The sequence below is a fragment of the Centropristis striata genome, chromosome 15, assembly GCF_030273125.1.
Source record: "Centropristis striata isolate RG_2023a ecotype Rhode Island chromosome 15, C.striata_1.0, whole genome shotgun sequence".
Classification (NCBI taxonomy): domain Eukaryota; kingdom Metazoa; phylum Chordata; class Actinopteri; order Perciformes; family Serranidae; genus Centropristis; species Centropristis striata.
Genome location: NC_081531.1, coordinates 8,895,262 through 9,039,440, shown reverse-complemented (window position 1 = coordinate 9,039,440; position 144,179 = coordinate 8,895,262). Strand labels below are relative to the sequence as shown.

Sequence of the window (144,179 nt, the reverse complement as noted above, 5' to 3'; positions counted from 1 at the left end):
GTATAGCTATATTCAAATGTACAAAACTATCCTATTCCTTTAACAAGTGTCCAAACACATGATTAAAAAAAAATCTTTCTTGGTAAAAGGGCTGAATGTTACCATGACTAACTATCATCTTAACCCTTGTGTTGTCTTAACTTTCTGTTTACACCACTAGTCCTAAAGGGTAAAAAATGACCCACCTTCACCAAACCCCTTAAATAAAAGCAGCTTGATTGACCCAAATCTATAAATCAGTCATTCATCACAAACTTTGTGAATATCTGGGTTTTTCCATTTTACAGTGCAGAAAACTGGATTCAATCAGTGGAATCCACTCATTTTATTACAACACACCTGTCATAATTGGTTTATTACTAAGTTCAGACTTCTGAAAAAATGGATCACAAGAATATTTTTTTCTCACTTGCCTCTCGGGGCTTCCATAGATTTCTCCCACAATGTAGAGAACATAAAAGTCCACTTTGCATGTGTATCCCAGAGAACCATTAGAGTAAATGACTGAACCATAAGAGATAATGCAACTTTGAGACTGCTCGTGAATGAAGACAAACTCACAGCCCAAGGGGGCTGTAAAGGGAAGACAATACAGTGAATTTTTGGAAAAACAAAGTCTCCTTAATGATGTTAGCGCTCCTTAAAGTGTCATATTTTATCTGAAGAAGCCCAGTTTCCAATAGGCCGTGGGTGGAAAATGGTTTATCTGCTTGTCATAGATACAACCACTTAGAAAAATCAACACTGAAGCCAGAGTAAGTGAGTGACAGAGAGGAAACCTCGCTGTAAGCTGTTTATGCTGAAACTGATAAAATATGCCAAATCAATTTTAGAAGACAGTTTATGTTTTTGTAAATATACAAAATGAATCACTTTGAGAGCCAGCTGCTTCGTGGAAATAAATGCTTTTTGCATTGTTGAAATGAATTTTGTCTAATTTCAAAAGCAGCATCTTGAATGCATTATTCATACTTTCACGGTATTCTGGACTCCTTTCATTCGGATCATTTGTACTTTTGTCCATGCATCTACTATAAATAACTGGTTAGCATCTGCACATGTTTTTCTTTCCTATTAAGCTGCTTCTCTCATCATTTAGCCTCTGAAACTAATGTTTACTTCATCCACAAGTCAGCTTTTTACTATCTAAGTTCTTCTGTGGAAAAAAAGTTTTCATCACTTTGTCATGTCCCTCTGTTGCTGTTGTATATTACACATTTTTCTCAGTGCACACTGATGTAGTACACTCTGGAGTTGCTCCGTTCAAAATGACAAGAACATTAACTTTATAAACACTCTGCCAGAATAATTCAGCTGTAAATCAAAAAGTCATTATTTCATAGTGCTGCTGTCCGTTCCCAACCAGAAAATACAGCCTTTTTTACACATAAAGTAAGTGCTTTTACAGTCATCTTTTTCATCAGTTCTTTATGGAGCTGCACAAGAAAAGTGAAATATGTGCCAGTAAAAGAGAAAACTAAAATGAAAATGTAGCTCCAAAAAAAGATCCTGTAAGTCATTAAAAAGAGAAACTGTCTGAAAATAACAAATTAGTGTCTCAAAATTAAGAGTTAGTGTCAGGAAATATGTGAAAATTTCTCAAAACGATGATCATAGTCTCAACATAATGAAGAACTTTTTCAAGATATGGGAATTATTTCAAAATAAGGAGCCATTTTATGGCAACTTGACAACTAAGGATAAGGGAATGTGGAGCGTGAGCTGGACAGGCAGTGTGGTGACGCATCAGGGAGATGAGCCTGAAGCCAAAGCTCTTTATTTACCAGTCAGTCTATGTTCCAACCCTAAACTATGGTCTTGATCTTTGGGTAGTGACTGAAAGATGAAAGATCCTTCGTAGGGTGGCTGAGCTCAGCCTTAGAGACAGTAAGAGGGGCTCAGACATCCGGAGGGAGCTCGGAGAAGAGCTGCTGCTCCTTTAAAAGGAGTCAGCTGAGGTTGTTCTGGCAACTGCCTGCCGTTAGAGAAGTTCAGGGCATGTCCAACTGGTAAGAGGCCCAGAGATCGACCCACAACAAACGGGAGGGATTATGTGTCGAATCTAGCCGAGGAACGCCTCTGGGTCCACCAGGAGGGGCTCGAACATAGACTGTATAATAATGGACGTAGTCACCATGATGTCATCCATTGGTTTGTGGCCCGTTTGAGGCATCGAGTTCGGCGTTACACTCGTCGCCATCTTGTGTCGCCATCTTGTTTCCGATATGGGGAGCAGCCCATATTTGGACTGTGGAGGAGCGAGAGGGATCTGATCACTGACTACAGCCTCTCTACACCTCAACCTGACTGAGAGAAGCCGCTGCTAATTCATGTTAGCATTAACTGGAGTATTTACTGGGATGTTAGTTTTGGCTAGCAAAATCCGGCCCCCGGATAAGCAGATGAAAATAAATAAATGGATGGATGGATGGATGGATGGATGGATGGATGGATAGATAGATAGATAGATAGATAGATAGATAGATAGATAGATAGATAGATAGATAGATAGAGCCTGAGAGGAGATGGATGGGTCAAACAAACGCCGGACCTTGACCTAGCAGACTGGTGTTTGTGTCCCGTGTCAAACTAAAAGTCAGTCAGTTCTTATTTGGAGTCAACATCCGTAATTACGTCCAGTAGTTAAGTTCAGAAGTATTTGTTTTTAAGCCAAATCTTGCTGTTTTACCCTAACATTAGTCAAGAGGTTTTAGTGTGGAAAGTTACCCATTTCCTGTGAACATGGAAGTTTATTTCGAAAAGCCACTATGCATGTAACAGAAAGTGACACACCATCACTGATGCCCAAAACTGAAGCAAAAGGGTTCGGTATCCAATGCAGATGTGTAGTGATAACATGCAAGGAAAAATAATATGTTATTTATCCTGTTATTGTTCTGTTCTGTTATTCTCTTATTTTATTGTAATACCTTTTTGGTGATTGTGGGCAGTGGATGTTTAGGGGGAGATAGCAGGTCAACAATAAATGCCACATAAAAGTGGTGTACATCTTCTGAAAGCTGTGAACCTGAAGATTATTTTTTTCTGGTAAAAACATCTAATTAAAATGACTTACGGAATTAATTAATTATTTATTGAAGCCTATTATGGTGATAAAGGGTCAAAACATTAGGGTACGCTTTCTAAAGTCCAGTCCATGTTCAACTATGTCCCATAAGTTGTTGCAGCAGTTTTTGGGTTGATACCATTTGCTACACACATTTGGTGCTCAATAATGCAATCAAGAATGGATAAAAATGGTCAGAAATAACCTCCAGAATAATACATCAATATACCAAGACCCTTGGAACAACATCATCCCACATGAAGAAAACTGGCCTCATTGAATTCACAAGAGTCTCAGCTTTCCACTGATACCCAATTTATGTCATTCAAAGCCTGTTTAGGGACCTCAGTATGCACAAATATTCACATACAGTAGGCAGAAATGGCAAATTTGTGCTACAAGAGAAAAACTATGTGGTTTTTGCCTCAAATTGCACGTTATCAGCATAAAGTATGTATCGGCGTGTATGTGAAGAGGAAACTCATGGGAACACAGAGAGCCTATTTTCATTGAGATAGCATGATGTCAGAGGTCACATGACCGCTCTGAAACAACTTCCCGATATGGTATCGTAACATACTTGGGCTCTATATCGACTCCTTAGATCATCTAGTTTCATGGGATATCATATTTAATATACTCCTAAAATTGAGCCTGCTACAGCGTATCATTCCACCGGCCCGCCCGCAGGACTTCTGAATAGTAACAGCTCATCAGCCATCTAATGATATCAGGCTGTACTGAATTATTATTTTCAGATACTAAGTAATTATAATGACATACAGGATCTTTTTTTTAATCTCATGGGCTTTCATAGAAAAACAGCTGAATGGCAGAAAAACCCTTCCTCTGTTTTGTCTAAAGAGACAGCACTACATGCTCAGTCATGAATGAGAGTTGGTACCTGCTTCACTCCTTGGTGCTGCCTGTCTGGTCTTGCTCAGCTCTTTCTCAGGGACGTTTCCACTCATCAGAGGCCTCACAGTGAATTCTGACAGAGAAAAAAAGGGGGGACAGAGCAGATTAGGCAGCTTTGTGACACTTTAATGAGCTGTCACACCATCAGACTCAGACAGATAATTAACCCTGATGATTTGTCTCGTCACAACATCATCGGAAGGCTCTTCTGCGTGCCTCGCTGTGGGCTCTCTATCTGACATCTGTGTGTAATCTGCATGTTTCCTGGCTGCAGGTACGAGGAGACGGAGGAGAGGAAACAGAGAGGGGGAGTGATTGTGATGGAGGTCAGAGATTAGACCGGCGGATGTTGATTCCTCAGGGAGTGCTGGTCCTCTGGGAAGTCTCACTCTTTTTATAGTCTCAGTGGTGAGGCCACCTGTCACCTCATTCCTTTTTCATTTCATCTCCCTCTCTATTCGTGTCCTCTGAAAACAAAGCCAACATAATGTTTGTATTTCAAGTGCTGAGCTCTCCTCGTGACTTTGCTTCAAAGTGGACAGGAAGGTTGTTCAAATAAACACGGCACATGTGCTCACTCACTGTTCAGCTTCCTGGAGGAGCCGGCAAGGGAGACTCGCTGTTTATTTTACTGTTATCAGACATAAATGGCATTGGTGACGCATCACTTGAGATTTATGCAGCGAAGAATATATCAAGAGAAAGTCTGCATGAGGAGGAATATTCAGGCGCCAGTTATGTAAAGAAATTCACAAATGGGGATGTGAGAAAAAGCAGCACAGAAGCACCCATGTGAACTGTGTGTGTGTGTGTGTGTGTGTGTGTGTGTGTGTGTGTGTGTGTGTGTGTGTTGATACTGTACACACACACACACACACAGGCATAGCACCACACAAGCTATGAGAACAGTGAGAGGCTGCATCTTGTCTGTGGGTGGGACAAGATGAGCAGACAGTCCAGCTTAACAAGCTGTGAGCTGAGCTGGAGCTTCTGAGCTCCGGACGGGAGGAGGAGGGACTCGGCACGGAAACACAGAGGCACTCGGCAACATTTTGGGTTTTTTACGGCTCACCTCCTGGCTCTCTGTCTATCTCGTCCTCTGTCACATACGCAAACACATCTGTAAACACAGTGGTTTTCCATCAAATCCAGTGACATCCTCCGCTAACAATTTGGGTAGATACACATCCCAAATTGGGAGTTCTACGTTTTATTGCCAGAGGGAATGTACAACACAAATTGTACACAACAAGTCTGCTTGATTTCTGCTTTCTTCAAGCTTCTCTATTCTGGTTGTGCCTCCTATTTGCACTCAGGTAGAGTTCATTTCAACTGGAATACTGGACTTTTAATTCCACTGCAGTTATGTGATTGCTTTTATATACAAAACCTGTGATAATCTAATAAATGATGATGCATTGCTGCATGGGTTATATAAGAACCCATTAGGGGCGCCGAGGGGGCATGGATGGATTACTGAATCAGCCGTCTCGGTACAAGCCTAGTGGCCCCAGGTGTGTCAGAGCCCCCTGGCCTTCACCTGCAAAATATTACTGATACTGAGGCCCCGTTCACACGAGGACAGTCTGAACAGAAGACGCAAAAGTGGCGTCAAGTCTTCACTTTTTATTCCTCGTTTAGACGAGCACACGGTGACGCAAAAGTGTGTGAAATTCGATTGTATGCAGCCAGGCGGCATCACTTAAAGCGATAAGAGCATCTTTGGGCATGGAGAAGTTTTCACGCCACACATTTTCATCAGCTACTCCTTCCACAAAGTTCTCCACCATCACTAGATCTCCCAGGTCTCGTTCACAGCCGTCTGGCTCGCCTCTGACGAATTGCTGCATCCAAAAATGTGATAGAGGTAATTCCAGATCCTTCTCTGTTCACTAATACTATCTGTACATATCCTGTACATTTGGTGGAAAGACTCCTGTAAGTTTATTAGAGCTGCCAGAGCAGCTTGAAGGTCCGACGCATGGAAATAATCCCACATTTGTTTATTTTCCTGTACTGGAGCATGTATGTGACGTAAACACATACGTGACGTGAGCAGATCTGAGCAGAGTTTTGCGTCTTGGCAGTGTAGACGGACACGCTACGGCGGAGCGTATTTAACTTTTCCACTTTGGAGGGTGGTTTCAGATTTTTGCGTCTTTAAGCCCCCAAAACGCCGTCACCGTCTAAACGAAAGGCACTTTCGATAAAATATTTTGTCGTTGTCACCCGCGAGCGTCCTCGTGTAAACGGGGCCTGAGACACAAACAGATGCAAAATGACCACAAAGAAACATAAAACGAGTAAAAAGAGACCACAACAACTACAAAGAGATTCAAACTAGCTGCAAAGAGACATAAAAGAGGCTTGCAATAACTATGACAGGGGAAAACCACTGGGAAGATACACAGCATTACTATAAAGAGACACAAGACAACTAGAAGCTGCAAAGAGACACAAACAGGCCAGAAAGAGACTCACAACAACAATGAAACGGGACAAAACGACCAAAAAGAGACACAAAACCATTACCAAGCAATGGGAAACGAGTACAAAAAGGAGCAAAACTACCACAGAAATGCATAACGACTACCAAAAGACAAAAATGATCATAATTTTGTTTAATAGCAATATTATATTCCATTGAGATAACACTGATGGAGACGTTCCGCCGCATAATGAATAATTACAAGGGCAGAATTCATAAAGGAATGCTTCAGAAAGGCTTTTGCGGGCGCTAAACTTGTACTAATAAGACAAAAACAAACATGTAATTCTCAAAGCACTTGCAAAAGGTGAATTGCACCTCTAACTGCTGCAAAGCATATTGAGTCTCGCTGTCCCGCTTCTATTTGCATGTATTACAATGAAGTAATATGCATGCAAAAATTGGTGCAAAATCACCCCCTTGCTATGCAAATTAGCTTCATTGCACAAAAAAAAGCCCAATTCACAAACACCATCCACACACAGTTAGAGCGACATTATCACCGTTTTCAGAGAGCTGGTGGGAAATAAAGCATTTATAAGGACGAATTTATTTATTTATTTTGGGATCAGTGACAGGACACTCCTCTCAGCTCCCCTACGTGTCATTTTTTTAAAATAAATGAGAAATGAATAAGGTTAATAAACAAAGAGATTTCTGGCTCAGTCAGACTCTTGTGACTTCCACAGCTGATGCACTCACATTAGCCTGGGTATACCCATCCGTGTCCATGGCCGATTCTTAGCACTGCCTTTAGTTTCCAATCCCAGAACGGGGAGGGACGGCAAGACTATTCAACAGACGGAAGCTTGTAGTTTACTTCGCCAACATGGCTGCAGCAGACGCAAAACTCTCTTTGGATCTAGCTGTAGACAGTGTTCTAGATAGTTTAGAGCGAAAGTTTATTTTAAAAGAAGAACAAAGTTTAGCTTTACACTCCTTTATCCTTTAACGTTTTAGCCTTGCTTCCAACAGGATTTGGCAAAAGCCTAATCTACCAACTAGCCCCGTTAGTGGCTAAGCTGATGGGGTTTAGCGAGACCCTGGTCGTTGTGGAATCCAACCCTTACCCCGACTCTTGGGCGACGATCACTCCTAATGCTAACCTCTCTGATATGCTTGTTGTTTTTTTTTGGAAAAATATATATTTCTGAAGAGTTTGCATATGTGGAGTGTCCTTCTTCCTTCATATATATCTTGCACAAGCAATAATTGTTCAGCACCATCGTGTTAACATCAGTCGTCTTCTTTCTTCTGTCAGTCTACATTCGTCATCTGGTATAACTGATACGATTGGCTAGGAGCTACCTACAGACGCTTATGATAGACATTCGTAGCGCCCAATAAACGGCTCAGGACGATTGTAAACCACGCCTCCTCTACGGAAATATAAATAGGTGGTCTCCATCTCATTTGTGATATAGTCTGGCGTTAGCCAGGTTAAACTCACATACGTTCACTATGTGAAAGTGGCCTGTGTTTGTAATCTTTTGGATTTGTAGACGAACACAGAACAGTAATTAATATTCTGGAGATTTAAGATTTAAATAGTCAATGGAGACCTGCTGTGGTGCCTTGTGCATACCTACCAATATACACAGGGTCTCTCTTATCTTTGAAGACACACTTACTGTATTTTTGCAATTTATTAAATTTAGTATGCATCAGATTGTGAGTTATTCAGTGCTTCATCCCTCATAGCCCACACTTTAACATCACATTTATAATATGCCGCTTGGACAACTGCTATCAGCTTCCAAATTTTGTATTAATTTTGTATTATTACTTTTATATCTCTGTTTGCACTGTGATATAATTAGCGTAATATCTTTTTGAATCTGACCTTATAAAGGGGAAGATAGTGGTTGCAAGTGATGCACTCACATATGCTCACTGTGTGAAAGTGGACTTTGTGAATTCGCCCCTCAGTGTCCATTGTAGATTGTATGAGAGCCATCTCACTGTCCACCAAAGGTCACTCATCATCATGATGTTGACAAAATGGGCTGAGTAGCAGAATTTAAAAAACATTCAATAAACACGTCCTGCTGTGTGTGTTCACACTGCTGAAAGACAAAGGTCAGGCAACACTTCATACAGTTGGACTTGTCTGTCTTGTTCTTGTAGACTCTAAACTGTTTGTTTGCTATTTTCAAAACTTGGTGAATTATCCCCCTACAAAGATCCTTTCCACACATGCTTTACTGTGCACACTAAAATACTCTGCTTTTGAATAATTATTTGCGGTTTTCCACTAAAAGTTTGATTTTAAAAATCCCTAAAATTAGCCAATATTTTTTTGTTTCAAAAGTTAGTCTTGAGTCCAGCACCTGCTTCACTGTGAAGTCCATCCTGCTTGTACTTAAGTGTTAATACTTAATACTGTTAATACTTACATCATTCCCTCAGTAGATGAATGTGGAAAACAACCTTCTAGTGTCAAACTCTGCACAGTAACACATCCAAGTGTATTAACAATAAGCAAAACACATGCCAGAGTGGCGGGAGACTTAACGCTCCTGTTATGTTTGTTTCTCAGGAACAACAATAATGCATGTTTAATTATCCAGTGTCAGAAACTAAAAAATCCTAACAATCATTGTTTATATTTAATGATTTACCTCTCTATTTATATATAATAATTCTTATTCACTTGTGTTTCATGAAAAATGCAGGTTAAAACTTTTTTTATGTACATTGGAAAGACCTACATAACATACAATGGTTTTACATGACACACCATAACAGGAGGGTTAAATTAGGACACAACATTTCCTGTTGTCTTTGCTGACAGAAGAGCCGAGGATCTGCTGCTGAGATAAAGCCACACACACACACACACACACACACACAAGGGCTCCTATGAGAACAAGGTAAGCCCTGTATTATTATTGCTGATCTTCAGTCTGAATGGACAGACGGAGAGAAAACAGGTAAACTGATTCTTAACATGGTGGTTCCTCCACATAGAGTTTTGCATGTGTTTCTGAATTCATGTTGTTTACTTTTCTGTGTCAAGAATAATTAGAGCAAAACAACAGTTTTTACTGCAGTGCAGGGAAAATGTGCAAAACACAGAAACCAAAGGGAAGCTTCAGTTCACCAAATGTGGAAAGAAAAAAAAACACATTATGGAAAGAAAGAAAAAAAGATGTATTTAATTTAAAACCATGCCCTGCAGCTCAAACGGCAATTTAAATAAGTAGCATACGTTTTCTCCTGTTGTTGGTGGTGTGCAGATGCATCTACAGCACACTGAACTCAAGCCTTTTATAATCATCAGAGGAGCAGCGTGGAGGAGAGGATTAATATCAAACAGAGCTGCAGAAGAGTTTGATTATTGTAATAATGGTTATTGTTATGAGATCATTAATATTATCATCAACAGGTGCAGAATAACACTGTCTAGGTTTAAATGCATGAACTACCTCATTTTTGCCCTTATTCTGAAAAAGATTGTGACTAAAATGTTAACAAGGAAAATTAATATTCCACTAATATTCCTATTTATATACAGGATTGCATACATAGATTCAGGTAAAACGCACACAAGTTGTATGTGAAATAATAATTTTACCAGCCATGACAGCCACGTAAATGCTCTTTGGGGAAAAAAATGATTTGATATGTACTTTGAGATGGGGTTTATGATATATACAGCAACCAGCGACAAGGGGGTGATCAAGATGCTTTGGCTTCACTTTTAGGGAGCTGATGGGCCATCGATTTTTTTTATATACAACCTGTTGGTAGTATATTCTACCAGACCGTTGACCATTTTTCGTTTTTTTTGCACACCAATTTGTCAAGGAGGCACCATCTTTCAATACAAAGTCAATGGAGATTGATCATTTGTTTTCACCTCTGAGGGGGCGGGGCTTAAATGCGTTCTGTCGCTATTTATACAAACAGAATATTTCATTTACATGAATGCACTGGAAAAAATCCTTTCTAATGACCCAGAATAGATGTGTTGGATGCTGCTCTTCAGCTCACTGGTAAAATCTGCTTTATAAAATCAGTGCAGACGCAGTGTGGAGATCGGTCTGGCAATGCAAGGCCAGCACGTCGCTGATGACAGCGGTAACAAGCAGAACACCAGCAGGTTTATTTCTCCAGATGGGAAGTAGCTCAGGAAGCAGTGGTGTGCCTCATTAGGGGAAAAATTACTCATCAGCAGACCTGACAGTCATCTGGAGTCCAAGGCAGGTTCACCCTCCACTCGCTCGAAAATTGTTGAAAAGCATGAATAAGCTCTAATAAGTTAATATTTTCACTCTATTTATGCTTTACAGTGCTGCTGCTTGTTTACAGTGGGGTTGTCAACGAGGCGTAGGCCCAGCTTGACAACTTATGTAACACCGAAACAATAAGACTTTAAAATATTCTTAGTGAAATGTTGTGTAACCAGATAAAAAGCATCCTCAAATTCGCTCACATTTCCCTGCAACTCTGGTTTTAACCTCTGTGGTCAACGGCTCTATGGATGTGTGATCCTGCAAACTAAAGTCCTCCGACACCTTTACATATCTGGCATTCATGCAAGGGAGCTATTTGTGTGGATGTCTTTCATATATGTGGAACTACACACTGTGTGAACACTTGAAAAGCCCCGAAAACCCATTTTCTAAATCGCCTTCCTACTCTTAGTGTTGCGGTTTTACATGAATATTTATAGTTTTGATTATTTCACATCAGAGATTTCTGTGTTTCTTTATTTTCTTCTCACTGGTGAAGCTCCTTTTAAAACACAATGTCACATACATATTCCTGTACACCAGTCAAGACTAGAATAATTCAACATAAAATCTGAAGACAGATGTTACTTTATGTTGCCAATCATTGCTGATTAAAGCGCTCCTACATAGTCCAGAAAAAAGCACATTAGCTGATTTCCCCCCTTTACCTCTGCTGTGGAGGTTATGTCTGTCTGTCGGCAGGATTACAGGAAAACTAATGGCCTGATTGTCATCCAACTTAGTAGAAGGGTCGAGGAGGAACCTTTCAGATTTGAGAGGATCCGGTGTTGGAATTTTCAAAAAAATGTGTATAAAATGTGGACGTAGTCTCTGTTACGTCACAAGGTTTCTGAAGAGCCGTTGCAAAACTTGGTGCTGTTGCTCAGTAGCTACCTTGGCAGGGCCTGACTCCTCCCAACTCATAGCTAATTAAAAAATGGGCTGGAGAGTATAGGTTAAACTGAGGCAGGCCAAATAATATTAATTATACATAACTTAAGGCCTTAATATAATTTGAGCAGGTGCGTTATATAAAAATTCACCCATGCAGAGTTGTCATGAAGAGACCAAAACCTTTTTTGTACCAGGCTGTAAACATGTTTATTTCTGATGTAAAGTACAACATTTTAACATGGCAGTCTATGGGGATTGACTTGCTTTTGGAGCCAGCCGCAAGTGGTCAACTCGAGGAACTGCAGTTTTTTCCACTTCCTTCCTTCATCTCTGATCCACTACCTTTGCTCTTTGTGGTTACACAAATACTGGGAAAAGCTAAACACTTTGAGCAATGAAATACAACACATCTTCTTTTTAACCCTCTGGAGTCTCCAAAAGCGCCAAAGCATGGATTCTTTATCACATCCAGACGTAAAAACAAAGCAGACCAAAAAAAGACACAAAATGACTAAAAGAAACCCCACAAAATGACAAAAAAAAAAAAAAAAAACACAAAATGACCAAAAAAGACACAAAATGAGAAGACAGAATAAACAAAAAAAAACCCACAGAAGACACAAAATGACAAAAAAAGACACAAAATGACCAAAAAAGACACAAAATAACTAAAAAAGACAAAACAACAGACACAAAATGACCAAAAAAGACACAACTGACCAAAAAAGACACAAAATGACAAAAAAAATACACAAAATAACTAAAAAAGACACAACAGAAACAAAATTACCAAAAAAAGACACACAAAAAAAGAGACTAAATGACTTACAAAGACATGAAAAGACATAAAAATGATTCAAAAATGGACAAAATAGCCCAAGACACCATAGAGTTAACGCCCGTGTTGTTTCCAGATTACAATTAAAAGCTCACAAACACACTGAAGTCAGGAAAATGACTTATCAACTCAGGAAATATCTGAGGACCATCTGAGTGAACCACTGGAGAAGGTCTGTACTTTATTGAGTGTCTTGCTAGTCGTCAACTCTAGATAAACAAAAACTAAGGTTCTTTCATTTTTGCCTTTTTTAGTCACAATTATTTCTTTAAATAACTTTGAAACCAAGTATTCAGGAGCTCTAAGACAGTGTTTTCCTGGCCCTTCTGCAGTGATGTAACCATACTGAGCTACATTTTTCATTTGCATCTACGTCCTTCCAGTAACAGAAGTCTTCAGTCTTGTGAAAGCTGTGCCAGTAAAAGAGGTCAACATCCTTGGCTACACACACAATTTGTAAAGACTCGCCACTTCCCATTACGTATTTTCCTTCCTTGGTGAGCTTCCAAGGCTGTTTGACCTCTGTGGTGTTGCAGCTGTTGTGCTAATAGTTGTCGTTGCAGTATCTGGGCCTCTGTCGCCTACTGAAGCACATAAAAAGCTCACAAAGTGACTTGACAGCGCTGCAACCTCACAAAAAAATAATAATCATGCTTTATAATTTACCAGTCATGTTTTCACAGGCTCATCAGCACACACACTGCCACTGTGCACGATATACAGTCCGCCCACATGTTTAGAGTACTAATGAAACAAACAAAGTCATTGACCCGGTGCATACAATCACATGTGATGGATGAACTTGTATGCAAAACAGATGTCTACTCTCTCTTCCACTATTGCCTGAAATACCTCCCATCTCTTTCCAATCTCTCCGTCAGTCACAATGCTTCACGGAAACCATCACGCACTCTGCAGAAAGCAGCTGTCCGGCTCCAGACTGCACCAGATTCGAAGTTGGTTGAGAGAAGGGCTGAGGTGTTAAAAGTTAGTAGGAGGTCTGATCACCTCTATGAGAGCTGTGCTGTGAAGCATCGAAGCCCCTGAGAATTGCTGCTGCCCACGTTACAGTCTTTAAATAAAACACTGCCCTGATTATACTGCTCTCTTCCAGGCACAGAGCTCAGTTTCAGACACATGCAGCAGAAGGCAGCGTGCCTACATGGCCTAGATGCGAAGACCAGCTCAGGACAGCAAATGCAGCACAACACGACACGAGACGTGATGGAGATGACACCAATGTGTCCAACGTCCGATTGCAGCGCCGATTGTGAGTCTTTTGCTGTCAAACACATCAACTCTACAAACATCTGTCAGTGCAGTGAGATTTCTTTTCCTATTTGTTATGCAAATCAAATGGTGGTTTGAAAATTGGTTGATTACTGTGAATAATTATTTGTTTTAGGTAAAAAGGCATTAAGATTAAACCATCTAATGACTTACCAATGTCTTTGTCTTGATCTCCCTATGGCTGTGCTTTGACAAGTCTGCAACCCTAAAATTGATGTCCCCTTTCAACGAAACTGCCTTCTCAATTTCCTTCGAAGCGTATATTTTCCTGGATTATACTCACAGTTTTAAACACATGGTTAACTCTTTGAAATGTCTGATTTCTAGTTTGTCTCTTCCACCGAGACCAGACTAGCTTCATTGCGTTGTTAACTCATCTATGACAAACAGAACAGAATTTACATAAAATTCACCAACTTTTCCAACAACCACCAACTCTGGGTTGGACGAAATAAATCACAGAGTATGATGTAAAACAAAATCCTGCTGTGTTTCCCCCAGCTGTCTCTTTGCTGTGCCAGCTGTTCAGCTGTCTGAACAGGCAATCCATTAAACTTGCAATATAAAATGACTAAAATTGCCTCAAAAGAGCTTGGTCTGTGTTGATTGACTCACCTTTATCTTCAAGATAAACCCAAAAAAACTCCCAAATGGGGACATTGTAATTCTAGTTTTATTAGTCGTGTAAGTTGCCATGTATCTCAGCAAAGTTTCTTGAAGGCTGACCTCTGGTGGCAGGTGCAGTGCACTACACTTAGTTTAATACATATACTGAAAGAGCAGCATCTGTATTTTTGACAGTATTAAAAATCATACCTTCTCACTGTGTGGACTTACGAGGACTTTGATTTGAAAACATATTTATGATAGGTCAAAAAAAAAAATGTAATCCAAAACAAGCTTCCTTCAAAATGTAATTGAGATACTCTACTGAAAATACGTTACAAGCAAAAGTCTTGAATTTAAAATGTTACCTAAGTAAAAGAAAAGTATAGAAGTATTATCATCAATAAAAGTACTCATTATACAGAATGGTTCCGTTTAAAGTGTGATATCATAGAATATTATATTATTAATTTTCTTATCACTAAAAATAATGTGCAAGCGTTTTAATGTTGTATTTGGTCAACGTGGAGATACTTTTAGATACTTTGTATAGTAAAGATAGATTACTTGTCAACTACCACATTTTACTATATAAACATATTTTTTAATGTAAAAACTAACTAGTGACTATAAGTGTGACAAACATGCAGTGGGGAATATTTTCTTCTAAACTGTAGTGGAGTAGAAGTATAGTCCAAGTCCAAGTCCAAGTATGTCACAATTGTACTTAAGTTGAGTCTTAGTAGTACATTACTTTGCATCACTATGTATAATAATAGAGCCGGAGACGTCAGCTCAGAATGCTGCTGTCCCAGTTGCAAATTGAGTGTACTGCGTCCTCATGTCCTTCTGAGTGAACTTGCCAAGTTCGAACTCCCAAGGATGCAAGTCAGATCGTGACGTACTCTGTATTACATTGCTGAAGTAGACTACATCTTTCAGGCATTTTAAGACGAGTAAATATTTTTGAGATAAAGGATAAAAACACCTTTTCATGACATCAACAGGCCAGGACAGTTGTGGCCTGTAGAACAATAGGTGAAGGTCGGTTAACCTGAAGCATGTGCAATATTTGCCTAACAAATTATGGCAAGCAGGAATGGACACTGCATGCAAACGAGGCTGATATAATAGAGATCAGGGCGGTTTTCTGTGCCTCACACACACTGCTAATGTTGGTAATGCATTATGGCTGTTGACCTAAATGGTTCAAAAGAAGCAACCAATTCACGGTCATTTTTCGAATAAGATCACCACCACCAGTGAAATATATATGATATATACATATTTAACAAGCTACATGTGAAATTTAATTTATGTACATGGAGATTTACATATGAAAGTAATTCTGATGAGAGAAAGCAGTAAGAACGTTTGGGCGACACTCAGGCGACAATCTGTATTTTTACTGTAGCCTACTGTATTTTATTGTGAAGGACAGAAATACGGTCCGGCCCAGGTAACGATGGTTGATAACGGTGTTATTTATTTTGCTTACCCAGAAACATCCAATTTCCCCAGAAAAACTCAGCAGCCTCCATTGTTTTACAGCAAGGAGATCCAAGTGTCCGATTTGGGATACAGTTAGCGCACGGCTAATTTACCGGCGTTAACGTCCTTTAGCCAACTCTGGTAAACCTGACGCTAACATACTGGGTTAAAACAATATACAGTTTGAAAGATAAGAAGTTGGACTTTAGTTTCACACCATTTAATTAATTGGAAGCATAACATGATCATTTATATTAGTAGTTAATGTGAAATTTTGATAGAATCTTAGCCGAACAGTGTCCGACTTGGGGAACAGTTAAGCTAGCTTAAACGGTTGATGGGGTTAGCTAAAAGTAATGGATAAATGGTTAAACTAGAAGAGGCAATCGACAAATTGGCGATGTAGTTAGCTAAAGTGATGTGAACAGTTGAAACAGTTAACTTAAATGAATGTTTACTTTTGAAATAGCTTAAAGCAATGGAGAAAACAATTGAAACATTTCAGTTTCACTCTGGAGTGCAGTTGCTGCCCAAACCAACCTAATTATTGACAGTTCAACTGTATTAAAAAAAATGGACAATATCCACTTTTATATAACAAATGTTGTTATATATTTTGGAACATACATTGGGTATCAATGAAGTCCATGAGTTCATCTGTCAGGGCTGTGGGGGCACCCAGACCATAAAGGTTTGAACCCCTGATCTAAGCAGTAGCATTCAGAAAAATCAAATCAAATCCTATATTATTAGGTGACAATTTTTAGATTGAGTCTTTTAGCCCTATTCTGAAACACTTCCAGAAAAGTGTGTTCAAGCTCATTGTTCAAACTCCTGCTCTGTAGTTCTGTTGCGCTTCTGTTTTCAATCAGCATTTGATAGGAGATAAGAAGAGTTTCATTATATGATTAGTCATCAGACGAGGCAGAGCTATTGATGTAAAGTTGTCTTATTCTTGGCACAAGGCCACCTCTGCAATCAGGCATAAAAGTCCTGCATATAAGCTCTTGATGAAAACAGGCTGGAGCCCATTTGATGTGATAATGATAAAGCACATCTCGTGGGAATTGATAACTTGAAAGATGTGTTAAAAGAAAGATCACCATAAAGATGCGTCAAAAGGAAGTCCCCCATCTGCACTACTTATTCCTGGACTCCATTACAGCATGTGTAATGGAAAAAAAATTGTTGGTTTTATGTGCAGGCTCTCTCACAGGTGGCTGAGACATCCAACTCTTAAATGCAATGACGAACCAGCTGCCTCTGACAGATAGTCAGAAAGCTGCTTGCTGCAGTGTATCTACTTCATTACTCTCTCTCTATATATATATATCTGCCTTCCTAGCTCTCTCTGCAGTAAGGTGACAATCTGGAAAAGGGAAATCCCAAAGAAGTCATCATCCAGTGTTTTTCTCCCTCTCAGTTTTTAATGGTCTGTTTTCCAGAGTCGTTCCTGCTGACACTGAAATTTCCAATAATTTCCAGCTATTAAAGGAACAATAATTTAAGCCATTTTCCTTTGGTCATCTGTAAACAAAAAGATTTCCTTCCTAGCAAAAAAAACAAATTCTGTGGACTAGCACACACACATAAACTTGCACAAAGAACCTGCATGCATACAGGCTCTGCTGCTCCAAGGTCAAGTAATAATAGAGATGGCAATTAACTATTAACCAGCCCCTATTCATTTATGCTGAGGCTTCTTTGTCTGTCAAGGTCATATGGTGAGAAAGGATACCAAGCCAGGAGGGCTCTATAAAAATGAGGGAATTAAAATATCATCTTTCGCAGCCATGACTCCACTGGACCGTACACATCCAGCCCGAACGAGTTCTAGTACAGTGAACACTTAAGAAGATCACATTGTGCAGCAGGGCTGCGAGTTAATGATAGAGTTACAAGTAGACCGCTGCAGCACATTGCTGTGCATCAAAGTGTGACCTGAATCCAGGGCAAGTGGATGTGGAACAAATGAGACACGAGTTGCAGCACGCTTAACATTTTGTCAAGTTTCATCAGTTTAAATTCAGTATCAAAGTGTATAAGTACATATATGTATTATATATATATGAAGTGGATATGTATGCAGTCTGTCGGCTCCATGTGCATGCCCCTGTGCACGTGTTTGGCCTTTTTAATTTAAACCACGAGCACCTGATCTAAAATAAGTCGATACAGGCAGAGAGTGACACACTTACTCACTCTGGCATGGGCTCCCTTTTTTTTTTCTTCTATGAAACACACATTTAAGAGACCAAAGCAAGGTCACTGATGATGTGCACAGCTTATTAACATATTCAGATCCAAAGCTTGCACAATAACTACAGTGTTTTATGCACATGTGCATTTGTTCGGCTTTAAATCCCAATGGTGTAACAGCAGAGGCTGGGATTCTCTACCGCATAATGTCCTCTCTGCTTCTTATTACCCACAATCCCCGCCTCTCTCTGTGTCTCTGTCTTATCTATCATCTTAATAAACCCCAGTGTGCAGATCTGTGAGGTGAGGAGGATCCAGCCAACCCCCTGGGCTCAGCTGAACAGGCTTTTATCCCTGCAGGAGGCAGATCTCTAGCAGAATAGTGATGTGTGCAACTTATGTGTATATAGCCTATGAAAGTTACTGTATGTGGTGGAGGAAGTATCCAGATCCCTGAAGTAAGTACTAAAAATAATGTAATAATGCTTCATTATAAGTAAAAGTCCCAAATCAAGGGGAGGAAAAAAGTGAATAGGGTTAACTACAATGTGCAACTTCCCAAGTGGATTACCTATTTAAACAGATTTTTTTGTACGACAAGTTTGTTAGAATATGCCAGAAGTCTGGACGTTGGATAGAGTCCCGTTTAAAAATCTTGTTTACATATAAAGAGTCAAAAGTTTTTACAGAGGGAATTTCGAATGTAACTTTTTATCAGTCCTTCAATCAGAAAATACTGTCAACAGCCATCAAAAAAGAAATCTATTTTTGACATGTATTTCAAAATAAAATGTTCTATAAATCAAGTTATGAATGATGTATGAACAATCCTCTCTGCAAGAAGCTTCAGAATATAGATAGGAATCAAACTGGAAAATCTGAGCTAAAGTGGAGATTTTTGGCTCAGAGTGAGAAAAAAAACAACAGTTTTTTTAAAACGACCTTTGAAATTCCATTCAGTTCTACATAGACACTACAGGAGAATATAATATATCACCATGAAACCTAGTTGATTAGTTACATAAGGAATACAATTTTTGCATTACATATAAGTTTCCAGAAATTGTATGTTTTAATATACAAATGAGACATTATCTAGTGTAACGTATGACATTTATTGATCATTTCACTAAAAAAGGATGTAACAAAGGATGGCTATTGGCATAGTAATAACACTGTGTAGAAATTATGTAACTTAAAAGAAATAAATGACTTAGACTTATTTTTGAACATGCCTTTGTGACTTAAGCAAGATATGGTAACACTTGAAGGTGTCTACATAAGAGTCACACAAGCCTGTCAGAAACATGACATGACAAGTATCATGAGCGTTAATTTTACTTCAAAGTTTATGACGCTCATGTCACTCTTATGTAGACACCTTCAAAATAAAGTGTTACCATATCTTGCTTAAGTCACAAAAGCAGGTTTAAAAAAAATGCCTAAGTCACATTTTATTTTGACGATTTTACCATGGGGTGGCTGTGGTTGGTAGAGCTTTTGTCCAGTAACCGGAAGGTTGGTGGTTCGATCCCCGACCATGGCAGCTACATGAGCAAAAAATACTTAACCCCAAATAGCTCCCGAAGCTGCGTTCATCGGTGTGTGAATGAACTTCCAATGGTGGCAGGTGGCACCAGTGTGCCCTGGTAGCCTCGGCCACCAGTATTGAATGAATTGAATGAGTAGCGCTTTGGATAATAAGTGCATCCCATTTACCATGAGATGGTTTAGGCAAAAAAAACAATTTTGACAAAAAATGACTTTAACAGTGTGACGATCAGTGTAACGCTACAGATCCCCCTTCCGCCATAAACATTTTAACCAATAAATAACTGAATGAAATCTGTTAGTCTGTCAATAACTGGAGACACATGTGAAGGCTTAGTGTAGAAATAAGACCCAGGCAGTGAGGTGAATGTTTCCCCATGTCTTACTGTAAAACCTTGATGTTTGTAGCTGCACTTGTTTGAGTCAGAAGAGCTGGAGAGCAGGACAGAACAGAGACAAAGGATGAAAAGAGGAGAGGAGAGAAGAGAGAGGGTGGCATGAGGAAGAAGAGACAGCGCTGTCCTCCAGGCGTACAGGTTGGTAGGTTCACCTGGCGTGGGCAGCCGGCTCTGCAGCGTGGAGACACACAACAGGGACTAATGGAGGGTTTATGATTCTATACCAGCTTTCAGCCGTCTCTCAGCCCCTGACAGCCTCCTACAAGAAATGGCAGCGTAACAAGCCGGCCTCCTGTGTCACAGATGAGCAGTGAAGAGAGAAGCGGCTGATGGCACTGTATCCCAGGGATATTTCTCATTTGATCTCTGCTTGTTACAAGCTTTGGGATGTTTTTCCACCGGAGAGGAGGAAGCATAATACACAAACTAAACTCTGACTGACATTTGTTTGGAAAAACAAAAGACGGAGCCAGTGGCGGCCCACTTGTGGTGTAAGAGTCACCCGTTTCTTCTGGAGCTGTGTTTATGCTGTAGCTGCAGAAAGAATCAACACACTGTAGGAGTGAAGCTGACTAAATAACATTTGGCTTGGCTGGTAAAATTTTAATAAAGAAAAACAAAAGTACTAACTGACCTCTGAAGTATGGTTCAACATTTTGGAAAGCTGGCTAATTCGTTGTCTCGCCAAGATGTCACTCTCATATCTATGAAATAAATGTGAAGCTTCAACCAGGAGATGGTTAGCTTAGCTCAGAATAAGACTACATCATACATCTCGGATGTTTAAATGATACAAAAGTGTAAAAATAACAGTTTGTGCTTGTATAGCAGTGAGGGCCAAGCAGACATGTGACTCAAGTCGCTTCGTTCAAGTCCCAAGTCACTTTGATTGGGCAAGTCAAGTCACAGTTTATGTTGAGTCGAGTCCTTAGATAAGGCAAATCAAGTCACAAGTCAGATCACAACATAAAACATATACTGATAAAAACTTCTTAATGTAGCATCGAAAAACATAGGAACATTTTAAAATGCAATCAACACTAGGGATGGGCATTTTGAAGAAACCTGCCTTCTTGATTATCTATAACGTTAACGATCAATTAATCAATTAATTGCTGCATGCAGACATGGGCAAAATAAAAGATATCTATACAGTACTATGCAAAAGCCTGTTTTGACGCTTTTATTTTGAAAGGACGAAAAGAGACTTGATCCTGTCAATCATTAAACTAACTCAAATGAGATTAAACTGTAAAGAGAAAGTCAAGGAGTTCAATGTTTTACGTTTTAGCCCCAAAGAGGCATGATGTTCTGTAGTTTTCACAGTAATCTTCATATTTAAATGATTAAACTCAGTAATTCATGCTAGCAAGGTTTGATACAGTAAGCAAGTTTTGCTCAAATTAATACTCTTGTATTTCTGTGTGTTTTATAATTGTTATTGAAACTTTCAGTTTGCAAACTGTAGCTTTATCCAACTTAATTCTCAGCTCATTGTCTTATTGACGTACGGCCTCAGAACTGATCGCTCGGCCGTGTTTCAGTTCAGTGATACTGATACACAGTCAGAGATAAAAAAAAAATAAAAAATACACAGATAAATTAAAAATTCCACATGATCGACCAAATTCTTAACAACCATTAATCAATCATTGATTAATTATTCCCATCCCTACTCAACACTGAAAGTTAAAGGTTTAAATGTGTCCGTAGTTTACAAAAAACTTAACTTTACAGGGCCAACATTTTATTTAATCGATTGGGTTGATAGGTGATATCAATAATTATCAATAGTGATTGACTTTGTTTGTTATTTTGGCCTTGGAGACCCTAATGATTTAGCTGCTTCCTTTTTCTGTGTTACTTAGTTGGTTTATTTCTGTTTATTCCTTTGCCTGTAAATAAATATGATAATTGTTCAACAGTAGACATTTTTCTGCATAGTTTTGGGTTTAAGGCCATAACAGTGAGCTAGCTACAAGAGTTTACATCAGGTATCAAAGGACAAAGTTTGATGTTGTGGTAACAGCAAAATAAGCTCTTTTAGTATACAGTCATGGAAAAAATTATTAGACCACCCTTGTTTTCTCCTTGCTTTCTTGTTCATTTTAATGCCTGGTACAACTAAAAGTACATTTGTTTGAACAAATATAATGATAACAACAAAACTAGCTCAGAGTTTATTTTAAGAGCTGATATCTAGACATTATCCATGGTTTTCTTCATTATGGTTTCAGTTATTATCAAGAAAAACATGGAAAATGTATAGATATCAGCTCTTAAATTAAACTCTTATGAGATATTTTTGTTGTTATCATTATATTTGTCCAAACCAGTCATTAAAATGAACAAGAAATTGAAAAAAAAACCAAGGGTCTAATCATTTTTTCCATGACTGTATCTGTTGGCACGGTTCAGTGATGACAAGACTCCAGGAAGTCACTGCTGCCAGCCAAGAAACACCCTGCATTCATGTGGTTTCGGAGTCACTGCAAAAATTATATAACCGCAATTGTGGCGTAGTGTACAACAGCAATCAGCATGTGTTAACAATGCGTTGTGGTCACGAGTCAGCAAAAACAACGCTCACATAAATTGCTCTGCAAAGGTTTTCGTAGAAAATTCTACGAAAACCTTTGTGACAGTTTGAGAAGCACGTAATGCATTCAAACTATACTGGAAGAATGTGTTGGACAGCGATCAAATTAGCTTATCTCCCAAAATGTCAAACTTAAAGACAAGCCTTATGTCACTCTCCATTAGTGAGATTGGAATTTCAAGTCAAAATTAAGTTACAAATGCTTTTAAAAAAGCAGGATGGATACCAAAGTTATTGGGACATAAACAGATAACAAACAAGCAGCAGGAGCACACATTTTAAGAAATGAATTCACAGCTTGTGTGTGTGTGTGTGTGTGTGTGTGTGTGTGTGTGTGTGTGTGTGCATGTTTGAACTTTTCACTCACACCAGCTGCTCTGCAGAGGCAATCAAATTCCTCCTCCAGAGACAAAATGCCAGAAGGATTCGAGGACATTTACGTAACTCTTTAAAGGCCTTGTCATGTTTACCTGTGACATCCTAAGAACACAAGAGGACAGAGCTTGTTCAGTATTCAGGCTCCAGCTCCACACAAAAGGTGTTATCAGGACAGTGTTTAACGTCCCTTCCTTAGTACATCTACAATCATGCTGGCATTCTGCGTGCTATACGCTGATACACACTGTAAAAATGTCCCGTTATTTTTACAGGAAAAAACTGGCAGCTGTGGTTACCAGAATATTTCCGTAAAAAATACAGTACATATGTCAAAATCTTTATAGAACAACTTGTAAATTTTACTGGTATTCAGTGTACAATGAATAATAACTGAATGTTAATTTACTGGTATTCAATGCACAATAAGCAAAATCTGCATGTACATTTTGAATTAAAAAATAGTATAAAAGTAGCATCATCCTGTTAAATTAGCAGTAAAGGACAGTATAATCTACAACTTTAAAATTTTATTTTATTTTTTTAATTACTACAATTTTAGGATGTAAAATTTACAAGTTGTTCTGTGAAGATGTTGACATATGTACTGTATTTTTTATGGAAATATTCTGGAAACCACAGCTGCCATTTTTTTTTCTGTAAAAACAACGGGACGTTTTTACAGTGCACTTCTAACTTTGGAGGACATAGGAAAGCTCACACAGATCTTTAACCATGAATCTTTACACTAAGTATCCCTCCCTGGTGATTAAAAGCATCATTGTTAGCTTTGTCTTGATATACAGTCATGGAAAAAAATATTAGACCATTGTTTTCTTCAATTTCTTGTTCATTTCAATGCCTGGTACAACTAAAGGTACATTTGTTAGGACAAATATAATGATAACAACACAAATAGCTGATAAGAGTTTAATGTAAGAGCTGATATCTAGACATTTTCCATGGTTTCATTAATAATAACAAAAATCATAATCAAGCAAATATCATTTTTTGCAAAGTGAAAATGTGGATACATAGCTTTAAGACATGCCTTTATTTTGAAATCCCCACTTTATATGTGTTCTTTTTCATTCAAAAGATTAGATTGTTTTTCATTTACATTTTGATGCTGATACTTTTGTTCTTTCACTGAAGTAAGTTTTGCATGCAGGACCTTTACTTTTACTGAAGTAAGGGACCTGAATACTTTTTCCACCACTGCTGTTTTGTATGTTTATTAAGGGGGAATTCAAATATAGCCTTTTTTTGCCAAATCTAATTATATAACCATTTGCTATAAATTGTTATTTGTTGATGTAAGTGTTTCTGACTGAACTGCAGTGTTGCAGCCGGCTTACAAGAATAAACGGGCAAAGATGAATCAGCTAAAGTCAAAGTTGGGGTTTGGTGAGGAAGGCAATCATCCAAAAACTCAACTGCCTCTCTCACACTGACCCCGACCCAGAGTCAGTCTGTCCTCAAGCTAATTTGGCTGTTAGCGATCAGCTGCTCGCCCCGGTCAGGAATAAACATACAGGCTTCCATATGACACAGACTCGGGGCACTGCGGGGCAGTCCATCTCCTCTCATCTCAAACACATTAGAGCCACTATTTCCTTTAGACGTACACAGCCCCGGTCCTAATGATCCAGATTAGTTAACAGGCTTGGCATCACGGCTGTCATGTCGGAACCCCCAGCCATCCATTATAGCCCACCTTCTCCTGGTGCCACAGGTGGCCGCTCCAATAACAGCCCGCCTCTAACCCAGATAGGAGACAGGCGAGAAATTAGATCAAAAACAGCAAGCTTCTCTCTCCCAGTGCAATCACTCAGCGGCATGTGCAGCGCTGCTAAATATGGGTGTAGGCCTTCAGTGTGTCTTATTCTCACTGGATTGTTTAAACTACCCAATTATCCCCGAGCCTCATGAGAGGTCACCCGCACAGGCCCCCTGTCCCCGGAGGGTGACAGGAAGTAGGTCTCATTATGACAAGGTGGAGGTGGAGTTTCCTCCAGTGTGGCAGCAGCTCCACCAGCGGGGTTGTGGGTTCAGAGGGGGGTCAAAGGAGCACGACAAGGGAAGGGTGAGAAGTGACCAGAGGGGCGGGAAACGAGAACACGAGCGGTGAATCCAAACAGAACAAAAAAATTACAGAACAAAAGAGTGAGTCTCTGTTATAAATCTTGTATCAACAGAAATATAAAAGGGGTACTTCACTCTAATAATAGACTCAAGTCTTCAGGACTCTGTTTCCCCTTGTGGATTGGACAAAGGTTTGGTTGAATCTATAAATACTCTCAATCCAAACAAGGTTAAGGAAGTTTGAAGTAAACTTATTGTCAAAAGGAAGAGAAAGGGTAAGTTATAGTTTTTATGGATGCTTACTGGAATTAATTAAAGCTTTTTATTATTTACAATGATGGTAGCTTGTTATATAATATGTTACATCTACAGATTTACTGTTTAGACATACAGGTGCATCTTAATACATTAGAATATCATAGAAAAGTTTATTTATGTCAGTAATTTTATTCAAAAAGTGGAAGTAACACATTATATAGATCCATTACACGCAGAATAAAACATTTCATGTCTGTGTAATTTATTTAATTTCTTCTAATTATAATGATTATGGCTACAGATTTATCCATATCATTTTTCACATTACTTGCAAAATGTTTTATTCATATGCAAAAATTGCATTGCACATAAATTATTAGACCTTGTTTTCTTTAATTTCTTGTTCATTTTAATGCCTGGTACAACTTAAGCTATATTTGTTTGGACAAATATAATGATAACAACAACAATAGCTCATAAGAGTTTAATTTAAGAGCTGATAGCTAGACATATCTAGCCACATTTTCTTGATAATAACCAAAATCATTATCAAGAAAACCATTGAAAATGTCTAGATATCAGCTCTTAAATTAAACTCTTATGTGCTATTGTTGTTGTTATCATTATTTTTGTCCAAACAAATGTACCTTTAGTTGTACCAGGCATTAAAATAAACAAGAAATTGAAGAAAAAAAGGGTGGTCTAATATTTTTTTTCCACGACTGTATATATTTTACTTTGCTTATTTCTTCCTATCGAGATAAACCTTTAGTGCAACATGCACTGAAATGTATATCATGTTATTTATATTATGGATGTTTGCCTTTATTTTATATTTTTTTAAAAAGCTACTTTGACATAATTTTGAAAAACAATAAAACATGAATACCTCCAATAAAGCGTATTTATAGCCACTGCATATTATGTTGCCTAGACTATTTAATCTTATTTAAAAAATGTTAAAGTGACAGTAGGCACAAAGACACAACCGAGAGAATTAAAAAGAGATAATGAACTTCCAGAGGACTGCTACTCCATTTAGAGCTGGGAGCGTTAGGTTTATCACTGGTTGCAATTTGCAAACAAAACAAGTGACCACACACACACAAGGAGGCTTTTGTGTGACGCAGATGGCACATATAGCATATGTCTGGTGACAGCGAGGATCCCTCGGCGCAAACAAGGAGGGAAAATCCACAGCAGGAGAAAGAGAGGAGGCAGATGATTCAAATGTGCAACTTGTCCTTTAGCTAACCTTACGTAATTATGGGTGTCAGGCTGTGGGTGCTTAATTTATCTGGATGATCTAACTGGGAAATGATGTGAGAGGGGGGCAGGATATCAATTTAAAGATACGGGGAGAGAAGGTGCAGTTTTACAGCTAAAAGGAACATTTTGGAAAACATTAACAATGTGATTCATTTGATGCTCATGGTGGTTTGTGATTCATAAGCGTAAACAGCTGAAGGAGGTGATCATGGAAAGCAAATGAGGTCTGAGGCATAAAGCTGCTGTCGTGCTCAGTGAACATGGGCTCATGAAACAAACTCTGTGACTTTAATCTTTTTGCTTTTTAACTTCACTTCAGTTATGGGAGATGTGTTAACTTTGCTGGCAACATGAAGAGAAGTCAAATACGTCCATCTACTACAGACAAACGTTTCCCTTTAACATTGCAGAGTTGAAATGTGGAAAGGGAGCTCAGTGAGACCTCATGTATGGAGAAACTCCGATATAAAAACGCAGGCAGGTGGGCAATTTTTGATAAAGTATGGAAGCCTGTATTCACATTTCTGAAGGACCTGAGAGAGGTTCATGTTAAAATTTGAATGATCCCAATTATGTGCTCATACTGACTGGAAGCAGATCCTTCCCTCTGCCATAATGTTTGGATTTCATCTGATGGCAAACGCAAATCTCCATTTTTGTCTTTTTTTTGTTGTCCTATAAATCTCCATTTCAGGTCTGCACTTTTCTTTTTCTTGTTGCTGTTGTTCGGCCACTATACCCAAGCTGTGTGGTAATCCACAATTTTGTCATATCCAATCTATTTATGTTTAAAGATGCTGCCATGTTGTTGTTGTTTGTTTTGTTTTTTGTTGGTTTGCTTGTTTGTTGTTGTTTTTGTTTTGTTTTTTTGTTTTAACTTTTATTCTTTTCTTTCTTGTAAACCAAAAAAGCATATTAAACTATGATTGCTTTGTGAGAGAGCTGTATTCTAACCAATGTGAACTTGGCTATAAAAAGAATATCTAAAAAAAATAAAAACACTTCAGAGTTTAGACATAAGTACAGGTGCATCTCAATAAATTAGAATATCATAGAAAAGTTTATTTATGTCAGTAATTAAATTCAACAAGTGGAAATAACACATTATAGATCTATTACACACTGAATGAAACATTTCCTGTCTGTGTAATTTATTTAATTTCTTGTAATTATAATGGTTATGGCTTACATTTAATGAAGACCTAAAATTCAGTGTCTCAAAAAATATATTACAAAAGACCAATTTTAAAAAGTATATTTAATATGTAAATGTTGGCCTCTGAAAAGTATGTCCATCTATATGACTCAATACTTGGTTGAACTACTGGAAATGGACTTTCCACTTTCCAGGACACTTTCATGTTTTTAATAATTATGTCTAACACCAAATAAATATAAAACTGAGTTGTTTTGATAATTTCTTCAATTAATTAACACATTATTCTTTTACTTATATACATTTCATCGTTAGACCAGTTAATATTAATTTAACATTGAACACCAATATTGGTACAGTTAGAAGGAATTCTAAAGCATCTCAAGTTTGTGTGGACATTTTACTCTGCTAGAACAGTTTATTGCTGCATGTTCCATCACTTTGTAATGGAAAATATTAGGACCTAAATCACAATCTGACCAGGGGATCATCTAGTATTCCCAGGGCATCCCCACATCACATTACAGTTACTGTAAGCCTTTTATCGTTTCCCCTGCACCTTCACGGCTGCTTCTTTTCACCTTGAGAAAATAACAGCGCCGGGATCCCGCCGGGTGGAAAGGAAGCAGGAGACGGAGCAGGAGGAGGGGAGAGGAGCAGGAGGAGGGGAGGCAGGAGCGCTGACTCACTCATGGTGTGGGGGCTTTGGTGGCGCAGAGGGGCACTGAATCATCTGGAGCCTTATTGAATATTTCCTCCATTTGATGTCATTATCGCCCCAGTGATCATCACTCCCATCATCAGCTCTGTCCCTGAGACTCCAGATTATAGGAGGGGAGAGATGGAGCAGGAGGACCAGGAGCTCCGAGGCCTTTGAGGTAAAACCCCAGTGTGCAAGAACAGCGTGAATAAACAGAAGGCACGCCAATGTTCACAGAAAGGCACTTTTAGATTGCAGAAAAGAACAATCTGGCTGAATATAGGGGGATTCTGTAATAGTGTAAGAGATGTACTTTTTTTTCTTAGAGGTAGAAGCAGCGTGACAGAGAACTATTGATGTTGGATCACTGAGTACACTATCTGCTGGGAGTGAGTGTGTGGGATCTAATCAATGCCGACTGAGGGATCGATACAGTATCTGTTGGTGCACGGAGCCTACACATACAACCCTGCTGCCAAAAAAAGTTGGGATGCTGTCTGAGATGTAAATAAATTACAATGTGAACATTTACTAATAATTTCTCACAATTGAAAACTGTTCACACATTCTGAGATTGGGAGAGGGACATGTTTACCATGGTGTTACATCACCTTTTCTTTTAACAACTCATTAATTATCCTTAACTGATTATCCGCACTCAGGTCTTTGGGGGGCTGGAACCCTGGACAGGTGGCCAGACTATCACAAGGCGGACAAAGAGACAGTCACGCTCTCATTCACTTCTATGGGCAATTTAGAGTCACCAATTAACCCTAAGTGCATGCTTTTGGACTGTGGGAGGCAACTGAATTACCTGGTTCTCACCAGGTGGCAACCTCCAGGTCTGAGCAAGGAGGCTAACCAGGAAGTGCCTTAATTCCTAATTCCAGCAGGGGGGGCTGAAAAAAATGTAATTCCCAAAACCATTTCCAAAACCAGTTCACGACATAGATGTGGCTTTGGCATCAGCACTCTTTCACATATTTGTGGAAATAGAAGAAGATGCTTTAAGGTTGAATCTCCACGATTTAGCAAGTAAAAGCCACAAAGTGGATTAAGCCTGAATATTTCACTGATCCTGGAGCATAATTCACCATGGAGACGTGTTCCGTTTTTCTTTTTTTAATTTTATAGTACAATAACAGTTATTTATAAATAACAGTAACGGATAATAGCGGACTGTCGGTCCCTGTTAACACAAACATGTATAACTTTCTGAATGCCATAGCTACGTATACTTTGCACATAGTAAATCATCAGACTGACACATATATTAACCAAGTAAAAACTTTAGCCGACTGAGACGGCATCAATTAACTGACAATGTATCAAGATTACGTTCATTATCTTTTAGCTAAATATTCTGGCGTTTGTTTATGCATGTTTTGCTTGACTTTGAACACAAGTTTTGTAAGTTATGTGATAACAAATATTCAGTGTAAACTGAAAATACTTAAATATTTAAATTCATATTGCGTGGCCGGCGTCACCGTTTCTTTGCTCGCCATTTTTAAATCTCCCGGTAGACCGGTGTGCGCAATGCATTATGGGTAGTCGGAGCACACAGAGGATAAACACATGCATCCTTGGAATTTGTACAAAAGGAGGACTCTGTCCTCTGGAGGATCCTGGACATTGGGACAGTCCTTCGACAGATGTTGATGAAGTAGTATCCTTCAGATTCAGCTGTTTGAGGATCCTTCCTTGACTTTGGGATACAGCCAGTTTGACATTTCTAAATTCCTTGCAATGGTGCTTTGAGTAACATTTTTCGACCATGTAGTTTTCCATGAAGTGGTGAACCTCGTCCCATCCTTGCTTATGAAGAACTGAGCCTTTTGTGTACACAGTGTTTTGTTGGCCCTGTCCTAATATTTGGAAATGTGCTCGATTCTGGCATCAAATTCAGAAGAAGCATATATGTACAAAAATCCATTGAGTTGATAAGATAAATCATGAATATATTGTCTTTGACCAGAACAGGATTAACACATTATCACATTGTTTTATTTACGTGTCCCAACCTTTTTGTAATCGAGGTTGTAGAAAAGATGACAGCAAAAGTTGTATTTAAGTCATTTCTATTTTTTATTAGAAATGGATCACAATTCAACCCAAGCAGTATGTGTCGTTTGATTTTTTACCTTCAATGTGCCATGCATACAAAATCAGAATCAAAGTGTCCATCTGTTAGTGCCCAATAAAGTTTATATTTGTAAGGGGTTGATATCAAAGTCTTTCCTCTGTGCAATTATTATTCACAGATATGTACATTCAAATTAGTCAGCCTCATATATCAAGCATCTTCGCGAAAAAAGAAATGAACATTAAAAGTAAAAAGTTACAAAAAAACTTCAAATTAAACAATATATTTCTCTTTTTAAAATATAATTAATAACTATTCGGCTAACATGAGTTAAATTATGATTGCTTCATTTTTAACCATAGGCACGTCGTAGATAGGTGAGGCGTCGTAGAAGCCAAATGGAGGCCATGTATCTCGCCCTCTCTCCTCACTGCAGCTGATGTTTGTGTAAACAAAACCACCGAGCTATTCTACGGTCCTCGTAGGGACCATTTCAAAAATAAAAAGTAAAAAATAAACATAAAAAAAGAAGAGAATAAAGTCTAAAGGTTTCCTCTGCTCCAGCTTCTCACCGGGTAGCTAACTGATATGTGACAAACAGAGAAAAAACTCCACCTGGAGCTCTTTCAGAGATGTTTCATGGCTCACAATGATTGGTTTCTTTGGTATAAACCACCATGACTTCCTACAACTAAAAGATTCTCCTCGTCTGAAATGAATACAGTAATGATTGGAAAACAACCCTCAGCAACTCACTCTCTTTAAAACTTCTTTTTTTTCTTTTTTTTGATTTGTCAACATATAAAACTTTCTGCCTTCTTTAACACAACACAACATGACATGACTGATTTGTGTGGAAGTGGCTACAGGTGGATTCTCAGCTTGAATAAAACGTCGTGGTTAGTGTAATGTGATTCAAAGTCACATTAAACAGTTAAGGAAGCGTCACACCAATGACCTGTGTAATTACAAAACATGAGGTAATTCAGTATTAAAGAACTTTTTTCAGTTTACAAAACATGAGATGTGTTATTGGTGGATCGGTGATATAATGTGTCTATTTTACAGTTGCCTTTATGTTTTATCAGTGTTAACCTCAATTCTCAACAATGACAGTCAATTTAAAGAAACATGCCTCCTTTTGTATGGATGCCCAATCAGCGTAGATGGTAAATGCGGTCCATCGAAGCAATCAATTCCTCCGTGCATGATCGTCATGGAAAAAATTATAAAACCACCCTTATTTTCTTCAGTTTCTTGTTAATTTTAAAGGTACATTAGTTTGGACAAATATAATGCTAACAACAAAAATAGCTCATTAAAGTTTAATTTAAGAGCTGATATCTAGCCATTTTCCATGGTTTTCTTTATAATGATTTCAGTTATTATCAAGAAAAACATGGAAAATGTCTAGATATCAGCTCTTAAATTAAACTCTTATGAGCTATTTTTGTTATCATTATATTTGTCCAAACAAATGTACCTTTAGTTGTACCAGGCATTAAATGAACAGGAAATTGAAGAAAAAGGGTGGTCTGTTAATTTTAATTAACAGAAAAAGCTGAGGTTGCAGCAGGGAAGACGTGGCCGGCGGGGAACCTCCAGAACCTCCAGAACCTCTAGAACCTGAGCTGCTGAGAGCAAACACTGACTGCTGGTTCAGTTGCAGGAAATGTTGTCCAATGCCAACAAACTGAATTATTCCGCTGCAATGAACGTCAACGCGGACAGTTTTTTTGTGTTTTCTGATTAGAAAAATTCTGAATCTGAATGACGCATACGAGAAAGCTTAATTTTTGTTATTATCGTTATCTGTGCGCTAGCTTCAGGTTCATATTATCGTGATTGGCCACAAGATAAAAATGCTCATTCTGTTTGCAACATAGGACTTTGATAACAAGTCATTTTCTGAAGTTGCCCCATCAGTCAGAGTTAGACTGACAGCTGTGGCGCTCTCCAAGGTACCTCAAAGTGCCACACAAGTGCCTGTTGTCTTCTCCAGTTAACTACATTTACCATCAACACTGACTGGACATACACAGAAAAATGTGGTGAATTTTCCCTTTAAGTTTATGTAAGTGATGTGAGGGACAGACAGCCCATCTGTGTATTAGTGGGGATCAGCAGTGTTTGCTCTGTTATAGATATTTGTGTAAAGACACCAGTATTCTCACATTCATTACAATACATAAAGGTACCGGGACATGATGGTGTTTTACACTATAATTAACGGCTTGTTTTTTTGAAAAAAATAAACGTGTTGAACTTAATTACACATCAGATAAAACAATAAAAATTAATAAATAAATCAGGGGGGATAAACTGAAGGCCTTTAAGAGATTTGGGGTTTCTCAAAAAAATAAAAATAAATAAAAACAGAAATAAATGTATTTTTTGCTGTTATTCATTTGACATCATAATGGTGTTTCATTCATTCACTAGTAATGGAGTAAAAATACTTCAACATATTGATAGAATAACATGGAGGAATGCATTGCAATAGTATATTATCACAGTTTTCCCTCAGCTGTAATGTTAATTGTCATCCTATGCAACCACTATGGCTATTCGAGTTTTATCTTAATCTGTGTAGTGCGATCAAACCGTCAGCAGGACATCTGTGGTGATATACTGATCGTTCCCTTCAACAGGTGCCCTAAAAATGAACCATCATCTACTGCTGTTGTCTGAAAAGGAAAGAATCGGAAAGGAAGGAGAGATGGTGGGCAAAGGAAGGAAGGAAGGGAGGAAGGAGTGAGTGGAATGAGCTAGTAGGTCAGTACTTTCTCCCTATGGTGACTAATGAGACTCCACTGTCCTGGACAGTATTTTTAGGATGCTCTACATGTCCGCTGAGACACGCAAGTCGCCAAGGTGACCTGTTTTCACCATGATCAACTATGTAACCCAGAGTGGCTGCTGTTTAGGAGGAACAAAGGCAGGAAAAAAGGAATATACTTCCCCTTGAAGGTCGCGAATTTGGCACTTCATGTCCTTTAGCACGGCATCTTCAAGTATAAAAAAAAAAGAAAAAAAAGGAAAAAAAAAGAAAAAGAGAGAGACCCCGCAATTGTTCCTGTTACAGTGAATGCACATGCCGATATACTGGATTCACCTAAGGCAAAAAGGATTGTGAGTAAGTGTGGAAAGTGCTCGTTGAGTAGCCCTCTGCAGCTCCGGCCCAGAGTACTGCAGAGAGTTACCCGAGTGGAGGGGGTCCTTGTAGAAGGAAAGCACTGGATGGTCACGGAGGGTTTCTCCTCTGCCACCTGTCCGTTTCCTTGTTCAGAGCTGAGTCAGGCTGCGTCCCCTTCAGGCTGTGCCCCTCCATTCCCTCAGCGGCTCTCTCAAGGAGACATGTTGAGTAGCTTTGTCGATTTATTGGGGTAATTGATAGCCAGGCTGATGGCAGCAATGTTCTTCAGAGCCTACACGGTAAAAAAAAAAAAAGAAGTATGTGAATGAAATATAGAAGAATGAGTGAGGGGGAGACAAAATCAAGCAGTGTGCACTTATAAAACGAGACATGAAAAGCCTTGTTTTTCACCTGGGCTGTGCGCTGCATGTTGAGTGCTGATAAACAGGGAAAGTGAGGGCGACTACGCTGATGAATCAAGGACTTCTGTGCAGTTTACGTCACCTTATTTAATAAACACAAGTGCTTAACAGATTGAACTGCTTTCAGTGCTTTTGTTCTCTGCACTGACATTTGTTCTCTGCTGCCTGCACGCTGATGATATCAGTAAGTGGGTTGTTGTTTCTCTGTGTTGGCCCAGAGCATCATTACCTCCTCCGAGGAGGTCATGTATTCAGTCCAGCTTGTTTGTTTGTTGATTTGTATTTGTCAGCAGGATAGTGAAAAAACTGCTTGCCTAATTTTTCAAAAACTTAGTGGAAGGGTGTAGCATGAGCCAAGGAAAAACCCATTACATTTTGGAGTGGATCCATATCACCTACAATTTTTTTTTCTCGCTTTTTAAACAATGCAAGATAGGACATGACCTTTGCTGTGGCTTGGTATGGTTTCTTGTGGTTCTTTTTGTAGTTAGCCAGTTGTTAGCTATTTGCAAACTTTGTCTGCTGTTTGGGGCTGGGCAGGGAGCTCACAGCGGTTCCATCAGTGTTGGATGAAGACAAATGCCTGCTGAGGATGGAAATGAGGTTGATGTGTGTGCTCACGTTGAAAGAATGGACCTATTCAGTCAGGTGAGAATTATCTTCTGTAACTAGTAACAAATAACACCTTTCTCAATACACAGGCAGATCCATTGTTAATACTGATTAGTGCCGCTTTAAATGAAACATATTATGCCCATGTTCAGGTTCATACCTGTATTTTGTGTTTCTACTAGAACATGATTATATTATGTCATGATAAAAAATATCTCATTATTTTTCTCATACTGTCTGTTTTAATGTACTTATATTCACACTCCGTTTGAAATGCTGTGTTTTAGCGCCTGTCTCTTTAAGCCGCCCTGGGAAAAAAAACAGTCTGCTGATTGGTCAGTGTTTCCAGGTTTTCTGCATCTATACTTTATTAACGTCCCTGCATCACTGCATCCAGGGAATGACTGTAACAGCACTGCAGCAGCACTTTCTACCTGTAATATAGTTGTGACATCACAACAACAGTCATGGAAAAATTATTAGACCATTGTTTTCTTCAATTTCTTGTTCATTTTAATGCCTGGTACAACTAAAGGTACATTTGTTTGGACAAATATAATGATAACAAAAATAACTCATAAGAGTTTTATCTAAGAGCTGATATCTAGACATTTTTCATGGTCTTCATGATAATGATTTTGGTTATTATCAAGAAAACCATGGAAAATGATCTTTCCTGCAATACACTGGGACATTTGCGGGACATGATATCCTAGCTAACTGAATTACATGGAATTTAATATTTTGGAATTGTTTTTCTTGAAAAATCCCCTTCACCCAGTGATTTCCTTGGAGCTGAGAAGTCCGATACAGCTCCAGGTGATGCCCAGACACACAGCCATGCCTGCTGATTTGGCTGTCAACACGCTCAGATAGTTTCATATGAAGTGTCAAAACACAGCTACCTTACCCTGGTATCCAGGTTTAACTGAGTGAATAACAGGATAAATAAAAGCCTTGGAGTAGTGGAGTGAACATGATTCTCTGAACACAATGCATCTTGTGTTGTGGTGTAATGAACTCACCAAAAATAACACACTGCTAACTTGAAAAGAGAAGAAGGAGAAAATGTAGTCCCCGGTGAGTGAACTTGTTTTGTTATGGATGGCTTTGAAACATTTTTCCAACCCTTTGAAAGTGAACCTCGGGCAACTTACTTTTGGACTTTGCATCATTGTTATCATTATGACTACTGCCAAGTCATCTATGCTTTTGTTTTTTAACCTGACAGGTATTAGGTAACTGCTGCACAGAACCGCCCACAATGTTTTTTTTTCACCACCTCGCATCCACCGCTCCTCTTAACTGCCTTCCGGCTCCTCTGCTCGATCACAGGGTCCACTGTACAAAGAGCGCTGTGGCTCGCCGTGCCACAAATTCTAATGGGCTGTAATTACCAAATACATTAGTCCTGAGTGCGGCCCACACATATTCAAAACAAGGGGAGTGAGGTGCAGAGGGATCTGCTGGGTGTCAACAGCTTGGTGATTCACTAGCAAAAAGAGACTCCAGCCGCTAGCTGACTCACAGCGTCTGAAGATCGTTTAACTGCGTGTTTAAGAAAAAGAGTTGCATAATATTACAACACTTCAGGCTGAGCGGACAACTTCTTTGAGCTACTATCATCAGCGATTCAAAACTCAACAGATCAAAGATGACCTGAGAGAGTCTCGCTGCAGGAAGGACTTTGAATTTAGATGTAAAAGGAAATCTGCGGATGTTATGCAAAAACAAAAGGAGTCTTACCATTGCAGTGTGATTGAGGAGCTGCTCGTCAGTGGTCATGGCTAACAAATACTCCTGGAGGATCCCCTGTGCCTGGAAAAAAAACATCAAAGGCTTGTAACAGGGGTGCCATGTTACCAATTGCAGTTCACACAGAAACACAGATAACCTCGCAGGCCGGATAACTGTCATGAATAAAAGGAACTTCCAGAGACAGACTACCCTGAGAGGTTACATAAGGGATGAATTGAGTTATAAATGAGGCCTGGCTCCCCTGACCGCTCTTCATCTCCATCTCAGCATCAAATTGGACTGAGGAATGTTGGAACAGTCAATCAAAATCATAAACAAACTGAAGAGTGCTTCCACTAAAGCCAGACGGGAGAGACATACCTCAGGTTACATAAGCACAAGGAGTTGGAGAACACAGATAAGGCTACATAGCGGCTAAATGGGCTGAGACTGGCCAAATGGAGCTTTTACAGAGCTGGAGACACAGTCCAGAGCCCTGGTCCAACCATCCATCTCGCAGCACCCCAAATGTTTATGCTGGGGAACATCCTAGGACGATTTGTACAGTCAGTGGTGCATGACATACCGTTTTGATTCCTAAATATAACTTCCACTTCCTGGGGAAGAGAGTTCACTGAATCTCAGCGGACCTGGCCGTGACCTCTGTGTGCGTACGAAGAAAGAGGACCGACGCTGGAATGTGAACCGCATCAGCCCCTAAAACTTTAAAATAAGCTGGTTCCAGGCTCAGACCTAATATGGACACAGAGGAGTGTGCTCAGTCCACTCATTAGCCTCTCATTTTACAGTAGAGTCTCTATGGAGCTGTATGTCATCACGGCTGTTAAGCTCGTATATCAACATGACATGAGGGCCGCCAACCTTAGTCCACACTAATCCTGAGTTTTTAGGAGGCTGGTGACAGATGGTGCACTGTGTTGTAGGTAGGGCACTGATCCTTACAGGCAGTCTGTCCACTTCAGGACAGATTTTGAAGAAATAATTTCTCCCTGTATCAGCCTCAGAACCAAGCGGCAACCAGCAATGAAGCCAACGCATTAGTGTCAAAAACTGCAGTTCCTTGAATGGCCACTAGAGGCTGGCTCCAAAAAAACATTTTGGTCCCTATGGCTAATTACCCCATATACAGTCATAAAAAAATTATTAGACCAGTGTTTTCTTCAATTTCTTGTTCATTTTAATACCTGGTACAAGTAAAGGTACATTTGTGTGGACAAATATAATGATAACAAAAATAGCTCATAAGAGCTAAATTTCAGAGCTGATATCTAGACATTTTTCATGGTTTTCTTGATAATAACCAAAATCATTATCAAGAAAACAATGGAAAATGACTAGATATCAACTCTTAAATTAAACTCTTATGAGCTATTTTTGTTACCTTTAGTTGTACCAGACATTAAAATGAACAAGAAATTGAAGAACAAATGGTCTAATAATTTTTTCCATGACTAAATATTTATAAAATTCCCATGTTTAAATGCATAATTAATTACTATTTTTTTTTAGTTCATTTTCGTGTTATTTCAGTGCAAAGTTCCTAAAAAAAAAGAGTATATTTTGTGAATACTAAGGTTTTTATCAATACTTAGTCAGACAACGAACGCTACAACTTTAAACTTGAAGTGTCTGCTCTATACAGCAGCAGAGCAGCAGCACAGAGCTCCGCCAGAGACAAACTGGGACCTTAAGAACAAGGCAATGTTCATGGACTAAAACCTGAATGCTGTTGTAGGGTGAGCTGTCCGTCCTGTGAGGATGACCGCTGCACAAGGTGCCAGCTACAGTACATCTCCATGAAGTACTGTGAGGACACAAGAGGACACGCTGCTCCATTAACCGGCCGTTTGTTAAAGAAGGTGGTGGGTCTGATTCTCTGCTGGACCCGATTGGGGAATGCACGTGATTGGCTAAATGCACTCCCTGGTTCTCCATTTCAAACAAGAAACAGGATGGCGACCTGCTCGTGAACATTGTTACTCCGTCATTTGAGTTGAGAAATATTGAGACGTGGTCCTTCTCCGGACCTGGAGGGAATGCACTGTTAGAGAAGAGAAGGAGGGAGCTGTCGCTGACCCAAGCAAGGTTATTATAAAGAAAAGCAGATGCTGCCACATCAACTGTTCCTGTTCCATTTTGGAAAAGATTTAAAGATCAAAATGAGCATTCTTCAGATATTGAGTGTCATCGGACCAACATTTTCTTGTAAAAAGTCTGGTGTAATCGATAACACCGGTTCAGTAAGTGGTGGGAAAATTCATCCCTAAATTAAGCACATGGCCGTTTTGACTGACAGGTGTGTGCCGTCAAAGCTGGAGTGTTTCATCAGCCAGGCTTCAAACACAGTTAACGTCACAGGCTCCACCTCTTTGACCTATTATGGATTAGCGGAGAGGAGACAGGCACTGCCCAGGGCTACCACGCCGAGCTTCATTTTGGCTCTTCAGAAACACATGTGTGATGTCATAGAGACTATGTCCATTTATTATACAGTTTATGCTCTGAACAAATCTACTTTGTGAAAACAGATGCAGATGAAAAGACGTCCTGGAACAGTGAATCCAATCTAGATGCTGCATAGCCGAGTTGTCGACTGTGTGACGGAGGTCTGCAACATGTTCACTGGCTTGATTCATTCTACCGGCTTCTTTTTTGAAATTTCTTGTAATACACCAACCACCACTCACTGTGACAGCTGCCACAAGAGGTAGCAGGTGTGTGGCTTTTTAAGCCAACATAAGCTACTTCACCATTTTATCAGGAGAAAGCTGGCAGGAGCTGGCGGGGGAAGAGAACGGGTCAGTGTTTCTGCTGTTAAACAAACAGTCCTGACCACAAACAGCTCCATCCATCCATGAGCTGGAGGTGACAAACTGCTGTGGAACACATGCGTTGATGAAAGACGGGTCATGCACTGTGATGATGCTCTGTTGGTGTATCGTGTGTCTATCACCGCTAACACAACACTGTGGAGTGACCATGAAGGGCATCCCGAGCAAAACTCCTAAGTACTGCTACTGCCCCCTGGTGTTTGTCTGTGTGTACTGCTCCACACAAGCAACACATTCTCCCTCGCATGACACAACACTCAGTTGGTGCAGATGGGAGCACAGAATCCATCCTGAACGACGAGTCAACTGATGTAATTTTATTGTCAGATCAGCAGCCTCGGGCCTCACTGAGCAGACCAGACGGGAACAGGAAAGGTAGTGTTTTTCTGGGACTGTCTGGTTCGATTGCATCTACAGATGGGAAACTCCTGGCTGACGGCGTACTCATAATCTTTGAGAATTCTCTTAATCAATAATGCAAGACGACTGAGAGAGAGAAAGAGAGAAAGAGAGAGAGAGAGTGCCCGTACGCATCACAAAATGGATAGCATCTCTTCCTCTCTCATGCAGTCTGAAGGGAGCCAGTGTGGCACTGTGCTGCCTGGCAGATGGCAGGGCCGGGCTCTGGCCCCGAGCCCCACACAGAACAGGTGGGTGGAGGAAAAACATGATCATGTCACAGAGAGACATATATAGACAGAGACAGGGGGGGTGGGGAATTACAGGTACAAAATAAAATGTGGACTTAATCTCACTCTCATCATTTCAATTAAAATTGCCTCATAATGGATGATTTGGATGATCAAGCCAAAATAAAAAAGTAAAGCGTGGACAGGTTGTCTCTAAGGCAAGGCAGAATGAAAAATGTTTTTAACACAATCAGCCTTGTTGAGTCTTTTCTATATTTAACCACAAAGTCAATAAAGCTGTCATCACAGCAAAAACAGCCCACATAAGTAAACAAACACCACAAATGTCACTCTGCCACACCTTCAGCTTTAACAGCAACACCTATACAACACTAGATGAGGTGTGTGTGTGTGTGTGTGTGTGTGAGTGTGTCACTCACAATGGCCCGGGCCTCTGCGATGAAGAAGAGTTCAGTGAGGGCTCGGTGGAGAGGCAGCAGCACGGTGATACTGGTGGGATCCTGGCTCAGGCTGTTCTCCATAGACATAAAGAGCTGCCACAGAGGTCGCAGCAGTGTCAGCTCGCAGGCTCTGGAGTGAGAAAAAATTAATAGTGAGAAGAACAAACACGTACACAGGTAGAACAGGCCAAAAAAAGAGTTAGATTCTGAGAAAAAGCAAAGAAGTGGCTGGAAAACAAACGAGAGCTTTATCACCACCAATAACAGTATCCTTAAAGGGAGACAGATACCAATAGAGTATTTAGAGTTTGTTATTCAATACATATTTGTAACTACAGGTGCATCTCAATTAATTACAATATCATAGAAAGTTAATTATGTCAGTAATTCAATTCACAAAACATTATATAGATCCATTACACACAGAATGAAACATTTCATGTCTTATTTTATTTAATTTCTTCTAATTATAATGATTATGGCTTAGATTTAATGAAGACCTTAAATGCAGTGTCTCAAAAACTTTTTTAATATTACATAAGAGCAATTTTAAAAAGTATGTTTAATATGGAAATGTTGGCCTCTGAAAAGTATCTCCATCTATATGACTCAATACTTGGTTGGGGCTGTTTGACTTGAACTACTGGAAATGGACTTTTCCATCATATTCTAATTTATTGAGATGCACTTGTATACAAATACAATTCTTTCTAGATCTGAGTACAAAAAGGGATTGGATACATGTATTGTTTGAAGAAGTTTTGCTGTAACCACGTACTGGGCAATTTGGGTCTATACTTGAAAGATAGCCATACACTTTAATGAGCCCAACTTCATACATTTATCATGACTTAAAAACCTCCAACAGCCATTAAGAGAGCAAAACTTGTTCAAATGAATGCCAAGTTCACAGGTATTATATTATTTAGACCACAAACACAAAACATGATTTTCAGAAACAAAGTAATTAAATTAAAATAATTAAGTTGGAGTCCATAGCACGAATTATAGACCTGTGCTTCTGTACGTGACGTTGTCCTTTTGACCAGATGAGAGCTGAGTCAGTCTATGCAAATCCCTAAACACATCCTGCACCTCATTTCCGTGGTTACCACCAGGACACAAGGGTTTTATGAAGGCTTTTATGCAAACCCTGTGTGGAGTCCTCCACATGCACAGGTAAAATAATATGCACTGGGTCTCGTCAGTCAAATTAGCTGTAGTTAAGTCCAGGTGCATGGGCTTTATTCCAATGTGAGAGTGTTCGTGCATTAGACTGTAAGAACAGAGATAAAAATGTAAAAGCAAGGCTCGACTCTTACCTCTCGGACTGGCACTGCAGGAGGCGGAGCAACAAGTGAATGGCTTTGAGCCGCTGGTTCCCAGTCTGGCGACAGGCCACGCCCACTTGCCACTCCCAGATGTCAGCCAGCGGCAGGTGACTGAGAACTTGGTCATCTGCTAACATTTGCTTCAGTATCTCAAAACCTGATAAGAGACAAGCACAAGTGCAGACATGGTGACGACCTGCCCAACCGGAGGATTCATTTTGGTAGCTTGCAGAGCTGTTCTCCACCAAATAAAACAGGTTTGCATTAATGTAAAGGGAGTGTAGATCCTTCTAGGTGTAAAGTACCTGTCTGGAAACGTCCTCTGTGACCTCCTGTAACAGTGAACTTGTAGCCCCACTCTGTGTTACTCATGTCTGACATGAATTTGTAGTACAGGGTATCACCTGAGAGAAAGACACACACAGAACACAATGAGAAACAGAATTCAGACATAACAGTCATTAGGGCTGCCCTGAAAGCTTGAGTGAGAATTTCCGGCAAATATTTGAAACTCTAAGCAGGAAAGTGCAGAGTCTGCATGTCCAGGAGGTTTTGACTTGTCTTTTAATAAGTCACCTCAGTGTCTTCCTTGCTGTGACACTTACCACTCCTTCAGGTGTTTCTCTGCTGTCACACACACACACGCCTAAAGCAGAAAAATAATGACAAGTTTCTAAAAGTATTACTTACCAGGAATCTCAAAATCTGACCATTTCTGAGGGGAGCCACTGAAGTTGTGGACATCCTGGAGAAAATCACTGCTGCTGGACATGATGAGCTCATCACAGCCTTCCTCTGTGTAGCAGCGGGAGTCAAACTTTACTGACAGGTAGATGGCCCCTGGGATGTGCACCTTGTCCTGTAGAGAGAAGATGGACACAATAGTCTTCAAACTGAACTGAAAAAAGACCATTAGTGAAAAGTCTTCCAGAGAAAACTTTGCGGCCAGCTAAAAGGTTGAAACTGAGAAGAGTTCATGACAAATGAGGAAAAACAAACTTCTTTAAAAACAATTATGGCTGTAACTGATGGTAAAAAAAAAAGAAGTTTACCCACCTCAAAGTTGGTGTTGTTGTCATACGGGTGTTTGGACTCTCTGATCTGCACAGCCATACCCGGCTCCTCCATGAACTGGCAACCAGTGAGGGACAGACTGCAAAGCATACTCTGGCTGCAACCCTTCAGCACCCTCTGGAGAATCTGATCAATAAATTATCATTATTATAATCTATCTATAGAAGCAAGAAGCATCTGTGTGTATGTGTGTGTATGTGTGTCTAGTTCATATCTTGCTGACCGTTAGTCAGACTGACCTAAGATTTCCTATGCGGCTTGCACATGGTACGAAGGTGTGCATCCTCGATTTTGAAGATTTTTTAAATTATTTTTCAAAATATCATTATTTACGTAGCACGTGTTGCTGCACTGTTTCCGATCGGACGCCTTTTAGGGGAGCTCCGCCCCATTGTGTGATAGGCCTACACCTGGTCAGTAACACAATTCACTCTGGATTTTCCAATAATATTCTAATAGTTTCCAGTGAATATCAATGTTCAATGTGTATGTGCTGGATGGTGTGGTACCTTATGAAAAGTAAGTGTTTTATGGAGTTGCAGACGTTGTAGTGGTCTGCATGTAATGTGCAAATTCTATTATTCACGATTAGCATGCTAAGCGGAGATTTTAGCTTTATTCACTTGTTATGTTGCATTACTATGTAATTCAGGGATGACATTAATGTTGCTTAGCATCGGATACTTACATGCAATATAGTATATCAGCTAATTGGGTTCATGTTAATGTACTTTTAGTAAAGCATACTGCGTATTGTGCTATCTCACGATTAGCATGCTAAGCCGAGATTTAAGCCCCTTCTTCTGCATCAGTTTGATCCATTGAAAACAGTAAAAACAAAACTTTATTAACTGACAGCTAAGCATAATATGGACGGAAAGATAGTGTTTCTGTTATTTAAGGTTACACTAGCAAGAGGCATTAGCCAACACTATCGATGTGTGGATTTGTTTGACCAAATGGCACTTCGCACCGCAATACGAACACATACTTCCTACGGGCACTGCACTAGTAACATTAATCCACAAAACCTTTATCATAGAAATAACATTCACAAAACACAGTTAACTGCCCACCTTTTCCCAGAGTGGCCTCTCCTCCAGCTGCATTAACATGTCCAGGATGTAGGCCATGTGCGAGGCACCGTTCAGCTCCAGGGCCTCCTCGCTCAGCGATGCCTCTGCGGGCCAGTCGGCCAGCAGCGAGGCCAGCACGTGGCGGGCGTACAGCGTGGCGATGGCCTGGTTGACCTTCACCAGGTATTGACGAACTGCCCGGTTGCTGCGCACATCCAGCTCCTTGTGCAGTAGAGCTGAACTTTTGGTGCGCCTCTGTTTGGCGTAGCTGAGCTGTAAGTCGCTCTCTGAATTTGTGATGAGCTTCTGGGCCACTACGTTGATCTCCTCTGTGGCCTTTTCACAGTGACTGGGTTTAGACTGTGGGAGGACGGCGAGGATGGAGATATATCAGAATATTGGCATATGAGGAACTCTCAAACTTTTTTCCAAAGTTACTCATCTCTTCTTGTCTTGTAATGTCGGTGATTTGCCAAACACATTTCCTTGTAGTGCTTTTTAACATTTAAAAAAACCTCTTTGAAATGTTCCAATTTCAATGCCAATTCAACTCACCACGCATGACACCACGATCATATCCGTGTCCACGGCCTTGGTGTTCCTCTCTTCAGAGCGAGGCCGCCTGGTGGGTTGCCACTTCTGAGCCAGCGTACGGATTGTCTCATCTGTTTTTATCTCTTCTCCATCAAATCTGAAAATAACACGAAGGCACAACACATAACAGAGAGGCAGTATTAGATTGTAAAATATGACCTTTACCACTGTTGGTCGTATAATATAAAAAAAAAAAAAAAAGTAAATTAAGAAGAATTTGTCAATACGGACTGACCTCTTCTGCACCTCCAGGAAGAAGGAGTCAGTTCTCTTCATCTGCAACTCATACATGGCTCGCAGGATGGGCAGAGGGGCGTTTAAGGCATCGTGTGTGATCTGCATTGAAAGAAAAGGGATAATTACATCATACTAGTAGAATACTGACAAAAACCAAACGGTTTGAACACATCACTCCCATTTTAACATCTCATCGCTCATGGTGCTTTTAGTCATTATGGCCAGACTCTCTGGAACTTAAGGTCTGCTACATCTGTGTCCTCTTTCAAAAGCAGACTAAAAACATATCTGTTTTCATTAGCTTTTATTAGGTTTTTAATTTCCCTTTTCTTTAAATTGTATATGCTTTTAATTGTAATACATTTGCATCACGTGTGTTCATTTTAATGTTATATATCTGTAATAACCCACTTCATGTTATCTAACCTTATAATGTATGCTTTTATATTTGTATTTTTGTTTCTTTTGTCATGTATGATATTTGCCTATTTTCTTTTGTTTGTTTTGATTTTCATTTATTGAAGCACATTGAGTCTAAGGTTATTATAGTTAACGAAATGACGAAAACTAGAATAGAAAAAACATTTTCGTGAACTGAAATAAAAATAAAAACGAGAGTTTTTAAAAAATAAACTAACTGAAAATGTGAAACTTTTTTCATACGTAAACCTTTTGGTTGATATGAAACCTATTTCATTTATTTGGTTTTATGACTTAGTAAACTTATTGGAGCTAAGATAGATAAGACAAAGGAAATAAAGGCAACATTTATTGTGACCTTATTGTTTCTCACACCCAACACACAGCCCATTACAAAAAACTAAAACTAACACTAAAACTAATAAAAACTAAACTAAAACTAAGCATTTTCAAAAAAATAAAAAGTAATTAAAACTAGCAAACACACTTTAAAAACCTCATTAAAACTAACTGAATTTGAAAACAAAAATTGACATCAAAATTTAAACTAAAACTAATGAAAAATCCAAAACTATTATAACCTTGCCTGTTGTATCAAATGTGCTATATAAATAAACTTGACTTGATTACATTTTGCTGCGTGTATTCTGAATGGTGACCCTCATTACCTGGAAGCAAATCTTGGTCTCCTCGTCGAGCCCCTCTAAGGGGTCGGGCTTGTTGACGTCGGTTTCGTCGGCGCAGCAGCTGGAGTGGTCAGAGTCGTGCTCCTTGTCCTGCTCTCTTTGGTCTCGCTCCGGGTCCTGGGCCATGGAATGGATCTCCCTCTTGGACGAGTAGAGCATGATGGAGAGAATCTCCAGATCTCTCAGCAGCCACAGCTTGCTGAAACCCGTCCCTTTGCTGCACTTCCTCACCAGCAGCTGGGTCAGGCCTGACTGCTGGATGTCCTCCTGAGCTTGCTCCACTCCGTGTTTCTACACAAGAGGAGAAGAAGAAGAAAATGACCTCTGGTTAGGCCTGTCACGATAACACATATTTGAGGACGATATATTTTCCCAGAAACCATCACGATACTATCGTTGTATCGATGTTGTTTTAGTTTTAAAACGATATTAGAGCATAATAAGATTCTTTTCCACAGAAATGCATTTTTAAATCTCGAGAATATTAAATATTGGAATAGAAATGTGGAAAATAAAAATAAAAATAAAAATATCCAAGATAAATAAAACATAAATAAAAAAACTACAACCAAAACAAATAAAATAGACTTTCAGGCTCTGAGATAAACATTATGTATTATATTTGTAGTGTACAGTAGTGTTGTAGTGTAAGTGTACACTTCTTCCTACTCCCTTTTGAACATGTATGATTTCATTTAATGTTAAGAGAAATGAACAACTGAGCTGTTGCATGTACATGTTTGACCTGTTCTCGTTTTCTTTTCTTTTTCTTTTTTCTCTCATTGTATATTTCTTTTCATTTCACTTCTATTTTATCTTATTTTTAGTGTTTTTGTTCACTTTTACATGTTCAAAATAAAATTCTCAATCAATCAATCAATCAATCAAAGTTGAGTTTATAATAAAAACCAATAATTTAATTTAGTGCTGATAGCGGCATTAAATCTGTGGCCTAGAGGTTAGGAATTGGGCTTTTAACAGAGGGGTTGCCGGTTTGAATCCTAAGGAAGAAGTGCCTTTGAGCAAGGCATTAAACCCCCGCTGCTCCATACTGGGTTCACTGGTGTGTGAAGGATGGGTTAAACGCAGAGGACAAATTCACTGCTTGCTGTTTCAGTGTTTGTTCAAAACTGAGTCTTAATCTAAATATTTAAAGACAGACATTTAAAATTTCACTCGTGAACCTCAATAGGAGTTTCAAATGTAAAAACCCCCATTGAAACTCAGTGCAGCCATGGTACCTTCAGCGTATTGTAGAGGCCTTTAAGAGCTAAGGAGAGAACCCAGGATGCCTCCACAGCATCAGGAGAGCCATTGTCCTGGCTGGCCTGCAGGAGGTGGCTGATGATGGAGGTGAAATTGCTCAGGTAGCGGCTAAGCAGGGCCATCGGGCAGCCCTGACTCTCTGACTGGCCCGGCAGGCCGACTGCAGTTGAATCCTGAGACTGGATGAGTTGGTAGTCCTTCACTAGTAAGAGGGAAAAAAAGCACACAGAGGGTTAAATCCATGATCGTTTCTACTCACTGGCAAAGTTGTTTGAGTGTGCTCCAGCTGAACCAACCTGTTTTCCTCTTGCGTGTCTTGACATCCACCACTGCAGCGTGGTTCTTCTCTGTGAAGTGTTTGAGCAAGATCATGTTGTGCTGCTCATTGGCGTTGTCGATAAACACCGTCTGTGTGCCCACACACAGCACCTGAGACACACAGAGGAGCCACAGCTGAGCTTAGTAATGGGAGCACAGCGTACAGTGTTGTGTGTTTACAGTGGTGGTGTTGTACCTACCTCGGGGAAGCCCACCAGCACCAGCAGCGTGAAGAGGTTGGTGCGTTTTAGAGTTTGCGGCAGCTGCTGAACACAGTGGTCAGTGAAGGCAGCGATGACTGCGCTCCACTCGGGACAAGCATTCAGACTGTGTAAAATATCTGCCACTGTGCATGCCCAATCCAGACCAATACGGCTGCAACACAGAGGAAAACACCGTTTGATTAAAAGGACCAACTTGCATAAATTCCAGCATTATTAAATAGTGTAAATAGGCCTGTCACGATAATTACTATATTGACTTATCGTTCGATATATAAAAATGGACACAATATTTTTTTTGTGGACTCAATATATTGACTTTTTGTGCTTTTTTTGTGTTGTGTTTAAAGTAATGCTGCAAATGCTTGACAGGCAGTACGGATTGCATATATATATATAAATATATATATATATATATGTATATATATATATATAAAAATATATAAATATATGTTTCCCAAGCAGCCATTCCACCTGTTTATATGTTATTTTAATAATAAAATAATATAATAAATAATTATTTTCTCATTACAAAATTGTGTTAACAGAGCCTGAAAGTCTATTTTATTTGTTTTGGTTGTAGTTTATTTATTTATGTTTTATTTATCTAGGATATTTAAATATTTATTTTCCACATTTCAATTCCAATGATTGATATTATCGACATTAAAAATGCATTGCTGTGGAAAAGGATGTACTTATTATGTTCCGATATAGTTATAAAACTAAAACAACATCGATACAACGATACTATCGTTTATTGTGATTTCTGGGAAAATATTTCGTCCTAAAAATGTGTTATCGTGACAGGTCTGATTGTAAAGATAACTGAAGATGGAATCCCAATGCCATAACTTCACATACGTAGTCTCAGACCACACATCATAATATTTCACAAAGTGAAACCACACAGATGCTTCACCAATGTTGATTAAATTACACAATTATATATAAATACTTGTACCCACTTTGTAAAATAACAGCTAAGGGCATTTAAGTTATTTTATTTCCATTGTTGCATTTTCTTTTATCAGGAAAAGAAAATATCTCACGTGTCTTTTCAGGATTGGCTAAAATCCATGTAGCTGCTAACAAGTACAGACTGGACCGTTCTCACAGCAAACATTTTTAAATGTCGTGTCGTGTTTGTAGGAAAAACACATTCAGTAACATTCCACTTAGGGGAAGTTCTGCAGGATTCCCACTCTTGTTTTCCAGGATCTTTTTCAATAATTTTTCTTGTTAATATAGGACAACACTTGCTCACAAATGGTTACATGATTTATGAGTAGATTTGACACATTTAACCCCAGCTGTATCTCTCCTTTTTTAATAACGAAGGTTTTATGATGAAATGTCTCAAGTTGATTACAAGTGACGGCTACACCCATCACTGCTTACTGTATGATAAGGTTGTGTAGCTTCCTCTTTTAAAAAGCCAAAAGATGATTCATTTCCACTTGGCTTCCTGCTGGCTGAACAGCTAGATTCACTGAGGTGAGAGCCAAAATGAAAAGGGAGTGTGTATTTGTTCTAATCTGCTTTAAAGTGTCACATCACCAACAGTCGAGTTTCAAACATAATATGCACTTTGGTTTAGGTAGGCAAGTCTGGAGGTAAAACACAATTATACATTAATATCTAGTGATTTTAATTAATTTCCAGGTGTTTTCATGAGTGGAAAACTAGTTTCTAATTGTCCATATTTTACAGGATGTTTTCTGAGTTTTGGGTTTTAATTATCTCTAAGCCAGAATCATCAAAATTACAAGAAAAACAGGCGTGAAATATTTCACTCTATGTGTAATGAATCTAAATAATGAATGAGTTTCACTTTCTGAAATGATTGACTTTTTCATGATATTCTAATTTTTTGAGATGTACCTGTAATAGAACTGTAACCACCATTAATTTCACATGTGCTGTGTCCTACTATGACCAGTCAAAATGTCTGCTGTGAAAAAGATCCCTTCTTCTGAGTATTAATATCTTCAGGTGTGTCATCAAGAAAATGTTTTACCTGTCTAAACAGACAGCTCCGAGACTGAAGAGCAGCTGGGTGGTCTTCCATCCCTGGGTGTCTGAGCTGGCTGCCTCTCCTTGTGTTAGCAAGTCATATTTGTCAGCCAGGGCCTCGGTGACGGCAGCGTCGGCCTCCATCGGAGGGATCCGGAGCAGCAGCTGACCCAGTAGTCCCAGTGTGAGGTGGTAGGTCTCGTTGAGAGAGCCAGCGTTGGAAATGACTGCCCGGAAGAGCTTGGGCAGGATGGAGTTCAGACTGGGCAGAGACAGGGTGCTGCCCTGAGGATACAAGAAAGATGATGAACATGTTATCTGCAGATACAGTCAAGAAAAAAAATTATCAGACCACCCTTATTTTTTCCAGTTTATTTTTCATTTTAATGCCTGGTACAACTAAAGGTACATTTGTTTGGACAAATGTAATGATAACAACAAAAATAGCTCATAAGAGTTTGATAATAACCAAAATCATTATCAAGAAAAACATGGAAAATGTCTAGATATCAGCTCTTAAATTAAACTCTTATGAGCTATTTTTGTTGTAACCATTATATTGTTCAAACAAATATACCTTTAGTTGTACCAGGCATTAAAATAAACAAGAAATTGGAGAAAAAGGGTGGTCTAATAATATTTTCCATCAGTGTAGATACAAAACATGCTGAAGCAACACTGTGAATAAGGGTAACAAATGATTTTAGTACATTTCTTTGATTTAACATACCTGATCATAATAATAAGGCTACTGCCAGCAGCACCCCCAAAGCTCACTTAATAACATGTTAGATCTAGTTTGTTCAACTTGAACAAAAAACAACGTGTAAAAATTGAGCAGTGACTTCCTGGGGTCGCACTGGTTGCTTGGCAACCTCAAGGTGATGACAAGATTCTAGGAAGCTGCAACACCTGCCCAAGAAGCAGTCTGGCACTTAACTCCTTATAAAACATTTTTTGTGCAGATTAAAAAAGCAGATAGAAGGTGTTAATTAGTAAGCTTTAGAGGTGCTGTCAGGTATACTTTCAACAAAGCCAAATCAGCTATTCAGCATACTTAGCACACTAATACTGACTGGCTGCGGCGTCATATTTAACATGCAGATATGAGAGAAGCAGCCAATTTGTCACCCAACTCTCTGAAGGAAAGTGTATTTCCTAAAACGATTTCTTCAGCATTACATTTGCTGAACCCATCACCATCCTTCATTGAGGAAAAGACCCACTCTGGGTTGTTTGTATTTCTTTAACCCTTAGAGAACCACATAGACCTATTTCTGTCTTTTTTTGGGGGTGAACAGGAGATCTTTAGGGCGAAAAAGCATATAAACAGTATATGTCACACAGAAGTGGTGTACGGTATCTGAAAGCTGGAAACCTGAAGATGAATTTGAGATGCAGATCAAATGCAAATAACCAAAAAGTTTCGGTCAAGCACCTATTTTAAATTTTAAAAGTCATACAGGTGACAATACATGAGAATATGAAAGTGATCCCCATGCTCAATTGTGTCTCATAAGTTGTTGCAGCAATATTTGGGTGTGTACCATTTGTTACACAGATATGTTGTTAAGTTTTACATAATTTTTCCCATCATTCTGGAATTGAAAAATATGGAGAAATAAAATCCCTCTAAAAATCCCATCAAGACAACAAGACCTTGAGGAATACAGTAGAAACATGCATGCTGTGATTTGGTATCAAAAACTTATGACACTTGGAGATTTTTACAAAAACTGCATTTTTCTCCACTGTGGCATTAAAACTGAGCCCAGGATGCTGCAACGGTGCTCTTGCAAAACAGTAACAGTAACAGCTTATAAGCACAGTCTACATCCTGTGAGTAAGAATAGCATAAGATAAAGACTCTCAACGCTAAAATCTGGTCTTTGGTTTCACATACTGGTTTTGCTGGTGGCAGCATGGCTGCTAGTAGTCCCAGGATCCTCTCTCTGGAGCACTCTGAAAACACATGCTCCTGAAGGGGAACCTGGGGCAGCCTCTCATCCGTCTCCTTGACAACATCGGATGCTGGAGAGCTGACTGTTCCTGCACCAGACTCTGACGCTGAAAAAACAACAACAACAACAACAACCTTCAGGATTGATCCAGATAGCTACAGGACACTGATAACCACTAATAAACAGAATCAGCCTGGTGGAGGTATTCTCAGTACTTACGTCGGACCACAGGAGAGAGGGGGTCTTCACTGGACACAGAAGGCGTCTGGCTAAGGCTGGGGGAGTCCAGGGTGTCTTGAGCAACCAGCTTACTCTTCTCCCCTTCTCCAGTGTTCAGGATGGACGACACCTCTGAAGGAGCAGAGGGAGGAGAGCTCACCTCCTTTGTCTTTTTCTCGTTAACTGACGGTTTATTCTAGAGGAGAGAAGATACAAGTTCAGTCGGCTGGCAGCCCAAAAGTATGAGAATACCAAATACTGTATGTAGTGGCAAGCCAAGAAAATTCCACTTGAGGGAATCTGAAGTTGCTGAAGTTGTTTTGAACTCGTTGTGGTGCCAAAAATGAGATCTTCCAAAAGGTATGTGTTTGATTTATTTATGACAATTACAAACAAAAAGGTCCGGGCAAACTGAATGAATGAATGACTTAAAATGAGCTTGTTAACGTAACAAATTTGCAGTGACTTGCTGAAACGCATACTTTCTCTTGCACAAACACATACGGTTGAAAAACTGTGTGGCTTCCCTAATTCTTATTTAGTGATTTTCCTGCCACATGTCCACCCATGACTCCCCTAAATGCTTTCTATTCCCGTGGGTGATCAGCTGTGCAGGTGATGTCACCACAACTTCATACAGCCCACTCACACACACACTATCACACATGAAAATACAACACTGCATTACCTACCTCACAGACTTAAATCTTTATACATCCATTCTTGAAATATTTATAAGTGTGTATGGTACACATATCAGCTCTATGTGTTTTTTCTTCTGTTCTACTTCCTGTCAATATAATGATCCACTCCCCAAATAGAGATCATTTATATTATCTAATAAGGTGACTTGTGTTCCTCACCTTGTCCCTGGGAGACGATGGGGAGCAGATAGCTGCAGTGCTGCCAGGGAGAGAGGAGGTGTCAGTGTTTGTACTGAGCTCCTGAGAGGACTCTGGAGAGACTGGACACAGCTCACTATCGGAAGCTGATTCATTGGATGACAGCAGAGCGAGCAAGGCTGAGGACCGTAGACCTGCAAGGAGGAAGACAAAGAGATTTGTAGAACATAAAAGGACAGAACACAAAAATATAGGAAAGAAAAATCTGAGATATCATGTGACACATGGGTAAACAATGAAACATCCCCTCCCAACCATTGTTGAACCCAAGGTCAAGTAAAGATAATAGAATAAAATAATAGAATAAAATTCTACAATTTGTGTAGAAAAAGGTGCATTTGTTTGGACAAACATAATGATAACAACAAAAATAGCATGACATGACATGAGGGCTGCCAACCTTAGTCCACACTAATCCTGAGTTTTTAGGAGGCTGGTGACAGATGGTGCACTGTGTTGTAGGTAGGGCACTGATCCTTACAGTCAGTCTGTCCACTTCAGGACCGATTTTGAAGAAATAATTTCTCCCTGTATCAGCCTCAGAACCAAGCGGCAACCCGCAATGAAGCCAATGCATTAGTGTCAGTTCCTTGAATGGCCACTAGAGGCTGGCTCCAAAAAAACATTTTGGTCCCTAATAATAATAATAATGTACATGGTATTCCCCCATATACAGTCATGGAAAAAAATATAAGACCATTGTTTTCTTAAATTTCCTGTTCATTTTAATACCTGGTACAAATAAGGTACATTTGTGTGGACAAATATAATGATAACAACAAAAGTAGCTAAAAAGAGTTTAATTTAAGAGCTGATATCTAGACCTTTTTCATGGTTTTCTTGATAATGATTTTGGTTATTATCAAGAAAACCATGAAAAATGGCTAGATATCAGCTCTTAAATTAAACTCTTTTTAGCTACTTTTGTTGTTATCATTATATTTGTCCAAACAAATGTTGATTTACTAGTACCAGCCATTAAAATGAACAACAAATTGAAGAAAACAAGGGTGGTCTAATTAATGTCCTTTTCCTTTAAGAAACGAAATTCTGGTTTGGACTTACCTTTGCCAGTCTGCCCCTTGAGCAAACAGTCGGTGATGAGTTGGGAGCAGTGTGTCTGCAGGGCTGCAGCCTGGCTCAGGTTGCTGCTGTCCAAAGCCTCTCCGTCCGTCTGCTTCTGACTGCTCAGCTCTGACGTGTAAAGTGCCAAAGCAGCAAACAGTAGCCAGGAGTAGTTGTGAATGTAGGGCTGGATCAAGCGATGGCGATCACTGATTCGAATGGTCACCATGGGGTACACTGTGATCCGGTGGGTGGGCAGGTGGCTAGAGATGTTAGAAATTAATTATGTTATTAAGTAAGTCAAAAACTTGGAGGAAAACCACTTTAACTAAGGGCTTTAGATGTGTCACCTGTCGGGATACTTCTTTGCATTGTAACAACCAAAGCACAGGTCAAAGTCTTCACAGACGTTGCAGTTGATCCTGCTGCCTACAATGAGCCCCTGGCAGTGGTCGCAGGCATATTCCATGTTCACCATCTCATGGTCATCCTCATGGCCCTCAGGTTTGGCACCACCTGGTTACAAACACATTCACATTAACCCTTTATAGGGCACTCATTGAAATACTTGGACATTTCAGCCCAACCAGGTGTTATTGGAGGATATTACAAGACTTTTACTTTTGTGACTTTTTTCAAAATGTTTAATTTTTAAGTTGCAAATCAAGGTCAATTGAGTTATTATTATTAAATTATTATAATACGAATTAGGCAGATGCTATGGTGTTACTATCTGTGACATAGCCTGATCTTCGCTGATTAGTTTTGATAAATCCATGTGGTTCTACAACCTCATGGAGAGCCACAGGGATCCCATTTGGATGTCAGCTGAAGGGACCAAAAAAGGGTTAAGGTTTGATGCTCTTATCTGACTTACAATTAGTGCAATTCCTGCGTGTCCCTAAACTCTGGACAAACAGATCCCCCTGTGTGACTGACTGAGTAGGTTAGTGGAGTGTGTAAGCTCACTGAGGAAGCAGGTCTTGCAGAGGTCCATGTCCATGCACTGCAGACATCGGTATCGGTGCCAAGGTGCCATCCTCTCACAGCCGTCACAGGAGATCACAACATTCAGCAGGTCACAGTAACGTGCGATGAACATGTGCATCTGTGGAGGACATCAGGTCAATTATTGAATGTATGCAGTATTATTATGATCAAACTTTCCTTCCAATGCTGAGCAATGCTCCCATGCATAGACCTGAGCTTAACCATGTACATTGAAATATTTGCTCACCTTCAGCTTGTTAAACTTCTAGAACAATACAGACATGCTTTTTTTCAGGATTGGGTCATGTTTTTCAATCATTTGGCTGTGTTAATGCATGTGGTCTAAATTTTGGCAAGGGTGTTCTGTTTTGTTTTTTAAAGTTCAACCTCAGCTCCTATAATAAGTTAAACCCCATTAGAAGCTCAAACAAGTGGCCATTACAGCATAAAAATATGCATTTTAAAATGTTTTATTATTTTCCATTAGATTGAGCCACTTTCTTAATTTTGCCTAATGGGACAATCACATATTTTCCAGCAGGGTTATTGCCGTAGTGTTTGTGTCGCAATCATTTAAATCAATGTTGCCAATTGTAAGACATATCCCCGATGTTACACCAATGCTAGCTTATAAGGTTGCAGGTTTAATTTAAGAGTATTACCTTCAGGACTGTATCTGTTTACTCTTAGGATGTAAAAGAAAACAGAGAGCAGAGAAGCACTTGGGGCACTCGGGCTAGGCACTAAGGGCCATTTGTTTCCCCAGACAGCGGTTTGTTAATGATTAGACTTTTTTAATCACTGTGAGTCAGTGATATACCTTCCTCCTGTCCTCCATGGAGTCCTCTTCATCGATTTTGTCATACCACTTCTCAAACATCCCGTCCATACACTCATCCATCCACTCCTGGTTCTTCTTGTAGTCTGCGATTTCATCTTCCTCTGTCCACTGACTGAAGATGAAATTAAATCACAGAAACAATCTATCATCTTTGCAATTGAAGTGGTTGGGATTCTGCCTAACATATAGCAAGATATTTCAAAAAAACAGACTATTGTGAATGAATGCAGCATTGAATGAGGTATTAGGGTATGGAGTTCCCAAAAAATGTTGAGTGTTATACCTAGGGAGTATAACTGATGTGGTGTTAAAGGAAGGCAATTAATTAGCCAAAGTGTTGCTCACAGCTTTTTTTTCTTCTCTTTTTTCTATTTATTTATTATTATTATTATTATTATTTTTAAATTGGATTGCAATGTACCTTTTACTTTTATTGGACTGCTGTACTTGTTTTTCTTTAAAAGTAATATAAAAAAAAAATTGGCTTGAGATGGACCCACCCACACACAATCAGTGGTTAGATATACAGGTGCATCTCAATAAATTAGAATATCATAGAAAAGTTTATTTCTGTCAGTAATTCAATTAAAAAAAGTGGAAATAACACATAATATAGATCCATTACACACAGAATGAAACATTTCATGTCTTTATTTATTTATTTTCTTCTAATTGGAATGATTATGGCTTACATTTAATTAAGACCTAAAATTCAGTGTCTCAAAAATGTTTGAATATTACAAAAGACCAATTTTAAAAAGTATGTTTAATATGGAAATGTTGGCCTCTGAAAAGTATGTCCATCTATAAGACTCAATACTTGGTTGGGGCTGTTTGACTTCAACTACTGGAAATGGACTTTTCCATTATATTCTGATTTATTGAGATGCACCTTTAGTACAGGAATGATTTATAATGGGAAAAAAAATACCTATTCTCTAAGATTGAAAGAAGATGAGTTTAACAGAAAATGGGAAAATGGATCAGGTTTCAACATGAAGACATTAGAATGTGTAATATATAATTAAATTGATGATAATGTAAACTGATGAATTGAAGTGTTAAGTAACAATGTAATGAAATGTATAACTGGGTGTAAACTGTAAATACCCCGGAGTTATAATTAGTTGTGTTATTATGCGTTTCATTTATATATGCAAAAAATCAATAGAAAGGAAAGTGGAAAAAAAAGAAAAAAAAAGAAATAGACTATTGATTTGTAAAAAATGAAAGTTTTGTCGTGTGCTAGTCTTAGCCATTGTTATAAATATTAAAAGCATTTAATTTCCACTGTGTGGTGCGTTTTTTGGGGTCTGATATTACCTGATGGCGATGTCATGAACACTGATGTTCTCCTGGGACATGCTGAGCAGGAGGTCAGGAAGCTTAATGTTCAGGAAGAGAGGAAGGTCGTGAACCTCCCAGCTCATGTCTAGAAGGTGCAACAGGCAGGTCTGCACACATGACAGGGCCGGCAGCAGGGCTCTAGAGAGCAGGGACAAGGCTCAGGTTACACCACTGCACACACACTGAGACTCACACAAATCATTGCTGTGAGCGCTTTTTAATTTCAGTGAATCTAGTTATGTGTGAACATGGTGCTTTACAAGGACGAGAGCTTACTTCTCATTGAGGCTGCTGAAGCCTTGCACCGCCTCCACCAGCATGAGCACCAACTGATGGTAGGAACGCCTCACCTCCTCTCCCAGCTTCTGCCCACTGTCTGACAGCTGAGAGAAATAACTGGAACAGACAGAGCAAAGGAAAATCCTGAGTGAAATACTACTGCACTTTTTTTCATCGTGGAGTTTTAATACACACAATATACAGTCATGGAAAAAATTATTAGACCATCCTTGTTTTCTTTAATTTATTGTTCATTTTAATGCTGGTACAACTAAAAATATAATGATAACAACAAAAATATTTCATAAGAGTTTAATTGAAGAGCTGATATCTAGCTATTTTCCATGGGTTTCTTGATAATAACCAAAATCATTAAAGAAAACCATGGAAAATGGCTAGATATCAGCTCTTAAATTAAACTCTTATGAGCTATTTTTGTACTCAGATTGTCCACTCATTTACTCTAAAAGTGGTAATACTAGTACTACAGTGTACAAATACTAGGGCCGTCAAAATTTTAAATTGAAAATCCATCGAAATCCATCAAAAGTATTTTATTTTTTTTTATTTTTTTCTCAATCTAGGGCTCATTTTAACTACTTAATATACTTTTATGATGTTTAATTTAAAAACATGTCTAATTTTAAATTGATCATATTATTATGTTACATCTTGACGTGAAAAGTAACTAAAGCAGTCAACTAAATGTAGTGGAGTAAAAAGTATAATATTTGTCTCAAAATGTAGTGGAGTAGAAGTAAAAAGTTAAATAAAATGCATATTCCTACAGATGTACCTGGTGAAGTCTTTCTGGCACGCCAGCAGCTCCTGCAGAAACAGGATGCACGGAGCTTGGAAAAGGTGTGGCTTTCCCAGAGAATGTAAACACTCCTGAACCATCTCCAGAACCTTGCACACACTCAGAGCCTGGGCTTTGCTCAAGGACAGGGTCTGCAGGATGCTATAGACAGAACATTTGGATTATTTAACCCTGTAAGGTGCAATTGCACAACTGAAAAATGCTGAATAGAAGACAGGAGTATGGCACCCTATAATGTAACAATTCCAATAATGATATTTAAAAAATCCTGACTGATATTGTAATAACATTTTCACTGATAATGTAATACCTTATTACATTATTGAGAATTTATTACATTTTCAGGAAGTTGTTTTGTTGGTTTGTGGTTGTTTTCATGAGGTAGTGATTTGAGAGGTATGTTTAGGGGAGAGTGACCTGGGCTCTCCAGTGCCACTCAGAAGCTTATCTGAACTGGAATTCCATCAATCAGGATATTTTATTACATTATTGCTGAACTTATTAAATCATTGGGTTTTATTACATTTTCGATTGAGTTAAGTGCAAATTTGATTACATTTTCAGGCGTTATTTACAGTGGCCCTGAGAGCTCACAGAGCTGCAACTTAAGAATGCAATGCAAATACACAAAACACAAGCAAATTGAGAAAATAAGTTATAAGGTTATAATGTGAAATTACCACTTTATTTTATGATAATGGTATTTTCATGTTATAACGTGATAGCGTTAACCCACTAGTCCGTATCAATCACATTGCAGTTAAACAAATCAAATAAATTAATGATGCACCGAGTTGGTCTTGGTTTTGCGGCTAACATTAGCACACTATGATCGCCGGCTAAGGTTAGCACGCTATGATCAGCTGCTAATATTAGCATGCTATCGATCGACCGCCAACGTTAGCACGCTATGATCGTTGTAACATTGAAATTATCATTATCTTGTAATATAATAATATTACAAGCGTGTCCAGATGTGTGCATCACTTTTAAGTGTCCTCTGGAAACACTTCTGTTGTGTTGTGGTCTATTTGCAGCGTGTTTTCTTATTGTGTTGTGTTGTGGTCTTTGCAGTGTGTTTTCTAAATGCACTGTGTTGTCAAATTGATGCAGATGTTTTCTCAACTTGCTTGTGTTTTGTGTATTTGCATGTGTTTTCTTAAGCTGCAGCACTGTGAGCTCTCAGGGCCACTGTAGTTGTTACATTATCAGGAAATTATTACATTAATGGGTACTACAAGGAGGTCAGTTACCTTGCTGTTGTGAGAGCCTGGTCCTTTATAAAGTTTAGGATGTCTTTGAGTCTTGGGTAACGTTCCTTGACAGAGGGGGTCGTACGGGGCTCTTCTATAGAGCGACAGGACAGGAGGCGTAGGCGTGCCCGACTGAATGGGGCTTTACGGGGGAAGGCGGAGGGTGAGGCTGGTTCCCCTGTCTGGGAGGAGAGGCTCTCTGTGGAGCCCCTGTGGCCTTGTCTGCTGTGCCCACAAGAAGATGAGCTGTGTGCTTGAGCAGCGTTAGGCTGGCTCTGTGCTGCCCTGGCATCATTGTCCTCCTCAGACCCTACAGTCTGAGGTCCCTGAGCGGTGCTGGGCTGAAAGTCCCCTTCTGAGATAGAACTTGAGCGGAACAGTGGAGCCCTGCTGCACTCTGCTGCTTTCAAAGAGTCACTGTCGTGGCTCGGTACTCCACAGGGGGTGAACCTGAAGAGCAAGAGGCTCTTCTCAATGCACATCTCAGCTACAGAGAAGAAAACAACAGGAGTGAGCAACATTTTTTTTAAAGAGATAACTAGCAAAAGGGTGCAATATGTTTTTCTATTAGCTGGAGTCCTCACCTAGTGTTTCCGTGGTAACCTCATCCTGACCCCCTTCCTTATCGTCAGGAACATTCATTTTGCTAACGAGGTATCTCTGTTTCATCTCCAGCTGACAGGAAAAAACACAATTAGCATCATAGTTGAGTAAAATATTCAGGTATAAAGATAATAAACAAAGACATAAATCATGTCAGTAACTTACCATCCACGTTCTGATGCCGTCTGCCAATGCATACACCTGTACAAATTCTTCACTCAAACAGGATTTGCAGTCCTGATTAACTGCTTATGCAAAGACAAAAAAGAAGGGAGAAACCACATTAACCTTGCAGAACTACCAGGATAAAACACAGCAAGAAGATGAAGAAATAGAACAACTTTTGCTGGATGTTCACAGATTATAGCCAACATTACCGTAAGTCCTCAGGGCATGGCTGAGGGCTGGTGTGTGGTATATCATGGCAGCCCAAATGGCATTCACTGCTTGGTCCGTCTTTGACCCGGTGGCAATCTCATTCCTCGTTGGCTGTTTTCTGCAGGACTGCATGAGGGTCTTCATCAGCTTTGTTCTACTGTCTGTCGGTTCCAGCGACGGGTTCCAACGGGCAAATTCCTCCAGGAAGCTCATTAACTCATCAAGAGTCCAAGTATTTGTCTACAACACAGAAAAGAAACATAGTATTAGAGGCAAGCCTAGCTGCTGAAGTCAGTGAGCAATGGAACAATATAAACCGGAGAATGCAACTTCTATATAACTGGATTAACTCTGTGAACCTCAAAACCTCAGCCTTTTTCCTTAAAAAACAAAACAAAAAACAGCAAAAAAAATGCCAAAATGCCATCATTTGTTCCCATCAGAAACTGTACAGTGATACAGTGATATTTCTGACAGCCCTTAAATCAGTCATGTGTGACAAATGTTTCCTTCAGTAAAAGTAACCAAACCAAAGCTTAAAATAGTGATCTTTCTTTAAAATTACTTTATTCTAAAGACCCATTTAAAATGTAGTCAAAAATAATAATAAACCCTTAGCATAACTAGGAAGGCATGAATGACTTGACCAAGACCAACAGTCACATGACAAAAAATCAGCCAGTCTTGGATTGAACTGCAGGCTCTTTACACAGAGCAGAGAGGAGAGGACAAGAAAGGTTGTAAAGATCGGTGTCGCAATTCCCCAAATCCACGATTCGATTAGAGTTTAAGGTCACATTTTGATTCAGTTTCAAAAGAACTGTTTGTTTTTCAAGACTAAAGACTATGCTACTTTTAGACTATTGAGTCAAAAATATTATTATTTTAGTAGTAATTAAATATTGTCCTTTGATTCTTACAGATCAACAGACTGTTTGATGCCCTGATAACTGTCACATTTTATAATTCTACTTAAAAAAATTTAAAAAATCGCACTTGATGCATCTTTTTAATGTGCCAGACAAAGGGGATATGGTCAAATTTAAATTATTTATTTGAAATTTAGTACAATAACTTTTTTCACCAGTTAACTGAACAAACTATAAACACAAAAAAACACAAAGCAGAGCCACTAGATGGCAGAAGGGTTCTTCACAATAACAGCTCCACTTTTCTCACCAGCTAAAAGCCACCTGGTGCTTTGGCTTGAGTCAATGTTTTCTTCCAAGTCAAATCTATTTGTGTATGATGTCTGCAAGTATGTTCTGTTATATTTGTAGCATTGACGTGGTGTATTGTGGCTATGTGTAGCATAAACTGCAGATTTTTGGTCAACAACACACTTAAAGGGAAGACAAAAAAAGTTTACACCCTTCCCAGTTGTGTTGTTTTTCCATCATCTCTGAATGTGGCTGTGGTTATTGTGTCTGGAAAAGTGAATCTGCAGTCAACCACTAAGTCTTTGTTGTTGTTTTTCTGCCAGTGAGGCTGTGATTGCTGATCCAACTTTTGATACTTGAAATTGAAAGCTTGTTTCAATCAATGTTCTTTGTGAAATTGAAATCGTGACACCTTTAATTGTAAGAAGGCTTATTATAAATGTCAATAGCTCAAGTTGTAGAATAATTTATCCAAGATATTCAACTTTCATTGTTATTATTTTTTTTGACAGATTTAAAGGATAACAGTGTAATACTGAGTTCTCTCTACTTCAAGTCATGATTGTGCTGTTTCCATAGTGTTTCAGGACTTGAATGTCAGTGAAAAACAAGACCATGGTGAGCAAAATGAAACAGGAGGAAAAGCACCCAGAAATTGCTTTGGGTTCAGGAGGTAAAGCACATTACCTGGTCTGTGGGTGTTTTAGTCAGATTCGTCTCCCTTGTTTCACACAACCCGTGGCGCAGAATGGGTTTCCATAAAGGAGAAGACTGAACATGGGACATTTTCCCTGCTGGAAGCTCCTTAACAGTGCGTATCTCTGAAATAGACAGCAAGCAACAAATATCAGCATTTCAGCCAATCACAGAGTGAAAAACACACACAGATATGAAAAATGCTTGAGTATGATATCATTCTGAAATGGGCAAAAACAGGGGTCGGAAACCTTCATGGGCAAAAGAGCCACTAATGGCCCAAAAAGGGAAAAAGTGTCGGAATAGAGCCACAAACCTTATTTAAAGCCTTACAATGACAATAAAACAGCCTACTGAGTCTAAGCTAGCCTACCAGCTTTACTAATAGGTCATAATAAGCATTTATCAAAATGATTTTGCCAGAAAGCAGTGAGAACCAAAGTGCAAATGAGAGGCTGGACACAAAATATCTCCAGAGATTTGGAATCAAAAGCTAGCCAAGCTAGGGAAACTTAAAACCAGACTTGAAGTTGGCAAAATTAAGGTTAAGGTGGCAGGCCGTAGACTTTCGTAAGCTATGATGTACATTTAAGTTGACCTAAAAGTACGAAAAAAAGAATTTAATGCCATATATAAGCTGCACATTCTTACAATGGAAGAATGCAAATTGCTTTGGGTCTCCACCAATGTTTAATATACATTCAAATGTAAACAAATAACCGTTTCATTTCGTATTCATGTTTTGGTCACAGCCACAGGGAGCCACTGCAGATGGCCTGAAGAGCCACATGTGACTCTGGAGCCGCAGGTTACCTACCCCTGGGCTAAAAAATGTAAAAATCCCTAATTTAATGTAAGATCAGTTTTTTTTTTAATCTTTGGTGAAGGATTTATACAAAGACACGTTGTCACAGACCTTGATTGGTAAAGGTATTTTAAAAAACAAACGTTCTCACCGTGGGGGGATTTCAGGGCGAGCGTTCTGGAAGCAAGACGCCCCATCAGGCGAGCCACGAGCAGCTGCAGGTCTGACATCCAGGAAATGGTGATATCTGGCAGGCCCATGGCTGTCACAGTGAACTTGTAACCCCACTCGTTATTACTGCTATCAGAGTGGAAGAGGAACTGGAGCTGAGGGCCGGCGTCAAATGTCACCTTCTGAAGGAGCAAAGAGAAGTAGCAGACATGCGTAAATTAAATTAGAAACAAGTGTTACTTACGGAGACAACTGAACGGTTTCCCATATCACACCGTACCTTTGGCCACTTCTCACTCCCAACCTTCATGTCGTAGCGGACCTTCCCACCCCTAGAATCTGTGAATTCTAGGTAGTCGTATCTGGGAATATCAAGAGTATAGAGGATTGTTTAAAAAAAATCTCCCTAGGGATAAAACACATCTGAGTATGTGATGATTAACATCAGTCACCTCTTCTCCGTCTCACAGCGTTCATCAAACTCCACCTCAAAGGAGGTGGCACCGGGACAGGCAAAGATGCTCGTCTCATGGCGGCTGTTCTCATAGTTGTGAGGGGATTCCTTGCTCCAGGTCCTCAGCACCACTGGCTGCTGGGGCTGGTGCCAGCTCTCCTGATCCACCTGTCACAGTGACATGATATACGCAGCGAATGTTACAGTCAAAGGTGGAATGTAACTAATAACGTTTACTCAAGTACTGTATACAAAAATGAGGTACTTATTAGTGGTGTGAATCAGCAGAGGCCCCATGATACAATTTTATCCCGATATTTGAGTCACAATAGGATTATTTTCCAGAGCATTTTGCGATATGGTGAGTATTGGGATTCAATATATTGCCATTTAACTGTTTAACTGCATTTTGTGTCCACCAACCCACAGACTGACCAACAAAGTATTCAGTCAAACTGAACTGAACTGATATCAAACATGTATGGACGACAACTACTGCAGCATTTTATCAATTTTCCTCAACTTTAAACTTGACTGCTCTGAATTTTTTTGAATGAAACATAAAAAAAGCTGAACTTTGCAGCGTTATTTCTGAAACTGCACAGGATGAAAGACACACTTGTGCTTGTATTCTCTCTGGGATAATTTTGAATTGACTTAACACTGGACGATGGCAATTCAAAGTACATCCAAAATTATTTTTTTCCTCTTGCAAAATGATATTTCACGTATTAAGAGCTCTGTCATGAGCTAAAAGATACTTAAAAGTTTGTTACATTTTAAGGACCATTTTAAGGGTTTTGAACTAAACTTACACATTTGTGTAACTTTAGTTCACAACCCTCTATGCGCCAAATACTGGTCTCCATTTCCAACTCTCTGTTCATACTCTTACACTGGGATGAGAGGTTGTATAGTCAAAGTGTACTGACCTTAGAAAAGATGTCTCCGGTATCACTGGACAGGCTTTTGAGCAGCTCGACTAGAGAGGAGAAGCTCTTCAGCAGCACGCTGTGAGCGATGTCCAAAGAGCACAGCTCCAGGAGTAAAATCATCTGCACAAACCAGAACAAACATTAAGTTCACAAAGCACAGTCACCTTTATAATTGTGCAGGAGGGTTATTCGAAATCATGAGATATGAGTGTATTACCATTTGTCTGAAGACTGTGGCTAGGATGGAGCTGCCTAGTTTGTTAGTGATCTGAGCACCAGTGTACCTCCCCAGGAGGGAACCAAGGACATCTTTAATACTTCCCAGGAACTGATCCACATCTGTTCAAATAAGCATTTGGTCACTCTGAAAGCATATCCTCTTGTCCAATCAACAATTAATTTGATTCTTACCATTACATCATTCTTTCAACTGTGGGACTACTACAGGTGCATCTCAATAAATTAGAATATCATAGAAAAGTTTATTTATGTCAGTAATTCAATTCAAAAAGTGGAAATAACACATTATATAGATCCATTACACATAGAATGAAACAATTTGTGTCTTAAATTATTTAATTTCTTCTAATTATAATAACTATGGCTTACATTTAATGAAGACCTTAAAATCAATGTCTCAAAAAAATGAATGTTGCAAAAGTAAAAAGTATGTTGAATATGGAAATTTTGGCCTCTGAAAAGTATGTCCATCTATATGACTCAATACTTTGTTGGGGCTATTTGACTTGAACTACTGGAAATGGACTTTTCCATCATATTCTAATGTATTGAGATTCATCTGTAAAATTGACTGTGCTGGTATTAACACAACATCTAATAATGAAAATAGACTGCTGTAATCTTGCTGTATCTCACATTTTAGTAGGATGTTTCTGGCCAGCTCCATAGAGATAGCGGTGGAGGATCCTCCTTTGAGCTGCAGGTAGCACCAGGAGAGCAAACTGCCCTGCAGAGCCCAGAACAAGGACAGCAGCACTGTCCTGCTGGCTCCACTACTCTCATCCACCATCATCACCTCACACTGACAGACGGGAGACAAGTGAGAGGAGCATTAGAAATGTACATGGAGAGAGTGGGGGAACAGCTGACACATTGTGTGTGTGACAGTGGCCTCACCTCTCTTGTTGCCACCAGCAGCAACGTCTCCATCACTGACAGTATGGGGCTGATGTCAAAGTCTGAGGGAGCTCCTTTAGGTGGGAGCAGAAGAAGGCCACTTGGATCCTGGTCACTGAGCAGAGAAAACACAGCTGTTACTGATCTACTGTGATCTGGACCTGTGCACAAATATGATAATCTGTTTGCATGTCTACAGTCTGCTTACCTGAAGTAATTGCAAAGTGATTCAAACGTCACCTTCACCGACTCTGGTTGATCCTGTTCGGTTATATTTTTCTGCAAAGAGGCATATTATCATCATTTAGGGGTGTCCTGACACCGAATAAGATTTTACATGGTTTAATCTGATTGGTCAAGTCTTCCCTATAGTTAACTGATCAAATCAAGTTTTATGCTTTATGTGTCTATAGAAAAATAGCAGGAGCAACAGAATGGACAGCCTGTTTATTGTGTGTAGGGGCTGTGTATGTAGCTGTACTGAAATGGAGCGAAAAGATCGATAGATAGACGGATAGATCACATCACTTAGTTCAGTTTCTTAGACTGCTTGTTTTTTGTGGTTACAAACAGCTCTAGTTCCACTCCCTTTCCCCCATTGTAGCAATCCACAGACAGAATAGAAAAGACAGTAAAGTGAAGGACTAGCAGAGCAGAGCCAAACAGCTAACAGCTGATTAGCTCTGCTAGTGCTATGTTCTTATGGAAGTGCTCTGATAAATACATGCATTCTTTAATGTTTGTCAAAAACAGCAGCTTATGCTGTTGTTATTAAGCCTTTCTGAGGCTATTGTTATAATACTGGTACACAAATTTGGATTGTGAAACTGCCACAGTGATTTACAGGTACATCTCAAAAAATTTGAATATCCTGAAAAAGTTAAAAAAATGTGTCAATCATTTCAGGAAGTGAAACTCATACATTATTAGATTCATTACGCATAGAGTGAAATATTTCAAGCCTGTTTTTCTTGTCATTTTGATGATTCTGGCTTAGAGATAATGAAAACCCAAAACTCAGTGTCTCAGAAAATTTGAATATTCAATTATCTCTAAACCAGAATCATCAAAATTACAAGAAATACAGACTTGATATATTTCACTCTATGTGTAATGCATCTTTATAATATACAAGTTTCTCTTTCTGAAATAACTGAAAAAAATGTTTGAACTTTTTCACAATATTATAAAATATGAGATGTACCTATAGTCACACACTAAGAAGATTCACTGGAGGCACATTCAATATTTCTTAAATTTACAGTATTAATATTACACAGATACTGTATTTTTACAAAAATAGACTATGTATCATGATATAATGGGAGGAACTAAGAAATTCTATGTAAAATCACACGGTCCCATAAAGCTCAAATGGAATTATTTGTTGTGTCATGACCACATTTTCATCCAGTGCAACATTTGGACAGTGAGGTTGGCAGTTGGGTCAGGCTTCTTTGATCATATTGTTGAAAAGTCAACTTCTCAAGCTCACCCCTATCATCGTTGGTATTAATATCCTTTTTTAAAAATATATATACACTCACCATCATATGGAAGAGTTTGTCCCGTCTGATGCGTTTATCAGGGAAGAAAACAGCTGCTCCGTTAAGAATGGCCTTGACTGCTTCCTTATGCAAAGCTTTTTCCACTGAAGTCTCACCCTCTGGACCATCAACAACTGAAACACAGAGGTCACAAATATTATTGCTACATAGATTTTCAACTATTCTTACAAATAAAACGTGACAAGCTACTACTTTCCAAGAAATCTCTTCTGAAAAAATCAACCAAAATGTGAACCGTCAACAAAATATTTGTATTTTTCCTACAGTATGAAAGCAGACAGGTTCCTACCATGGCAGAGGTGAGTGTAGAGTTCACCAACAGCCTTTACAGCGTCAGACAGAGGCTCTGCACTGCTGGATGTGGATGGACCTGCTGCTGCTGTGGCTCCCTCCTCCGGCCCTCTGCTGTCCTCTGAGCCCCGGGGCTCCAGTGGGTTGGGCAGCATGGGGAAACAGTTCTGCATCAACTGGAGCAGCAGAACTCTGCTCTTCAGCACCTCCTCGCCCTCACTGAGACAAACACATATGATTGATTACAAATGACAACTTAATCTGTCTGCATGTGTCCCAACTTGAAGATTCTTTTACTGGTTTATAAATCTCTTAATGGTCTTAGTCCAGCCTGTTTATCAGATTTACTTTTATCCTATGAACCCTCGAGGACCCTCAGGTCTTCTGGGAGTGCCCTTTTAATAATACCAAAAGTAAAAACTAAAACCCATGGTGAGGCGTCATTTTCTCACTGTGGTCCACGTTCAGCCTCCCTGAAGACCTGAGGGCATCAGAGACGCTTCATAGTTTTAAGAGCAAACCTAATACTTAACTATTTAATTTGGCTTTCACTTGAAGCATTTTTTCTGCTCATGCATCTTAGTGTTACAACATCTTCTCTTTTATTTATTTATTATTTGTCTATATATATACATATATATATATATATATATATGTATATATATATTTTATCATGCTTTACTTTTTATTTATTATTTTCATCTTTTTTTATCTAGCTTTTTTACTTTTTATTTCTATTATTATTTACTTTTGTTTTTTTATTGTATTTTATTATACCTTACTTTATTTATTTATTTATTTTTGTGCTTTGTTTTTAATGGGATGGGTTGGACGGAGGGTCAGAGGTGGAGGGTTGGAGATGGGCAGAGGGTGTTTGCTTCTTTCTATGTTTTATTATTATTATTATTATTATTATTATTACATTATTATTGTTACATTTCTCTTGTATGAAAAGTGCAATAGAAATAAAAGTCTGATTGATTGATTTAATGACTGAACAATGATCATTCTAAAAAGGGAACTATTGCTGTGCAGTTACTACTTACATCTCCCTGAGTTTACTGTAGAAGTTCCAGAAGAGGTCCAGGCCCAGACCAGAGAAGTCCAGAAGATACTTCTGCTTGAAGTGAGAGGCATCCTGCAGAAAAGGAGGGAGAAGGTGTCAGTCTTCAGCAGTAAGTGCCCGTTCAACCTCAACAGTTCAGCGGTACAGTGAAAGGACTTGTTGCAATGCTTTCTAATTGCTGGAAGTGGACATGCTGACCCATAGACTGTACATAAAGACAGATGACTTGACAGCTGGTACAGTCATGGAAAAAAAATATGAGACCACCCATGTTTCCTTCAATTTCTTGTTCACTGGTTTTCTTGATAATGATTTTGGTTATTATCAAGAAAACCAGTGAAAATGTCTAGATATCAGCTCTTAAATTAAACTCTTATCAGCTATTTGTGTTGTTATCATTATATCTGTCCAAACAGATGTACTTTTAGTTGTACCAGGCATTCAAATGAACAAAAAATTGACATTTTTATCCCATGACTGTAGATCACAACCACCAAACAGTGGTGGGGTGGTTAGGTTTAGACATGAGGAGTGAGACTGGTTAACATGAGAGTAAGAATATAATGGTAGGCCAATCAGAGGCACAGTAGGCAACAGTACCAAAACCACGCCCCCTTTCTGTTGGCAGACACGAGCCAAACTAAAAATTGTGTTTGATGCTATAAAAATGGGGTTTGGCGTCTTGACTAACAGATGAAGTGAGTGGGACCTCACCAGCCGACCACTGCACAGACTAATGTCACTAGTGTCAGATTGCAGCACTTGTATGTGAGATATTTTGTCGTCATTTCTGGACTGACCCAGAAATATGTTGGACCAAGTTAAATGTGGTATTTTGGAAGAGGACCATAGTCCTGTCTCTATCTCAGCCGAGTGATATAGGATAGTTGTACTCAGCATCTAGTTCTCAGTATCTCTTGTTAGTTTTGTTTAAAGTGGGATCATTTTAAAGATTAATAACAAAAAATGTTTTTACACCAGCCATTGTCACTATTGGCCCTTTTGTAGTATACAGGTGCATCTCAATACATTAGAATATGATGGAAAAGTCCATTTCCAGTAGTTCAAGTCAAAAAGCCCCAACCAAGTATTGAGTCATATAGATGGACAGACTTTTCAGAGGCCAACATTTCTATATTAAAAACATACTTTTTAAAATTGATCTTTTGTAATATTCCATTTTTTTGAGACACTGAATTTTAGGTCTTCATCAAATGTAAGCAATAATTATTATAATTAGAAGAAATTAAATAAATTAAGACATGAAATGTTTCATTCAGTGTGTAATGGATCTATATAATGTATTATTTCCACTTTTTGAATTCAATTACTGTCATAAATACACTTTTCTATGATATTCTAATTCATTGAGATGCACCTGTAGCTCCCATACACACAAATACATAATACAGTGTATTAAGAAGCTTGCAGTATTTCCAACTAAAGAGGTGTACTTTAAGGTCACCAGGCTTAAATATATTCATAGTTTTGCTATTGAAATGATTACTGTAGTTACCATGTCTCGTGTAAGTTGTTGTATGAAGAATAGTGTCTTGTTAAGAAGACAAAGGCCAGTGACAGCATCACAGTCGAAGCTCTCTCCCTCCGGACTGAGGTCGTCCAGGTCTCCAAGCTTCTCTGCTCCGGGACACAGATAGCCACTGAAGGTGAGGGACTGCACCCCAAGGCGCTCAGCGGAGTCCTGCCTGGTGCTGAGGAATTTTACCATCAGGAACTGGGAAGACAAGGAAATAGAGACGTAAGAGCTGTGGTTACTTGATAATGACAGAAAATTGAAAAGGATGGGTTTTTTAAAGAATATTTCATTATGTAGCAGTACTATTTTTAATGTTTTTTGAGATACGAATAATAACATGTCTAAGTAACGCAACACGCGATTATACAACAACTGTTTTAGGGGTTTAATAATGAAAAAAGAAAAAAATGTGTCTTGGATGCAGCATGTACCTTTGCAACGCGACACTGCTGCAGCTTGATCTCCACATCGTTCCAGTCATCCTCAACCTCAAACCAGCCAATCGGCTCGTCCTCCGACAGTGTTGGAATCTTTGCACTGCAGGTCAGGTGACAGCATGGTGTGTCAGCCATTCATACACAACCACCAGGGCAGACCCCCACACTGCTGAGGGCTTCCATAACTCACACATGCTAAATACTTTATTAGTATTATCATATTAGAGTGAAAGAGCATGTCGTATATTTAGCCACATGTGCTCTGCTATACCAGTAATCTTTTAGATGATCATAGCGGTTTTCTCTTTTTAAGGGCTTGTCAACTTGTAAATCAATAAACACAAAAGCATAAACTAAAACGTCAGGGATAATAAAACTCAAAAGGGATCCTTACTTGTCTTGTACAAACTCTTTGTAGTCCTTGTAGTCCCACGTGTCGTACTTTTTGAACCTCTTGAAGTGTTTCTCTGCGTCAAAAGGGTCTTCCTCCTTGTACACAAACACCAAGCCGCATTTCGCTCCAATGGCTCCTTTTCGCACCTGATCACACGAAACAAAACGTTGAAGTGATGTTTACAGGAATCCTGTCACTGTTGTCAAAATTGTAGTAGAAAGCCAATGGGAGCCTCACTTTGATCGACATCTGAGTAACTTGAAAGTTACTCTGGTCCTCTGTGGACAGGATCACACTGGCTTTCTTCCTGCCACTTTCTGTAAGAAAACCTTTGGAGCAACACAAACATTTAGTTATACTTGAGGGCTTGTTCATTCTCAACCATTGTGTCTCACTGAGTGCATTTGTTGGCCTTTTTATTTAAAAAAAAATCTTTTACCATTTTGACTATGTAAACGCATATAACATACAGTCATGGAAAAAAATTTTAGACCATTGTTTTCTTCAATTTATTGTTCATTTTAATGCCTGGTACAACTGAAGGTACATTTGTTTGGACAAATATAATGAAAACAACACAAATAGTACAAAGAGCTTAATTTAAGAGCTGATATCTAGACATTTTCCATGGTTTCCTTGATAATAACCAAAATCATTATAAAGAGAACCATGAAAAATATCTAGATATCAGCTCTTAAATTAAACTCTTATGAGCTATTTTTGTTGTTATCATTATATTTGTCCAAATAAATGCAGATTTAGTTGTACCAGGCATTAAATGAACAAGAAAGCAAGGAGAAAGCAAGGGTGGTCTAATCATTTTTTTCATGACTGTACATTTTGGCAAGAGTTTTGTTTCTTTTGTTGTTTGCTAATTTAATGGCAGACATTTTTGTCCTCTAAGGACATCAGAGGAACATTTCTAAAGAGATGGATTAAACTAAAAGGCATTTTAGTTAAGTTAAACTATTTTCTTATTGAATAAGAATATTGTCAGTTGTACCATCTCCAGTAGAGGACTCTGTGAGCATGTTCTCTGGTCCTGATTTCTCCTCTTTACTCTTCACATCACAGGCCTGGAGGTGCAACTGGAGGGGCTTGCCTGTAATTAGATACAATGCATGACAGTGCAATTTCTATGACATCATAGTTAATCATTTTCCACACAGGTTATAATCTCATTCCTATACTGGGAAGCAATGATCACCAGAGCTGCAGCTTCGTAACAGAATTAGCAATTTTCCACTGCATACTCCACTAATGCACCTCCTCGTTGTAGACTAAGCACTTTCTCTCCTGAGTCTATGGTTTCAAATGCACGAGAGTAAAAGAGGGCTGGTCACGTTACCATTGCGATTGAGGAGCCGCAGCCTTACGGATGCCATAGACACGATGAGGGAGGAGGCCTTGTACTCCGTCTCTAAATGTTCACTGATGCAGGACAGGGCTTGGAGCACTTTTGCCACACTGCCTCTGGCCAGAGCAAATGCCAGGAGGGTCAGTTCTGCATCAGGACTCACACAGCAGCTACACAGCAGCAAAAAAAACCAAAACAAGTTACTTTTAAGGTGCTTTTAGTCACAACAAATGATCATTTCAGAGGTATTTTGGCCAAAGAAGTATCATTTTATGCATGGTCACAACAATGTTCCCTTACAACTTAAAAGGATAGCTTTATAATTTTTCAAATGTCAAAGCTGGAGTACAAAACTTCTGTCTTCCCCCTGTGTGTGTGTGTGTGTGTGTGTGTGTGTGTGTGTGTGTGTGTGTGTGTGCGTGTGTGTGTGTGTGAATCAATTGTAGTAATGGTAAAAACTGGAAGAGGTAAGGGAGAAATCAAGATAAGAAACAAGGCCACGGTGCAAACGAGGCAGGTGTCCTTGAAAGCTCTGCCAAATAGGAAAGGATAGGTGATGGTTTTTGAAAGAGACGTGCAGGGATAGGTGCAGGCCTCGACAGAAATAATGGTGGAGGGGTTGAAAGTTTAGCAAAGGGAACAGCCAATAGGGGGACGAAGAAATGACACAACTGTTTTTGAGGCGTATGAGTTGACCTTTTTTGGAAAGATGAGCAGAAGTAGCCCACCAATGAGGATTTGTAAGTGACGGGTGACAGACACCCGTCCGAGCGGTTGATGCCAGGCTCGAATCAAACACACCACTGACGATTAATGTCATCAAAAGATGCTTTTTTTTCCTCAAAAGCCACAGGTGTCAAAGCTGTGTTGACAGGAAAGAGGCAGACTAGAAAACCGCAAAACCAACTGGGGCATCAAGCCCACCGTGGCCTCAGGGCAGATATGTTTTTTAAGGGCACAAAGCCAAATTGCTAGGGCACGAGGGCCATGGCCACTATATTTTTTTATTTAGGACTGAGCTTACTAACATTATTGTGATGTTACTTTTTCCTGTGGAAGTGGTTGTACTGCCCAGTCTGGAACCAGGGACCTTTCCCTGCTCATATATTGGTTGTTGATTGTGTAACGTCACTGCGACTTGCAATAATATCAAACGTGTTTGATATTATTGCAAGCCTAGGAAAAGGCTGATATGAAACAGAGCAGATTACTACCTTAAACTTAACGATGGAGATGACGGGAGCGCCTTGACTCCAGTAAAACCCCTAGATTTACTAAAGACTTTCAGTTTTTAGTCTGGGACTGTGAAAATCTTTTGGTGTAAGCCCAGCATTAGTCATATGAAACACATGCGAGCAGTCTCTCTCCTACTGACATAGCAAGGAAGTTCACTCGGTCATTAGATAATAATTTGTTTAGTTTCAGCACATTGCTCTGCGTTTTTTTTTCTTTTCCTACATTTTACTAAAGCAACAATGTCTATATTTTATTTCATAATGCCAAAACATTTAGATTTAAAATAAATCTTAGTCATAATTGTTTCTATTGAGGATGAGGATGCCCCCTAGAGGCTAGGCCCGAGAAAGCTTTACCCTTTTTTCCCCCTTATAAGAGGTCCTGGGTGTACCATCATGATTGACAGCTGGCTTTGGGTCAAGTGTATGGGCGGGGCAGCTTTACTGTGGCTCCACATGACACCAGTGCAATATGGCAGCGCCTGTATCTAGTATATTTTTGCTTCATTTTTGTACAATGGAAAGAAGTGGAGACCTGTCATCCATTCTGTATACAGTCTACAGGTACTCTGTATCTCTAATAATGTTAAATATATGTGTAAATTAACAGTCAGTAGTAATATTTTTGATAATTAACTGATGATATTATTTCAGTCATGTTGCAACTGCTTATTATAAAGCCCCTGGCCGATACTGAAGGATTTACAGTACATCAAATGGAATGGAAATAGTGTGTCATCAACCCCAAAGAAATCAATACTTTGACTTTCGCCTGTTTTCATTGAGATGATGTCAGCATTATGAGCTCAGTGTGGCAGTAATGAGTGAGTGTGCGGGTCCTTACTCTGCTATCCTGAGGAGAAATCCGTCCACCTCCTCCAGGATGTTCAGAGAGAAGAACTTGGGGAACTCTGTAGATGACGGTGTTAGGGACAATGGTGGCATGTGTCGTAAGGCTTTCCTAGGGAAAAAAACAGCACAAAAAGCCTTTTAGAAGCCAACACTGAACAAATCACAACACTTCCACACAGTCATATGTTTCTTTCCACATGTGAAACCATGAGTGGTGCGTCTTACTGTGTGCTCTGAAGAACAGTGTGGGCCAGTGCGGGGTTGGTCTCCATGGACGCGGTGACCAAGGAGGTGAGGAGAGACAGGTACCAGATGGCTGAAGCATCCGAAACAGACACCTCTTTACTCTTAGTAATCTGATAACCCAGCGTCTTCAAGCCATGAATCCGTGTGTCACATCCATCGCTCAGGCACCGCTTAATGTTGATTTGGATGTCTGGGGTTAGGTGAAGAGATAATGTGGTTAGCAGACTGATGGAATACATTGTGCAAAAATGCCATAATGAGCTGCTTTATCCTCTGAGAACAACATAAAATAGATGCTGATGGAGGGAGACACAGACGAAACGAATCACTTGTGCTAATAACTATAAGAAGTGAAATCTGTGCAAAGCCAGCTAATGAATTTCAATTTGCTCTTTGAGACATAGAAGATCATTCACAGTCACAAAGCACATCATCATTTACAAAAAACAAAACAAAGCCGTGACATATTCAGACTGTAGTTAGAGCTGCAAACCACAGCTGCTTTTCAAAATACATTGCTGAATTTGTCAAAATTATCTGAACCTCTCCTAACATTTGACCGTTGTTGCTCACAGCAGCCTCCCTAAATCCATTCTCACTAGCTGCTATCTTCACTCATACCGTTATCAGGCTGAACGATTTGGAAAAAACATCAAACTTTGATTTTTTTTGACTGATATTGCAATTGCAACATTCACAACATTAGAGGTAATTATCATTATCATTGAAAAATGTCTCTAAATTATTATGGTGTGATTTCCTTTGCAACAAATGTAGCAAAGACAAGAGAACAGCACAGCTCTGCAGTAGCCCAATACTTAATTCAGAATTTTATTTTGACACATATTTAGCCTTTAGTATTGCGCCTCCTGCAAGTTTGACATGCATTAGTCCATATTGTGATTTAAATAATGTTCCATTAATTGTTCAACCCTAAACCAAGTTTTCGAGTTTTAGCCTTGCTTTTGTGTAGCTAAGCAACTACTAATAAAAGGTGAATGTGGGTAACAATTCAACAGCAATGTCTCTTTCTAGAAATCATGACCTGGTTACTGAAGACAATCCACAGAACTGGAACTATACTGGAAATAAAATTGTTCAGACATGAAACTGCTCCCAACAAGGCCTGCAGGATCTTGAGTGACGGGTTATGATTTTTGGAAAGAGACTTTGCTGTTGAGGTTTTTAAATGCATTGTTTTTGCCCATTTGAACCGCACAAGCCGAGTGGCATCGAGTTCCATTATTGTATATCCAAAAGACGGCAGACATTTTCACTTGGCAACTCACACCAAAACAATCTAGACTAATATATAGCACTACAGGTAAGAGGAAAAAACATGTATTTCTGATTTGTGAGTGAACTGTCCCTTTAACTGCTGTCAACAAAAAAATAAACAAAAACAAAAGAAACACCTCTACCTGGATGTGATGCCTAGATAGTAGATCAATTAAATCCCAGGCTGTAAAGCACTTAACCATTAAACTATCTATGAACACAGCAGTGCTCTTCTGTAGCTGTCAAAAGACAGCAAGTTCATTCACAAGCATTAGTGAAGGAAGACACAAGTCAGAGATACATAAGCACTAATGTAATTAGTCAGGCTGACAGGTGGTGACTCACAGGGGTGTGTAATGTTGGCATTCTCCAAAAGAGCTACATAGCCGGTGACATTGCTGGGGATGCGGATATCTCTGATCTCCTGCAGGGAACGCCGGTTTTTGCCGACAGCAACTGAGACGAGCTGAGGCATGTAGCTGTGGTCATTAGAAGCCACGGCGATGGCTAGACGTCTCAAAACCACATCTGGTTTCATTTTCAATCTGGGAACAAAAGAGAGACGAGTTTCCACCTTGGAATTTATCACACATGAAGGGACCAAAAAAAGCTCCATGACAATCAGCTGCAAAGCCTCGAGTCACACATTTACAGAGCAGATGGCCTTACCTTATCCAGTGTGAGCGTGCGCTGCCATCCGACTGCCAGAAAGAAGCCGTTTCCCCATTTGTCATCTTGTAAATGTCTGGAACATTGGATGAAGCTTCTATTGTGCTGTAGCACTGTGTGACCACCTTGACTTTATCCACCTCTGGATCTCGGTCCAGCTCTGCTCTGTACTGGATATCTAAATCTGATTGAAGACATAAATATAGATGAGGAGGACACTCTCTGTCATTTTCCCAAAATATACATGCAAACATTGAGTTCAAACTCCAAAGCTCTGGTGTTCACCTTTCTCCTTCTGCAAGAGGAATTCCAAGAAGTCCTGGACCACACTGGACCTCATGGTGCAGATACTGTTGTAGCCCTCTAAAATAGGGAAGGGGATGGCACTGCTGGGAATACGATTCCTGTGTAAGAATTTAAGGATCTTAGAGGCATGTGCCCCTAGCCGGTCTTTGTTCTTGGAGAATATATCAACAAAACCTGTGAGGAAAAAATATAAGAAAAGGGGTGGAAAGAAAATCAGGGCCGACTGCTGACAATACATATTCAGATACTGTTAAAAGGCAAGATGCTGGTAAACAAATCACATCTCATACCTGGAGTTAGGGAGCACGCCTGTAGCTGTCTTATCACATGACTCAGCTCTCCCTTTAGATTAGCTCCATTGGAGTTCTTCAGAGAAATCAGCATGCTCTCTACATCCACCACCCCATCCCCCTCTGCATCGAACTGTCCAAACGCCTGAGACAGGGACAAACACAGTACACATTGTTAAGGTTATCACGACCATCTAAATCCAAGATTCAATCGGAACTTGGATTTAACCTTTTGTTCTCTGCACTGAAGGCTACACTACTATCAAGTTTCATAAAGATCAACAGATCATTAGTGTTATGCCCTGACAACATTCATTTACATTTAAATAAATAAATAAAATCCAAATACTTGTTTTAAAAGACAGGCTACATGGTTTCAATATGATGATCAATATGATAAACGGCCATATTTTTCTGAAATGTACCACCCTAAGACCATATGGTAAAATGTTTGATTTCTCCTTTCCTGCTTTTGATTTTGATAAATGAAAGTGAAAGCTCATTCAAATTCAGAATTGAGATCCAACTCCCCTACACACTGTGATACTTAATCTTCTGACACATAAGGGTGTAATGATCTCTGATCTGTATCGTTCTATCAATTAATTGATCAGTGATCCAATAGCAATGATGCAAAGTGAAAATATTGGTAAATGGACCTGCACTTATATAGCGCTTTTCTAGTTGCTTTGTGACCACTCAAAGCACTTTACACTACAGTCTGCGCTCATTCACTCATTCACACACATTCATACAGGTGGCAGAGGCTACCCTAAACGGTGCCACCTGCCACCATTGGGAATTCATTCACACACTGATGAACGCAGCATCAGGAGCCATTTGGGGTTCAGTATCTTGCTCAAGGATACTTCGACATGTAGACTGCCATGGTTGGGGATCGAACCACCAACAATCCAATCAGTGGGTGACCGCTCTACCAACTGAGCAGCCACCATATCTTTAAGATAATTTTAAATTCACACATTGAGATTGTTTTTCATTTATGTATCCGTGATGACTCAGTAATAAAAGTGTTAGGTCCTATTTTAGTCTCTTTTCATGAGTTGACAAAAACACTAATTCTGTTAGGGCATATGCTATGTCAAAATGATATCAGCAAATATTGTACTGTTATTGTATCATGATAAAACTTGTGAATCACACCCCTACTAAAACAATAACTTTCATTCCTGAAGCCCATAAACCTATATGTTCATAAATTAAAGGACAAACAGGCCTACAATTTGTATACCCAAGACATAGGGTACACAACATGCTCTACATCTACTGCTTGTTATAAAGTTATATACATTATGTCTGTTTAACAAATAATCTTTTGAAAGTTAAAGTGTAGGTAGTGCTGTACCACTGACTGCTCACAGGCGTTTGATTTTTGAACCAATGTAGCCTATACAGTGGCATTCCATGTATACCTGCACAAAGCCAAATGCAGACTAAAGTACACATTCATTAGTCTACCCATTATTCTGCAAAGGCAACCTTTGGTTAAACAACAGATGTCAGCCAACAGACAACAAAGCAGCATGTTATGCTACAAGAGGCCAAAGCTGGAAACGCTGTGACAATAAACCTGACAGGCAAAGGTGACATCAGAATACCTCATTGCACACACTGGAGATAACTAGATTACAGCATATCATGCATTACTTATCACTCATCATAAATGGGCATGAAAACAGCTATAAACCTTTCTACCTGGGACAAGATTAGCATGTCATGTCGTTACACTGTTAAAATAATCTGCTAAGTAATTTTTTGTCAAAATTGTTGTTGTTTTTTGCCTAAATCATCTCCTCATGACACTGGCCACCTATGGAAAAATCACCTACATCCTCAGTTGATCAGATCATGTGATTTTTGCACCTTTAAGGTAATGGCCTATGTCAAGTGTGTGACTTAAACGGATTTATTATGCCTCAGTCGAAATAAAATATGACTTAGGCAGTTTTTTAGCATGCCTTTGTGACAAGAAATGGTAACACTTTATTTTGAAGGTGTCTACATAAGAGTGACAAGAGCGTGTCATAAACATGACATGGGGTGTGTCATGAACATTAATGACACTTTGAAGTAACATTAATGCTTATAACACTTGTCATGTCATGTTTCTGACAGGCTTGTGTTTGTTTCTTATGTAGACACCTTCAAAATAAAGTGTTACCATATCTTGCTTAAGTCACAAAAGCATGTTAAAAAAAATGCCAAAGTCATTTATTTCTCTTAAGTTACATCATCTACACACAGTGTTATTACTATGCCAATAGCCATCCTTTGTTACATCCTTTTTGAGTGAAATGATCAATAAATGTCATATGTTTCACTTTTGGTGAAGTTTTTTGTGTTTCCTGCAAAACTTGAAAAAATGAGTTAGGCGGTTATTTTAACAGGGTGACGATATACCTCTTCACATTCATCTCTCGGGGCATCTCTGCTCTCCAACATTTCACAGAATTGTTCCACATTGACGGACTCCTCTCCTCGGTTTAACCGGTCCTCCAGCCACCGCACCAGGACACCTTCGTTCCCAGCCAGGACAGACTCACGAATGGCGACACCTGAATCGCTAATGCGAGCCGCCGCCTCTCTTAGTTTCACTTGCTCTAGGAGTATCCCGGGGCTGGGTGGTCCACCGGTGGGCACGGACAGGTTATTCGATCCCCTTCCGCTTCTCCCAGAACCGGAGCCACCACCACCACCACCACCAGCGCCGCCGCCGCCTCCGACGGCAGTGGCCGCAGAGGCCGGACTATCTTCCGCGAAGCCGGGGCTCTCCGTTTCCACGTCGTCCTCGTCGCCGCTGCCTCCACCGCAGCCGCTCTCCGCGTTCCCCATGTTTGTTTCTCCGACCTAGGGCCCCCCTGAAAATCTCTGCGGCCCACTGGGCGTCAGTTTCGGATCGGTTGTACCGGTCTGTACACAGACCTCTCTAACCTACAGCTAGAGCTCTGTCGTTCACTACTACCGCATTGACGTACTGTACGTCAACGTGCCTGCCTCAAACGTCCTTTGCGTTGCCATCTTGCGCATGCGCGGTGGTACTTTATACAGTTTCCCCATCACGGAAGCACCTGCTATTGCCATGGATATATATCACGCTGTTTTACAATTAGAAGAGATGTATTGTGATGTTTAGAGACCGTATCCCTAATCGGACACCGTTCTTTACTCAAACCCAAATCGGGCACTTCTGCAATGTCGCACTTTCCGATGTTTTCACGGTAATTTCGAATAAGATCCCCACCACCAGTGTAGGTATAATTGATTTATACATATTTAACAACCTGCGTGTGAAATGTCCTATATGTACATGGAGATTTACAAGTCTAATTACAGTATGAAAGTAATTCTGATGAGAGAAAGCAGTAAGAACGCCTGGGCGACACTCAGGCGACGATCTTAAAAGTACATCTTCATTTTTACTGTACTGTATTTTATTGTGAAGGACAGAAGTACGGTCCGGGTGTGTTGATAACGGTGTTATTTAGTTGGTTTACCCAGAAACATCCAATTTTCCCCGAAAAACTCAGCAACCTCCATTGTTTTATTGTTTTACAGCGAGGAGATGAAAGTGTCCGATTTTGGAAACAGTCAGCACAGCGTCCTTATACAGAATATACGGCTTGGAAAATAAGACATTAGACTTTAATTTCACATCAATTAATTAATTGGAAGCATAACATGATAATTTATATGAGTAGTTAATGTGAAATTTTGATATAAGTCCCATTTGGGATACAGTTACACTAATAGCATCATATTTCAACAAACAGCATGCTCGGCTATGTATTAGTCGCGTTTTTAGCTCTGGCAGTTTTGTTTATCCCTCGGGAGTGGTCCATTACATTTGGGATAGTATCCGACCAGGGGCCCCCTGTGCGGCTCCTGAGCAGCCGTGAGTTATCACTGTACGACGGGGAAGAAAGCAGCAAGGGCCTCTACCTGGCCTTACTGGGGCAAGTGTTTGATGTGCACAAGGGACACAAGCACTATGGACCTGGTGGTGCTTATCACTTTATGGCAGGTGATTCAACTCTTCTACTACAGTGCCCAACAAGGTTGCATGCTTGAAATCCTTGAAAATGCTTAAATTTTAATGTTGTATTTCCAAGGTTTGAAAAGTGCTTGGATTTTGGATAAAGTGCTTGAAAATGCTTGACATTATTACTGTGTTTATCTCGCAATCTGACTATAGATAATCACATGTTCAATGAAAAATATAATAAATTGAATATTGAGATTAGTAAACTGTACTTTTGGTTGTTAAAAGCGTAATACCATCGCTGTCGGTATGGTTGAGTGAAATTACCCCTTTTAGCATATACTCATCTAAAACATGCAACTTAGAACCGTTGTAAGGTCCTGGAAAAGCTTGAAAATGGACCTTGAAAGTCCTTGAAAAGTGCTTGAATTTGACCACTCAAAAAGTGTATGAACCTTGCCATATGTTGTTGATCTTTACACCAGCGCTCACAATATTATACCACAGAGAGATCTTTAAATCATAAATTAAATTCAAATTCAAAATTACTTGATTTCTTGATACAATATGACTTATTTTTGCAACCAGTGGTGTCGCCCCCTGCTGGCTATTCGAAAGAATGCAGATTTATGGCACATCAAATTCAATTAAATTAAAATTCAAAATTACTTAATTTATCCCAGAGAGGAAATTCAGTTAGTCTGTTAGCTCTTGAAGAATGAGACAGCCTGATGGCTGCCCCTTTTTGTAGAGAAATCTCTGATCATTTCCTTGGTCTTTGAGGTGTTCAGTAGGAGATAGTTCTTGTGACTCCAGTCACTGAAGGCTTTTATCAGATCCCTTTATTCAGATTCCTGTCCATTCCTGATACACTCCACAATAGCAGTGTCGTCTGAGTACTTCTTGATGTGGCAGGACTCAGAGTTGTATTTGGAGTCCCCTGTGTACAGTGTGAACAGGAATGGTGCCAGAACAGTGCCTTGTGGAGCCCCTGTGCTGCTCATTAATGTCCCAGAAACACAGTTCCCCAACCTGACATACTGTGGCCTTCCTGTCAGGTAATCTGTGATCCAGGAGATAAAGGAAAGATCCACTCCCGTCTCTGTGAGCTTGTTTTTGAAGAAAAAAAAACAGAGAGATCTTTTAATCATAAAGTGTAAGACACTTTATGACTTTATATTTACTTTATATAAAGTGTAAGGCTTATAAATATTGTCTGTTGCTGGTAAACACCCCAAACCTAAATTAGGGACATGAATTCCAGCCACATATACAGCTATATATTAATATATTATTATCCCAATATATTGTTATGTGTTTATGTATTTTCAGGCAAAGATGCCTCACTGGCGTTCATCACTGGAGACTTCACAGAAAGTGGCCTGACTGATGATGTGTCCAGTCTCTCCCCACTGCAAGTGGTGGCCCTTTATGACTGGCTGGCCTTCTATCAGAGGGACTACCAAGCTGTAGGTATGTGATGGTTCAGCCCCAACTCTTTTAATTTGTATTTTTGGTAAACAAACATGCATTTCTTCCTGAACAAAAGTAGCTGACAGGTACCCTCCAAACATCATGTAAGATCAGGTTCAGTTCGGATTTGCCTTCACCCTACAGACTGGGGAACCTGCAGACCCAGAGGTATAATTTTGTCATATCTCACAGGTGCTTTATTTTATCATATTCATCTAAATATGTTGCAACTGTGTCAATTGATTTATTCCCAATAGCTCCATATCACTGTTTCTTGTTGGTATGAATGCTTACTAATAGGCCTATACAGTGGTCAAAAGCACCCAATTCCACCAATGCAGTTTTAATACATAACATAGAATAGATAGATAAAATGTTTGCCATGGTTTAAAATACCACACTATGGACACTGCCAGTACTAACTGGGTTGATGCTTTTTTTAAAAATTATTTTATATAAATTGTTTCACTTTTTTAATTATTATATTTAAATGTCCTATTAGTTCTTTTTCAATTGTTCTCAATGCCCTTTTAGTTTGAGATCATTTTAATGTAAAGTATATTGCTTTATTCATTGCATTTAATGTATTTTTACCTTCTCACTGTTGAAAAAACAATTAAACAGACCAGTTTTTTTTTCTTAAGATTACTTTTTTTCACAACTCATAATGTTTTGGGAAGAAATAAGTTCTTAAAATGTTTTCAGTCCCTCGGGACACTAGTCAGTAGTCCTTGTATGTTAAATATGTTTGCAGAAGTTATTGTCTGAGATGTAGTGTGGATTGTGACATTACTGCTATGGCAGTTTTTTTCTAATTGAGGGTGTTGCATAATATTCCTCATCATGTGCTAAAATATTATTAGACTCTTTTACCATACCACATTAGGGGGGCTTTACACCAGAAATTAATAGCTGTGAACGGGTCCTTCCAAAATGTGAGATATGCCAGTATTACCAATGTTGGACAACTCCAGAGTATGCAGTATGAGCTAGTGAAGCTCTTGTTTCTCCCCGTCCATCACAAGCTGAGTTACCACATGAAAATGTTCCATCAGCGAGTTTAACAACAGACCAAAAAAAAGCCAAACATTTGTTGGTTAGGCTGACTCATTTTCAGTTGATATGGTTCCATAAAACAAATTTAGCATAGTTCCTAGCATAAGTTACCATAGTAACTGAGCTTGGACTATGATGACTTGGGTTTATGGAACCAAATCGACTGAAAATGAGTCAGACTAACCAAAATAAGCCATGCGTATTTGGTAAAGTGGCTTTATGAAACAGGCCTGGAGAGCTACAGTATTTTTAACTTTTAAATAGCTTATGACTGATGTGTTGTTTTTGCAACTGCTGACTAAGGTCCTTCACCTGATTTCTCATTATCAATGGGCATCCATCATCATACTCAGCTAACCAACAGCTTTCACCTTTGTTGGATTTCAGGTGTGTTAACAGGTCGGTTCTATACAGAGACTGGGCAGCCTACAGAGGCCCTGTTGCAGGTAGAAGCATCACGAGCAGAGGGCCAGAGAATAAAGGCCCAGTCTGAGGCCGAGATGCTACGCTTCCCAGCATGCAACTCAGAGTGGAGCGCTGCCAGGGGAGGGAGAGTCTGGTGCTCCACTAAGAGGTATGGAAAAGTTCAGGCTTAATCAAATATTAATAGGCCTACAGGGCATTCAATGCAATATGAGGTAATTCCAACCTTTCATTAAGCATGTCTTACACTAGCACTGGCCATGGGCCCCTGGGAACAGACATGCAAAAGGTCCAATCAGCTCTTCTCCTGACGCACACACTGACTTTATACAGGTGCATCTCAATACATTAGAATATGATGGAAAAGTCCATTTCCAGTAGTTCAAGTCAAATAGCCCCAACCAAGTACTGAGTCATATAGATGGACATACAGACCAACATTTCCAAATTAAACATACTTTTTAAAATTGGTCTTTTGAATTATTCACATTTTTTTTGAGACACCGGATTTTATGTCTTCATTCAATGTAAGCCATAATCATTATAATTAGAAGAAATTAAATCAATCAAGACAGGAAATGTTTCATTATGTGTGTAATGGACCTATATAATGCGTTATTTCCACTTTTTGAATTAAATTACTGACATAAACTTTTCTATGATATTCTAACTTATTGAGATGCACCTGTAGTTGTTTAGCCTCTTCGTAGTGGCGTTGCGTCTTTGTGGTTGTTTTGCCCCTATTCATGGCCACTGTTCGTCTCTTTGTGGTCTCCGACATTGCATTACATCTTTATGTAGTATTTTGTAGTTGTTTCATGTTCCTTTGCAATGATTGTGAGTCTCTTCCTGGTTGTTACATGGGTCAGTGACAAATAAGGGTTGGCAAGATGTCAAATGGTGTAACCACAAAAAATGTATAAATATTAAATACTTCATCCACCTACATTGTATTTAAGTATACATATTACTTTCTCTTCATTCTTAAAAACATCAAATGACATTTTTTTTCAGTATTTCTACATTTACACATTTTGCCAATATTGAGCAGAACATATTCTAAAAACAACCATTTTTTTCCAAAGTTTTGACAAATTATGTAAAATTTGTTATATACCATAGTGTTGCAATGTAAATGTGGATTCTGTTTTTTGTCATTTTAGTTCACCTTTATTTTCCTGTTTATAATCAGCTTTTTATTGGAAAAAAATGACTGGTTACACCAACTGACACTGGATCAGATCACGTCATTGACCCACATGTCTCTTTAAGTGACGGCTCGGGGCTCGCTCCTTATTGTACCGATTTGTTTTTCTCTCTCCAGTGGTGGAGTGCAAAGAGGCTGGACAGGCGTCCCACGGAAGCTCTTCTCTCCAGGCTCCAGTGGCGTTCGTTGTGTCTGTGTTGAAGACCCTTCTGCAGCAGATGATGACCCCAACATGCACAAATACGACGGCTGCCCTTCACATGCTGACTCATGCTCTGTGGAAGATTTCTAGCCTCTGGACAATGGAACTTCTGCATGGCCTGCTTTTTAGCAGCACAACACTCAGGGACGTTTAACTTTTTCACAATAAAGACCAAGAATGAAGAAAAGTCAATGCAGTGGTTTTTGATGACCTTTATGTAAAGTTGTCCCCCCTTTCTCTAAAAGGATACACCAGGAAGAGACAGGCTAGATATCTGAGCATACAGATACAATATAATGTGCATAAAAGATTAAACAATGTGCATAAAAGATTAACAGAGGCAAGATTTAGGTTTGTCACAATGACAAGCACAAACTGCATTTAAGTACAAAACAGTTGTAGTGGTCAAAAATATCACACATTTATCTGTACAATTTAACAATACTTAAAGAGGCCCCACTACTTGGCCGTCCCACAACTCCACATTCTCCCCAATGATCGGAAATGTTGTGATCTTGATAAAGTGCACCTGTTAGGCTTAGAAATCAAGAAGCGTTAACTGTGATGGGTCAAGACAACAACTTGACTTGAGGCAACATTGTGGGGACTACGACAACCTCATGGCAGATAAAAAAATGGAATGTTATCATTTGGTGACTGATTTTGAAATATGATTTATGATTATGATGATGGCATGTGAAGGCTACAAATTAAATGACATGCATAGGCATAATAGGCATTTCTGTAACTGAGGAGGAGGATTGTTGAGAGAATTTCGGGGCCCACATTTATGTTCCTTATGAGAAAATCAGCTTTCTCAGGTCACATTTTTTTCAACTTGCCATTATAAAAAGTAAGCGTTTCATTTAATTTGGCTGATGCAGACACATGATAGACTATGGAGGAATCATGGAACTGTTTTATGAAGAATTATGCTTGTCCAGTTGCACCATCATTCATCTTGAAAAGTAAAGTAATACAATGTCAATGCTATAATTCTTAATCAAACCAGATCCAACTATATTAGATCTTATTTAGAAATGATGCCCATTTAAAATGCAAGTTGAGTTGCTTTCCCTTTAAATCCACCTTGACTGTCCCACTTTATCCAGTCAAAACAAAATTGGGGTGACAGAAGAGTGAAAGATGAAAACATGCTGATAGTTCGGTCCTTGGAGATTTAGTGATCTAGTGGCATTTTTTACAGTTTTACTCTACTCATATAAATGTAGATATTAATTTTTTTTAGCCTCAAGTTTTGGTCTTTGGGCAGGTCACATAGCATAAAAAGGCTGCTGACGGTGAAATATCCCAACAAAACAATGGAACAAAAACCCCCACCTCCAAAAGGTAATTTGATTTAAATGCGCATCATTGAATTGAAATGTCTTGTTTGTGATGATAACAGCTAATAATCATTGAGTTTGGGAAACCATTTAACAAACAGAGTCCAGCTATCGTCGAGCTGGAGATCTGCCGATATCCACGTTAAAGATACTTTGATCAAAACAGAAACAAACAGACAATGTTTCACTTTCTATCTGAAACGTCCCTCTAGAACATTAATAGTTTTTCATAGACTGAAATAGTATAAAGATGATGGTCCATAATTGTCCGGGAATCTCATGTTAGTATGTCCTGCTACTGATGTCCCTTCTCCTGGTGTGCCTGAATAACTGTGCCAAGTTGGGCCTGGCGTGGCCTGTGTCAGAGGATGGACCATATCCAGGCCGCTGCATTACGACACCCCACCCAGAGTTAGTACATCAAAGCAGATGTCACACACCCTCACCGGCTTGTTCAAGTCAAACTTGATGATGGGTATCTCCTTTATAGAGCACTTGTGGCACAACAGGCGCCCACAGTGGCGGCTGGAAGCAAAGAGGAGACACATCGTTAATCATACAGTTTGGGACAAAATTAAAACATAGGTGACTTTTAAAAAAAAAAGTATATATCGTCACACTGTTAACCCATTATCAGGCAAAGAACTCTATTTGGTAAGTTCAGGTAATATTTCAAGAAAAAAGTTGCAAATTTATTAGATCAAACTGGCAATTCTACAAGAAAAAAAAGTAGCAGATTTAAGAGATTTAAAGTGGCAAATCTGTGCGAAAAAAATTGCAGATTTATGAGAAAAAAGTGGGAAAAAACATCTTTTTTCTTGCAGATTCACCACTTTAAATCTCATAAATCTGCACAATTTTTTCTCGTAGATTTGCCACTTTAATCTAGTAAACTTTTTTCTCAAAATATTATTTTCATATGTTTTTTTTACACATTCTGGCTGTATGTAATATCCTCCAATATTCTCTAGGGTTGAAATTTGGAATTTGCAAGTATTTTAACGAGTGCCCTATTAAGGGTTAAAATAATCGCCTAAGTCTTTTCTTTTGTCAAAATTTATTTTTTTTCCTAAATCATCTCCTCATGACGCCGGCCACCTATGGTAAAATTGCCTAAATCCTCAGATGATCAGATTATGTGATTTTACCCCTTTAACATCATCACTTCTTTGCCACATTCATAGGCATCAGATAAGAACCCAGTAAAGAGCTAGAGGGAGATTGTTTAGTTATCAGTTTAGTTAATCAGTGTTTTATTGTTGACACTAATATTAGTAACACTTTACTCTAAAGCACGACATGGGATGTGTCATGAACATTAATGACACTTTGAAGTAACATTAATGCTCATTATACTTATCATGTCATGTTTCTGACAGGCTCGTGTGACTCTTATGTAGACACCTTCAAAATAAAAAGTAAACTTGAAAAAATTAGTTAGGCGATTATTTTAACAGGGTGACGATATGATTTTTATTGTAAATGTATACACTACCGCTCAAAAGTTTGGGGTCACATAGAAATGTCCTTATTTTTGAAAGAAAAGCTCAATTTTAAACTAAAGATAATAACAGACATACAGTGAAGACATTGTTAATGTGGTATTGACTGTTAAAGCTGGAAACGGCTGATTTTCTTAGGAAATTTCTAATTTATATAGTCAGTAACCATGACTCCTGTGTTCCAGTGGCAAATTGTGTTAATCCACGTTTATAGGATTTTATAGAGTTTTGTAGGATTTTATAGAAATCTGTACAGGTTAAAAACACTTTTTCTGCCCTTGTCAATATCTTCACTATATTTTTGATTCATTTTGTAACTTATTTCATGAATAAAACAGTTTGTTTCATGAAAAACAACACAGACATTTTTTGGGTGACCCCAAACTTTTGAGCCCTCGTGTACATTTAAAAAAGCTCTCCTGCTTACCAGTGATGTTTCCGTGTTGTAACACCAAACTTGGCAACACATTCATAACAGTTGGACCCATCACACCAAGGGGGCTCTTTGGACAGCATATCTAAACAAACGGGGGAAAAATCAACATGAGTCAACAACATTGTATCAGAGTTTGTCATTTAACCCTTTGATGCACAACATATTGACCAGCCTTCTAATGCACAACATGGGTCCTAAATTACCCGCATTCATTTCCCATGTTATTTAATGCTTGCTGTGTGTTTCTGTGCTCCATCTTTTGATATCAACTTATTTTATGATTGAATATTCCAAGTATTCTTTAGTTATCTTGTTTTTGATAACAACAGATCAGTATTTCCATTTTGTTTTTCTGAAGAAAAAAAAAGTTTTTGTATTATTACATAGCTAACTATTTGGCTAAGTAGCTTGCTAAGCTAACTACTTAGCCAAGAAGTTAGCTAAGTAGTTAGCTTAGCAAGCTTCTTAGCTAAAAAATTGATATGGGTCATTTTATCACCATTTTTAACATTAGATTTGATTATTATCCTGACTGAAGCATTTGTCACACATGATTCATGAAGGACTAAAATTTAAAAACTCAACAATAGTTTCTGTTTTTTTTTTGTTTTGTTTTTTTACAGTTTATGGCTTTGATACATGGTGTAATTTTCATGCTTTTCTGGAAGAAACATGTCTTTCAAACCTGCTGGTGGGTTGTGAAGTCCAGAGGGTTAATTAGGGTGGGTGTGTTTTAATACTATGATGAATACCTGATAGATGATGCAGTGTGAAAACTTACCTAAAAGGCGGAAGAGCAACTGTTTGGTTGCGACTTGGTAGTTGAAAATGTTAATGCCCTGATTATTGTTGATGCCCAGTCGAGCCCCGGCCCTCACAATGGCACGGCACAGGTTTGCATTTCCCTTCATATAGGCCAGGAGGAGGACTGCAATAAAATACAGGTCACAGTCATTGCATGATATATTACAATCTTCTTTGTACATCGTTTACAACATAACAATTAAGTAAGCTTCAGTACCTGTGTTCCCCTCATTATCTGGTTTGTCCAGAGGGTATTCAGGCATACACTCCAGGAACAACTCAAAAATGGCGGCAGCGTTCTCTTTCCCATAATGGCCTAGTACATGCATTGGTGACTGACCCCTAAGCAGAGATAAGAAGAAGAATGGAGACAGACAAGTTGGCATTATAATCTAAAAATGGTTGACAGTTGTGTTTACAAAGCTTACACTTTCTACATTTCTAATATTTGTCGTTTTTTTCAATCAAATTTTCTGCATTCCATGATGCTGATGTTGCTGCTGCAATTACATACAGGTACATTTAAAAAAAATAGAATATCATGAAAAAGTTCAATATTTTTTGTCAATCATTTCAGAAAGTGAAACTCATACATTGTATAGCTTTGTAGAGTGAAATATTTCAAACCTGTTTTTCTTGTAATTTTGATGATTCAGGCTTAGAGATAATGAAAACACAAAACTCAGTGTCTCAGAAAATAAGAATATTGTGAAAAAGTTCAATATTGGAGATGCTGGTTTCATTTTCCAGCAGGACTTGGCACCTGCCCACACTGGCAAAGGTACCAAAAGCTGCTTCAATGACCATGGTGTTACTGGGCTGGACTGGCCAGCAAACTGGGCTGACCTGAACCCCATAGGAGTCTATGGGCTGTTGTCAAGAGGAAGGTGAGAGACATCAGATGACCTGAAGAAGCTTGACATTTGTGTTTAAAATACCCATTTTCTTATTGATCTTATGTAATATTCTAATTTTCTGAGACACTGAGTTTTGGGTTTTCATTATCTCTAAGCCAGAATCATCAAAATTACAAGAAATACAGGCTTGAAATATTTCACTCTATGTGTAAATTAATCTATATAATATACGAGTTTCACTTTCTGAAATAATTTACAAAAAATATTGAACTTTTTCACGATATTCAAATTTTTTGAGATGTACCTGTAAATGTTTGACCATTTGTTAACTGTGAGAGTACCTGAGATTGAAGGCCTCAGCATCGATGTTGGACTCTGTGAGAAGGGTTCTGACATTGTTAAGGCGGCCCTGCATCACAGCCAGGTGCAGAGCTGGGGAGAAAAGACGGACAGACAAACAATAAGAGATTATTGAAAGAAAACTGGAATAATCAATTATCTTGAAGAACATTCTAGGAAAATATCAATCTACAATCAATACAGCTGAACAATGAAAATCTTTAGTGTGAAGTAAAATGCAACACCCACAGAAAGGACCCTCCATCACAGGCAGTCATGAAAAATACTATTCTACACTAATACTATGTCTGCATGGTGAGCTTTAAATGTGTTTTTACATAGTACATATTTGTATACTCCTGCACTGAGTATTGCACATAATTTCATTATGCATTGCATAATGACAAATAATGATATTCTATTCTTTTCTAAACAGCTGTACCACAGGTCCCCTGATGAGTCACTGCACCATAATATGACAGCTGTTATCTGGGTCAGATAATTAAGATGGACAGTTCCTCAATATTGAATACTGATATTTGGAAGGCAACCCACTTGGCAAACAACTGATATCTCTACTGTTCAGTTTGGTGAAGGTCAGTTTGATTCGTAATCTGACTGAGTGCCTATCTATCTATAAAAGCAAGAAACGTCTGTGTGTGTGTGTGTGTGTGTGTCTAGGGCATATCTCGCTGACCGTTAGTCAGACTAACATCAGATTCCGTATGTGGCTTGCATATGGCACGAAGGTGTGCATCCTCGATTTTGAAGATTTTTGAATTCATTTTTCAAAATACCATTCATTACGTAGGACGTGTTGCGACATTCCACTGTTTCTGATCGGACGCCTTTTAGTGGAGCTCCGCCCCATTGTGTGATAGGCCTACACCTGGTCAGTAACACAATTCACTCTGGATTTCCACCCTGACTCATCTCATCTGTAAGTCTATTTAGCCTACCTATCTTTAGGAGTTTTAAAGTGCGCTACAAGGTTCGATTTTCCAATAATATTCTAATAGTTTCCAGCTAATATCAATGTTCAATGTGTATGTGCTGGATGGTGTGCATACCTTATGAAAAGTAAGTGTTTTATTGAGTTGCAGATGTTGTAGTGTGGCATGTAATGTATGAGCATCCCAGATTGTGAAGAGAAAAAAAAGCATGGTAATATAGAATGTAAGGTACCATTATTGCCATTCTCATCCTCAGCAGCAAAGTCTACTCCATTCTCTATCAACACAGAACAAATAGTGGCCAGGTCCTGCTGGGCAGCCAAATGTAGTGCTGTCTGCCTGTGTTTGGTCAGCTCATTTACTTTGGCTCCGGCAAGCAGCTGGAAGCAGACAAATGCAAAAATAAAAACATCAACAACACCGCTCTTTCACTAACAAATGCATTGGAATGTATAATTATTGCAGAATAAATGCTTTTTTTTTTTTTACCAGATTGCGGACAATGATCTCAGATCCAGCCTGGACAGCCAGGTGGAGAGGGGTGAGTTTGGCTGCATCCTGAACCCTGGAGTTGACATTAGCTTGGACACTGATGAGGAACAGGACACTTTCGATGTCAGAATTTTGCACAGCCACATGGAGAAAATTACGCCCTTTGTTGTCCACCTAAACAAAAAAAAGAAGTTTGAGGTGAGGTGAGATTAATACTATAGTCTTTCAGGCGCCACAGTGACACAAAGTGATTTATTTCTGTCAGCGCTACCTGCTCAGCTGCACCCGGCTCCCTCTTGAGGATCGCCTCTGCTGCTTTATTGTTCTTGTGCGTCATGGCACAGGCGAAGGGCGTCATTCCTTGACGGTCGCGAATATTGAGACGAATGTCTGGATGTGAAATGAGGAGCTGTATAATGACGTTGTGCTGGTTGCTGATGGCAGCGTGGATGGGAGACCTGCCCTCTGCATCCTGCCAGAGATGGACGGACAGAGAATTCAACATATAACTCATATAGTCTCCCGAGCTGGAAACTGCAAGTAGTATCAAGGCAAGGCAAGTTTATTTATATAGCACAATTCGGACACAGGGTCATTCAAAGTGCTTTACAGGGGCAAGATTAAAATACATAAAACAAATTAGAAGACATTTAAAAGCAAATAAAAAAATAAAAAATAAAAAATAAGTGAATGAATAAAACATTTAAAAGCGAATGAATAAAAATTACAGGTTAAAATGGAAACAGAAAAGTCTTCAGACTTGATTTAAAAGAGCTGAGAGTTGCAGCAGACCTCAAGTTCTCTGAGAGCTTGTTCCAGAGATTTGGTGCATAAAAACTAAACGCTGCTTATCAGACAAAATGGATCTGCTGATGTGACCGGACTGACCTGTGCATTAACATTGGCTCCGAACTCTAGAAGGCACTGCACCACCTCCTCCAGTCCCCAGCTGCTCGCCAGGTGGAGGGGCGTTTGTCCATCTCGGGCTTCTTCATCTCCTTCTCCGTTTGGACCTGGCTTTCTGCAGCTGTTCACGTCACAACCACTGGACACACATGAGGTAGACAGTAAGTTAAGATAGCAAGCTTCATCCATTTCAATAACTTCATACTTCCAGATTAATTATATCTTTATCTGAACCATATTTGAATTGGCAAACTGTGTTAATAGTGAAGTTTTATTACGCTAACGATCGCCCATTTCGCAAAGATTCACAATTTAGGAAATTCTGTGCATATACGACTAGGATAAGGTTTCACTAAGCATAATGGTAAGGAGATTGTCAGACCTGCGGATGAGGAAGCAAGCAGAGACCTCATTGTTCTCATCCACAGCTCTGTGCAGGAGGGTCTGTTGGCAGCCAGAGGGCCCTGTGCTCCAAGAAGTTGCATCACAGCCATGGCGGACCTAAGCGGAACAAACAGCACTCAGTCAAAAGTTTCCAAACCAAATATCTATATATTTATATAACATATATTCAGCCTAGAACAAGGCTTTAAAGCTACAGATGTGAATACAGGCCTGCATTAGCTTTGGTGAAGCTCTAAATAATAATAATAATTTAAAAAAAAAGAATAACAATAATAGTTCATAGCACAATTAGCTTTGTTTAACCACAAATAATTTCCTTTTGTGCAAAGATCAAAGCTCGTTATAATGGATATTTTTCTCTAGCGGGGAGACATACCAGTGAACAAGTTTTTTTTTTAAATCCAAATATAATTAACATGTTGGAAATTGTACAGTCAGTCAGTATATAAGCCATTTTGATTCCAGACACATCCAAACCTGAGAGAGACTGGGGATGTGTGGTGCAAACAAGAACATCTGCATTTAAGCCTGAAGCTCATCAAGGTTTTGTTTAAATTTCCTCCAGTTTAATTTGATCTTGAATCAAGTTTTGTAACAGTTAATAACTGGCAGTGTGCCAATGAGGAAGTTGGAAGTAACCATCATGTCTAAACTGGCTGCGTAGGGATTTTATCTCACCAGCGTGGATGCAATATCTTCCAGGCCGTTCTCCAGAGCCAGCCACAGTGGAGGGTCCCCTTTATCATCCACCACAGACATATCAGCTCCTCTTGTGCAAATGGCATCCACCACTAGTGGCAGCTGGTTACTGATGGCCAACTGTAGTGCTGTTTGTCCCTCCTGAGTCCTGGTAGTGGAGAAGAAAATTAGACATTACATACAGAAGACTAGAATCATTTAAACCCCCCCCCCTCTCAAAATTTCTACCTGGATCCTGGGACATTGCTTGAATAATGTCTGAAATGAATTCTCTCTATCAATGGTACTAATGTATGCCACATTATGTTAAATTAACCATTTCCCCCAAAACCTAGTTTAAATAACAGAAAAATGGCAGAAGATATAAAGGATACTATTACTATATACTATGGACACAATGTTATTACAAGATTAATACTAATCTTCTCACCCCCTTCATTTCTTGTCATATTGATCTACTGTCGGCTAACTAATAATAAGGTATAAAATGCTCAAAACAATCATTTCCGATCTGATGCCTTTTAGGGGAGCTCCGCCCCATTGTGTGATAGGCCTACACCTGGTCAGTAACACAATTCACTCTGGATTTACACCCTGACTATCTATCAGAGTTTTAAAGTGCGCTACAAGGTTCAATTTTCCAATAATATTCTAATAGTTTCCAGCGAATATCAATGTTCATTGTGTATGTGCTGGATGGTGTGGTACCTTATGAAAAGTAAGTGTTTTATGGAGTTGCAGACGTTGTAGTGGTCTGCATGTAATGTGCAAATTCTGTTATTGACGATTAGCATGCTAAGCGGAGATTTAGCTTCATTCACTTCATATGTTGCATTACTATGTAATTCAGGGATGACATTCATGTTGCTTAGCATAATGCCCATAATCATTTGATAGGAGATACTTACATGCAATATATTATATCAGCTAATTGGGTTCATGTTAATGTACTTTTAGAGCAGCATACTGCGTAATGTGCTATCACACACAACCTCATTTGGCCATAATTGAAAAATCGACTTAATTTCCCACTATACGAATACATACTTCCTACGGGCAGTGCACTAGTACAATATAACCCAGGCTTTACCTAACATTGATGTCTGCCTGATGCTCCAGCAGGAAGAGGGCACTCTTGCTGTCCTGTCTTTGGATGGCCATGTGCAGCAGGGTTTGTCCGTTGGACATAGTGTCATTGATCGAAGCCCCTGAGCCCAGCAGCTGAGCTGCTATGGTGTGCATGCCTGACAGAGACAGAACGTACGTGTTATACATCACATACATGGATCACCATGCGGCCCTGTAACAAAGAGCTAACAACTCCCCCGTGGAGGTGTGGTGCAGTGTACCTGTCCAGAGGGCCAAGCCCAGCACTGTCTGGTCCATAGAGTCCTTGAGACTAAAGTCTGGAATGATCTGGAAGTTGTTGGTGGCATGAAGTGCATTGGCTGCAATAAGAGAGGGATGAGTGGATCCAGTTCAGGATGTTAACACGCCTGCCATATTTTAAGATTATTTACAGGCACCTCAATGTATAAATGCTGACCTTTTTGCTCGAGGATGACAGAGACCACATCTGGGTGGTTGTGAGCGATGGCCATGTGGAGGGGCGTCTGCATGGCCACATCCATGGTGTCGTCAGGCAGAGTCTTCTGGGTCTGCAGGTTGGGGTTGGCCCCCTGCTGGAGCAGCTCTGCTGTCAGGCTCGCCAGGCCGCAGCGACACGCAGTATGAAGCGGGCTCTCACCCTGAACAAAGGTGAAAGGATTGAGCCTGTCTTTATTCATGGCACAAAAAATAACATCTACATCTTATGATTTAAGGATAAGGTATAAATTACTTATTACTTTTTAAGGTCTGCAAACACAAAATTAAAAAGCCTCGGAATGTGATTAATGACTGATGTAACTTGTACACTGGTGCCAAACCTGCAGCCACACTGGCCCTTTCATGGACCAGTTTAAAGCCCTGATCTAGAGAATGTTAACTCTGAGTTCACAAACATGTGCCAAAAGTAAATCCTTGAATGTGTTCTAACCTTTGATAAGTTACACTGATTGCACAGGCTGCTTGATAATGGAAAAATTCATGACCACAATTATTTTTGGTCAATATTAGGATTAGATCATCAAACAGAAGAAAAAATCTTGCATTTATTGAACTTGTCTTTCTAGTGGAAAACAAATTTTAGAAAAAGTAAAAAAAAAAAAGAAAAAAAAAGAGGTAAATAAAATAAATCACATGTACAGATACGTATACATTTAAATAAATAATATAAAAAGTAAGAATAAATGTGATAAAAAATAAATAAGATCATTTATGTTGCACTTACAATCTACTGAAAACTACTAAACATATATTCAACATATAAAAATAATACATAGAGATAAATCAGACAAAAAAAAAAGATTTTCATCAAATATGTTGCTCTGCCAAAAGAATGTAATTGTTTGCCTTGTATGTAGCCTAAAGTTCATACACACCCATTTGTTGACATGGTTGACCTTTGCTCCGTGAGAGGCAAGAAAAAGAGCCGCTGCCTCATTCCCTGCCCGAGCTGCTCTCTGCATGAGACAGTTTTCTACAAGAGATAAAACAAAGGGAGATGAAGATGAAAATGAGTCGTTTCAAAATGTGTTGAAAGACACAGGCATCATTCCATTAAAGAAATGACTGTGACGTGAGGACAGTGAGCAGCACCTGTGGTAGTGTCAGGTGCATCAGGGTTGCTTCCTCTCTGGATGAGCTGGGCTGCAAAACTATTCTCGTCAAACGAGGTGCCGTTCACCACTGGTGCATCATCCTCAAACGGGTTGACTGAGGGGTCTGAAGACATGGTGATATACTGCAGGGCCAGCCACAGAGCTGTGCTGCCCTCATGGTCCTTGAGTTCCAGGTCGAGCCTAACAAGAAGGACACATTAGGTTACACACAGAATAAGAGGTCAATGATAACCACGGTCCCATGTCTCTAAATACTGGTGCCTAAAATAGGGCTCATGACAATGTTTTAATTAAAATTCTTTCAAAAAAAGGGGCTGGGCAATATGGACCAAAAGTCATATCCCGATATATTTAGGCTGAATATCGATATACAATATATTTATGCAGATATTTTTATCGCAAAGTGAGATCAAATGTTCAGTCAAAGTCAAATATGACATGTCACAAGTAGTTTTATTGAAACCATTTATTTAAGTGAACTAAATACTGTAGGACAGGAGTACGTTTAAAAAAAAAAAAAATCAAAGCTCCATGAAGTGCATATTTAAATAAAAAATATCTTAAATAAAAATAGCCTATAAAACAAAATAGGCCAATCTTTTTCAGTAAAAAATATTTATATGGGAAAAAATAACGAACATTACAAAAGAACTAAATATGACAAACCCTAGGAAGGGCAGCATTTATATATAAAGAAAAGAAAAAAAATTAACTATATCAATATATGAGATTTGGTCCAATTCCATATCACATTTAAAAATATATCAATATATCTTTTATATCGATATATCGCCCAGCCCTACCATCATGTATTGATGGTAGGGTATTGTATTGATGTATAGGGTATGGTATTTTTTAAAATATTACATATATTATTTTTTCAGTATGAAAAAACAATTCAAAGGGAAATAAAAATATTCATTTTATTTAACTAGCTAGCTATGGGGATCTCATGAGTTCACCAAGCATGTGTGTGTGTGTGTGTGTGTGACTCTCCATGTCAGAACCAAACTCACTAATTCCATCAGAATGTAACTCACTGTTTGCACTGCAGTAGCTGGTTGAACACCGGTTCATTCCCTGACGCCACAGCTTCATGCAGCGGAGTTCTAAAAACAACAGAAGACAAAGCTGAAACACCTTCATACATTACACAGTAGTTGGCCACCTTTTTAATCCAATAAAGCTCATAAACCAAGAGCTCAGTAACCTACCTGCCCTTGCTGTTCTGCATGTTTGGGTTGGCTCCAGTCTTTAGCAGAGCCTCCGCGATCCGTGCCATGCCACTCATCACTTCAGCAGAGTGTTTCTTGGGGCTGAAAGAACAGACCAGGTGAAGCGGGGTTTCCACTGCTCCCACTGTGGCTGCGTTCACCTGAGCAGAGTGGCGAATCAGGAAGATGGAGGCAAATTCATCACCTGGAAGAGGAGGAAGAGTGATTAAAAATCATGAAGAAGAATTTCTGCTAGGATAGATGTACAGTCATGGGAATAATTATTAAACCACCCTTGCTTTCTTCAATTTCTTGTTAATTTTAATGCCTGGTACAACTAACGGTACATTTGTTTGGACAATTATAATGACAACAACAAAAATAGCTCATAAGAGTTTAATTTAAGAGCTGATATCTAGCCAGTTTCCATGGTTTTCTTGATAATGATTTTGGTTAATATCAAGGAAACCATGGAAAAAGGCTAGATATCAGCTCTTGAATTAAACTTTTTGTATTACTAGTTATCATTACATTTGCCCAAACAAATGTACCTTTAGTTGCACCAGGCATTAAAAATTAACAAGAAATTGAAGACAAAGGGTGGTCTAATCATTTTTCCAAAAGCTACTGTTCACACTGTAACCAAGCCTGTACAATGTTTAAGGTGTTAAATAAAGAATTTATTTAACACTCCGAATCCCCCCCCAAAAAAAAAAATTATATATATATATGTATATATATATATATATATATATATATATATATATATATATATATATATATATATATGTATATATCACCAATATTATATTTATCAAAGCCAGACACTGTAAGAACAGGATTTATTGTCAGATTTTCACATTTCTGACCATCCTCAAAATAATCATCTTTGACAAATGCTGCTGTCAGTAAGAATCCATTAAGAAAAGAAATAATGACTCCCATGCACCTCTTTGGATGGCCTTATGCAGGAGGCTCCAGCCACTCTGGTCCACCATGTCCACATCCGCTTTGTTGTTAACCAGAGTGGTGGCAATACTTTCCAATTTACGAGCGAGGGCCAGGTCTAGTGCCAGGTCACCGTTGTTGTCCAGTTCGTTCAGCTTGCCAGGTAGCTGAAAACGAGAGATAACAACATCAAAAACAAAAACATATAACCTGTTTATAGCATAATGGAAAACATGTATTCTACCATGCTGAGTACAAACCTGCGAGTCCATCTCGATGAGATAGAGAAAGACCACATCTTCTCGTTCAACTTTGATGGCTTTGTGGAGAGGAAACTCTGTTTTAGACTTGATCATCTTGTACAGTAACTGGGCGCTCATGGTGCTGAAGTCTTCTTTCCTCAGATCATCCTAACAAAACAAAAGCAATGAAACACAACAAAGTGTCAGTGTAAAACATCAGAACTGGCCCATGATGGAAAAAGTCAACAAATGTCAGTCCATTTCCTTTAGATAGAAACCTAAAAATAATGTTAAGAGGATCTTCAGCTTATTCCTTCCTCTCGTTAATAGCTGTTATCCATCTTGAGACTGAGGTGTCAGATGGTGATAGTTAATTCCTACACCGAAGTCATAAAGATAACCTTGACAACAGCCGAGCTGTGGCCTCTCTGGATTTATTGTGTCGTAACTGGTGAGATGCCTTACACGGGTGAGGTAACAGAACACTGATCTGTCAATGGACATGAGTTAATGTGAGGAGATCAACACACAGAGACACACAGGAGGTTCAAAATGAATCAGAAGCGGTATACTGAAAAAGTTTCTAATGCCTCAGGACGGATGAAAACCCCAGACAGGTAATAGAAAACTGGTTTGGTAAAGCATCATTTTTAGTGCGCAGCTGAAAAAAAAAAAAAAAAAAATCCTTCCCACACATGTATGCACACGCATGCAGACAAACACACCCTGAGTTACTGTGTTGGCCATGTACAAACACTGTGTTAAAACTGAAGGCTCACCCAGTGACTAGCTATGATCTCCCCACAGTAGTTCATCAGGGTGGCGGCATTTAGCTCCTCAGCTGTTTGATAGAAGCGAATGCAGTTCCTGACATTCACCGAGGACATCACCCCTTTTTCACACCTGTCCCAGCACAGAAACAAATGGATTTTTGGGTCATTTATGAACACATGTTGCTCTGTAAAATGTAACCGTAAAGCTGCCACTAGAAACAGCTAAAGTTTAATTGTGGACTGCAAAAAAAAAAAAAAAAACAGTAAATATGACTTGCTGACCTCTCTCGGAGCAGCTGAAGCTGGAAGCGGTTGGCCAGCTTCATCAGTTCAATGAGAAAGGCATCATCCTCAGTGAGCTCCAACTCATCTGTGTATGCCCAGCGCAACATTGCCATGGCAACCTCAGGTTTGCAATCTGGAAATCCATCATATCAGAGTCAGAAATTTAAAAAGAAACATCTACTGCTAACTTGTTATTCTGAGAAATGAAAAAGTATATTTTCAGTCTCTGCAAAATCTGGATGTAAACCAAATCAATCTGGATAAATAATTAAAAAATGTTAAATAACTACTATACTACTACTACTACTACTACTACTACTACTACTACTATATAACTACTATTACTTTTTTCCTTTATTTTAAAATACCAAAACAGGCTTTAAGGTACATTTCTCAAGCTGTCATTTGCTCACATTTATCTCACTGGGAAATAGGCCAGAGGGCCAAGACCTACACAGAGCAAAAGCCTGTCCAAATACTGGACTTTGACAGTCTGCATGGCCCATTCCAAAATAAATATTCAGTCATGAACATCCTTTAACCCATAAACATGCTGGCTGACAAGGGGTTAGTAGGTAAACAATTTCTTTAGGATTTAAATATGCCTTAAAAACAGTGACGTCACACCAGGCTGCTCACTCACCAGATAGGTCCAGTTCGTCGGTGGAGGCCAGGTTAGCCAGACTCCAGACATCACTCCGAGCAGCCAAAACAAACTTATGGGCACTGAGACTCTCCCCTGCGACTTTCACTTTCAGATCACTGCAAAACCAGCACATTAAGGTGTGAGAAACGTATACAACAAGTATCCTAGCTCTGCGATAACATGGAAACTAACAAGAGAAACAAATAACATTAACAGTTGAAGTTCTAGAACATGATCATAATATGTTGTGAACATTCAACAGCACTTAAAACATGTTAAACAGTTAAAGATTTTCATAATGTTATGTGATAAGATCATCAACTGCAAAATGTTACAATATAGGCAGGTTTTATCACTCAACACGCACTAAAACAGACACACAACTACATACTAGGGGTGCACCGATTGCAATTTTCTGGCCGATCACCGATTTTTAAAAAGCCTGACCTGCCGATTCGGCCCATACCGTTTTTTTCAGAACTCACAGCATACACCTTCAATGTTTGACTCTTATTTTATTGAAAAACAATAACGCAGCAGTATTTTTCTTTAACAAATAAAGGAAATCACAATGTCTGAGGTAGTTAATTAAATATTGAACTTAAAAAGAATAGCAACTATTTACAGGACAAACTAACAAAAGAACTGCAACCATAAATAGTGTCCTGAGTATTTGGTTTGGTTATAGTACAACATACATGCAACAGTCATGCAGAAGTATGCGTATGTGCAGACGCACCTTCAGACCTTTGCGGAGGAAGATAAGATCGCTAGATATGATTTGTTTGACGTAAAAGAATCGACCGATCGCCGATCCCGCAAAATTAAGGAAATCGGTGCACCCCTACTACTAGAAAACCCTCACAAACACTTCTTGCAGGACTGCTGGATGATGAAAACATCAAACAAAACTCATACCCATCCATTCCATCCATGGCCCTCACCTGTACTGTTCCTGCTGATAGAGGTCGGCCACGATGTCCAGCAGACGGCTAATGAAGGTGTCTGCAGCTGCAGGGCTGGGGGTGCCCTGGACAGAGGTCTGAGCAGCGAGCACGGCACAGCGCCTCTCTGTGTCGGCCAGCTTCTGCTGCATCTTCACATACTCCTGCCTGAGCAGGGCCAGGTGCTTCTGCAGCTTGGCCACCTCCTCTGCCCCACATCAAGCAAGACAGAGGACAAAACAAGATGCAGGGATACAGAAAATAGGTTAGAAAGACACATTTCTGAACACAGGCTGGATCTTTTAAAGCTGTAGTCCAAACTGGGGTGCACGATATTGGATTTTTTGCCGATGTCCGATATGCTGATTTTTTACAACTTATTTAGCAGATTACCGATACCGATACTTTTTCCCCACACAAGTAATACCCACAATCAGGGCAAATTTGGCCAGTTTCCCAATTGACATAATAAGTAAACATAACCTGTGTTCACTGGGAACATGTGAAAAGTGCAACTGTACAGCAATTAAACCCAAATTGAATAAAACTACATGTACCTTACAGACTGCTGCTTAAATTCAAATTTAACTTAAAACAGGAGCCCAATATGTGACGACTCAATCTGCACTGTGCAAACAAAAATCACAAAAAGTACAAAAAATATTAGCAGCTTCAGTCCCTAATCAGAACATAAATAAATAGGTGGGCTCAGACTACACTGCACAATTATATGAGCTACAAACAAGGTGCAACAGAGAGGTGATGTGCACCCCATTATTTAATCACTTTATTATATCGGCCGATGTCCGATAGTTCATTTTCACGCCAATATTGGCCGATACCGATAACGCGCCGATAATATCGTGCATCCCTAGTCCAAACTATAATGCTTACAGTATACAGTAGCTAGTGTTTGTGATTTATTTCACACTTTATATTTTCCAAAAGTGCATATTTTGTTCAAAAGGATCTGGTGGTTGATGATGCTGGCCATTTTCTTGTAACACTTTTCCATGACACTTTTGTTGCAAAGAAGATTTTCAGGATGGAAGAATAACATGATGCCAGTTTTCAAAATCTTGAAAACAAACTGTCAGAATCCAAAGCTTTTCCCTCTTCCTCTTAATGAAACACATTTTCGACAGATCTTTGTGTTACGACACACTTTCATGCCTCAGCCTTGGGTCCACAGAGTTTCACTGAGGCCCATTTCCTTCCTTTAACCCAGTAAAGTTTTAGTGAGGAAAGAATGCTGAGACGGCACGTTACTTTGTCCTCCCTCGTAAACCGTTACTGGCACAGCTACTGATCATGAGGAACAGAAGGGGGGGTGATTCTGAAAACCACCTGATCAGCTCAACACAGGAAGGGCGGTATGGAGGAGTAACAGCTTGAGGCCAACTGACCAGCCACTGGACACATACTGGACACATACTTATACTGTAGTAACATCCATCTTACTTTTGCAGGATTTAGCAGACACCACTCATGCATTTGCAGAGCAACTTTTGCAGAGCAACCTGCAGCTTTGGAAAGTTCCTCCAAAGAAAACTGTATAAACCACAATTCCTCACCATCTCAAATAATGCACCCCAAGTAAAACTGCAATGAAATGTACTCCATTTGGTCAGGGCTGGTGGCAATGGTCTCCTTCTGACTTTGTGTATAAGCCATGGCTCTAATGGTTTGCAAATATAATGCACCAAGAGAATATCACAATATGCAACTTGCAACAGAATACAGGTATTGCTGGGGAAATATTGAAGAATAATATTGGCTTTCACATTTTCATGTAGCTTTTCCATTTAAGGGAAGGCTCATTTAGCATTTATCAGACAAATATTCTTTCTGCTCAGTAGCAATGGGACAGCTCCATACACAACCCTTACACCACAGACTGGAGTGTTTGTTCTCTGGATTTAAGTTGGTAAGTAGATTTCCCTTAAGGAGGAATTCCCTGATGCCTAGGCCAAATATAGGTGGTGCCCTTAGTCATGGCACTGCCAGGTGGTGCAGACACCTTCCAGGGAGTGACAGCTACCCTGTCCTGTGAAGTCTCCTGTCCCGTATTTACCCTCCATTTCACGCAACTGATAATTTAAAAAAAAGATGTGTAGGGGAAAAAAAGTATATCTCCTTGAAACGACAGAGCGACAGTTACTGGAGGATTAACTGTTGCTGAAATGATAACGTTAGCTAGCTAGATAATGTATACAGTTTGATGCGATACATGACGTTGACATTTAGCTAAACCGTAATAGAAGAAGAAGAAGAAGAAGAAGAAGAAGAAGAGTACTTTATTAATCCCACAATGGGGAAATTCAACCTCTGCATTTAACCCATCCTTATTTTACACACAAGTGAACACACCATGCAAGGAGCAGTGGGCAGCACATTGCTGCGCCCGGGGAGCTGTGGATGTGGGGGATTAGGTGCCTTGCTCAAGGGCACATGAGCAACAGTGCCGTAGACCGTCCTAGACCTGTCAGTACCGGGATTCGAACCAGCGACTCTCCAGTTACAAGCCTGATTCCTAACCTCTAGGCCACGGACTGCTAGTAATATTAGCCGCAATTATTATCATTATGTATGTTCACATAATAGTTTTTCTGACGTAGCGAACCATTAGTCTACTAAACAAGAATTCCTCTGAGCGGTCCAACCCAGAAACATCTCCGGTTCGGCTCATTCGTCAGTATAAAATGCAGCTAGCAACATCAACGAGAGCTACCGACAGAGCTTTCTTTCTCACTGCTGAGAAAGCTGAGTGTGACAAGACAAGTGTCGCAGTGCTTTAGATTTCCAACCAGAGAAAATGCACGGTTTATTAAAGCTGCCGAGACACTAGTTGATCCAAGCCAGCGGCTCAACGAGCATACGATGATAACAGGGAGTGTACCAAACAGTCAAAAAACCAATCTCATACCTTCCGCCATGTTGCTCAGCGTTAGCTCCTGGTGCTCTCTATCGCGATATGACGGAGAGCCACATAGTAGGCAGCGGTGGTGCGTTCAAGTGCCTCTCAAAACATCTTGTTGATAGTTTATCACATTCACATGACCATTACTTTTCTTCTTACACTTATTTTTCTTATTTTAAATTTTCGAGTTTTTAAATTTTACACTTACGGTTTGATCGACAATATAATGATTTTCTATAGTACGAGGTAAAAGGGGTTAATTTAAGGAAATGTCTCTATTTATATAAAATAAAAAAACATGGTGTCAACTCATACAGTATTTTATAGTTTCATTGTGCACTGCAATTGTTTTAAGAGTTAATTTATTTTAATTTTAAGGGTTCAACATGCTTATTTTCAGATTTAATAATCTTATTTTAAGAAATATTGTCAAGTGAAATTATCTGTCCGTACAGCAAAATAATTTCCCTCAGATTTAGTGGTTTTATCTTGTTTTTAGACACCGCTTTTTTGCAGTGTGAGCATGAGAATAAGGAGGGTAGTCCATACTGACAAGATTTACAGAGTTCCCGACTTAAAGCAGTGCAGTATTTAACATTACGTGTAAATTGCCAGTTGTCAAATGATGGTGCCTTCAGGTGCTCCTGCTGCTAAACTCCTGCCTCTTGGATTAATAGTCTAAAAATTTGCTTGGCGCATTGCTATAGTAAGAGCAGATATAATGCAAGTCCCCGTCACCATAACGCTTCAATAACAATAGATAGACATTTTGAATTACACAAGAAAAGATGCACATGCTCTTTATCCGACACTCATATTAAGATCTACTGTAGTATGTATGACTTCATTGTAAAAATCAAGCTGCTGAACTGGGTATACTCATGGTCTGATCTATGGCACATTCTAGATACCTTGAAATAAATTAGATAAAAGCAGTTCTGTGCATGCCTTTTGGAACCCGACAAGATCAAGATAACAGGTGATCAAGTCAATGGTCTGCTCACAAAGTTAAAAAAAAAAAACCTGTGTTCAAATGTCTAGATTGTACATACAAATATGTATAAAAACAGCTGTTTTCTCAGATTCTGACATCTAAATCATTGATGACACATGTAGTTTACCACAGTACTGTATGGTGGAAATACATGATACATGATATGTAAGTTGTGCTCAGACAGTCCTGTTAACTAATCTCCAACACTAATTCTCATTAATTTAAGCATAGTGAATTGAAAATGATAAAATATAGCATTCAGTTTGTAAGACAAATACGATTCTTAAACATTCCTACATGTCAGTGATGTTCTTGTGGAGCGTCAACAGTGGTCAAGTGCAACTGTTTACACACCCATAACCTGCCATAATGTTACAGTAGCGCTGATAATTAAAATATATGGCTGTGTGGTTTGTTATCAGCAATACTGGATTCATATGCAACATAAAAGTAAATGAAAACAGCTGACATAATCCCCTAAACCAATAGCAATAAACTTTTCATGTAAAGAATATATCAAAATATATTATTTGAAGAGTGATTTTGCTAAGAAAATAGATGTGGCTAAACTCTAACACTAATATTGCTGTGTTGACTAAATATTTTGTGATTTTTTTTTTGAAATGCTAAAAAAAATAAAAAATAAACCCTGTAAAAAAAATACCCTTGGCACAATGAAAACACTGTGTACATGGAAGTTTTTTGTTGTCTTTGTCATGAGCAGTGTGTAATTATTAATGCTGTATCCAAAGCACACCTGAATTAAATACACAAGTAAATATTGAAAAAAAGTCATATTTTAGAAGAACTCACTACAGGTGACAGGTTTCATAACATGAAAAATATACATCAGTATTTTGTCTTTGTACATTAGGCAAAACTGCAATAGTTCAGTGAGCAGAATAATGGTGAGATTGTGGATTGGGGCAGAGACAAAACAAAAATGGGCACACATACTGTATACACAAACATTCAAACATTCGCAAACAAAAATCCCCGAAACATTCAGCAAAAAACAAGCCAAAACAAAAGTACGATAAAGCATGCATAACAATTCCTACCGAGGACAACACAGACGAGGAAAAGAGAGGCTGCTAAAATAACAGAATATTGGAGAAGAGGAGCTCAAATTGTCAAAAATTAACATGTGTACACTTCATATTAGGGGAGTTATTGCTACACCAAATTGTTACCAATACCCTAATTATACAGATTCCCTGTGTACTGACTATTAAATAAATTCATACATACGTGGTACACAATTTCTCTGTCTTTTTTCAACATTTTTTTAACACTTGTTCAATGCAGGGTGAAGTGGCCAAGCATTTTATTAGGAGGCACTTTTGAAAAAAGAGAAACAAAATTTAGCATGCACAAAAATGAAGGGGGTACGTTGCCTTTCTTAAGTCAACTGAGCAGGATGGTAAGACTTCTAACGGATAAAGAAAAACAAAATCATTCAGGTGCACATGTGATGTTGAGTTCTGGGAGTGTTAAAGAACCCACGAGAACAGCTGCGTTTTCTAATATGGCGGTATTCCCTTTATCGGTCACATCACTCATCTCTCGCTTGGAATCGATCAAGCTCTTCACAGGTGACATCCCTCCAACGGCATCACATTCCTCCTTCTATTTAAGACTTCCTGCTAAAACAATCTAAAGAGAACTAATGCATGCTGGAGTTGAGAGAGGGGAAAATGGACAAAAATAAATCTATAGGAACCAGCGCTATTCATTTGGTCTAAGTGTCTTGATGGATGGAAAGGGAGCTTATATATTATCCGGTTTAGTCTGTGCTATATACATGTCTTTACAATATCTTCCTGAATGTTGAAGCAGTTCATAGACTTGAAAAATGCTTTATCTTCTTCTGGGTTTTTTTGTTTGTTTGTTTTTTTTTTGAGTTGGCACTTGCTTGGCGGTGTTCTGTCAGCCTTGATAGTCACTGTTATGTTCTATTGCAGCCTACAGTAGCCAGTCTGTTCCTGCCAAAATAAAGGAGGACGAGCCTGGCGACAGGGTGGAAGAGTGTAGGAAACAGTGCCATGTTGATTTTCAATTGGAGACCTGTGGGAAAACACACAAGGAAAACAGAAAAGTAAATGTTAGGAAGCAGCGAGACCAATGACACAAGTCATAACATCAACAAAAGGCAAAAAAAATAATAAATGATGAAAAGGGCAGCAAAAGATCTGCTGCATGTTGGAGCAGCTGGATGTGTGTGCAACTCAAAGTTGAAGTGTAAAGTCGACATAAATTTGCTACTTTTAATCTAGTCAGTTTGACACTTGTGGCGGGACACCATGGGGTCAGATGACACTCCTTAACTTGTACAAACCCTTATATCTGACTGAACAGTTACATGGAGAAAAAAATATATCTTTTTGTCACAGTCAAGTAAATATGTGCCAACCATAAATCTCAAAAACCTTTACCCCACATCTAAATTGTTACTATAAATGCATCTGCGGGGAAAATAGATAACGTAACTATTAAAATTCTCCAAGCTTTCAAGCCTTAAGTACAATAGAGATGTTTCGATTTGTCGACTAATTGAGGACTCAAAAATAAATTATTTTGATAATAGATTTTCCATGTAAAAATTTTTTTTTCAGCCTCTAAAATATAGAGATTTACAGCTTTTTTCTGTTTTATATCATATTAAACTGAATATCTGAGCACCTTGGACTTTGAGAAACTGAGATGGACATTTTTCACTATTTGCAATATAGATCAACAGATTGACCATGAAAAAAAATTGTTAGAGCCCGACTGTAAAGCTCATTATGTAAACAAGTGTTCAAGTGTTACTTGAAGTTAATGGTAATAGTTGATAATACTATAGAGGCAGACAGGGTAGACCCAAGTTTAAAGCACTGGTAATCTTTATGTGCAACAATTCAATAATGTTGGAACATTTTGTTTATTAGGCACAGCTTGCTAAAACTAATGCAGCCTAACAAAAGCCCATTTCTATCAATGACATAACAATTCAACACAATACAAACTTCATCTCCCAAAACGACCAAACAAAAACTGAACATTATCCAGTTACACCATGAAGGTTGGGATTAAAACTAAATCTATGAAGTTAGTTTTTATTCATGAACCAAAGGTTTTAGAAGAGTTAAAGTAAAAAATACTTGCCCTGAAAACATGAAGCTCGATCCTTGCTAAATATCACTCAAACGCAGTCTCTTGGCTTTTTCGTACACAACGGGCAACTTTCCTTTTGAATGCACCGTGTCTGTCCTCCCTCCACTCTTTCTGCAAAGGGGGAAAAGATATAAACATTTCAGTTTGATCATTTTTATATCTTTGTAGAGTATTGCATATTTCCCTCTTAATTTCATAATTATACACAAACAGAAAATTACAATGAATCAAGTAATTATTGGAGTGTTTTGGTTTGAAAAGGACACAGATCACCATTAGATATTTTCGTTTTGAATAGAAATCACATTTTATGTTCAGATTCTATTTCTAATGAACTTTTGTCAACAAGTAAACTTACTGCAGCATCCACATTGGCTGGTGAGTCACCATTTGGGTCTGCCAGCATAGAGATAACACTAATCATGATGGTTTCCACTGTGTGGATGGGCAGCCAGCGCTCCTCTGGTTTCTCATAGCCGTATTTGTCCTCCCCAGGCTCGTGTAAAATAGAAATACATACATCTCCATTCTTGTCAACTGGGAAAGAAAACATGCAGAATAGAGTTTTATGAAGCACAAATACTTTTGCTATTCATATAATATTATGTTTATGTTAATGAGTTAATACTCAGTTACATATGACATTTAGCCAGTTAGCTAACGAACTGATGAAATATGAAACAACATCTGCCTCAATTTAAGGCTTATTTAGCAGAAGCATCTTTGGCAGCAGCTGCAGCCTTGAGTGTGCAGTATGTAGATACGTCTGAAAGTTTTACAGTTTTCAAAGCTCATCAAGTTCTGTTAAAACGCTTATTAACAATGAGTGAGCAGCAATTATCAACACAGCCAAAAATGAGGCACTGGATTAATGTAAAGATTTTTTTTTACCTTGAATCCATTCTCACATGACTATTTACTTACACTTTTATTCAGTTCATAAAGCTAAGAAAACCCTTCTTACTTTAATATTCAGATACAGCACTCATACTACATTACATTTTTTGATTGCATTTCGTAATTAACCAGACACACATCAACATGTCATAAGGAATAAGGACTATAATGTAGTTTATATCGACCGCAAAGATATTCAGTTTTCTCTAGAGTGATCATGGTGCATTTCAGTTCATATTTACACGTCAATAGAATTTTCTTAGCAGTACTTCAATTTTAACCCTCTGATTGACCTTACTACAGAAAAAAAAAAGTATTTCTCTGAATGAAAAAGGTCAGCTGGAGATAATAAACTAATGCAATTAATTGGCATAGAATGAGCTTTGGCTGAACTCATATTTACAGCATTCTATGCCGCTTTAGTACATTTTTCAGGTCAGAATTGAAATTTTACTGGTTTAAAATCCACAGCATCAAGTCACTTGTGCACATGGTAAAAGCAGTTGCTCATTACTTGAACGAAATGTCTTGAATTGATGAATCTTAATGAAGGCAAATGTGTGAAGTTCAAGATAAACTGATGATCGTCAGGACGTGTAGAGACTGCACTGTAAATCCCCATCCCCATGCAGAGTTCTACCTGAACTGTACATGCAGCCGTTTCCTGTTTACATTTCTAATTTAGTTTTTTTCCTTTGTGCTTTGCAGTGCTGTAAAACAGTCGTCTTTTTCTTATTGGTATTACAATGACATGGTCGGTCAACAAATTACCGTACAAGTACAGTCAAGTGTAACTTTGTACTGTTGAAATTGATATATGTCATTCAGAAAAACTGCAGCTTAATGCATTCTCAATCATAGTCATCAAAACTTTAGCCATAGTTCACCACAAAATACAAATACTACAATGTTTATTCTTGAGACATAAACTAACTGGCAATCCCCACTGGGAGCAAGACGCGAGCGGAGTGTATAAGTTCTATTTTGCAATCCCCACTGGGCCGCCATGTTTAGTGAAGCGTTTTCTGCTAAGACAGCTGTTTAAATCAGTATTCAGCTGTATGTGTGACTTATTTATTGCATGTTAACTGATCAATCAAGGCTCCAGGTGTGTGTGTGAGCTTAAATCTGCAGCTGTCTGTCTGAGTAGACAGCAGCTGGCTGACAGCAGAAATTTACTGCATGTAGTGAAACAGGAACACAGCCAGAGTGGCAGCGTTGACCAATGGTGCGGTTAATAACTTCAAAACACATATACAGCGGGATATTTGTGTGGTTTAAACAGCTGTATATGCAAAACACTCTTCACTTAACGCAACAATAGACTTGACGAGAAAAAAAATTCCAGTGGGGATTGACACATTGATTAGAATGGAATCCTATTTGATCCCTGAGACTGATACGGTCAAATTACAGGTTTTTGCAGGTAATCCATTATGTGGAATGCATTACAGCGCTTATTCCAAAATGTTTGTCGCTGTGTAAAACAAATAAAAACAGAATGATTTAAATTCAGAATTCAAAGGGTATATTTACAAAAAACAAAAAGTATATCAGTTTGGACATATTGTCTTTGCACAGTTTTCAACTGAATATATGTCAAAGGATTAGCAGTTTCACATTCTGTTTTATTTATATTTTAGACAACATCCCACCTTTTTTGGAATCAGTGATTTTGTAATTGTAACGGATAATTTGAGAAATGTCATAAAGGCACAGAGAGAAAAACTTCATGTAAATGGTCCTTGGTATATAAACAGATATTACAGCAGGCTCAACAATTATAATAATAAAATTAAATTCAATTAATTATGTATTTTATAGAGATGCAATGGTCTTACTGCAAACAAAGGGAAATATCATTCACAATGTGCAACACCTGTACATACCATTAGGGTGCCAAATATCTGTGATAAATTTCATTTTAGGTGGCCTGAGAGGGTAGTCTTTGGGAAATGTCAGATGAGCTTTAAACACACCACCTTCACTGTGAACAAAAAAGATCAAAGAGAAAGAAAAAAAAAATCAATGGATGAATTCTGTTTCAAAACATCCAAAGCAACAAAAGGATATAATAGCTGTATAGAGCACAACAAAATACCACATCTCCCCTGCTGTTTCCCATGTATAAGACAGTGATATACTTACTACAGTGTGTCTGGAGGCCCAATGATGAGAACTTCCCATCTGTAGAGATCATTATCCTCGATCAGGCCTGCTGAGAATCCTTCCACTGGGTTTTTGTTCAGCTCTAGATATAAAGACAAATGCCAAAGTCAAATCACCATTTGCTCATAGTACCGACAGCGTATTTACTGGACAGATGTTGTGCTTTTCTGAAGAGGGCTGGTGAGACAACAGAACCCTTGTCTTAGGAGGCCGTGGCTTGGGGGTTGAAATAGCAGCATGTTGCTGAAATCACACACCACAGTACAGTCCAGAGCCAACTCACTCTCTTTCACTGGATTACACTGCATCTCTCCAGATATACTGACCTTTGTAACATTATTTCAACTTTCATTATTTATTACTGAATATTTACATACTCCAATACCATAACCACTAATATAGAATACTGGTTCTAAGCAAAATCAGTTTTTTGAGTGGTCAGTTTGGTCGTTTTAGGCTAAATGAACACTGAGGGTAAAAATGTAACAGTGATTACTCTGATACGAGTAATCATAGTAGGAAACCCCTAACTTTTGGCATCTTTAGCAAAGAGGTTATGCTTTTTGTATATAGCCTGAAGATGTTTTTAATTTATTTTGGTCTTGCCCTTTCTCAACTAAATTATGGGAAGATATCTGTAACCCGATTTCTTTTTCGATTGAACCTCATTTGTCCCTGTGCTTTGAACATATACTGTTTGGTTTCACTGACTTTCCTTTTGCAAAAGAAAAACAATACTATATCATCAATCTCATGATACAGTTAGCCAAATGGCATATCCATAAATGTCGTTACGTTAATCAGAAACCTCTCTTTCTTGTCTTTGAAAATGAAACCAAACAATATATTAAGTCAATTAAGAAATCTACCAACATGAAAGCTATAAAAACTTTGAATTTATGTACACTTTACAATGTTTTTGTATGAAAGCATGCCTCTGTATTGTTGAAACCCCCTGACAGTGTTTTCTTGGTGTATTGTCTTGTATTGCACAATGTTGCTTTATTAAAGTTTAAAAAAAAAAAAAAAAAAGACAGCAGCTAACTTTAGCATACAGATATAGCGAGTTGGGCTAAATATATGAATAATTCAATGTGGTTAGCAAGAGACATTGGGTCAACTAGTGAATCGTTACTTAGATTTATGCATGAAAATAGTAACGGATAACGTTGATCACATAACTAGTAAACACAATACCTAAAAACTGAAAAACATCACTTGTTATGTCGGTTGAAATATATGTAAACACATTGAAGCAGCTAGAGGCACCCTCACTTGAAGTGGCCCTCAGTACAACTACATGCATTTGAGCATGAAATCTGTGCAGTGTAAAAATGCACAAAATTACTTCTTGCAATTAATGTCGGTCTGACAAGTATCATGACAAGTATCATGAGCATTAATGTTACTTCAAAGTGTCATTAATGTTCATGACACATCCCATGTCATGTTTATGACACGCTCATGTCACTCTTATGTAGACACCTTCAAAATAAAGTGTTACCATATCTTGCTTAAGTCACAAAGGCATGTTCAAAAAAGTGACATTTTATTTTGAATTAGGCATATTAAATCCGTTTAAGTCACACACTTGACATAGGCCATTATCTTAAAGGGGTAAAATCACATGATCTGATCAACTGAGGATGTAGGAGATTTTACCATAGGTGGTCGGTGTCATGAGGAGATGATTTAGGCAACAACAAGAAAAACAATTTCGACAAAAAATGCCTAAGGCGATTATTTTGACAATGTGACGATATTGAATTATTCACATATTCAGCCCAACTCGCTATATCTGTATGCTAAAGTTAGCTGCTGTCACTGTTGTTAGCTCCAACACGCCAAGCTAACAAGCTAATGTTAATCTCGCATTATCTCTATTCGCTATTTTAGCAGAGTCAGCTGCGAATTAAATTTAGCAACCCTAAAATTAGCATATTTCCAAAAGCAGTTGAGTCGAATGCACATCATGTAAACGTTTGTGTTTGTAGCACTATTGTTACATGTTATGGTTAAGGTTTTAATTCCATAAACACATAATGTGCTCCTTTTGTAGTTTTCCAGATATTTTTTTCAGTTATGGGCAATTGACCTGGAACTGAATAGTTTGATTTGATTGTAATAAGATAACTAATCTAATGTCAGAAATGTGAAGCTGCCTTATTTAACATATTTGGATCTGTCCAGAGGTTGTTTAAAAAATATATTCTCACCTTTACATTGACAAATGCATTACCTTTCTTGTTGAGTTACAAATATAATAATCTAAAACAATGCAGTGGTCACTTTCAGACATCAATTAACCCTATAAAGCCTGAACCGTGAAATAATTGCCAGAAAATTCTTCAAATTCAATTTTCATATATGAATTTAATTTGGATCATATTTGATGCATCAGGTCTTTTTGTGCAATTTGTTGCTCACAATTTGCTTTTCTTGAACTAACATAATCACATCAAACCTAATATTTTTAACCAAATAAAACTTTGACTTTCCTTTTAACATTTTCCTCAAACATACAAAATCTTTTTTTCCATATAAAACAACATCATACATCTGCTGATATGAAGTTTTCACGCAGCAATGACAGATCCACCAGTGGAACCAGCAAATCATTTTTGTTACATCTGGTATTTTTGTGAAATTTGTTGATCAGTTTTTTTAATTGTCAATTCATGTATTCATCAGGTTTTTCAGGAAAAAAATATCACACTGATGATGTAGAGGTCTCAAAAACGTATGTATCAAATATGATACACTTGGCTTTATAGGGTTAATAAGCTTAAAGTGACAGCCTTTACATGCATCACAGAAGCAGCTATTTGAAATGTAATTGTAAATAAACATGCATGAAGCGAGAATACCAGTTAATGTGCCAGCAGACTGAGAAAAAATGGTTAAGCAAGAGAAATTGGGTCAACTAGTGATTCGTTACTTAGATGTATGCATGAAAATAGTAACAGATCCCGTTGATCACATAACTGGTAAACACAACACCTAAAAACTGAAAGGCACCACTTGTTATGTCGGTTGAAATACATGTAAACAGATTGAAGCAGCTCGAGGCTAACGGTAGGCTTCTGACAGCAGCTTCACACTGAAACCAGAAAGCAACGTCGAAGCACATCTATAGGAGTCGCTATCCCAACACATTAAATGTGTTTGATTGTCAAGCGAGACGTGTATCTGTCGACAACATATGCTTTAATCTCTACAGTTTATCTGGCATGGGACAGAAACGTTAGTGTGGAAGATTTAAGGAAACAGTTTTCGCCTGCACCATCGTTTGAATCACAGCTAACGGCAGCTAGCTTCGTTAGCTCGGCAGCCAGCATCAGTTAACACCAAGGTTTCATTACCTGCAAGCTGTCTCCTGAGTAACAGCGCTGACTGTGGCTCTGTCATAGTTCAGCTAATGTAATGCAGCTATGTTCAATGGTAATATTTTGAGGTAACAGCGTTAATTTCACGTTCACCAAACTGTACTTCGTCCCCTCTATTTTCCGTTTAGCATTCTCGTCATTCTTCTTCGTCGCCTTCTTCTCCTGCTACTGTCGCTGCTGCTGCTTCTTCTTCTTCGTTGAGAATCTACAGCAGCCGGTATCCTGAGTGATGCATTACTGCCATCTCCTGGATGTTTTTTGGAGTTCAATCTGCTCTCAGATACAGGTGCATCTCAATAAATTAGAATATCATAGATAAGTGTATTTATGTCAGTAATTCAATTAAAAAAGTGGAAATAACACATTATATAGATCCATTACACACAGAATGAAACATTTCATGTCTTACTTTATTTAATTTCTTCTAATTATAATGATTATAGCTTACATTTAATGAAGACCTAAAATGCAGTGTCTCAAAAACAATTGAATATTACAAAAGACCAATTTTAAAAAGTAGTGGTTGGGGCTTTTTGACTTGAACGACTGGAAATTGACTTTTCCATCAAATTCTATACAATAGCATTAATATTACGATAGATAGAATAGCATAAAGTAAATAGTAAGTATAGTATAATATATTTTAAATTCCATACATGTGAACCTCTGTGACAGACTTTCAGCTACTGATAACACATAAGACATTTATTGATCACTGACCACATAACGCTATCAAAACTCATCAGTATACAAAGTATACAGTTATTTATGATATTATTGTTATATTTTCTGCTTATTATAAGAAATACTGGAAAGACAAAATAAAGACAAGATGGATATATTCGGTTTGTTTACAAAATTGCATCACAGTGTGAAAGCATATGTCCAACCCAGAGTGGGCTGGACTAGCTGAGGCCTCTATTTGCTTCTTCCTCTGCCTCAGAGACACACTGGGAGGCAAACGGAAATGGAATGAACTGGGAAAACAACATAAACAAGACACCCTCAACAGCTGGTAACTTTTTTTACTCTTTTTTTTATTTGTAGAGATAGTTTTAACATCCAAAGGCCTATATATGTATGATATGAATGCACTGACTTTAGCAGTGCCAGGTCTGAGGTTCTTGTAGTCAAAGTTTAACAGTGCAAATGTATTTAATATGTTACTGGGAGAAAATATTTTACATTCATTACTGAAACTAGTACTAACTCTCTAACTGTGTTTTTTCCCTCACACTTCATTTGCCTATATACTTTATTTATAATAATATAGCTTTTACATTTTTATGTCATTACTTGAAATATGACCTATGCATACATTTAAAGACATGGTGTACGAGTGCATGTAACTTTAAGAATTTACATGGACCATTTTTTTCTAATCTGTAACAAGTAATTTTATTATTTGACTTTTCTTGGCACTTCCGCTGTGGCCATGGTCGGATCTGACCAAAAGACAGTTATGTACTGTACATTGAAACTAATATTGAAATTCTACAGAAACAAAAAAACAAAAAAAAACAGGATTTTTTTTGTTCTCCCTCCTGTTATGTTGCGGGTCAAATTGACCCATTTCAAAGTTTATAATCCCCCCCCAAAAAAATGTTAAAAGTATTTTTTCATCAAAATTAAAAAAATTAAAAATGCAAATAAATTAAATGAAATTTAAAAAAAAATTAATGTCATGTTTAACCATTGTATTTTATCTGTAGGTCTTTCCAATGCACATAAAAAGTTTTAACATGCATTTTTTTTTAATGAAAAACGAGTGAATTATGCTCATTGAACCATGATCTATGAGAGGTAAAGAACACCATGGATTGAAATGGTCAGTAATGGAGTTAATGATGAAAAATAAACAATGTTTATTGGGATTTTTTGGTTTCTGACACATTTAGATAATTAAACATTCCCCAAGTCAAATTGACCCATGGATATTATTGCTGTTCCTGAGAAACGAACATAACAGGAGGGTTAAATTTGAGTTACTTTGTCACAGTGCATTGAAGTTAATGATTTTTAAAAAAAAAACGTTGTCAATTAAAATATTATTTACTTTCATAAACCAACAGAATGCCATGTGAAGAACTGTTTCATTTTTATCAACACATTTGGAAATTAATCAATGGATCAAATTGTACAGAAACTATTGAAGAAACACTTAATAATGAATTAAACAGTATTTGTTCAAATTGTACATTGTACAACCATAGTTTTCCCGAAAATATATAATGCACTATTAATTAATCATCTACTGTTCTATGGTAAGAATCGTAAAGTTGCGAGTAATAAAAACACACACACACACACTGATAACAGAGGCTGCTCACCAGGAGCAGGTAGAGGTTCAGTGTCTTCAGCAGGGATCGTTCCATGAACTCTCTGGTTCCTGGTTTTCATCTTTAGTGAGAATGCAGAGGGGACATGATTTCTCTAAAACGAGATCAAACATTGTCCATTTCCAGGGGACTAAAGAGCTGTTCACCATGGATCTGAAGGACAGAACGATACCTCAGTGGAGTCTGGACTCTGAGTCCAGTCCACATTCTGGCTCTTTGAACAGCCTTTCAGCACTCACACCAGAGGAAGAGGAAAAGGAGAAGCCAACCATATCACCAAGTCGTGCCTATATAGCTGTAGCTGTGCTTTGCTTCGTCAACATGCTCATCTACATGGAACGAAATGCAGTAGCAGGTTAGACAATCTCTAGTGTAAACAACAAACACACAACATAACCAAACACTGTGTTGTGCTTCTTACAGCTGAATGGTGTTTTATTGTCTCTTAGGTGTCCTTCCCAGCATTCAGACATTCTTCAATATAGGTGACAGCTTAAGTGCTCTTCTACAAACAGGTATGATGATGCAGAAAACACTCATACACATACACATACACATACACATATTAAAGGTCCCACAACTCTCTCTATATGTATATACACAGTATGTATATACAGTCATGGAAAAAAATATAAGACCACTATTTTCCTTCAATTTCTTGTTAATTTTAATTCCTGCTACAACTAAATGTAAGTTTGTTTTGACAAATATAATGATAACAACAAAAATAGCTCATAAGAGATTAATTTAAGAGCTGATATCTAGCCATTTTCCATGGTTTTCTTGATAATGATTTTGGTTATTAAGCAAGAATGGTCAAAATCCCTCAGGAGACCTGTGCCAACCTAGTAAAGAACTATTCTAAGAGGTTGTTGTCAGCTGTGGCTCAGAAAGGGTACACTATTGACTATTGAACGCCACATTTTTGCCTTTTTTTTGTTTCAACTCATTGTATCAATAAAAAAATTCCTTATCAAACTTAGTGAACATTTTCTCTGTTGTGTATTGTTTTCCAAAATACCAAACACATGTTGTTAATGGTCATTTCCATGGAGAAATCAAGAGTTTTGTTCAATTTCATCAGGGGGGCTAATCATTTTGACCGCGACTGTATACACAGTATGTATATACAGTCATGGAAAAAAATATAAGACCACCATTTTCCTTCAATTTCTTGTTAATTTTAATTCCTGGTACAACTAAATGTACATTTGTTTTAACAAATATAATGATCACAACAAAAATAGCTCATAAGAGATTAATTTAAGAGGTGATATCTAGACATTTTCCATGGTTTTCTTGCTTATAACCAAAATCATTATCAAGAAAACCATGGAAAATGGCTAGATATCACCTCTTAAATTAATCTCTTATGAGCTATTTTTGTTGTACGTCTATTTAATGCACTCACAGTTTTCATCCTTGGCGTCGTGGTTTTCGCCCCTCTCTTTGGCTACCTTGGGGACCGCTTCAACCGGAAATACGTCATGATTGGTGCTATAAGTGTGTGGCTTGTGATTGCAGTCGGCAGCTCTTTTGTCACTAAGTCGGTAAGTGAGGAATAGATGTGTTCACTTACACTTAACAAGAAAAAAATGAGACGCAAAACAAGATTTCCCTGCTGTTGGCTGTATGAATGATGTCAGTGATCATGAGTGGATCTTTAAGTTTGTTTCCAACCTTTGGATTGGGACACAAAAGTGAAATAAATGATTTAGGACTAAGTCTTGTTGAACTGCTTCTATGCTGATGTCTTGATGTCTTTAGCTCTTCTGGCTTCTGATGCTGTTGCGAGCCATTGTCGGGATAGGAGAGGCCAGCTACGCTACCATCGCTCCCACCATCATTAGCGATGTCTTTGTCGGGACTAAAAGGAGCCTCATGATCTTTTTCTTCTACATGTTTATGGCCATTGGAGGGTCAGAAACAAACTTAATATGTGTGTGTCAACAACTGATCCATTAATTGAGAGCCTGTTTACACTTGGTTTTAAAATGCATCTTGGGTGATAAGATCACAAGTGTAAACAGGGTCCAAGACGAATTGTGATCGGATCACTCAAACCACTGTCAAGGTGGTCTAGGATACATTTGACCATATATATTTTGTTCTGTAAACACTGCTGATCATAGACTGTATAAATAGAAGAAAATTTGATTTTTATGTGAGATTTCAAAAGGCTTTAATTTTTACATCAGAATGTCCTGAAATCATCTGAGGTACATGCTGTTTTCCACTGTCCAACTTAAGAGGAATGAGTCTCTGATTATGGACAGTTTTCTTTTAATTGAAATCTGAAGATAGGAGAAAAATTGTGTAATATGTGAGATTTCAAAAGGCTTTAATTTTTACATCAGAATGTCCTGAAATCATCTGAGGGACATCCTGTTGTCCACTGTCCACCTAAAGTTGAATGAGTCTCTGACTATGGATGGTTTGCATATAATTATCTGAAAATGGCAAAGAGCTGTTTCCTGTTAATAGGAAATTGAATTAAAAAGAATGATATATATATGCTTTCATTTATCTATTCATAAATGATTCGCCCTCTTTTGGTAGGGAATATACAGTAAAATAAAGTTTACTGGAACATTGCTTTTATTTTGAAGGCCGTTCTAACGCGTTCTTACCGAAACACATAGTAAATACATTCATGGAAAAAATGATTTGACAACCCTTGTTTTCTTCAGTTTCCTGTTCATTTAAATGCCTGGTACTAAAGGCACATTTGTTTGAAAAAATATAATGATAACAACAAAAATAGCTCATAAGAGTTTAATTTAGGAGCTGATATCTAGACATTTTCCATGATATTGATTTTGTCGAAACAAATGTACCTTTAGTTGTAACAGGTATTCAAATGAACACGAAATTGAAGAAAAAGGGTGGTCTAATAATTTTTCCATGGCTGTACATGCAATGCGTCCGTGAAAACAAGTGGCGGCTAGCCTGACTCAGTTTTCCGGAGTGTAGGCTAGCTTGACCGCAGTAAAAAAAGTAGCAACTAGCTACTCAAGCTGTAGTTGTTATCCAACAATAAATGTGTGAGGGGAGATTTAACCTTCTAGCAGAAGAAGTGGTAGTCACAAAATCTGAACACAAGTGGTCAGCCGGACACCCTGGGAGATGAATGAAACCCACAACGGCAAGGTCTCATCTGTCCGCTTGTGATCCGATCGCCCAAGATGCTTTTAAAACCAAGTGTAAACAAGCTCTTAAAGTAATGTAATGTGTGAGACAATACAAGCATGGATTATTGGGAAGCAACACCTGCATGCAAAGAGATTAAACATGTTTCCTCTCAACACCACAGTACAGGTGTAACCTATAGTTAAGCTTGTGTGTGTCCTCATGAATACTCAAATGATTTGAGTATTCTGTGTGTTTTCAGTGGTCTAGGATATGTAACAGGGGCAGGGGTTGCTACTCTTACAGGAGACTGGCGCTGGGCTCTCAGGGTGAGAACTTTTTCATTTCCAGTTATGAACTGACAGATAAAGATTGATAGATAGTTCAACACTTTTCTGTGTGATCAGGTCACTCCCATCTTGGGTGCAGTGGGACTTGTCTTGCTGGTCTTCCTGTGCCCTAACCCACCCAGAGGTGCTGCAGAAACCCACGGAGAGGGAGTTACAGGGGAGAGCACTTACCTGGAGGACATCAAGTATCTTTTAAAAAAGTAGGACATGGAATTTAATGCTGAATAGCCTGGCCAATGCACATTACAATGACAATATGTAGATAATACAGTCATGGGAACAATTTGCTCCAAGAAAAGATGATATCTAACCATTTTCCATGGTTTTCTTGATAATGATTACTGTGTTTTACTCCCTAGCCCACCTCCCCTTCCCTCAAGTGGCCCTTGTCACTTGTCAGGCCGCCATTGTAAATAAGAATTTGTTCTTAATGACCTGCCTGGTTAAATAAAGGTGAATGAATGAATGAATGAATGAATGAATGAATGATTTTGGTTATTATCAAGAAAACCACTGAAAATGTCTAGATATCAGCTCTGAAATTAAACTCTTATAAGCTATTTTTGTTGTTATCATTATATTTGTCCAAAAAAATGTACCTTTAGTTGTACCAGGCATAGAAATGAACAAGAAATTGAAGAAAAAGGGTGGTCTAATAATTTTTCCATGACTGTGTGTGTATATATATATATATATATATATATATATATATATATATATATATATATATACACACACAGTCATGGAAAAATTATATATATATATATATATATATATATATATGTATATTTTTTTTTTCATTAAGTTGAATAAATTCACAATGTTTCAAATCAATTAGTGTATATACTAAATGTTTTTACAACTTACCTTAATGCCTTTTTAACCTTTGCCCTTCTAAGCTAAATATAAATGACATGCAAACATTGAAAAACATTGAAACATTGAATTAAATGACATTGCAAAATTCATCATCCGAAAACAATTGAATGAGATTTAACTTCTCCTCTTTGGGAAGGCAGAGGGAGTCACACCTGGCAGTGATCTACACTCTATTAGTTAATACTGTGATACTTGGCATTAGTCCCTAAAGTACATAGAAATGTAGTTTTGTGAATAATATTTATGAATCTTTGTATTTCCTAGTAAAAGTTATGTGTGGTCATCATTGGGAGTGACGGTGGTGACCTTCCTCACCGGAGCCCTTGGTTTCTGGATGCCTACCTTTCTGTCCAGAGCTCGGATCATTCAGGGACTCCAGCTGCCGTGTGTCAAAGAGCCCTGCAACCCCATAGACAGGTGCAGCATCATCCATTACCAACATGGTCTCACAGGAATCTGTGAAATAGCCACGGATTTGCTTAACTCAAAATCTGTGGAATAGGCACGGAATCACTCAGATTTTCGTGAAATTGACACGGATTTCGCTACAATGCAAGTTAATGACATCATATCCCGTGGCTATTCCAACATACAAAGTGATTATGTACATTCACTGAGTGAATATTTAGAAAATAAAACATATATTTCTTGCTAGAAATGTGATCAAATCCATTTTTATGCAGAAACTAAGTCAAAATATTGATTTTTTCACTAAAAATGAGAGAACTGTCCGCCATGTTTTTTGTTCTGACCGTCGGAACCTTGAAAGTCACGTGACTTGGAACAAACCAATAGGAAAAAATATCCATGGAATAGCCACGGGATATGACTGTCATTAACTTGCATTGTAGTGAAATCCGTGTCAGTTTCACGAAAATTTGAGTGATTCCGTGGCTATTCCACGGATTTTGAGTTAAGCAAATCCGTGGCTATTTCACGGATTCCTGTGAGACCAGGTTCCTCATTACTCACCTTATTTCTTAAAAAAAATTGCTTCAGAGTTTTACCCATGCAGTCTGCCTCTGCTCCCTGTACAGTTATATCTTCGGTGCTATCATGGTGGTGACGGGCATTCTAGGAACTGGTCTTGGCAGTGGTTGTTCTAGTTGGCTACGTGACAAGGTGCCAAATGTGGATCCAATCATCTGCGCAGTAGGCCTACTGGCATCGGTTCCCTGCCAATTCATCATCATCTTCGTGGCATCAGCAAGCCTTCCTGCCACTTATGTAAGAGACAAAGTTCTTGTCTATGAGCTAAATTATCATTTTCATTTCTCTTGATAAGTTCTTTAAGTACTTTATTCCAGACTAAAATATCTCAACAAGTATTGGATCTACTTTCAAGCAAATCGGTAGGGTTTACATTTTTGTTTTTTAGGGAAATGTCTTCACAACTATTGTTGTGGATTGTCCTGATTTTTTTTTCACACACTCTAGCCCCCACTCAAAATGAAAAGCTGAACTCAGTTAATAACACAATCACAACAGGTACATAAATTATGAAGATAAACATCATCCGATTGTTGCTCAGGGTGAAAAAAAAACCCAATGCAATGACATTATTCAGGTGCATCTCAATAAATAAAAATATCATAGAAAAGTTTATGTCAGTAATTCAACTAAAAAATGGAAATAACACATTTTATAGATCCATTACACACAGAATGAAACATTTCATGTCTTAATCTATTTCTTCTAATTATAATGATTATGGCTTATATTAAATAAAGACCTTAAATTCGGTGTCTAAAAAATATAATATAATAATTGAATATTACAAAAGACCAATTTTAAAAAGTATGTTTAATATGGAAATGTTGGCCTCTGAAAAGTATGTCCATCTATATGACTATATACAACTACTGGAAATGGACTTTTCCATTATTTTCTAATGTATTGAGATGCACCTGTACTTTTCAATTTTATAATGCCTATGCATATTTCTGCATATTGTTGTTTTGGTGAAACTAACACAAAAGTGGTGTAACGCATTACTCTACACAAACAGTAATACTGTAAAATAATCGGTTACTTTCAATGAGTCTAACCTGTAATATGTAAAATATAACATTTTGAATGTAACTTGCCTAAAACTGTAAATAATAAATATAGCAACTTTTGATAGATTTCAGGCTTAAAATATCAATTTATGGTTTGAACCCGCCCACATTTAGTTAAAACAGATAATTTTCTTGGTTGAACAGATATAGAAAATGGTGCTCTCACTCGTTCCTATTTCTTACTGGGTGTCTTGTCTCATTTCAGGTATTCACTTTCTTTGCTCTACTTTTTGTATTAGCGAACATCGCTGTCATGGCTGATATACTGCTGGTAAGTTTGAACGCTGTGTGGGAATAAAAATATGAAACATGTCTATTAAACTTGAAACCAACTGGTTGTTTTGTGTTTTATTTCAGTATGTTGTCATACCAACCAAAAGATCCACAGCTGAGGCTCTCCAGATTTCAGGCTGTCATCTGCTCGGTGATGCTGTGAGTCCTTACATCATCGGAGCGGTGAGAATTACACTTCCTGTTAACTTTACTGTTTCATCAATAGAATTTCTGTGAGTCGATCACTTTTTGTGTGTTTCACTGAGCTCTCTTCACACCTGTGCCAGTAGATCTCAGATGCTTTACGCAAATCTAAACCTGCAACTGCTGGTCAGAGCTTCCACAGCCTGAAGTACAGCCTCCTGCTCTGTCCTTTTGTCACGCTTCTGGGTGGACTGTTTTATATTATTAGCACCTGTTACATTACTGAAGACAGGAAGGCAGCTACAGCTACACCACTGATTGAAGGTACTGTACAAGTGACTGGATAGTTGGATGGATAGTTATTTTATTCCCTATAAATGAATATGATATAAAGGGGCATCTCAATAAATTCAAATATCATAGAAATTTATGTCAGTAATCCAATTCAAAAAGTGGAAATAACACATTATATAGATCCATTCGACACAGAATGAAACATTTCATCAAATCAAATCAAAATTACTTTATTATTATTATTACTTTATCATGTCTTCATTTATTTAATTTCTTCTTATTATAATGATTATGGCTTACATTGAATGAAGACCTAAAATTCAGTGTCTTGAACTGCTGGAAATGGACTTTTCCATCATATTCTAATGTATTGAGATGCACCTGTACAGTAAAACCATGGTTCAAACAGAACAACTCTCTGCACATTGTACTGCTCTTTCTCACATTTACACTCATGGAAAATAATATTAGACCACCCTTGTTTTCTTCAATTTCTTGTTCATTTTAAAGCCTGTTACAACTAAATGTACAATTGTTTGGACAAATATGATAGCAACAAAAATAGCTGATAAGAGTTTAATTTAAGAGCTGATATCTAGACATTTTCCATGGCTTTCTTGACAATAACGAGAATCATTATAGTGAAAACCATGGAAAATGGCTAGATATCAGCTGTTAAATTAAACTCTTATCAGCTATTTTTGTTGTTCTATGTAGTTACATGCAAAAGCCAACCGATTCTGTAAAGGATCATTTTGAATTGCAGTCTATTTTTTCTTGGCAGAGATGTGTCAAACTTGATATATGCAGCGTTGTCTATCTATTTCAAATTTTAATTGCCGCCATTCTCTCCCATCTGTTGTATTGTTTATGGGTGTGTGAGGCAGCTGCACCAACAGGGTGACTTAGGTGGCATAATCTTAGCAGAAAAGAGCTGGTTGCTCCTAACATGCTCATAGTTTAATACTAGAATGAGTGTATAACTATGCTTAGTCACTTACAGTAGTTGTCATGTCATTCTTGAGTTGCCCCTACTTGATTTTCAAATGTTTCAAATCTCTGTGTGTTTACCAGGAGATCTCACACCACAGCAGGGTCCTGCAGCATCTGAGCCCCCATTGGAACTGAGCAATGGGTATATTGAGTAAAGCTTGACAATTAATTTATCTGTAAATATTTGAAGTTAAGAACTAACAAGATGTTAGAGTTGAGTTGAAAAGATGTATGTTTGTCACTTTACAGCCACAAACTGCTGCAGATAAATCATGACAATTCACACTGTAAAACCATGAAACTTTTGTCTGCTCAATCAATCTTAAATTGTATTTTCTTAATGATTCTGCTGAATTTTGCTGACAACAATCTACATACACTCATGTGGCCAGTTTGGGCCGCGGATCCCCCCTCTCCTGCTCAGCCTGGTCCATAAACCCTAGGAACTGGAAGAATAAGATATTTGCTTAAGTATCCATATTGAGGATCATCAGATTAACCTCTCCATCTCTGAATGTCTCAGCCAACATGCAGCTGCTTCCTGCTAATGAGGACCAGAGGGTCCTCAGGCTGGACCACAACATATGCACATGATGGGGTTAAAGATGGAGGATTTTCATTCTCTATTTCCTGTTTTAACTGTATTCACTGTTAGCACTGATCAGTCGTAATTCCTTTTTCACAACCGCTAAATGACACGTAATGTAATGTAATGTAATTTAATTGAATCCACCCTGCAATTAAAAGTGTTTCTACTGAACTACATCGATGAATAAATAGTGTATTCTGTCTCTTTAGTTGTTGTTTTTTAGTGTGTTCACTAGATGGCACAGCTGCACCACTATAAAACATGCTGTCTTGAGGAGCTTGGTTGTCTTTCATTGGTGAGTGATAACTGATCTGCAAAAAGTTTACTGGGGTATCCAGTACAACTGTTTAAATGTAGGTGGTGCTGAAGTTATTACTTCACGTTTTGCAAGTGCCACTGCGCTAGGTACAGACTAAGGGGCAACCACTTGGTCTAGAAAGTGAAGCTAATGCTGAGGAAGCTCAGATCTCTGGACATCTGTAGTAAGATGCTGCAGATGTTTTATCAGTCTGTGGTGGTAGTGTGTTGTTTTATGCTGCAGTCTGCTGGGGAGGCAGCATCACACACAGAGATGAAGGCGGTTGGACAGACTGGTCTAAAGAGCTGGTTCTGTGGTTGGAGCCAGGTTGGACACACTGGAGGAGGTGGTGGAGAGATGCACCGTCAAGATGTTCGAGGCCATCCTGAAATACCCAGATCATCCGCTACACAAAACCTTTATGGACAAGAAAAACAGCAGTCGATGGCTCCTCACTTCGTTGCAGGACGGAGAGATTTAAAAGATCCTTCTCTCCTACAGCCATCAGGCTGTCTCATTCTTCAACAGCTAACAGACTAACTGAATTTCCTCTCGGGGATAAATTGAGTCATTTTGAATTTTAATTGAATTTAATTTGATGTGCAATAAATCTGCATTCTTTTGAATAGCCAGCAGGGGGCGACGCCACTGGTTGCAAAAAGAAGTCATATTGTATCAAGAAGTCTATAAGAAAATAACTCTACTTCTTACTTGGTTTATTAGCTCAGCAAACATTTTCCTACACTTTTACAGTCTCAATTGGTAGTCTTTTTAAATAAAGCATGATGTTTGTATTACACGGACCCATCTAGTTAAAAATAGACAATATACTTCTTGAGCGTGGCTCCTTGCTACCATGGCGACCTTTCATTCAGGATAGCAATGCGTATCCATGGCACTGTGTACATTTAAAGAACCCTGAACTTGTTTTGGGTTCTATTTTTCACTTCAAAAGTTATTTGTAACATTCTAGTTTCCTAAAAATGTATTTTTCAGCATCTGGGTGTTCTATGTGACACTCTAAGAAATTGGCTGTTCAATTTTTTTCCCCCGGTAAGTACATTTTGTATTCAGTATGTGTTTTGCTTGCGAAATTTTTATCTCAATTAATTAACATGAGTTGCAGATGCACCTTGGGAACCAAGCTAGCTAGCTAGTGCTAGCAGTAGCTGATAATGCAGTGTCCTCCTCCCCCTCCTTGATGCTTCAAAACAGCAGTCCACAAACCCCTGGGTGGCTATGTCCACTTCTTATATGCAAAATTATAGAGAGTGTATCCCAAATCAGACACATCTGCAATGCGTTTTTTCACGGCCATTTCAAATAAGATCGACACCACTAGTATAGGTATAATTGACTTATACATATTTAACAATCTACAAGTGAAATTTAGTTTATGTACATGGAGATTTATATGTCTAATTACAATACAAAAGTAAATCTGATGTGAGAAAGCAGTAAGAACGCCTGGGCGAAACTCAGGCGACGATATTAAAAGTACATCTTTATTTTTACTGCACTGTATTTTATTGTGAAGGACAGAAGTATGGTCCGGGTGTGTTGATAACAATGGTTGATAACGGTGTTATTTATTTGGCTTACCCAGAAACATTCACTTTCCCCCGAAAAACCCAGCAGCCCCCATTGTTTTACAGCGAGGATATCCAAGTGTCTGATTTGGGATACAGTTAGCGCACGGCTAATTCACTGGCGTTAGCGTCCTTTAACCGACTCTAGTAACATACACAGTAACATACACTTTTAAAACAATATATGGTTTGAAAGATAAGAAGTTAGACTTTACTTTCACACTATTTAATTAATTGGAAGCATAACATGATAACATGTTAATGTGAAATTTTGATAGAATCGATTTGGGATACAGTTATGTTAAACAAGTTTCAATACCACTTCAGACTTTACATTCTATTTTATGTCTGTGACAAAGGATAATCCTAACCATATCATTTAAACCCAAACTATAAGACGTCCATAACCCTAACCAAGTGGTTTGGTTTTGTGCTGTAATAGAAAAATGAATAGCACACAAACTGTCTTCAATATAACCTTTTGTGCCTTAGTCACAGATCAAGATTGTTCTCATGTAAGCCTGTTCTTGTTCTAGTTATTATCTGTCTTGCAAGTTGTTACTTCAAGGCTGCAGGTCTGCAGGTTTTCTTTTTTCAAACAAGGATTTTCTCTTCTCTCTTTTCTTACGCACACACATAATTTCACACTAAAGTCACGTTACTTCTTCATGTGAAGGTGAGAAATGATCTCTCACTTGTGTCAGAAGTGAAGGAGGAAGTTCATTAGTATGTTGTGATTGCCAATTCTTGTCAAGAAGTTACTACACATGCATCAGTGTTGGTGGTGGATGAGCTATGTCTCTACTTTTTGCCACAGTTTTTGTTATGCTTGATCTAGTAAAGCCACTGAACTAGCTGACAGTGTTGGCTCCGTGGCTCTGCTTTCAGGGTCAGGTTTTGGATCAGAGGTAATTTTGTACATAAAATCTGCATGTCCAATATGAAAGGATTAATCATGTTTACCATATAACTGAACCAATGCTTTGGGATTCATGAATAAGCTTGGTGTTGACCTTTTTTTGGCGAGTGTCAGTTCTTAAAACAGAGGCATATATTTCACAATGTGCCAGTGAAGATTTGAAGCAAAACTTTCTTGTGCAGTGTCAATAATAAAACAGCTGTATGCAGTTTAGAAGACAGTTTTGCAGCGACATTTGGAAAAACAACATGTATTTAGCAGTTCTATGTTCTCTAAGGGGACGTCCCAATTTAAATATCCTACACTTGATACTGTTAGAAAATTGTAAAAATGCATTCTAAAACACAACACACTTCTACGTTGTCACAAGTCACAAGTTATTCTCATGTGTAATGTCTGTCTGTAAAAATCTAAAAATACTGGTCAAACAGTTCCTGCTTTAAAGACACCACTGCAACCACTGCTGATAAAAGTGATAGCACATTCATATAGCTGACAACCACCCACATCTGCTATCAGCCCTTCTATTCTCGTGTATGAGTGATGTACATAGAGCTGTTAACACTTATCAGTTAGTCAGCATTTATTTCCTGCTTGTTATAAAAAAGACTGGGTAACACTTTACAATAACCATCATTTATAAACGGTAAACAGATAGCTTATTAATGTTTAATCAGAATTTATAAACCGTATATAGGCCATTTAGAATGGTAAATGCATCATTTATTAATGTTTAACTACCTAAATCATTTATAAATGGCTAATAGATGGTATATTAATGTAAGTTTATAGTTAATTTACCATTAACAAACAGTTAAATTATAATTAATAGTTTTTAATAGTTTTAGTTGCACTCATTACAACATTTTTAACACCATATTAAGTATGTCAATGATTTTGAAATGATTCATATACCTTTAAGAAATTGGTTTAAAACATTTAAAGATTAAATATGTATAGCACTTTGTAAATGGTTAATAATTGGTTTATAAAGCATCTATAAACATCACTTAGTTGGTTATTGTAAAGTGTTAGCAAAGACTGAAGAAAGGCAAGAGATACATGATATTATTTGGCTTGTTGACTGCATTACATCACAGTAGAGATCTGTGTGAAAGCATATGACCAAACAGCCCAGAGTGGGCTGGTCCCTTCTCTAACTTAATATCTCTTGAGGCATGTTAGAGCTGAGGCCTCTGTTTGCTTCTTCAAGCCTCAGAGACACACTGGGAGGCAAACTCTCCTCTGACAACTGCAAATATGGAATGAACTGAGAAAACAACATAAACAACACACAATAAACAAGTAGGTGGGTCTTTTTTCTGTCTAAATCTTTATTTATAGAGACGGTTTTAACATAGTATGCCTGTATGATATGAATACATCAATGGTATCAGTGCCAGTGTGTTTGATGAAGAATATTTTTGTTGCCAAAGCTTTATCAGTGCAATTACAATCCACTTTGTTGCTTTGCGTAGATCTTTTCGACACAATTGTGTCATTGTGGACAAACTGCACTAACTCTCAAAACAGCAGAATGTTTGGCAGCACACACACCACGCCTAAAATTATCCACTAAAATACTTATATTTAATTAATTTATTTAATCTTTCATTTATCGTGTTACTTCATGATCTGACCAAGGCATACGTTTACACGTCAGTGTTTAATTTGACAGTTTTTGTTTGAATGAATACCCATAGTTAAACCTATTGTCCTTAACTTTTTCACAAGCTATGAATGTTTTCCACAAAGAACTGTAAGCTATCTGAAAAACAAAACTATACTTCAAACCCAACTTCTCATTTTGACATAGTTGCAACGCTTTGTTCTGTAACAGTTGTGTAATTACCTTATTTCTAAAGTATTTCCCCAAACCACATTACCTTATTTCCCCCAAACTAGATTACTTATTACACAGGGCTTCACAAAGCAACTCATAAGGAATGTGTTACACACACTATGAGCGCTGATAACTGTACAGTGGGATAGAAGCAGCCACTTATTACTCAGTGAGGCAATCAGACTTTTACTATTTTAGGGAGGATCTGTAATTTGTAGCCACTTAAGAAGGTGTATAATTGAATGTTGTCACTGAGTTGTCTAATAAGATGTGTTTCCAAACTCCTGTGCACATTGTCATCTTTAGTGAGAATGCAGAGGGCAAATTTTTTGGTAACGCTTTATATTAAGGTCCTTGTAATAACCATTAAATAACAAGTAATAAGGCCTTACAAGATGCTTATTAACATTATTGTGTGTTTATAAGCTTATATAAGTGTTAATAATGGCATTACAAACACCCATGACCCACCCATTATGTCTTTGCCATGCCTTTATTAATCTTATTTTGTTTGCTTATTGATATTAAAATATACTTTATTGCTCATCTATTATAAGTTAACTATAAGTTAACTATGCTTTTTGCAACTACCGGATCTAAAGCGAGAACAATGCCTTATTACTTGTTAATTAATGGTTATTAAGGACCTTATTATAAAGCGTTACCAATTATTTCTCTAAAACTGGCTCATGCATTGTTCACTTCCAGAGAAATAAAGAGCTGCTCACCATGGAGCCAGACGGACCGATACCTCGAACCTGGAGTGTGGGCTCCGGCTCTGGTCTACATTATGGCTCTTTTGTGAACAGCCTTTCATCACTCACACCAAAGGAAGAGGAAAAGGAGAAGCCAGCCATATCACCCAGACGCGCCTATATAGCGGTCGCTGTGCTTTGCTACATCAACTTGCTCAACTACATGGAACGCTACACAATAGCAGGTTAGATGACCTCTTGTGTACTTAGCACTTCCTGCCAACAAACCTCTTTAACTGTTTCTAAGGTGGTGGGCTTACACAGGAATTGTTTTTATTGTCATACAGGTGTCCTTCCCAACATCCAGAAATTCTTTGATATAAGTGACAGTATATCTGCACTTATACAAACAGGTATGATGATGCAGAAATACTCATACACATAGCATTTTAAGGTCCCCATTTTACCCTGCATTGCATTGATGAAGTTTTGCAACATGTGCTGCAAGTGAATTGCAGATTACTGTTGGTTATTGCAATATATATATATATATATATATATATATATATATATATATATATATATATATATATATATATATATATAAATAAATATATATATATATATATATTTATTTATTTATATTTAATTTATATATATATATTTATATATATATATATATATATAGTCAATGTGTATACATTGCAAAGATGGAATTCATTCTTATACATGCACTTACAGTTTTCATCTGCAGTTTCTTGCTTTTGGCCCCTCTATTTGGTTACCTTGGTGACCGCTACAACCGGAAATACATCATGATTGGTGGTATAAGTGTCTGGCTCGCCACTGCGGCTGGCAGCTCTTTTGTCACTCAGTCGGTAAGTGAGGACTAGATGTGATCACATACACTTTACAAGAAATAAGATGTGACAAGATATCACTTCCTCTTTTGTCTATTCAACTTCTTCTTGCACTTGCCCCTCAAATGGAAATGTCACTGAATGCATATTCAATGAGTATTAGATTTGAAGTTTGTGATCCAGGAAGCTTGATATTAGTCAGCATATTAATTCTCAAGCCTTTTTGTATGTTGGTATTAGTGTACAACATGAACCTAAACATATAGTACAGTAGAGAAATACAAATTATGTGTGTTAAACTGAGACGATCTTTGTGGGATTTATAACTGAATCTTGTTGAACTGCTTCAATACTGATATTTTGATGTCTTTAGCAATTCTGGCTTCTGATGCTGTTGCGGGCAATGGTCGGGGTAGGAGAGGCCAGCTACTCCACCATTGCTCCCACCATCATTGGGGACCTCTTTGTCGGGTCTAAACGGAGCGTCATGATCTGTGTCTTCTACCTCTTTATCCCTATTGGAAGGTAAGAAAGTAACAAGGGTGTATTTTTTGGCAAGTTTTTAGCCATTAAAGTCATAAAGTCATGTACTGTTGTGTGGGAATGCAATTAAAAGCATGGATTTTTCGATAATATCTTGTGAAAGGTGGTGGGAAACTCCAGCATTTTAGATTTTAAGGGTTTAAACTGGAACGCATTTCATACACAAACAAGTCAAAGTTAAAACCAAGTACAGTCGACAGTGTCTGTAGTGAATCCCTGAATATGAAATATTCAACTCCAATTTTCTGTCGTGATTTTGGTAATGTTTGTTATCAAAACATAGGCTACTGAAGAGGCATATCACATGATATTGTTAAACTATGTTTGAGTCAAATAATTGAAGACTGCCCCGATTTAATAAAGAATAATATAATTATTATATTTTCATGAGTTTCTGTTGTTCTATTTCAGTCACTGTGGATGTATGTGTTAAAGGCATACTATGCAGGAATCGTTGCTTACTGTTTGTAAACAAGACATTCAAACTCACTCCATGACAACAGAAACTTTAACTACGGTCTCTCAGGTAGGCTCCCTTACTGGCATAAAGGAAAGTGCATTACCAGAGACTTTTTTTTACTTTGCTTAGGAAGACAGCAGATTGTGCTCTGTGTAAACCATAACCTTTTGACCTGAGTGTGACATGACACACTTCAAGATGCTTGACCGCCAAGACAAAACTCAACACCTTTTTAATTCTCAATGGTTGAGTAAGCCTTGTTTTGCTTCAATATTGAGAGCAAGCAGCACAGGTAATGTGCCTTTCACTCCTCCAAAAGCACACTAACAGACTTCTGTCTTTACAGCATCCTTCTAAAGGAATTTAATCGATGGTCAGAACGCCCTGATACAGGCATGCATACCTCACCACCGTTGAGCTCTTCCAATAAACGGTGCCTGGCTCTGCCACCCGTTCTTCAAGGCAATCAAAACTCTTTGTGTTTGTTGTTCCCCATGGGTGGAACGCACTACCAGTTCCTACCACAGCAGGGCGTCTCTCTCTACCTTTAAAAACCTCCTGAAGACCCAGCGAGGACCTTCTCTCCTAGCACCACACCACAACTCTACTCCTTAAAGAGTCCTCACTAGCACTTATTGCTGCATACTCCTCTTATCGCACTATACCTTGATGTTTTCCCTTTTTCTGTAAGTCGCTTTGGATAAAAGCGTCTGCTAAATGTCAGAAATGTAAAATGTAAATGTTCAGAAACTGCAACAAAGCTTGTTACAAATCTTTGATAGAAGCCTCACGTACCTCTCTCATAGCTTTCTAAGTCCAACTGGGGGACAGTCCTCAGTCCTATGGACATACTTTTCAGAGGCCAACATTTCCATATTAAACATACTTTCTAAAATTGGTCTTTTGTATATTAAAATTTTTTGAGACACTGAATTTTAGGTCTTCATTAAATGTAAGCCATAATCATTATAATTAGAAGAAATTAAATAAATGAAGACATGAAATGTTTCATTGTGTGTAATGGATCTATATAATGTGTTATTTCCACTTTTAATACTTACGAATTTAATTACTTACATAAATAAACTTTTCTATGATATTCTAATTTGTTGAGATGCACCTGCATTAGTTCTTACAAACACAAATGTTTCTAAAACAGCTGTTTCATGCAGTGTCAAGTCAGTTGTACCAGTTACCATGACAGAAAACTTTTCCAGGTCTTCTTTACCAACAGAGTCTATAGATTGTTGGACTGGGTTTAAACCAATTAGATGACAAGCCATAGCGCGACCGACTTCCACTCTTGATGGCTCCTTTTATCTGTATGGCTGGACAACGACATTTAATGTTACCAGGTTTACTTTGGTCAGGTTTAAGGAATGTGTTGAATGTACGTCCTCATGAATACTCAAATGATTTGACTATTCTGTGTGTTTTCAGTGGTCTTGGATATGTAACAGGGGCAGGGGTTGCTACTCTTACAGGAGACTGGCGCTGGGCTCTCAGGGTGAGAACTTTTTCATTACCAGTCAAATAAATGTAACCTATTAAGTACTTATAGATAGAGTAGTAGTTCAACACTTTTCTGTGTGATCAGGTCACTCCCATCTTGGGTGCAGTGGGACTTGTCTTGCTGTTCTTCCTGTGCCCTAACCCACCCAGAGGTGCTGCAGAAACCCACGGAGAGGGAGTTACAGGGGAGAGCACTTACCTGGAGGACATCAAGTATCTTCTGAAAACGTAGGACATGGAAACTAATACTATATAGCCAGGCTAATACAGATAATACAGTGATTCTGTGCATTAATATACAGTCATGGAGAAAATTATTAGACCGCCCTTGTTTTCTTCAATTTCTTGTTCATTTTAATGCCTGGTACAACTAAAGGTACATTTGTTTGGGCAACAACAATAGCTCATTAGAGTTTCATTTAAGAGCTGATATCTAACCATTTTCCATGGTTTTCTTGATAATGATTTTGGTTATTATAAAAAAAACATGTTAAATGTCTAGATATCAGCTCTTAAATTAAACTCTTGTGAGCTATTTGTGTTGTTGTCATTATATTTGTCCAAACAAATGTACCTTTAGTTGTATCAGGCATTAAAATGAACAAGAAATTGTAGACAACAATGGTCTAATATTTCTTTCCATGACTGTATACTGATATGGGATTTGGTTAGTATGTAATCATCTACTTGTAATGCCAACCTCAGGAGAAGTTATGTGTGGTCATCACTGGGAGTGACCGCTACAGCCTTCCTGACTGGAGCCCTGGCTTTCTGGACGCCCACCCTCCTGTCCAGAGCTCGGGTCAGTCAGGGACTCCAGCCAGCGTGCATCAAAGAGCCCTGCAACCCCATAGACAGGTGCATAACCTTTGACCTGCATCCTCCTTCATTTACCATGCTTTTAAAAAAAATTGCTGTTGAGTTTAAGCCATGCTGTCTGCCTCTGCTCCCTGTACAGTTATATCTTTGGCGCTGTGACGGTGGTGACGGGCATTCTGGGAGGGAGTCTGGGCAGCGTTTTATCCAGACGGTTTAGGGACAAGTTCCCGAATGCGGACCCCCTCATCTGTGCAATAGGCCTGTTGGGATCAGCTCCCTGCCTCTTTGCCTCCCTCTTTGTTGCATCATCAAGCATTGCCGCCACTTATGTAAGAAACAAGCTTTGTTCCTTGTCCAAGCGAAATGATCATTTTTATGTTACATTCATGTTTCCCATAGAGTATGTCTGACTTTGATGATCTCCTGACTTCACTTCTAGCATCACCATGAAGTTCTCATTGTTGGTTTTAGTGAAATGTGAGGCAATCCTTCCCTCAAAACCGAACCTATTTAAATACATGTTGGTATTTATGTTTGTAACTATGACAGTAACAAAGAAGGAAGTCAGGTGACATAGTGACAAAGTCTGCACTGAAAGGATTTCAGGATATCTTCAAATACCCCTCTAACCCCAGCCTCCATGTTTTGGTCTTTCATTCTGTGGCCGTCCCTCCTTGTTTCTCTATTCCTTGTTGTTTTAATGCATTTTTGTCATGACCGAACTATGGACCAAACCCAAATGCACAACTCTTAGACAAAAGTTTCAAAATAGACTAATTTCAGATATTAAAACTTAGACCTTATACTAAGGCTTGACTAAGAAAAACAGAAAATCACTCTTATGAGGCTATACCAAGAAAACAAAGTATCAAAACAATAACACCTAAGATGACATGGACAAAGTGTTGGTTCTCATGGGACAAGATGAACTGGCACAGGACAAAGGGAGACGCCTATTTATACACACAAGGTAAAGGCACAGGTGGAAACAATCATGGTGGAGACAGGTAATCCTAAAGGCGAGAAAACAGACAAGGGGAGAAAGTAAAACTGGGAACAATGGACACAGACAGGAAGTGGAACCAAAATAAAACAGGAAATCACAAGACAACACAGAGCTGAATGAATTAAATTAACACATTTTTCTGGACATGGCAATTTTTGATGGCCCTGACTAATGGACTTACATTTAATGCGACAGGCAACAAAAACTCATCAAGAATATATTAACAAACAATTTTTTACTTTTCCTAATAAAATGCTTTTTGAATTATTATCAGTTAATAGGTTGCTTATTGGTTGTCTTGAATGTCTCATTTCAGGTTTTCATTTTCTTTGGTGAAATACTGATATCACTGAACTGGGCTGTCATGGCTGACATACTGCTGGTGAGTGTGAACGCTGTGTGTGTGAATAAGAATATGAAAGTTTGCTGAAACTTTAAACCAACTGTGTTTTTTTTGTGTGTGCTATGATTTATTTCAGTACGTTGTCATACCAACCAGAAGAGCCACAGCTGAGGCTCTCCAGATTTCAGTCTGTCATCTGCTCGGTGATGCTGGGAGTCCGTACCTAGTCGGAGCGGTGAGAATTCAACTTCCTGTTAACTGTACTGTTTCATCAATAGAACCTCTGTGAGCTTAGAAAAGTGCACTTTTCTGTCTATCACTGAGCTGTCCTCACACCTGTGCCAGTAGATCTCAGATGCCATACAGCAATCTAAACCTGACTGGACTTTTCGGAGCCTGAAGTACAGCCTGCTGCTCTGTCCGACTGTTGGGCTGCTGGGTGGACTGTTTTTCATTATGACCTCCCGTTACATCACTGAAGACAGGGAGGCAGCTACACAGTTGGTTGGAGGTTAGTTACTGTCCTTTTATTCTCTATAAATTAAACCATACAAGTTTACTGTTTTGGTTACGAGGTAAAATTCCTTCTTCCTTTAACGGTTTCATTTTGTATTACGGAGCAGGAGTTATGATAATAATAATAATAACATCTTTATTTGTATAGCACCTTTCAAAACAAAGTGACAAGGTGCTTGACAATAAAACAAAATGCAATTTAGAGCACATAAATAAAACAATTGAACAATTTATAAAACAATGTAAAAGAAGTTAAAGGTCAATAAAAGGCAACACGATAAAAGTGAGTTTTAAGAAAAGATTTAAAAGTGAGTTTGCCTGCCTGCCCGTAGGAGAAATGTGTTGCTCAATCTCTTCTCAGAGATCAGTTTGAGCATTCTGTGATCATTTGTTTCTGAATAACTGAAAAAATATGTGTGGAAGAAACACTGGCAGTCCTCAGCAGTAGGGGTGTTTCCATTACAGTCCAATATCCGTAATAAGGCAGGTCTCCCTCGCCGAAATGCCCCTAATTTGAATATGAGCCGTCCGGAGTGGTCTTTTGACTGGACTTTTTTTTGGCCCTGTCGAAGTGCAGGGCCATTTTTCTCCCTTGAAAAAAGCCTGGTTGCTGATTGGATAGAAAGCTAAGCAGGATGTGACGTAGTACTCAACGGCACAACAACACACACCATTTATAAAAGCCGGCGAAGTAGCGAGTAGTCACAAGCGACAATAATAAGCCCCTTTCATAGTGTGGTCCTGCAAATCCCCGCTATATTGCTGGAGAGTTTTGAGCCGGCTTTTCACCTTAGGGCGTTCATCGTGATCTTGCAAAGGCAAAGAGATATTCTGCCCTTTCATAGTGCGGCCACAGTTGCATCATCGCTTATGTGACGTCACGGTTAAAATCGTTGCTAAGCAATTACGCGACGATCGAAAACCATACATCACCTCCAGAGTCTCGTAAATCCCTCTGGGGCCTTTTTTTGTAATGGAGACACGCAGAGTGAGAAGCCTTGAGACTTTCCCAGCGGCCACTCTTTCCCCTGATGGAAACACTGCTGGTGTGTCTTCTTGTTAAAGTCAGTGTCACAAATGCTGGACAGCCCTTCCTGAACAATAGCCCTCTATTAAACTCACTAACTACAAAATAGTACCCCTCCTTATGCAGTTAACAACCAATTTTCCTTATCTGCACACATGCCCCAGTAACACACTGGCAGTCGGGTTTTCCTGGCAACTCAGAGGCAGAGATGTGCCAAACTTGATAAAGACCAAATTGTCCATCTAGTTTAAATCTTAGTTTGCCCCCATTCTCTCTATGCTGTTGTATTGTTTATGGGTGTGTGAGGCAGCTACACACAGTTCGCTGGTTCCCCCATAACCTGGTCCAACCTGGCAGCAACTGTGTGTGTGTGTGTGTGTATAAATATGCATTCACTTACAACAGTTTCTATGGTGTGTGTGTGTGTGTGTGTGTGTTTGCAGGAGTTCCTCCACCACAGCCACAGGGTCCTACATCTGAGCCCCCAATAGAGCTGAGCAACGGGAACAAAAGCAACGATGCAAATAATTTATCTGTAAAGACTTGAAGTTAAGTTAAAAACTACGAGGACATTGGAGTTGACTTGAAAAGATCAATTTTTTTGTCACTTTATAGCCCTGCACTGACGACTGATGTCTGTTCACTCAATGTTTATGTTCTATGGATGAAGTCAGGTCATTTAGATTTATTAGTTTAGATGTAAAAACTCCTGCAAGACTCCATCAGGAGAAATGGTAATCCTTTTACAGTGCAGTAAAAACATGGGAACTGGTTTTCTTAACTCTAAAGATAAAACCGTTGTACTGTGTAGTATACTTAAAAAGTATACATGCTTATATTTTGTTATGGAAATGTTTTTAAATTTTAATAAATTTGCAAGCAAAACTGAACATTCCCCTTCTTCCAACATCTGTCTGTCTATCTATCTATCTATCTATCTATCTATCTATCTATCTATCTATCTATCTATCTATCTATCTATCTATCTATCTATCTATCTATCTATCTATCTATCTATATATGTATATATACATTTTCATATATATTTTGTTTCATGTTTCTTTAAAAAACAGCGAAGCTTAAAGTTGAGGAAAGTTTGATAAAATGCTGCAGTTGTTGTCATCCATACATGTTTGATATCAGTTCAGTTCAGTTTGACTGAATACTTTGTTGGTCAGTCTGTGGGTTTGACTCTCATTGTGGAGAAATTCAAAGACTGAAGTGAAATGAACAGACTGAGAATTTTCTCCATTTGACAAAACAATTCTTGATTGAATTTCATTTTGAGGACACAGAATTCAGTTAAACAGTTAAATCGCAATATATTGTATCCCAAAACTCACCATATCACAAAGTTCTTAAAATTGCAATAATATCGTATCGTGATATACTGGTAAGAGGTTACAGTAATACATATTTATTTTTGATAATGGTTTTTGCAGAAATTTTCCATTTACATGCTCCATAGTTACAAAAGTGAAGGGACATGTTCACATAAAAGTCTAAAATATTCTGTGGGATAAACCTTACTGTAAGCATGCTGCACATGACAGCTGAGCCCATTACAGAACATTGTTTTGCTGACACCAGTATTTCAAAATGGCTGTGTTCATTTGTGTGTAACTGTCATCAACTTGGTTTTCTTGTCTTAATGATTCTGCTGAATTTTGCTGACAACAATCTACATACACTCATGTGGCCAGTTTGGGCCGCGGACCCCCCCTCTTCTGCTCAGCCTGGTCCATAAACCCTAGGAACTGGAAAAACAAGATATTTGTGCAAGTATCCATATTGAGGATCATCAGATTAACCTCTCCATCTCTGAATGTCTCAGCCAACATGCAGCTGCTTCCTCCTAATGAGGACCAGAGGGTCCTCAGGCTGGACCACAACATATGCACATGATGGGGTTAAAGATGGAGGATTTCTCTATTCCCTGGTTTAACTGTACTTACTGTTAGTGCTGGAAATCCATTTTCACAGCCTATTTCAGTGGATCAACCCATTTAGTGTCTCTGTTGTTCATGTATTGTAGGAAAATGTATGTTTTTCCTATTTCATAATGAAAGTAAATGTACTCTATTCTGTATCTTCTTCTTTTTTTGAGTGTGTCCACTAGATGGCGTAGTTGTACTACTTGAAAACATGTTGTGACCATCACCAGTGTCTTCCTAAGGTGAGTTACAATCTGCCAGATGTTCACTGGGACCTCCAGTAACAAGCCCATGAATTGCTTGTGTTTGCAGCTGCCAACGCAGCATGTTCACACTGCAGATTTACTATAATAATCTTTAATATCCCCTTGTGTCTTCAGCAGCGCCATTAAATGTAATGATTCTACATAATGATATTCCTGTTTAACAAACAAACCACAGGACAATGTTACACCCAGACTGCCAAACAGCTGCTGTTATTTTTAAATAAGGAATATTTCATTGAAATGGAAATATATGTACATATACAGTCATGGAAAAAAATATTAGACCATTGTTTCCTTCAATTTATTGCTCATTTTAATGCCTGGTACAACTAAAGGGACATTTGTTTTGACAAATATAATGATAACAACAAAAATACCTCAAAACAAGTTTAATTTAAGAGCTAATATCTAGAGATTTCTATGGTTTTCTTGATAATAACCAAAATCATGATCATGAAATCATGGAAAATGGCTAGATATCAGCTCTTGAATTAAACTCTTATTAGCTATTTTTGTTGTTGTCATTATATTTGTCCAAACAAATGTACCTTTAGTTGTACCAGGCATTAAAGTGAACAAGAAACTGAAGAGAAAGGGTTATCTAATATTTTTTTCCACGACTGTATATACTCACACATTCAATAGATAATTATTCAAATATAATTCATCTATTTCCATTTTGTGGGTTTTCCCATTGAACATTTTCATCAGGTTTGTTCATGTGTTGAGGCCTCGACATTACACAGTGACCATCTCTACCAAACCAATGAGAGTGTAAGGGTGTGGTAACAATATATTCTCTGTGATATGTACATGTATTGTCGCCTATATGATATACTCTGTTCAAATTACAGCTAAAATTGGTATTGAGAAACAGAAAATACAGAATATATATATATAGATACATAAATTCACAAGTTTCTTACCACATTCATCTCCTTGTCATTGCCTTGAGTGATGGTATTTTTAAATTCATTCATAGCAGAAAGCAGCACAAGACCTCAAAGTCAATATGCTTCCCAGTCCTACACAGTATGAAAACATATGGTGAACAACATTTTAACACCAACTCATATTCAGCGATTAATTACATTTCACAGGTGTTAGTCTTTGCAGTGTTTTTTTCTTTTCCTTTTTCAAAATTAGGCCTTCCATTTTCTTTTCAAGTATTATCAGTTTTCGTATGAAGGCAGGTGTGATATGAAAGGGTGAAGGTGTCAGGGATGTAACACAAGCTCAGTGCAGACTGAAATCAAACTGCTTTGGACTTTTGCACCAGCATGAACCCATATCACTCATTAACATTTCTCTTTGGTGTTAGAGGATCTCCTCCAAAACTAAAAACATGCACTCAGTGGAAGGCAGAGCTCTGCCAGGGGCTGAGAATCTCCTGCATAGCTCTGATGAATCCAAACGCCACCAAGAAAAGAAAGATTTTAAGAGTTGTTTGCTTGTCATCTTGCATGCAGACATGACCAAGCATGGATTATGTACGTTATTATGTATGTCCATTAACCAATTAACATTTGGGGCCCTTTTTTTTTTTTTTTTTTTAGGATTGGTGGTTGTGGGCAGTAGATGTTTAGGGGGAGATAGCAGGTCACATAGAAGTGGTGAACATCATCTGAAATCTTTGAACCTGAAGATTAATTTGAGATGCAGCACTGTTTGTCAAATTGTTCAGGTCAAAAACTATCTAATAAAATTGACTTAATTATTAATTTATTGATTGAAACCTATAAGGGTGTATAAAGGGTTATAACATTAGTATTGGCTTTCTTAAGTCCATTTCCATGTTCAACTATGTCCCATAAGTTGTTGCAGCAATTTTTTCACATATGGTGCTCAATAATGCAATTTTTTTCATATCGAGAATGGAAAAAAATGGTCAGATAAACCCTCCAGAATATAACATCAATGTAAAATTTCTGTATTTTCAGCAATTGGATGACGAGCACTCTGTTCTTCAAACTGCTGAGAAACCCCCTTATTGTAAATATACCTAGGAACATGCACATGCAGAGCATTCCTCTCAATGCTCTGTGTCTCTAGTTTGTGGTTGTGAAGTTTCATGAAGCTGTGATTATCCTAGAGGTCACAGCGGCTCATTTTATACACTGAGGTCCAGACTCAATGCCCTCACTGCAATGAACTGGCTGCTTCTGATGACTAAATATCTAAATATCTGTATACTCCTAAAATTGAGCCCACTACTCCCTCCAGAAAAATACAAAACGGCAGGTTCTTCGGCGGGACCTCTGAATGTTAACCTTCTGGAGTCTCCAAAAGCGCCAAATCATGACTTCTTCATCACATCCAGACTAGAAAACAAAGCAGCGTGGAGCCCTACTGTAAATTTACCTCTAAAGTTCTGGCTGTAAACTCCATGTGGCCAGTTTCAGTTTGATGATGATATACCAAGTAAAACTGGAGACAAGCTCAAATATATATTTAGTATAAAATGATAGAACTGGATGTAACCCTCTTATATGTTAGATTTACAACCTTTGTTCACATTTGCAACATTTAAAATTCTTTATTGAGCATGATAGTGTTTTGAAATTTAAAAAAAGATTCTGCCCTTTGCGGACCCTACTGGGCAGAGGAGTGAAGAGTCAATGATGATATATAAACAATATAAAAACAACAACAACAGGTTATCAAAAATAAAGAAAAATTTCAACCATGAGGAGTTTCTTGAGCAATAAGAAATAAAAATTAGGCTGATTGGTCCAGTAGTATGAGAGAACAGCTGCAGACAGACGGACAGATACACACACACACACACACACACACACACACACACACACACACACACACATGCGTTATCAATCGCATGATCCCCATTAGGGTTTTACCTGGATGAGATAATAAAAGTGACGTGGACACACATTCTTGTACTTCTATCTTTGTGAGGGCCCTCATTGGAACAGTGAATTTGCAAGGTTATAATAGTTTTTAATTTT

At 38.5% G+C, this 144,179-nt stretch overlaps 6 protein-coding genes across 9 annotated transcripts; 3 read left to right on the top strand and 3 right to left on the bottom strand.

The window, feature by feature from the left end:
- Window positions 1-30,606: 30,606 nt before the first annotated feature.
- Window positions 30,607-80,119, bottom strand: zzef1 (zinc finger, ZZ-type with EF hand domain 1). The gene is made up of 54 exons (XM_059352112.1): window positions 79,558-80,119; window positions 77,137-77,281; window positions 76,826-77,020; window positions 76,541-76,724; window positions 76,217-76,416; window positions 74,573-74,783; window positions 74,340-74,456; window positions 72,252-72,430; window positions 71,907-72,005; window positions 71,141-71,232; window positions 70,904-71,049; window positions 70,504-70,609; window positions 70,052-70,270; window positions 68,516-68,607; window positions 67,468-67,688; window positions 67,158-67,291; window positions 65,819-65,889; window positions 65,611-65,725; window positions 65,350-65,515; window positions 64,691-64,812; window positions 64,471-64,593; window positions 63,537-63,706; window positions 63,365-63,446; window positions 63,065-63,266; window positions 62,100-62,233; window positions 60,252-60,492; window positions 60,040-60,119; window positions 59,856-59,946; window positions 59,272-59,758; window positions 57,995-58,159; window positions 57,196-57,315; window positions 56,896-57,057; window positions 55,552-55,684; window positions 54,711-54,849; window positions 54,092-54,257; window positions 53,742-54,004; window positions 52,638-52,810; window positions 51,775-51,970; window positions 51,498-51,661; window positions 49,599-49,879; window positions 47,558-47,732; window positions 47,336-47,468; window positions 47,015-47,241; window positions 45,756-46,064; window positions 44,666-44,766; window positions 44,392-44,527; window positions 43,837-44,196; window positions 42,743-42,886; window positions 42,377-42,545; window positions 41,992-42,090; window positions 41,678-41,843; window positions 40,335-40,485; window positions 36,423-36,494; window positions 30,607-33,934 (listed from the first exon to the last, which is right to left on the bottom strand). Exons 1-54 carry the CDS (start codon window positions 79,987-79,989, stop codon window positions 33,854-33,856), a joined length of 9,141 nt encoding a protein of 3,046 aa, XP_059208095.1. The 5' UTR covers window positions 79,990-80,119; the 3' UTR covers window positions 30,607-33,853.
- Window positions 80,120-80,186: 67 nt separating this feature from the next.
- LOC131986978 (neuferricin) lies at window positions 80,187-85,781 on the top strand. Of its 2 annotated transcripts, none has more exons than XM_059352121.1 (4): window positions 80,187-80,409; window positions 82,469-82,609; window positions 84,053-84,239; window positions 85,413-85,781. In XM_059352121.1, exons 1-4 carry the CDS (start codon window positions 80,283-80,285, stop codon window positions 85,585-85,587), a joined length of 630 nt encoding a protein of 209 aa, XP_059208104.1. In that variant the 5' UTR covers window positions 80,187-80,282; the 3' UTR covers window positions 85,588-85,781. The 2 variants fall into 2 exon arrangements, with proteins under 2 accessions (XP_059208104.1, XP_059208102.1); XM_059352119.1 differs by having other exon boundaries at window positions 80,268-81,178; window positions 85,413-85,780.
- ankfy1 (ankyrin repeat and FYVE domain containing 1) lies at window positions 85,695-104,963 on the bottom strand. Its single transcript, XM_059352113.1, has 25 exons — window positions 104,938-104,963; window positions 102,012-102,219; window positions 101,065-101,183; window positions 100,419-100,554; window positions 100,143-100,266; window positions 99,382-99,531; window positions 99,123-99,288; window positions 98,174-98,378; window positions 98,000-98,068; window positions 96,937-97,139; window positions 96,720-96,817; window positions 95,783-95,984; window positions 95,586-95,684; window positions 95,327-95,480; window positions 94,216-94,384; window positions 93,515-93,633; window positions 93,115-93,271; window positions 92,498-92,698; window positions 92,224-92,400; window positions 91,967-92,114; window positions 90,784-90,874; window positions 89,803-89,927; window positions 89,563-89,709; window positions 88,773-88,863; window positions 85,695-87,368 (listed from the first exon to the last, which is right to left on the bottom strand). The coding sequence occupies exons 1-25, from the start codon at window positions 104,945-104,947 to the stop codon at window positions 87,236-87,238; spliced, it is 3,501 nt and encodes a 1,166-aa protein (XP_059208096.1). The 5' UTR covers window positions 104,948-104,963; the 3' UTR covers window positions 85,695-87,235.
- Window positions 104,964-106,704: 1,741 nt separating this feature from the next.
- Window positions 106,705-115,703, bottom strand: ube2g1a (ubiquitin-conjugating enzyme E2G 1a (UBC7 homolog, yeast)). The gene is made up of 6 exons (XM_059352122.1): window positions 115,510-115,703; window positions 112,127-112,229; window positions 111,868-111,965; window positions 109,440-109,618; window positions 109,073-109,192; window positions 106,705-107,992 (listed from the first exon to the last, which is right to left on the bottom strand). The coding sequence occupies exons 1-5, from the start codon at window positions 115,553-115,555 to the stop codon at window positions 109,106-109,108; spliced, it is 513 nt and encodes a 170-aa protein (XP_059208105.1). The 5' UTR covers window positions 115,556-115,703; the 3' UTR covers window positions 106,705-107,992; window positions 109,073-109,105.
- A 775-nt stretch (window positions 115,704-116,478) lies between these two features.
- On the top strand, window positions 116,479-126,353 carry LOC131986977 (protein spinster homolog 3-like). Its single transcript, XM_059352118.1, has 13 exons — window positions 116,479-116,548; window positions 117,999-118,227; window positions 118,322-118,387; window positions 119,286-119,422; window positions 119,640-119,791; window positions 121,264-121,330; window positions 121,409-121,551; window positions 122,495-122,647; window positions 123,268-123,457; window positions 124,496-124,561; window positions 124,648-124,746; window positions 124,854-125,031; window positions 126,076-126,353. The coding sequence occupies exons 2-13, from the start codon at window positions 118,020-118,022 to the stop codon at window positions 126,147-126,149; spliced, it is 1,533 nt and encodes a 510-aa protein (XP_059208101.1). The 5' UTR covers window positions 116,479-116,548; window positions 117,999-118,019; the 3' UTR covers window positions 126,150-126,353.
- Window positions 126,354-127,815: 1,462 nt separating this feature from the next.
- On the top strand, window positions 127,816-139,851 carry LOC131986974 (protein spinster homolog 3-like). 3 transcript variants are annotated; one of them, XM_059352114.1, is made up of 14 exons: window positions 127,816-127,934; window positions 130,603-130,694; window positions 131,941-132,172; window positions 132,275-132,340; window positions 132,669-132,805; window positions 133,161-133,312; window positions 135,231-135,297; window positions 135,388-135,530; window positions 136,008-136,160; window positions 136,261-136,450; window positions 137,444-137,509; window positions 137,607-137,705; window positions 137,819-137,981; window positions 139,457-139,851. In XM_059352114.1, the coding sequence occupies exons 3-14, from the start codon at window positions 131,962-131,964 to the stop codon at window positions 139,558-139,560; spliced, it is 1,551 nt and encodes a 516-aa protein (XP_059208097.1). In that variant the 5' UTR covers window positions 127,816-127,934; window positions 130,603-130,694; window positions 131,941-131,961; the 3' UTR covers window positions 139,561-139,851. The 3 variants fall into 3 exon arrangements, with proteins under 3 accessions (XP_059208097.1, XP_059208099.1, XP_059208100.1); XM_059352116.1 differs by having other exon boundaries at window positions 130,603-130,698; XM_059352117.1 differs by having other exon boundaries at window positions 127,828-127,934; window positions 130,566-130,698.
- The last annotated feature ends 4,328 nt before the right edge of the window (window positions 139,852-144,179 follow it).

What these genes read in the sequence shown, in the direction of transcription:
- zzef1 (XM_059352112.1), bottom strand. Translation starts at nt 79,989, where the DNA reads ATGGGGAACGCGGAGAGCGGCTGCGGTGGAGGCAGCGGCGACGAGGAC. An exon ending in TACAGTAAACTCAGGGAGAT is followed by an intron (nt 67,689 to 68,515) that starts GTAAGTAGTAAC and finishes TGTTTGTCTCAG; the next exon opens with TGAGGGCGAGGAGGTGCTGA. An exon ending in ACAAACTCTTCCATATGATG is followed by an intron (nt 65,890 to 67,157) that starts GTGAGTGTATAT and finishes GCCTCTTTGCAG; the next exon opens with AAAAATATAACCGAACAGGA.
- LOC131986978 (XM_059352119.1), top strand. Translation starts at nt 80,929, where the DNA reads ATGCTCGGCTATGTATTAGTCGCGTTTTTAGCTCTGGCAGTTTTGTTT. An exon ending in GAGGGACTACCAAGCTGTAG is followed by an intron (nt 82,610 to 84,052) that starts GTATGTGATGGT and finishes GTTGGATTTCAG; the next exon opens with GTGTGTTAACAGGTCGGTTC. An exon ending in GTCTGGTGCTCCACTAAGAG is followed by an intron (nt 84,240 to 85,412) that starts GTATGGAAAAGT and finishes TTCTCTCTCCAG; the next exon opens with TGGTGGAGTGCAAAGAGGCT.
- ankfy1 (XM_059352113.1), bottom strand. An exon ending in ATGCAGAACAGCAAGGGCAG is followed by an intron (nt 98,069 to 98,173) that starts GTAGGTTACTGA and finishes TGTTGTTTTTAG; the next exon opens with AACTCCGCTGCATGAAGCTG. An exon ending in GGATGAGAATGGCAATAATG is followed by an intron (nt 90,875 to 91,966) that starts GTACCTTACATT and finishes TTTTCTCCCCAG; the next exon opens with CTCTGCACCTGGCTGTGATG.
- ube2g1a (XM_059352122.1), bottom strand. Translation starts at nt 115,555, where the DNA reads ATGACAGAGCCACAGTCAGCGCTGTTACTCAGGAGACAGCTTGCAG. An exon ending in ACTCAGGAGACAGCTTGCAG is followed by an intron (nt 112,230 to 115,509) that starts GTAATGAAACCT and finishes CTTTATATCTAG; the next exon opens with AGCTGAACAAAAACCCAGTG. An exon ending in AGATATTTGGCACCCTAATG is followed by an intron (nt 109,619 to 111,867) that starts GTATGTACAGGT and finishes TTTCTTTCCCAG; the next exon opens with TTGACAAGAATGGAGATGTA.
- LOC131986977 (XM_059352118.1), top strand. Translation starts at nt 118,020, where the DNA reads ATGGATCTGAAGGACAGAACGATACCTCAGTGGAGTCTGGACTCTGAG. An exon ending in GGAACGAAATGCAGTAGCAG is followed by an intron (nt 118,228 to 118,321) that starts GTTAGACAATCT and finishes ATTGTCTCTTAG; the next exon opens with GTGTCCTTCCCAGCATTCAG. An exon ending in ATCAAGTATCTTTTAAAAAA is followed by an intron (nt 121,552 to 122,494) that starts GTAGGACATGGA and finishes TGTATTTCCTAG; the next exon opens with TAAAAGTTATGTGTGGTCAT.
- LOC131986974 (XM_059352114.1), top strand. Translation starts at nt 131,962, where the DNA reads ATGGAGCCAGACGGACCGATACCTCGAACCTGGAGTGTGGGCTCCGGC. An exon ending in ACTGGCGCTGGGCTCTCAGG is followed by an intron (nt 135,298 to 135,387) that starts GTGAGAACTTTT and finishes CTGTGTGATCAG; the next exon opens with GTCACTCCCATCTTGGGTGC. An exon ending in AGCTACACAGTTGGTTGGAG is followed by an intron (nt 137,982 to 139,456) that starts GTTAGTTACTGT and finishes GTGTGTTTGCAG; the next exon opens with GAGTTCCTCCACCACAGCCA.